Genomic DNA, 144,179 nt, shown 5'->3' on the forward strand with positions numbered 1-144,179 from the left:
GACCTAATACAATATGCTGAAAACAGATTTTTCATGACAGAGCTTAACAGTCTTTCAAAACTTAGTAAGTGAGGTAGTTCAGAGGAATATCAAGAGCTCTATAAGCAGAAAGGAAAAGGGGAAATTAAACTAAGGTAGTCCATGGAGAGTCAAAGACCTTTTTATGGAATGGCAAATGACAGGTAGCTTTTACGCATTCACTTTGGGGTTTTAAGTAATGTGCTATGACCTTTACAATTGAAGTGCAAAACTGATTTCTAAAAAAAAAGTTTAAATCACATTTCTAAAAGATATAAAATACTATCCCACAAACTTTAAAACTAAAGTATAAAATGAATTTTTAAAAGCAGAAGTTTAAGATACATTTTTTATAAAAATATATTTTATAGCTTCAACCAAATATTTTCTACAAAGACACTGTGAGCATTTGGAAATAAACTTATGAACTAACCTTCATCCAAAAATACTATGTAATTTAAATCAACCTCACTGTTTTTTATTAATAATTTATCCCAAAAAATGAGAAAATAATATTTTTTAAAATTAAGAACTAACATTTACTTAATTTATATTAATATATAATAGAAACCTCACTCAGAAATCATACCTACATACAGTTAAGAAAAAACAAAAATTCTGCATATTATTTAATAACTTTGTCATCTAATATTGTCTGCATATCTCATGTCATACCACCCATGTTATTTTTTAGAAATAATGCCTTAATAAAAGTTTCCAAGAATATTTTATTCTACATTGTCTCATTGAGTTCTCATATATTGTTCCTTATAGCTAGAATATGCTCCCTTGGCTTATCTAAAAAAAACTCTCATTAATTTTACATTTCATTTAAAATGCTTCCTGAAGATTTCCTGACTGCATTTGATTGATTTAAGCATTTCTTACCCATTATATCCTAATACCTTTTACTATTCCCAATACCATAATTATTTTGTTATAAATGAAATATTAAACATTTATATATTCTCACTAAATTACTATATATTTGAGGACAGATTTTTTTATTTTTGGATACTTAGAGTCTAGACTAGACTCGGTTCATATTTATGACTGAGAAATAAATTAATATAGCTATAAAATAAAAGTAATAGTAACAATAACTACAACTTACTTATGAATCCAACTATTTTTCAAGTACTGTAATAAATGCTTTTTTGATACTTCTTTGTAATATGTTTGTGGTAGATTTTTAACCTTATATCTGAGTTATTAAATGTTTGAAGTGAGATTTATACTAAGTTTTCTCTTATACTTTTCTTTTTAACTTAAAGCAGTAAAGCTTTTTCTCTAATGTAATTTTATGCAAATATATAATAAACTAAAGCATGGAAAATGGAGCCATATTAGGCAAAAATAATTTCTGGTGCATGAGTTGACTGATGTTATCTGAAAAAGCAAGTTGCTTTCAGTTACCATCAGTTCACCTGAAAGAAATGTTCTTACATAGATAAATAGGGTATTAAGTTGTTCCCTGCTTTGGAATATACAGCTTTTACTATGCATGTGCCACTTGACTATAATCCACCTGTATTCTCTGGAGGCTATATGTGGTAAGAGCCTATGCACTTTTGGATGCATCTTGAAAAAGAGTAATAACAATGAAATTGTGAGAAATGGTCAAATTCAGAAAATGTTTCAAAGGCAAAAGAAGCTTTTGTAATAATCAAAGCTAGATGTTATGGTAAGTTGGTACATGGTGGTAGTGGTAATCAAATTATTGACACATGCAATAGGCAAACCTAAAAAGATATCTCTATGAATGGACTATGTGTTGTAAAAAGAAAAAGAAAATAATAAAGAACACTCTCAGGTTCCTGGCCTGAGGAATTAATGTGGTGTTCCCAAGATTAAGTAAGATGACGTGTAAAGCAGTTTAGAATGTGTCATCCAAGGGGAGATAATGACTGAAGAGTTTCATAGATACATCTGGAGTTCCAGAGAGTATTATGGAAATATATATATGAGAATTTTTAGTATTTAGATGTGAAGGGTTATCAGTATTTAAAACAATGAAAACTATATTATATTACCAAAGTAATGAAAGAGAAGATGTTTAAAAATAAAGCTTTTACAAGTATAACTCAAGAGAAGAAAGGCAAACACTGTACTGAGGAGTAGCCAATGGGGTAGGAGGATAATCAGAGAGAATGATAGTTTGGAATGCCCAGTTGAGGGCAAAGAAATTATTTCCAAGAAGGAAGAATTCATTGTTTTAAATGCTGCTGTTAGGAAAAACAAATGAGATGAGAAAATTTATCATGGAATTCATCACAGGATTTACCAATAAATTTATCAAATTACTAGTGAACCATTTTTGTGCAGTAGTTGGGAGAAAAGCTTAGGTGTCTGATTAAAAGAGAATGTGGATACGAATAGGTGGGAAGTGATAGACTGGGAAGCCTTGAACTTTCCTTTCCCCTATAGACACACCAATTTAACAACAACACATAGATCAATTCCCTTCATGAGAAATCCAGAAGTAGTTGAGATGTTCCTGCACCCCTGGCAAATGTGAAACAAGCCATATCATAACTGCTAGGAAAAGTAGAGAAAGCATGTCATATCCTTATCCGTGGCACAGTGCCATACAATTAGGAGAAAAATTCCCAGCTCCCGACTTCTCCCAGAGGAGTAAAGGAGTTAGATCACACATTTAGTGTCCCAAGTTTGTGTGTGCTATCTAAGAGACTGGCTTTACTCTCACCTGTCTCAGAAAGTAGAAAAAGCCCTTTCATATGCTAGTCCCAGAGAGATTACATGTTAGAACTGATGTGTTAGAATAATTTGCCTCAGCACCTCCCCTTGCTCAGCACAAAATGAGCAGGTAATGAATCCCAGCTCCTACCTTCTCCCTGAAGGTGAGAGGAATAAGATGTACCACATATTGAATGCACCAACAATTCTGGAAGATAACCAAAGAAATAGCTTTTGTCTTGCCTGCCTTGGCCTGCTAACGGATCCTGGCACACTCTATCTGACTTGGACCTAGTGAAAACAAAGATGGCATTTAACTAGCACACAACTAATTGTCAGAACCTTTGACCCCAGCTCAGTGGAAGAGTGAACTGTATAAAAGCCTCAGGCCCCAACATAGCCTTAAGCAGTGAAAGAGTTAAACAAAGCTTCTAATGATTCAGCTTCTCTGGGGACTGCCCAAGTAATTGGCATCTGTCTATTTTTGATCACTGATGGAATTCAGTAGATGCCTAGACATACTAAGAACAAAAAAAGTGGGCTGAAGTAGTACTGGGATTTGAGAGGTCTCCAGAGCTAGTGAGGGCCTGCTCCTATACAAGGCCAGTAGTGAAGACAAGGAGAGGTGGCTGTTTAACATGTAGATACCAACTCAGAGAGTAAGGAAAATGAAGAAATAGAGAAATATGTTCCAAGTAAAGAACCAAAATAAATCTCCAGAAACTAACCATAAGAAAATCAAGACAGATGACTCACATATCAGAGTACTTAAAATCATCATAAGCTCTGACTGGTTAGCTCAGTCGATTAGAGCATTGTCCCAAAACGACAAGGTTATATTTCAATCCCATCAGGGCACACACGGGAAGCAACCAATGAATGCACGACTGAGTGGAACAACAAATAAATGCTTCCCTTCCCTTTACCCCTCTCTGTCTCTCAAAAATATATATATTAGGCCTTAGCTGGATAGCTCAGTTGGTTTCAGCATTATCCAGCATGAAGGTTGCTGGTTCAATTCCCCAGTCAGGGTCAGGGCACACACAGAAGCAGCTCGATGTTCCTGTCTCTCTCTCCCAGCCTCTCTCAAAGAAAAAAAATCATCATCATCATAAAGATGTTAAACAAGGTCAGGAAAATAATAAATGAACAAAGAGACGATTTTAATGAGTTAAAGAATATATATTTTTAAAAAATTAGCAGAAGGATATAACAATTGAACCAAAAACTTCAGTAGAATATTTCAACATCAGACTAGATCAAGCAGAAGACAAGAACATAAACTTAAAAGTAAGTCAGTAGAAATTATTCAGTCAGAAAGCAGAAAGAAAAAAAATTTAGAGAGTGAAGAAAGTTAATTGGATTGTAAGAAGCCTTCAACTGCACCAAACAGGCATTGTGGAAGTTCCAAAAGAAGACAAGGAGAGAAGCAGAAAGGTTATTCAAAATGTTAATGTCTAAAAATGTCCCAAATTTATGGATAGAAATGAAAATCAGATTCAGGAAGACCAAAAGGTCCCCAAAAATGTGAATCAAAAATAAAAATATACATCATATATATGTATATATATGTGTGTGTGTGTGTGATTATAATTATTATAATCAAATTGTCAAAAGCCAAACACAAAGAGAGTATTTTGAAAGCAGCAAGAGAAAAGTGACTTGTTTTGTACCAGGGAACCTTACAAAAGTATCAGTGGGTTTTTCATCAGAAACCCTGCATACCAGAAAGGAGTGGAACAATGTATATATTTGAAGTGCTAGAAGAAAAAAAAAATGCTGATATTTTAGAAAAAAAAAAATTGTAAAGAGGGAAAAACCAGCTTCATTGTCCTTCCATAAAAACCAATGATTTGACAGTGATTTATGAACAAAGAAGCAGCTCTTGGAGACATCTAGAGTCTAACTAGGAAGCTTTATAGCAACACAGTGGAACAATAAAGCTGATAATAATTGCACAAGAAGAGAAGGAAGATAATAATTGTGCCTGCATCATCCTATCCCCCAAGTGGCATTGTTCAGTGCCAAGAAGGAACTTTTCAACTAGAAAGAGTTCCACTTACCAGAAAAGGAAGAATGGGGAGAGAAACCAGCTTCTCCAGCCTCTCAAAGCACTGAAGAAAGTCTGGTTTCACCCCTCCCAGACTGAGATGTTTAAACTGGCTAAAAACAAGGAAGAAAATCAGACACTGTTATTAGGAAACTTGCAACAGGAGCAATTGCCGTTCACAGAGACCTGCTCTGCAGACAAACTCAGTAAATTTCACCACTGATGAAGCCAATGTTCAGCACAGCCATCCCATTCTGCCTTAGCGAATTGCATCAACTTTCACTCAAGGAAAATCGTTTCACAATCTATATGTGTGCAAAACCATCTGGTTGTACACCTTAAAATGATACATTATTTGCAGTGGTTAAGACATGGAAACAACCAAAGTGTCCCTCGATAGAGGATTGGATAAAGAAGGTGTGGTACATATATACAATGGAATACTACTCAGCAATAAGAAATTATGACCTATTGACATCTACGACAACATGGATGGACCTTGAAAGCATTATACTGAGTGAAATAAGTAAATCAGAAAAAGCTAAGTACTGTATGATTTCACACATAGGTGGGATATAAAACTAAGACTCATGGACATAGATAAAAGTGAAGTGGTTACCAGTGGGGGGGGGGGTTGGGAGAAAGAGAGTAAAGAGGGACAAATATATGATGATGGAAAATGATTTGACTTTGGGCCCTGGCCAGTTGGCTCAGCAGTAGAGCATCAGCCTGGCGTGCGGGGGACCCGAGTTCGATTCCCGGCCAGGGCACATAGGAGAAGCGCCCATTTGCTTCTTCACCCCCCCCCTCCTTCCTCTCTGTCTCTCTCTTCCCCTCCCGCAGCCAAGGCTCCATTGGAGCAAAGATGGCCCGGGCGCTGGGGATGGCTCCTTGGCCTCTGCCCCAGGCACTAGAGTGGCTCTGGTCGCGGCAGAGCGATGCCCGGAAGGGGCAGAGCATCGTCCCCTGGTGGGCAGAGCGTAGCCCCTGGTGGGCGTGCCGGGTGGATCCCGGTCGGGCGCATGCGGGAGTCTGTCTGACTGTCTCTCCCCGTTTCCAGCTTCAGAAAAATACCAAAAAAAAAAAAAAAAAAGAAAATGATTTGACTTTGAATGATGGGTATACAACATAACCAACAGTTCAAATGCTATAGAATCATTTACCAGAAACCTATGTATTCTTATTGATCAATGTCACCATGTTAAATTCAATTTTCTAAATAAAATTTAAAAAAAAGAGAAATCAAATTGCTCAGCACCTTGAGCACCTTGGTCTGGAACTTTCCAAACTCCAGAACTGTGAAAAATAAATGTATATTGTTTAAGCCACCCAGTCTATAGTATTTTTGTTACAGCAGCCTGAATTGAATAAGGCAGAAGCTAATGGGTTTTGACCTTCTAAGTGACAAATAAAAAGTTCTAGTAAATACCAGTGTACTATAGAACAGGAGCATGCATGAATTTGGAATAACATGTTATATTTATAATGCAGAGAAATACTATATTTATGTATACACAATATCTTTATAGATAAATACACAAACTAAACTATGCATGGAGAAATATACCAGTTTCTTTAGTATTCAGAAAAGAATACAAATTATAATCAGAAACTGGGTGCATAATTCCACAGCAAATTTATTGAAAGTTGCAACTTTAATCATAAAACTTTATAAAGGTTAACACAACAGGTAAGGATATTATCTAAATATTAGTGCAACAGTAAGTTTTATGAAGAAAAACAGTCTATCCTCTGAATTTACTACCACACTACAGCAACTGATAAACATTTAAATTCATGGTTATAACTCCATTTTAGTATAATTTGATTGTAAACAAATGTTCGGTTCTTTTATTTCTTTATTTTTAAAATTTTTCTGAAGTTGGAAATGGGGAGGCAGTCAGACTCCCGCATGCGCCCGACCGGGATCCACCCAGCATGCCCACCAGGGGGCGATGCTCTGCCCATCTGGGGCGCTGCCCCGCTGCGACCAGAGCCATTCTAGCGCCTGAGGCAGAGGCCACAGAGCCATCCTCAGTTCCCGGGCCAACTTTGCTCCAATGGAGCCTTGGCTGCGGGAGGGGAAGAGAGAGACAGAGAGGAAGGAGAGGGGGAGGGGTGGAGAAGCAGATGGGCGCTTCTCCTGTGTGTCCTGGCTGGGAATCAAACCCAGGACTCCTGTATGCCAGGCCGACGCTCTACCACTGAGCCAACCAGCCAGGGCTATAACTCATTTTAAAAAAAGAAAATATTCATATGTAGTTGTAGTGGATTCCCTTTAATTGGAATTCCCTTGAGAAGTATTTCTTAAGTGACGGAAAATATGTTTTTCTGCATTTTAGCACTAAGCTTGCTTTAAGCTACAAAATATTAAAAAATGGTTAATATTCTTATTCTTAAAATATATTTCCATATACATATGCTACCTCTTATCTGGTACAGGTCAAAGATTTACATTGCTTCACCAGCTCTGATTCACAGCTGGAGTATGCAGAAACCATCTTCTACTTATTTACCAAAATGCAACATTTTAATCACTGGTCATGAAAGAATAAAACTTCTCAGCTCAAATCAAATATCTATGAAAAGTCTGCTTGAATTGTGGCTACTTTATAATGGAAAGTTCAAGAACAAGTGATTCTTAGAATTACATTTTTCCCAGTCTTATGTCAACTTACTCTCTATGAAATGTCAACAAATGCAACAGGGCAAAAATGGGAAAGAACAGGAACAATGAGTAATTTAAAATACAATTCATTTTGGTACATTAGAATGAACTCAACTACTTCTATAAGTAAAGTTGTAAAACCTCAGCTTAAAATATGGCTGTCTTTATAATGAACTGAAATTTATAAATTATTAGTCCATTTTGCTTATGAATAGTTTTTTTTTTTTCATGTTAAGGTGGTAGAAAACAACTAAAAAGTAAATATCCCATATGTGAGCATATCTTTAGAAATTAAAAAGAGCCTGACCAGGCGGTGATGCAGTGGATCAAGCATTAGACTGGGAGGCAGAGGACCCAGGTTTGAAACCCCAAGGTCGCCAGCTTAAGCGCAGGCTCATCTGGTTTGAGCAAGGATCATCAACATGAGCCCAAGGTCACTGGCTCGAGCAAGGGGTTACTTGCTCTGCTGTAGCCCCCCACTCAAGGCACATATGAGAAAGCAATCGATGAACAACTAATGCACAACTAATAATTGATACTTATCTCTCTCCCTTCCTGTCTGTCCCTGTGTGTCCCTCTCTCTGTCACACACACACACACACACACAAAACATAAACTAAAATGAAAGGGAACTATGAAATTGTTCATTAAAATGAACTTCTGTTCCTGTGATCATATAATGTAAAATATTTTCTAACCCTGTTTCTACACCTTCATGGTTTTAAAATGTCATTGAGAGAGTTTACTTTTTATGAAACAGATTTTCTCACACTCTACAGATAAAATAATAGCTAAGATAAAAGATTAGTACAGAAGGGAGTATTATCATCAAGTCAAGGCTATATTTAGGCTTTTCTCCTGGTTTTAAGACTCAATTTGATTATATGGACTTCAGATTATGACCACAAAACTTCACAGGCTATTAAATTGAGTGTACACATGATGAGGAAAAATAAATTTCACTAATGCATAAACTTTTACCAAAATTTTCATGTATGTTTTCCATCCTGTTAACTTCTCTGTTCAAAAACAATATGGGTATTATGTGCTTTAAGAAATAATATAAAGATAATATCTTAAAGTTACTGTGGAGTATCTAGATTATTATCACCAGCACAGTCCCTAAGCAATGGACTATTGTAATGTACTTCAATCTAAGTAGACTAAGAAATTCATCTGTTGGACTCTACCTAAATCATCTACCTGTTAAAAAAAATGTGCTCCTAGCACTGATTAAGCAGTAGGACTGTCCCTCTTCTGGCATACTAGTACAAAATCTCATGGATTTGACTTGACTGAAATGTATCCTCAGACAGCAATATCTGCTTATCTATGTATCTCTAAGAGCATACTTATCAAAATGTGCATCCATAGACCTATCAAATAAAGTTCTTGAACTGTTCCTATAAAAAATACTTTCACTTACCGTAAGAATTCATCAACATCTCCCTTTGCAAGTGTAAGGTTGCCACCATCATTGCTATTCATATGCAGGTTCCCATTAGATTCGGGCAGACAATGTAGAAACAGTGGAGCAAAAAATTGGTGGACCATTCCTTTATTCTAGTCTGGCACTGGCCGGCAAGTAAACACACACAGGGCTCCAAAACCCTGACACATTCTCCGGTTCCACAACCAGGAGAATCTTTTCTGGTTTTTCCCCCACCAGTCTCAGTCACCTCTGGTTCCCCATCTGCACACCACCTCCCTTCTCTTCTCTGCAAAAAATGGCTTCTCCTTCAGCACCCTGCCATCTTGACTTCCTTCTTCCTTCTCCTTCTTTCCTTTTAAAATCTTTCTGGTGCAAAAATACTCCTCCAGCACACATTAGCATAACAATGGCCTTTCCTAAAAAGAAAGGTAATTAGCAATTTCACAGACCAGTGCCATTTTTAACAATAAAAGTGAGCAAACTTAAAAAACACAAATTTTACAAACTCATTTGCCCAACAGCAAGCCTTTGCAATTACCACTAATTAATTTTAATCAAGACTAATTAAAATGGGATTTGTTTATATCAATAATGTCTGTTTCCAAATAGTTAAGGGTTTCCTCATCTGGGCTTCCTAGGGCCATGACTCACAGGGCCTATTCCCAGCCCTTACACAGCTTTGGACATATTTCTCCACTAGTGTGGTAAGGTACCAAAGAATTGCAAAAATTAATATTTTAGGAGGAAAAGTCAGGCTTCTTGCCCCATCCTATATTAGACACTGCACGATTTGGGTCAGCTATACCCCATGTTTGTCATATGCAGCCAGCTTAATTAATAAAACTCTTCAAAAATTCATTTGGACTTGATGTCTCTACGTAAACCCATGGAAGTAAGGTACAGAACTTTACAACACTGGCTCCTGGCTAACTTATTCTATGGCTTGAAATAGACTAAAAATCACAAAAGATTGTATTTAGTGCTATATATTTTAAACTAGTCTTTCTCAGATCTCAAACAAAAATACGAACCGAGTTGCAGCTCGTATCTTAAAAATTTCGTATGTTGGTCTGTTCATATCTTAAGGTACCACTGTAATCTCAAAAACTAGTAATCCAGAGACTAAACCTTAAATTATGGATGAGTCTATCATTTTCTCTAGAATATATCCAAATCTCTTATGTTCTGTGCCTCCCTATAGCAAAGCCTCAATCAGTCCTGCTACGCTAAACTGAATGAAATCAAAGGACAGATCAATTTAGGAGTCCAATAGAATCTACTTCTGTGACTAAGTTTTCTAACCATTCTCTTCCCATTACTCTTTCTCAGTAATTGTCTATGGAACAGCAGATACCTTGAATTCATATTTCAATTTACAATGTGAAAATGATACATCATAAAAATGTGTGTAAATAAGGTTAGAACAATTGTTGCCTGAGAAAAAAGAGATTAGCTGGAGGCAGGCATTACTAAGATCAAAGAGACTTACTTGTGAGTGCACATCCTTTAAAACATTATAAATTCTGACACAAGCATGTCACACTATTTCAAATTTGGGCCCTTGTGCAAAATTTATTTTATGATCATGGTAGTTACGATACTTTGAAGTATAAGTTGTCTTCAAATCTCCATGTTTCACACTGCCAGTTGTCAAAACTGCCAAACACTACTATTTTCTAAACCTGTATAAACAACATTGTTTTTATAATATAGGGTTAAATGTTATTTTTCTAGAAACCAAATATCCTAGTCTCATCTTTTGGTGAAGACTGCCTCTCTGTGGCAAAATGCAATGTGTCCTATTCTGTGATGGACAATTTTCTCTCACTTTCTTTTTATCTAGTAGAAAATATCTTTATAATATTTTTAAATACATAGTTTTAAATCCAGTGCTTTTACCACTTCTTTCAGGATAATTTTGGATCCATGTTTGGATAGGTCTTTGGACCTCAAAGAACTGTCTTACTCACCTGAATAAGTGTGTATAACAGCAGATTAAAGTAATATTTATGCAAGGAACAGAAATCAAAGTAAAATAGAATTGTTCAAATAGTATATAAACATGTCTGCTGTCTTTGTTGAAAGCTGAAGTAATTATTCACTTTACCTTGAGTGACCTCTGCTGGTCAGAAAGGCACACTTACCAACAGACATTGTATCTACCAGAAAGCAGCTGTTATCTTAATTTTCTTAAATACACTTAGAGAACAATGATTCTGGTACATACCCTTTTTGAAACACTGAAAGTCAAAAAGCAAATACAATATAGGATACTTTTACAAACATTGAGTCAATTGTTCTTTCTCTATTAATTACCATGTCAGTGGAAATGAAAGTAGTCTCAAAAGCCTTCTTAATATAAGACCTATTTGGGAAAGACATATGTTCTATAATTATTTTTTTTTTTTTTGAGATTTGGTGCTTGTATCTATATGATGACTGAAAAATTAGCATTTTTACTGAAAAGAACAAAATCTCTCTCCATCTAAGCATGTGACTTGTTACATCCCCCAAACTAAAGTGTTTAATTAAGCAATAGAGTCACAAAAAATACATTTACCTTCTCTAAAACAGAACGTGCTACCTTATCAGAAGCAGAAAAACTAATTAAGAGAAGATGCCCAGAGGGTAATAGTAAACATTTCAATTTCAATAACCAATTCAAGCTGCTTTGTTGTTTTTGTTTTGTTTGAAACAGGTATAACAAAAAGGCATCACTGAGCAAACTGTATGTTTTAATACTTTATTTAATAGAGTTCAAAACCTTTAACATAAAGTATGCCAATAATAACACCAAAGAAAAATATTATAAATCCTGATTGCTAATTATTGCAGTCTATCCCTTCCCTTTTTTATTTTTCCTATTTAATAGTGTCCAGGAGGGAGAAAACAATGAATGAATGAAAGAAACATATTTGGTCTCTGCTTCAGCAAATACTGAAATCTATTTATATGCAAATAAGCTATCCATTAATAGTATAAGAAGAGACTTGTGCATAAAGGGAGAAATAAATTATCACTAGAAACCATTAATGAAAACTATTTTGAAACATAATATTTTACAAGAATCCTCACTTATGTAGTATTTGTTTAAGCCTCGAGGGGAAATGGTGAGTTCGACAGGTAGATGAAACCTGATACTACATTATTTCCCAGGCCTATTCATTTTATAAAACGCGGTTATCCTTTCCTTTGAAATGACTTGATAATTGTAACTCCAATGAGATTTTTTTAGAGATTTATCATTGAAGTCAGAGTCCTAGGTGTTTTTGTCTCATAATTGCCAGACTTTTCAGGGGAGTTACAATAATTGTTATTCCCTGAGGTTTTAAAGCATTTCCATGCTTTTTATACTTTACTAGTATTGACATAAAAATAAATGAATTTTAAGAAGGAACATGAGTTTTTCTGGAATAAGTTAAATTTTTATGGAAAGAAATAAAGTGAGTAATAATCAGTAGTAGAGACTAAAGAATAATTTTACATGCTTTGCTTACTTTTTCTTTGAGTTTCTTATTTTGTTCTCAAGTTTATACATTCCTTGTTCAGACCAGATTTGAATCTCTTGAGTTTTTAACATTGTAGTTATCTTCTTCCTTCTATCATCCATTTAACTTTACCTCGGGTGTTCAATACTGAACCGAAATCCTTGGTTTTGATATAATCAGGCTCATATGATTTTTTGCCTATGGCTCTTATATTTGAAGTTTTAAGAAGTGTTTTTCCACTTTTTATGTTACCATGGTATTCTCCAGTATTTTCTTTTATTAACTTTGTAGTTTTACCTTTTTATTTAGGGCTTTAATCCATCAGGATTCCATCATTGTATATGATATTTTGTAAGGATCTAACCTTATTTTTCTTTAGTTAGCGTGTTCATTTCTCCAGCATGTGCTACTAAATTTTTTCTTTACCCATTGATTTGTAGTGACATCTTTATGATAAATTGTCTCCATATATGCATGGATCTGTCTCTAAACTGTTTTCTTTGTTTCATTATTCATTTATCTTATTTTTGTACCAAAACCCACAGTGTTTTTAATGTAGTTCTGCAATATATCTTAATAAATGGTAGGGGAGTTTCTCATTTTTTTCCAGTTATTCATGTACCTTTAATGTTTATATAAATTTTAGTGTGTTTATCAATTTCTTCAAAAAGTCTAACTAGAATCCTAAGTAGGATTACATTTACAGATTAAAATAGGAAAAATTAATATCTTTATTATATGAAGTCAACCCATTCAAGAGCCTTAAATTAGCTCTTTACTTATTCAGACTATTATTAGAATTTTTAAATTCTCTTTATGAAAACCTTCTTAGTTAACTCCTAGAAATTTTATTCCCTTTGGAAATTATACTTACTTTTATTATTTTTTACACATGATGACTACTGGCATTACATATGTCATTTTTTTTTTTTTTATAGAAAGAGAGAAAGAAAGTAGGGGTGGTGAGGGGGGGAGCAAGAAGCATCAAATCATAGTAATTATTTCTCATTTGTGCCTTGACCGGGCAAGCCCCTGGTTTTGAACCAGCAACTTCACAATTCCAGGTCGATGATTTATCCACTGTGCCATCACAGATCAGGCTATATATGTTATTCTTTTATCTAGCAAATGTGCTGAATTTTCTTATTAGTTCTAGTAGTTTCTATATTTTAAAATATTGTTTTGCTATGTAATGCTATAATCTGAAATTAAAGCTAGTGTTATTCTTTCCTTTCAATCCTTCCATTTTTGTGTGTGTTTTTAGGTACTCTATCCTTAGGTATTGGTGTGAACCACCTACTCTGTTAAAAAAAAAAAAGGTATGGTCACAGTGGGTATCTTTATCTTCCTTCCTTTTAGGCAGAGTGCTTAGTGCAAATTTTTGGTTTATAATCTTTATCAAGTTAAAGAGCTTACTTGTATTGCTAGTTCTCTGAGTCTTGTTTTTTAGGCACAAATAGAGAAATTTAGTAAGATAATGTTTCTGCAACTTTTTATCAAAGTACTTTTTAAAACAATACAAAGAAAAGAAGTGAAAACACCTTAAAATGCAGTGCTACCAAAACTTTTTGTCTCTATTTTTGTTGATATATCTTTACTCTTTGATGATCAGAAAAAAGAAAACCTTAAATGATTCCACAGAAAGGAAGACAATTCACTCAGACAAAGAAAAACTAACAAAATTCTGAGTAGATTTGCATCGGCAATACTGAACATTAAAAGACCATGAAGCAAAATAAGACAACGTGGAAGAAAAGTGAAGACACTTTGAAATATTAATTCCTGCCACCACTTCAGTAAAATGAAAGACAAGGACTAATATATACATCAGTCCTAGGGGAAAACTGTCCCAGTAGAGTCAAGCTCTATGTCGATCAGGCATCCCTGATTCGACTTCCCCATGCAGTGGGACTCTCCTGCTTATCAGCAGGGCTGGCAGCCTCTTCGAGACTACTCTTGAGGCAGCTATGAGGATGCTACTGTTAAGTGCCACCAGAGGAAAGACACAACCAACACACAAATTAGTTGCAATAATCACACAGACAACTTATTACTAACAAATCCTTTTGGCATGCCTGGGTACAGCTTAAGGGGGGCCCGTCAGCGTGCTCCTCTCAGCTGGCTTTGGTCAGAGCTCAGAGTGGCGTGGAGATAGTCCACATCAACGTTGGAGTCTGGGCGACTACTAAAGCAGGGGGCCCCTTAACTTTAGTACCCTTTCTGGCCAACACCTTCTAACAGGGGTCAATCTATAGGATTATCACCTCAAACCACCTTTTGGGGAATTCTTCACAGGGAATCCTCTTTATGTCAATCTACTGAAACGTTTACATTCAACCACTTTTTAAAATGTTCTTATTTTCATTAATTTACAAAGTTAATGTAAATAACACCAAGCCACTTCTCATCTATGTATAACTTCACACACATACTACTGGACCCTGCTTGTAAGTCAGAGTCTGTTTATCACATTACAGAGTTATGGCACCAATTTACTATATTAATTCTTATCCAAGTGGCATAATTTCATTTAATCTTAATAATTATTTTTAATATCCTTTTAATTACTTTTATATATCTTCCATATTTTTATATTTCTATATATTTAATTACTATAACCTTATATTACTATAACAAAAACTAATGCAAACAAAAAAAGTCAATGAAGGTCCCAGAAAGAGGTCTCCAGGTTTAAAAAAAAAGTGTGATTTACACTATGGATAAAATGATAACCAACTAAAAAAAAAGAAAAAAGAAAAAAATGTATTATTCTACTTATATTAGGTACCTACAGTAGTCGAATTTAGAGAGAGAACATGAAATGGTTGTGGCCAGGGGCTGTGGGATTATTGTTTAACAGGCAGAGTTTCAAGTTTTGCAAGATGAAAAGAGTTCTGTGGATGGTGGTAGTGACGGTAGCACAACAATGTAAATGTAATAAATACCACTGAACTAGATACTTAAAAATGATTAAAATGGTAAATTTTCTGTTATGTATGTTTTTTAAACAGATAATTTAAGGTTTCAGATAACTGTATAAGAAAGTTATGGTGTAATTATTAATTTAGTAAAATGTGGCAAAAGGTAAATAATTAATGGAATGTAAAAGAGAAAATCCAAGTGATTTTTATAATAAGAATATTTTATTTTGAGGAGCCTAAAGATTATGGCTTTAGAACCACAGAAAGAAAATTGATCCTTGCATTCCATTTGCTTTATCATTGAGTGATTTTAAAGGTTTGTCTCTGTTAACTTGAATGAATGAGGCAAGAGTCTATTGCTTTTCTCTAAGTTCCTCTATACAATCTGGGTGGGTATCAAGTACATCTATTACACACACAGAGATACATCTCTGTGGCTTCTGTTTCTGAAAGTCCATGTACTGCTGAGATAGAAACAGAATTTTGAAAATAAGGGAATTACGTTTTAGGCTTAAATATCTGAGTCTTTATATTTTGAATTTACAAAGTCATCATTAAGAATAGGTAAAAATTAAATACATAATTATCTACAGATTGGTTCCTATAGTAAAATATCATTGAAAAGGTAAAATGTGTAAATATATAATATATTGAGTATATGTTGTATATTTATGTATATTTCTATATTACTGACGTATATTTCTATGGTTCCATATTAAGTTTACATTTACCATTTTAAATATTTATATTCTTTAACAAATTATTGAGAAATTGAAATAAATGTCTTCTATATGAGTGTGATTGTCTATAACTAATTTTCCAGCATAGGTTTGTTATTTCAGTGAAATAGTGGTATGTTTGCCAAATGAAACAGCTCAAGTCAATAAAAGATGACAATGCCTATTTTATCTTTTATCAAACTTGCAAAAATCTTTGTTTTTCTAAGCATTGAAGCCATATTCCCCCAGGTTTTTTCTGCAGAATTAATGTTTCACAGAATGTTAGTTGATATCATACATATAAAATGTTCTCTGGTCAAATAAATTTGGGGAAAGTTGAATTAAACAAGGTTAAAACAGGTTTTTTTCCTGCAGATTATGGTAGCATCTGTGATATTCTAATTCACACATAACAAAGGATTAATACAATGTGTGCACTTCCTACCACACGTTTGATCATCAACTCCCGTCTTTTCCTCCCACAATCTTCTCCTAGAGCCAGTGTTGTAGAACATACTCTTTAATTTCCAGAATAGCCACTTAGTTCCAAAATTGCTAGTGTCATTTTCAATGTACTAATTCTGAAAATGTAATTTAAATATTAGCTATGACGTTAGATAAAAGCACAAATGAAAGCAGAGACAAAACTCTAATAAAGATTTTTGTCTACTGTTAATAAAATGTTCAAAGGAAATTACAGTTAAATAGTGCATATTTTAAAACTACTTATATCATCTTTGATTTTGGATATGATAAAACCTGGCTCCTCAGTTTTCATAATCAGCCATCTTTAGCAATGCACATCATTATCTACTCAGACACTAGTTTTGTCAGTTTCAGCATGTAGTATCTTCAGATAACTATATAAAGTATGAACCAAAGAATTACCATCAGTAATGAATAATGTTCTCTATAATTGGTCACAGCTACAAGAAACTTATTTATTTATATTCTCTTTGATTTCTTCATCTTCTAATCAAAAACAAAGCAAAACTAAGAAGCATAGTGGCTCTAGTCCTCCTGGAAATACCTTGAGGTGGACTGGACCTAGCCAGCGATGGAAGATTCAAAACCAGGCTGCCTGCAACATCATAGGTCCTCCTAAGGAGCATGGCTAGGAGTAATTCAGGTAAAGGCCTCAGGAAAACTATTAGAGAAACAGACAAGACCAATAAAATTTATCACAAGCTTCTAGCAACAGACTCATAAAACCAATTCATTTTAAAGTGGCTATTGTTTCAGGCATAGATTGAAAAAGAAGTAATAAAAAAAACTGATATTTTTCAAGGTTTTTTTTGTTTGTTTCGTTTCTTTTTTAGGTATAGGCACAAGTACAAAAGGCTAAGAACTAGAATTTGGTTGTATTATGAACAATAATAATTTTTTTAGATTGATGTTGCCCAAAAGGTTAGTTTATTATCTTCCACACCTAGTATTGTGTATTTGTACAGAGTAATTGCATTTAAATATTATCAAAGCAAGCAAAGGGATGAAATCAGATTGGATACACTCAGTTTCAAGCTTTGGAGAAATGTTTACCTCTTGACCATAGTCTCATTTACAGGAACTTCCTTTTATTTACACAGCCAAACAAATCTAAATTTCAAACTATTATTCTGGAGGACAATGATAAACCAAAGGTATGATCATTTGTTTCCAAATTACAGCTTAAGTCACCTATTAATAATTGCACTTTCATTTTATATTCTGGAGAGCTAATCTATAGAAGCTGAAGTTAAAGAAGATTCTCTGTCTTATATCTTCTGTTTTAAAAGTGCTAATTCATTTAGCATCTGTAGTTAGAAGGCGATACAGAGAGGAAAAATAATCTAGTGTTACTTCAAAGAAATTCCAACAGAGTGGTAAGAGAAATAAGGCAAATTCATTTATGCCTATATTGTAACATAGAATAAGACTAGTACCATTAATTCAGCCTCTGTGGAAAACAGTATGGAGATTCCTCAAAAAATTGAAAATCAAGGCCCTGGCCGGTTGGCTCAGCGGTAGAGCGTCGGCCTAGCGTGCAGAGGACCCGGGTTCGATTCCCAGCCAGGGCACACAGGAGAAGCGCCCATTTGCTTCTCCACCCCTCCGCCGCGCTTTCCTCTCTGTCTCTCTCTTCCCCTCCCGCAGCCAAGGCTCCATTGGAGCAAAGATGGCCCGGGCGCTGGGGATGGCTCTGTGGCCTCTGCCTCAGGCGCTGGAGTAGCTCTGGTCGCAACATGGCGACGCCCAGGATGGGCAGAGCATCGCCCCTGGTGGGCAGAGCGTCGCCCCATGGTGGGCGTGCCGGGTGGATCCCGGTCGGGCGCATGCGGGAGTCTGTCTGACTGTCTCTCCCTGTTTCCAGCTTCAGAAAAATGAAAAAAAAAAAAAAAAAAAAGACTAGTACCATTAATTCAGCCTCTGTGGAAAACAGTATGGAGATTCCTCAAAAAATTGAAAATCAAGGCCCTGGCCGATTGGCTCAGCGGTAGAGCGTTGGCCTGGTGTGCGAGGGACCCAGGTTTGATTCCCAGCCAGGGCACATAGGAGAAGCGCCCATTTGCTTCTCCACCCCCCACCCCTCCTTCCTCTCTGTCTCTCTCTTCCCCTCCCGCAGCCAGGGCTCCATTGGAGCGAGGATGGCCCCGGGCGCTGGGGATGGCTCCTTGGCTTCTGCCCCAGGCGCTAGAGCGACGCCCCGGAGGGGCAGAGCATCGCCCCCTGGTGGGCAGAGCTTCGCCCCTGGTGGGCATGCCGGGTGGATCCCGGTCGGGCACATGCGGGAGTCTGTCTGACTGTCTCTCCCCGTTTCCAGCTTCAGAAAGATACAAAAAAGAAAAAAAAAAACCCCCCAAAAAAAATTGAAAATCAAACTGCCTTTTGACTCAGCTATCCCACTTTTAGGAATATACCCCAAGAATAACATAGAATGGTTCCAGAAGGAGAAATGCACCTCCATGTTTATGGCATGTTTATTGTTCACATAGCAAAGATCTGGAAACAGCCCAAGTGTCCGTCAGAGGATGAGTGGATTAAAAAGCTTTAGTACATATATACTATGTAATACTACTCAGCCATAAGAAATGATGACATTGGATCATTTACAATAACATGGATGGACCTTGATAACATTATACGCAGTGAAATAAGTAAATCAGAAAAAACTAAGAACTGTATGAACCCATACATAGATGGGACATAAAAATGAGACTCAGAGACATGGACAAGAATGTGATGGTAACAGGGGGTAGGGTGGAGGGGTGGGGAGGGGGCGAGGAAGGAGAGAGAGGGTAGGGGAAGGGGAGGGACACAAAGAAAACCAGATAGAAGGTGACAGAAGACAATTTGACTTTGGGTGAAGGATATGCAACATAATCAAATGTCAAAATAATCTGAAGATGTTTTCTTGGAACATATATGCCCTGATTTATCAATGTCACTGCATTTAAATTAATAAAATAAATAAATAAATAATTCTATTGGGCTCTAAAAGAGGGAAAGATTTCATCTGGCTGGCAGAATCAAAAAAAAAAAACTTCACAAAAAAGATATTTGAGAAATATCTAGAAAATTAATATAATTTCTTTAAATAAAGAGTTCTTTGTAGGTAAAGAAAACAACATCAACAAAATCTTTACAAAGCAAACATAAAGCATGGTTTGGGAAGTGAATAGTGTAATCTCATTAGATGATACAAATGATGGCTTCTGACATCACACTTATCTCTGACTTGTTTTCATGTCACTTTCTCTGTGTACATGGCTATGTCCAAATTTTCCCTTTTTCTAAGAACATCAGTCATACTGGATTAGGGCCTTTTCTACTCTAATACATCTGCACTTAACTAATTATGTCTACAATAGCCCTATTTTCAAATAAGGTCACATTTGGAAGAGAGGTTAAGGCCTCACCGTGTGAATTTAGGGGATAAATAACTCAACGTGTAACAGGAATTAAGATCATTTGCTTGAACCATATACATACTCAATCATCCAAAACAAACACAGGCCAAAAAATAATAATCAAATTAGAAAGGCTGGTTGGCTAAGTGGATAGAGTGGCGGCCCTGTGTATGGACATCCAAAGTTTGATTCCTGGTCAGAGCACACAAGAGAAGTGAACATCTGCTTCTTTCCCCATCTCCTCCTCTCTCCCTCTTCTCCTTCTGCAGCCAATGGCTTGGTTGGATTGACTGTTGGCCTGGGCACTGAGGATAGCTCAGTTGGTCTGAGCATTGGCCTCAGGAGTTAAAAATAGCTCGGTTGATTCAGCATCGACCCCAGATGAGGTTACCAGGTAGATTCTTGCCTGGGCACATACAGGAGTCTGTCTCATTATCTCCCCTTCTCTCACTTAAAAAAAAAAAAAAGAATTAGAGAGAGGAACTTTACATATTAAAGTTGTATAGATCTAGTTCATTTTAATAATTTATTTGTTCATGCATTCAAGAAAACTTATTGAATGATACCAACAATATATAGATACAATTGAGGATAAAGGAGTTCACATGCCGTTAGGGACAACCCAACACACGTTCTGTATCCTGCACAGCTACTGCGTAGCTCGTTGCAACCAGAGCCACTCTAGCGCCTGGGGCAGAGGCCAAGGAGCCATCCCCAGCGCCCGGGCCATCTTTGCTCCAATGGAGCCTTGGCTGCGGGAGGGGAAGAGAGAGACAGAGAGGAAGGAGAGGGGGAGGGGTGGAGAAGCAGATGGGCGCTTCTCCTGTGTGCCCTGGCCGGGAATCAAACCCCAGACCTCCGCACGCCAGGCCGACGCTCTACCACTGAGCCAACCGGCCAGGGCCAAAATAAAATTTATTTTAATTTACATCAGAGCCCTGGCAGATAGCTCAGTTGGTTAGAACATCATCTGGAAGCACAGAGGTTGCTGGTTCCATTCTCAGTCAGGGCACATACTGGAACAGCTCGAAGTTCCTGTCTCTTTCTCTCCTTCCCTCTATCATTGAAGTCAATTTAAAAATTTTAAATTTAATTTTAAACAATTTACATCAGTTTTTGAGGTTCTGAACATGTAAACCCAGGGCTGTGACTCTTGTAATGAGAGATTTCAAACAGAAAGGGTCATTTGTTATTTTTCCTTGGGAATGACTAACGGAAAGATCTCTCAGCAACTCTGGGACATACATTATTAATGTAACAACTTTGTGTCAATTAAATGCTGCTGCTTCTTTAAACATGGTTGTATTGCATGTGCATTTTAAGTCTTACTGCAAATCTTTTTAATTTTTCTCTAACCTTTTTTTCATTAACTAAATTTATTAGGGTGACAGACAATAGTTAACAAAATTATACAGGTTTCAGGTGCACAACTCTACAGCACATCTCTACTCCATATTGTGTGTCATCCCTCCCAAGTGACGTCTGTGTCCATCACCACTTACCCCCCATACCTTCCTTCACTCACCCCACAGCAATCACTACACTATTGTCTGTGTCCATGAGTCTTTCTCTCTTTTTTTTGTTCGTTTTTGCTCAATCCCTCCACCCACAGCCCCCACAGCTGTCAGCCTGCTTTCTGTCTACGACCATCTCTATATTGCTTGTTAATTCATTTTATAACTTTGCTTTTGAATAAATCAAAACACCAATTTACAACTTTACAAAAACATAGAAAAAGTAGGCCAGGTTTTCTTTCATGGATTAACATTCCTCCTATATGATAAAGTTATGTGGGAAGTCATAATTTTACTTTTTACTTTTTAAAAGATTTAATCCAGCGGTTCTTCATGTTTTGAGGTGTGAATATCTGAGAAAAGTGATGAGACCTCTCTCAGGCAAAATGTATATGGGTGCATATGTTCAAGGTTTGCCTGTTTTCAGGAATTTGTGGGCCCCTTTAGAGTTCATCCTAGTCTTAGTGGTTTGGGGGACAGGAGTCAACAGTGCAGATTCCTTAAAGCTATTCTGCCTCTACTGCAAATGAAAAATATATGCAATTTAAGTTATATTTTTTTATTTAAATTTTCACTGTGTGGAATTTGCATGTGCAATATTCATTGTGATAAATCAGAGTCTGTAAACTTTAATAGAACAGTATCACATTCCTGCTGCACAACGTCTTAGGAGTGGGACGTTGGGTAGGATAATGAGATAAGGAAATTGCCTACCTCTAAGCAGTTTCAGACAATGTTAGCACTCTGTAAGAGCTCAATAAATGCTCAATTATAGCAAAGTAACCTGCCAGTATTTATAATAGTTAGAATAGTTATTATGGGAAGCCTTTCTGATCTCTATTTTTGTGCCATGTCAGTGAAATAGACTCACCTAGAAAGAATTTCTTAGACTTTTCTGTGTCGTCCTGACTAGGCTCGCTCCCTCCAGGACAATCCCTGGTAAAGATGAAGTGGGGTGGGATGGGAATGGTTGGGGCCCAACATAGAGCCATGTGATAGCAACTTCTTAAAACATGAACAATCTGCATTGCTTTCCAAGCCTGCGGATAGATACTGTGAAGCATTCTGCATTCCCTTTCCTTATTTTGTAGTCTGAATTTGAAGTCAGTAGTTATAGTCTTTCATTTTGACTCTGGAGAATTAAGTCGACCCAACAACTGAGCAACAGCACCACAAAAGTTGTTATAAATAAAAGATTTCTGAACTCTAATTTTAGAAATTAAATATTTAGAAATAAATGATAGTACATTTTACGTAAATAAAATAATTACAATTTTTTAAATTTCCAGAATGAAGCTCTGGAAGGGACAATATTCAGGTACTAATTTTGATAATAGGTACTTTAAACAACATATGGTAGCATTTATAAAAATATATAATGATCAAAATGAATTAATTAGACATTTATATTTCTGCCATGTGCTTGCATAAACGTTTCTTTATTCTGCAGGATTAGGACTTCTTTTGGTGACAGACAATGTTGCCAATGGAAAACATTAACTATTATTTTTCATACTTGTCAAAAATGTTTTGTAATCATTATTTTAACTATATATACATACTGTGCTAGGTCACAGAAAATATTTATAATAAAGAGAACCATTGGTGTTAAATGAAAAATAAGCTAGACTTTAAAATGAAAACAAATATAAATTGGATATTGAGCTGAGTAGCAACTTTAAATTAAAAGTCATATAGAAATAAAATAATGGAATTTTTTTCTTAAATTGTTATGCAATATTTCTATACATTTCTAATCATCTAAAAAAGGACAGCTTTATCTTATACTTCACAAGTCACCTCTGAGAGCTGGTAACAATTTTTCATCAACACAAATTTTTTAACTAGTCAAAAGAATATTCTGAGACTGTTGGTCTGATTTTATCATTTGAAGTGGTTCAGCCAAGAACTTCACTTTTGACAATTATGTTTAATGTGAAATAATCCTTGTCATATGTTCATGACTTTAACAAATTTATGAATAGTTATTGATGTTTTAACTTCAGAGCTAAAGAATTTTTGAGCTCGGTAGGAGCTAGGTGATTATCTGGTTCCACCTACTTTATTTTATACAAAACTAAGGAAGTAACAAAAAGATTTTAAATGGTTTATTTCCATTGATTAGGATCCATTATTTTTCCTCTTCCTTGCAATATTTTTCTTCTCTTTATTCTTAGCAAAGGAAATTCTGCATCTCTGGTGACTTTACTTTTGTCTATTTTTATATAATGACTAATGGAATGTATTTCTTGGTTTGCTAACTGCACTATCTTTTGCCTGTTCATTAGAAGTACTGTCCTGAGTCTATAAGCTATTAAAATCTCAGTGACCATCACAGAGACAGTCTTCATTATCCTGATAAGTTTTCATATAACTTTCATAGCACCACTTGTTATTAATTGACTAAAGAAATTAAAACTCTCTCAAGTAAAGTGAAAGAACTTTTTAAAAATAATTTTTAAAGTAATTTATTAAGTGCATTCTGTGTTCTTTTACAAAAAAACTTATTTTTTGGAAGTGCAGGGGTGTAGCTGAGCCTCAAGAACATCTGGAACCAAGCCTTAAATGCCATCAAGATGCCCAGTGATTCATCTGTTTTTCTGTCTGGCTTTGCTTCTTTCTCTTTGAATGTAAACAAATTTTTCTCCAAGAGTCTACTAGCAGATCTGAGCTTGTATCCTCATAGTTTCTCAATTGAATGTAAACTGTAATTGAAAAAAAATTTTTTTTAATAGTTTCCCAATTCCAGTTGTAAAATTCTAGGAAAAGGACACTGATTGGCTAAGCCTAAATCATGTGCTGCTTTTAGACCCATCAACTAAATCCAGAAAATGAATTGCTACAGTAACAATATCTTGGCTCAGGTGACTACTTTTGTTCCAATCAACTGTATCCAAGAAGTGTGGTCATAGTGCTATGCACCATGACCAGGAGTTTTGGTAAAAATAGCAGTTCCTAGAACAAGGATGCGAGACAAACAATCGCTATAGAGGCCATTGTGTGACCAAACTTGATATGTGCTCTCCCTGGGTTCCTAAATCATCATTTCAATCACTCCTTTTCCTAACCATGCAGAAATAGGTCAAAAAAATTAAAGCAATCTAAAGAGCACGTCTTAGGTTTTACTCACACAGTTTTATATCAGTACCAGGATTTTTTATACTGTTGTTTTTATTGCTCTATAGATGATACATATGAACAATAACATGCAACACTGATGTTAATTAAGAAGCCCAGAAATAAACATCTGTAAATCCATGACCTAAGCTGAAAAAATAGCATATTACAAACACTACTGAAGCTCCTGATGTGCACACTCTGCATCAGCCCTCCAACATCTTATTTAATATATTAAATCAATATTAATGTGTTTCTTCTTTTTGGCAGAAAGACAACAGAAGGAAACAATACCCTTTCCGTTTCCTACATGCATGAGATTAGGTAAGTTATTTCATTTCCCTGTGCCTCTCTCTATTCCTTCCTCTATAAAATGGGATTAAATTGTTCTCATAGAGTTGCTTGAGGGTTAAGCGAGAAAATGCACATTCTTTGTAATAGTGAAAACCTGGAACCTGGAAACAGTAAAATATGAATATTCATTAATAAGGAACAAGTTAAACAAATTGGTAGGCTTGAACAATTGACTACTGTGAAGCAATTAATATTCTATGTATATTTCCCAAACAGAAGGCAAGCTTCCTCCCACAAAGTATGTGGCCCTTTTCCCTGGTCACTTCAGTTTATAAAGGTGAGTCCAGAGCTAATCTGGAGTATAGAGGCCAAGACAAAGAGGGAACATGCTTACTTGTGTCAAAATGAAGTGGAAAAGTCATTACTGAATTTGGGCTTTCTCCTTCGGAGGGAAGTTTGGCAAAGACAGAAAGTTGGGGACCCAAACAAGAAAGGATGCAAAGAAACTCTGATAGTCAGTGAGAAGCATGATTGTCAGTAGCACGGCAGAGTCAAGATTTGAAACAGCCAGCCTGACCAGGTGGTGGCGCAGTGGATAGAGCATCGGACTAGGATGCAGAGGACCCAGGTTCGAGACCCTGAGGTCGCCAGCTTGAGTGCAGGCTCATCTGGTTTGAGCAAAGCTCACCAGCTTGAACCCAAGGTCCCTGGCTCGAGCAAGGGGTTACTCGGTCTGCTGAAGGCCCACGGTCAAGGCACATATGAGAGAACAATCAATAAACGGCTAAAGTGTCGCAACGAAAAACTGATAATTGATGCTTCTCATCTCCCTCCGTTCCTGTCTGTCTGTTCCTGTTTGTCCCTCTCTCTGACTCTCTCTCTTTCTCTGAAAAAAAAAAAAAAAGATTTGAAACAGCCAGAAAGGGACACCTTATGGTGATGTTTGGAAGGGGGAGGTTGTTGGCAAACTACAGCCTGTACGTCAAATTCAGCCCACCACCTAGTTTTGTATGGCTAGGAAACTAAGAATGTTTTTTATATTATTGATAAAAAGGTTGACAGATAAGTAAAAAAGAATAATATTCCATGATAATTGAAAATTAAATGAAAATTAAGTATCATTGTACACAAATAGTTTTATTGAATCATGCCATGCCCATTTATTTGCATATTATCTGTGGCTGCTTCTCCCATTGCAGAGTTAAATAGTTCTGACCGACCATATGGCTCTCAAAGCCAAAAATATTCTCTATGTGACCCTTTTTGAAAAAGTGTGTTGACTCCTGCCTTATGATATACCTCATGCATTTTTAGAAAAGTAATACTAAAAGTATATATATGCTGAACTCTCTCTTTTGCCCAACATGATGTTAAACTCTTTACATGTATTTAATATAAATCTGTGAAACTTTTTAAGATAGGTACTGTTATTATCTCTTTTCACAAATGAGATTTTTAAAGAGCTAGGTAATTTTCTCAACATCATATTATTAATGAGTAGAAGAGCTAAGAACCTGGGCTGTCTGATTCTAGGGAAATAATGTGCAATATCCAGTTTTAATTTCATTGTTTTGCATGTTTTATGATGTAATTCCTGCCAGTTTTCCATCAGAACCCCAGTATTTGCTCAGCAAACAATTGCCTCCTGGTCCCAGTCATGCTGGAGAGAATTAAGGAACTACCTGTGCCTACACTTGGGGCAAAGGGTCAATGGAAGAGGACTGTCACCTGGAGGAAAGGTAGCAATTTAATTACATTGATGGCATATAGAATGGAGGAAATCATTGTGCATGTGCTTGTGTGTGTTATACATAGAAAAATGTCTAGAAGGATTCATTCAACCTACAGATAATAGTTGCCTACAAAGAGTGAATGAATAATACAGAATTAAGAAATATCTACATTTTAATTCTATGTGTTTGAAATTTTTAAGTGAGGCTGTAGATTTTGTGTTTCCATTAAAAAAAATATCCTACCTAATATGATGAAAAGCACTCTTTTTACCTTTTGTAAGGTAAATTAGCTTAGCTCTCTTGTAAGGATCTTAGGTACTGAGAAAAGAGATTGTTCAAAATTTGTCTCCCCAGGATAGAGCTTAGAGGGAGAGATTATCTAACATCAAAAAATGCCCTGTTCCTCTACTTGATATATGGTCAAGAAACCTACTGTGTAAATCAAGTGAGAAATAATGGTGGTTTATATTAGGGTGTTAGGAGATCAAGGTTGTAAGAAGTGGCTAGAGTAAGATAACTGGGGAAAGTAGAGCCAAAAAATTTGCTAGTAACTGAATGTTGTACATGAGAGAAATAAAGATGTCAAGAGTGAGTCCCAAGCCTTTGGCTTGGGGAAACATTCTGGGGTAAAGGGTGATGCCATTTTACTAGCTGATGATACCAAAGAAACAGATTTATGTTTTCAAGAAGAGATCAAGAATTTTGTTTTTGGACATATTTTTTATGTTTGAAATAAAAGGATGTTATTGTTAATATCCTCAATTGACAAACAGTTAGTAACATTGGCCTCTTAATTTAAAAGTTTTACCATCTCATAAATATTTTAGGAGTGACTTGCTGTTGTAGAGAATGATTTAGAGATACAGATAACAGGATAGTAAATCCAAAAGGAAAGGGAGGCTTGAGTTAGGGGGAGAGGGGCAAAGGGGGTATAAATAGGGACACAGGGAGGGAGGAGGGTGTTATATTCAGTGGGACACTTGAATCCATCTTAACACAATAAATTTAAATAAATAAATAAATAACTATGCTAATAAGTAAAATAAAAATTTTAAAAGCCCTAAAAAATAAAATAAAATAAATAAAATCAAAATGTGTTAGTGTTTCTTATGGTAAAAAAAAAAATGTCTAAAAGAAATTGAGGGATTTCTATGTTTAAGAACTTGACTATCTTTCACCAATTAGACTGTTAAAGTCAAATGTTACTAATTTTATCATTTTCTTGAAGTAGCTACATTATGGCAGAATTAAAACATTAGTCTAAAATCAGATTGAAGGAGTTACCTAGGCATAAATTTACAGCAGTGGCTGGACCAAGTCTTTCACTTTCATGCTACTGTCTGTTGGTAAAATTAAGATACCTATAATTTCATGAGACATCTATATACATTGCAAGATCTCAAAAGATGAAATTCAAAAATTTATGTAAACTAGAAAAATATATTTTTTTCAGTTCCGTGGGTAATACCAGAATACAATATGTTTTAAATGTTGAGAAATGTAGTTAGTATTTAGAAGAGTCATATAGAATGGTTGAATTTTCCTTTTTATTTGGCCAATGGAACAACAGAATAATTTCTTATGATGTCAGCAGACAGAGTATGAATTTGAATATTTATGAACAGAGTTCCCCCATGGTTCAGAAAGTCTAAACTCCCGGTCAAGGCACATACAAGAAGCAACTACAAGTTGATGCTTCCCACCCCCACTTCTCTCTCTTCTCTCCTTCTCTCTCTCACCCTCTCTCTAAAATCAATAAGTAAATTTTAAAAAATTTTGTTTGCCTTGGCCAGATAGCTCAGTTGGTGAGAACATCATCCTAAAGCACAGAGGTTGCCAGTTCGATCCCTAGTCAGGAACATACAGGAACAGATTGATGTTCTTGTCTCTCTCTCCCTTCCTCTCTCGCTAAAATAAATAAATAATTTTTTTTATAAAAAAAGAAAATAAATTCTAAACAAGTGTTAGAATCCACAGTATGATATTATAATATTTTTTAAATAGGAATGAAGTAACGACTTCTTCCATGTTTCTCTGGCAATAAAAGGAAAAAAAAAAACCAATTACATTTTTTTTTAGAAAAAATAAAATATAAAAGAAAAAACTAAATTATCCAAGAATCTCAATATCTTTCAGTGAAGTTCATTTACTAATATCCAGTGATTTTATTCACTAGGTATATGAACCTCTACTTTGAAAATTAACTTAGCAGAAATGGTGCAAAAGCAGTAAAACCATCCTTGGAAACAAAAAGTGCATTTTGTAATTTTATTTATCATGAACTTATTTGGAACTAAACTGTAGCCATATTAAAAACATGTTCACATTGAGAGTATTTGGGTCACCTTAATGGGTAATTTTAAGGGTCTCTTTGAAAATGTAACAGTGTAAGTAGCCAAGCATTAGTGAAATCTCTATGATGTTTTTGGGTCAATAACATTTTTTTTCTGTGGATTTCTCTTTGTAGATTTATGAACTGTATCCCCAAGGCAGAGTCTAGTGTACTGAGATACTTAAACACACACACACACACACACACACACACACACACACACTTCCTGTTCCAGAGAGGTTCTCAAGAGTGCTTTCTCCTCGTCCAAAAAAAAAAAAGAGTTTTCAGTGGTGATGAGAACTAGAAAGGACAGTGGGAGCAACAATTTCACAAGACCCATGTTCTCCCTCTGCCTCAGCTTTTTTATGTGTAACTTTTTCACAATCATGAAAGAAGGTTAAAATATGATATTTTTGACTGAAGTTATCATTGAAATCCTACTGCAACAAATAAATTGGTCTTAGTGCAGTTACATGAGTCACACACACAGACATCTGATGTTAATGCCTAACCTATGTCTAACACTTACCTTGAGCTCTAATAGCGCTATGATGTAGGCATTACAATTAGCCCCATTGTACAGATAAGAAAATGGACCTTCGAGATTAAGTAATTTGTCCTAATCTATCCAGCCACTAAATGGACCAGCTGGAAACACTACCATCATTCTCTAAGCAGTCACATTGGTAAAACTTCCAAGAGCAACCACCATGTCATTCAGGCTTCTGGGCTTTTGACTTACCTCAAATAAGGCCTATAACACCTCCTCCTTACCAACTTTTCAGAAGACCCACCACATTGCTAGGCTCTGTGGAGAGTAAACAATGCCTGTCCTTAACAAGCAGTGTGCTGGATGCTTGAGAGAGTTCACCATACTTGGATGGGAGAAGTTATGCACTTGGTAGACCAAGCTCTGGGATTCTCATAAAATGGGAAGAAAATGGCAATTGAAAATAACTTTGCTAGTGGCCAGCCTACTACAATGTGGAAAAGCAACATTGTCACGTGTTCCTACCTACTCATATAAGCACCACTAAGTTAATAGCTCTGTATCTTTTTGATGTTTACATTATGTAATGCTTTTAATGCCTATTGATTCTGTTGTGCTTTTTTGTATAATAAGTATTTCTCATTTTGCCAAAAAAAAAGAGAGAGAGAGAGTGCTAACCATGTTTAAAGTGAGAAAGAGTTGCCCAACTAACACTGTTACTCATCTGGCAAAATATAGTTAACAGGTAAAAGGGAAAAAAACAACCTGACCAGGTGATGGCACAGTGAATAGGGCATCAAATTGGGACACGGAGGACCCAGGTTCGAAACCCTGAGGTTACCAGCTTGAGCACAGGCTCATCTGGTTTGAGCAAGGCTCACCAGCTTGAGCAAGGCTCACCAGCTTGAGCCCAAGGTCACTGGCTTAACCAAGGGGTCACTCAGTCTGTTGTAGCCCCCAGTCAAGGCACATATGAGAAAGCAATCAATGAACAACTAAGGTGCCGTAATAGAAGATTGATGCTTCTCATCTCTCTCTCTTCCTACCTGTCCCTATCTGTCCCTCTCTATCCCTCTCTCTGCCTCTCTCTCTCTCTCTCTTTCACAAAAAAGGGGAAAAAACAATAATTGTCTCATAAAATTATGCTTCCTTTTTCTGCAAGTTAATTTGAAAAGGGATTCTACTTTTAGCATGTAAAAACCCAATGCTGAAGGGGATCTTAGAAGCAAAGAACTGATTATCATAGTATATTTTTATTTTAAGAAAATTCTTAAACGTGAATGAGTCTTTGTTTTAAAATTTTAGATATTCTAAAGTTTTATCATAGCAAAAGATGGCTGGTTTTCAAGCCTGAAACTTCTCCAGAAGAAAAGTCTCATGTCAAAAGCATTTCTAGCTAAAATGTTTCAGTCAGCAATGGCATCATTTTGGAGTCAGAACAAACTTGTTCTTGCTCAAACTCTTTCCCTCTAAAGTCATTTCTACTTAGTCATTGCCAAAAGTTTGTGCTACCCTAAACCCACCTGATTCCCAGAATTTAACTCTGGTCTAATCTGGACTGTGCCCCCGAGCAGGGGACAGGTCTGTTTCTGTGGATGGGAGCAGGGGACAGACCTGGAGGCTGTAATGCATTTAAGCAGGATTTCCCTTTGGACTGCCAGTCTGAGTCAGCCCAGGATGGTGGTGATTCAAGGTAAAACAACGATTGGCACAGTCCAAGTTTTTGGTTTTGATATGTAGAAAAATATATTTGTAATGTATACAAGGATAATGCAATTTTTAAAAATAATAAAAATACCATATAGGAAATGGTCATATAAGAGTCAGATTGCTTTGTGGTCTCTTGCCTGGGATGTTAAAATGATGTATAACAATGGAAAAGACATAAAGTGGAGGAATAGCACAACCAAAGTGTTGGCATAAAACACCCTTTTAAAGGAGATTGAAGTTTAAGTACTCCTTTTAAAGGACTTCGAGGCTTTCTTTTGGCTTCTCAAGAAGTCAACCCATTTGCTGCTGCTGCTGCTGCTCTTGTATTTTCCAAAACATGAAATTATTGGAAAGTGATGAATCACAAATCCAAGAAGAATGTTCTCTTTCATGTGCTCAACATCTGGCATGAGACAATATGACTATAATATACTTTTTAAATTATCTACAGGCCCTGGCCGGTTGGCTCAGTGGTAGAGCATTGGCCTGGCGTGCAGAGGTCCCAGGTTCGATTCCCGGCCAGGGCACACAGGAGAAGCGCCCGTTTGCTTCTCCACCCCTCTCCCTCTCCTTCCTCTCTGTCTCTCTCTTCCCCTCCCGCAGCGAGGCTCCATTGGAGCAAAGATGGCCTGGGCGCTGGGGATGGCTCCTGGGCCTCTGCCCCAGACTAAAGTGGCTCTGGTCCCGGAGGGGCAGAGCATTGCCCCCTGGTGGGCAGAGCGTCGCCCCCTGGTGGGCGTGCCGGGTGGATCCCGGTCGGGCACATGCGGGAGTCTGTCTGACTGTCTCTCCCGGTTTCTAGCTTCAGAAAAATACAATAAATAAATAAATAAATAAATAAATAAATAAATAAATAAATATAAAATTATCTACAAAAGGAGATCTCTGGAATTCTAAGATTGATTTATATTTCAGGAAAATATTTACTTGGTAAAACATGGGAGCAAATAGACATCAAGGTCATTTATTTTTCCTTTCCCTTCAATTGACCAATTTCTATCTATAAATGTGAGGTGGTTAGTGATAAAACATTATTCATCTAATGATCATGCACAAAAAAAATCTTAAGACAAAAATTGTTGAAATGACTGCTTTAATTCTCTATTTTTTAATCGAATGCAGACATATTTTTATCACTCAATTATATACACTCCAGTTTTTACTTCTCTGGATAATTATTTTATTACTAATATTTTAAGTATAGGGTTGAGATTATTCATAATAACAATCTGCTTTAATTAAATTAAAGTCTATTGTAATTTGTGTCTAAAAATTAAAATTGATTATTGATAAGCAAAAGCAATAGGTAGACTAGATGGTGAATACATGGCCATTTCCTATAGAATTCTTTCAATTTTGTTGTATCTATAAAAACTTAAATAACAAGGAGTTGTGAAAGAAACAAATTAGGCTTACCTGGTATGTCCATGATAATACCTGAGAAAATACAGAAAAGGGCAAAAACTGGAAACTAAGGAGAAAAACTGCAAAATTGAAAATTTCACTATTCTATCACTAGAAGTGGGCTAAGGAACACATTTTTGGACTATATGTGCTGTGAATTCTAAATTCATTTCAACTGCTTGTCTAGAATGGGGAGCACTCTTGGACTAAACTACACAAGAGGTAAATGAGAGCTTACAAAAGTCGGTTTTCCCCCTCTTCACTTCTGTACACCAACTGCCCTTTTCTTTCCATATCTATTCAGTTTTAAAACCCCTGACACTCAGCTAGCAGGTAGTGATATCTTTCAATATAAAGTGATTTTTACAAAAGAATTATAGTCAAGAAGAAAGAAAAGAACCTCAAGAACAGTGCCTGTATAGGTTACACTTTCACAAACATTACCAAAGCTAGAGATGTTAGCCAACTCCTTATCACAGCTGGAGAGCTCACACTCTAGGAGGGAAAGTCCCCACAACCCATACTGCTTGTCTTGGGCAAAGTACAGTGACTGTGACTTTGATATCAAAGCCAAGCTTTCCTACTGAGTTGATCTAAACCCACATATCAACACATGTTGGTGCTCTTCATTTTATCTGCAAAGTCTTGCTTCAACTTGGTATTATTTCCCTTTAGCCTATAAAGCCATTGTTAGTATTTCTTGCAGTGACAGTCTGTTGGCAATTAATTCTCTCAGCTTTACTCTATTTGAAAACGTCTGTACCTTACCTTTATATTTGAAGGACATTTTCACCGGATATAGAATGTTAATGTAGCGGGGTGGGGGGGGGGGGGTGCCTTTCAGGACTTCACAGATATGTTCTAGTGTTTTCTGGTCTTCACTGTTTCTAGAAAAATTAAATCAGTCTTGTCATTATTTCCCTGACAGTAATGATTCCTGTCATCCTCTGGATGCTCTTAAGATCTGCTCTTCATCTTTGACTTTCAACAGTTTGACTCTGATGTGTGTAGGAGCTGTTTTCTTTGTGTGTATCCTGCTTGAAGTCCACTCAGATTCTTAAATCTGTGGGTTTATATCATTTATCAATGAAAGAAATTTCTCAACCATTATTTCTTAAAATTTTCCTATTTTCTATTCTCTCTGCTCTCCTTCTGGGACTCTAATTACATGTAAAATGTTAGGCCATTATTGCTACTGTCACAAAGAACTTAGAACCTCTTTTTTAATCATCTTTCCTACCTTTTTTTAGTTTTATTTGGATAGTTTTAATTAACTTGTCTACAAGCTCACTAATTCTCTTTTTCCTACTACAACTAGTCTGCCAAATTTATTGAGCGATTCTCCTATATCTGTTAAGTTTTTATTTCTAACAATTCTATTTGTTTCTATTTTATACCAGCTCTCTGTAGATATTGTCCATCTGTTTATGCAATGTTCATCTTTTACCCACTACATCACTTAATGTATTTATGATAGTTTAAGGTCCCTGTCTGACAAGCCCAACATCTGGACCTGGGTTTTTTTTATTGATTGTTTCTTTTTTCAACCATAGTTTACCTTTCTTGATTCTTTGAATGTATCATAATTATTAATATTAGATCAGTCATTATGCATAAAAGAGCAATGAAGAGGGAAGTAAATAATATTTACTCTAGAAACATGCATTCTAATTCTTCTCTCAGACCCTAGTCTCACAGTACCCAAGCTGGCAAGGATGTGAAACTACAAGAATGCACATGTAGAACGAATAAATGCTTACATTGGTACAACGATTATTATGAAATGGTTTAAAATTGTATGATGATGTTTAAGATATGCTTACTCTATGACTCAGAAATTTTACTTCTTGCTGTACCCTAGATACATGTACAATAATATTCATTGCACTGTTGTTGATACAATTACCAAATATTGGAAATAAACCAAACGGGCATGATTGGCAAAAACGATGAACTGTGGTAATTTTATAAAGTAGACTCTTATACAGTAATGAACTTATATTAATTACAACTATATAATTAAGATGCTATGGATGCATCTTATAACCAAATTTCAGAAAGCAAAACAAAATATACTATTCCACTTAAAAACAGGCAAAATTAAACATATTACTTATGGATGCATGCATATATGGTAAATATAAAGAAAAGGAAGAAGTCATTAGCATAAAAGTTAGGATGAACAGTGACGTCTAATGAAGAGATGGGGGTGGGGGAAGAGGTAGGAAAGACTGCATATACGGTGGTGGCTGTGCTAGAAGATGTCTATCTGGTGACCTATATTACAGTTGCACTGGCATATGGGTTTTAAAAATTTTTTGTTAACCTATACCATGTACACCATGTACATTTTATATGTGGGTCAAATTTCTGTGTATATGTGTGTGTGAGAGAGAGATTCTTAATTTGATGTTTATGGTCCCAATAAACTTACAGTTCACTAAAGCAGGCATTTGTCAGCAGTACAAAAATTTTTCCTTAACAATTTAAAAATTTTGTGTCTTGAAAAGTGGAGTGAAGATGAGAAAATAGACATTCAGTTACAAGAAGTCATTCTATCATTTAAAGATAGACAAGGACTGAAATGCTAAAGAACTGGTGCATTGAAGCAAGTCAGTTTCATTTAGTGACATTCTGCCACTCTTTTTTGCAATTGAGTGTATTAGGATGACACTAATTAACATAATTAAACAGCTTTCAGTTGCCTAATTCTATACCGCATCTCTAAACATCGTATTGTGTGTTCACCCCCCACCCAAAGTCAAGGAGCTGTGCTGAATTTTTAAAGTTCATAGTGACTCCTAAAATAACTGTCTCCGTGATTTCTCCTAGTTATAGATGAGACCAGAGCCGAATATTTCTGTACTTTCAAACTGAAGAGTCGCTTACTGTAGAGGAAGTGAATGATTCACATCTAGTCATTCACAGTTTTCCTATGTCTTTGAAAGTATCAATTTTCAAAGTACAGTAGCAGAAAAGAATAACAATATAACTTTACGCTGAGTTTGTAGAAGTTAGAAAGTATATATGTTGTTAATTCAGAGTCTCTACTCTCCTGCAGGAATCCTTCAGTCCTGGTTTTGTCCTTAATAGTTATAAAGACAACCTATAATTTTACATCTTTATACAAAAAAAAAACTAACTTCAAATAATACTAACAGTTTATTGTGACATTTTTAACACCTCTGAAAACAAAAATAAAACTAAAATTACATACATGCACAAAAACCCTCATCAAACAAAATTTCCTATAACCAGACAAGTGGCTTCACATTCTCAGGAAGAAAAAAAAAAAAGACATATTCAGTATGAAAACAATTCCCTTTAAGTAAGGAGAAGGAACTAAAATATCTTTTCAAGGGAGAATGAATAGCTAAAAAAGTTAAGGAAAAAAATCAATATATACATTCTGGTCATGACATTGTTAATCTAGAACAAGCTGCCTTTAAATATCTAAAATAAACATCTTGAAGAAAAGAATATTAAATTGCAGTAACATGGTTAAATTATAGTAATGGGATAAAATTAGGCAAGAACTAATTTATTTATTTATTTATTTTTGTATTTTTCTGAAGTTGGAAACGGAGAGACAGTCAGACAGACTCCCGCATGCGCCTGACTGGGATCCACTGGCATGCCCACCAGGGGGCGATGCTCTGCCCCTCTGGGGCGTCGCTCTGTTGCAAACCAGAGCCATTCTAGTGCCTGAGGCAGAGGCCACAGAGCCATCCTCAGCACCCGGGCCAACTTTGCTCCAATGGAGCCTTGGCTGCAGGAGGGGAAGAGAGAAACAGAGAGGAAGGAAAGGGGGAGGGGTGGAGAAGCAGATGGGCACTTCTCCTGTGTGCCCTGGCCAGGAATTGAACCCAGGACTCCTGCACGCCAGGCCAATGCTCTACCACTGAGCCAACCGGCCAGGGCCTATTATTTTCTTTAAAAGCTAATTTTAAAAAATCCTTCCAGGATGATTGATTATGGTCTGAAAAATGACATTTTAGAGAATAAATTATTTTCCCAATGATTCTTGTATAGTTGGTCTTTTTTAGTTTAGAGAATGTCAATAAGTTAAAAATCTCTTTGTTCTGATAAAGAATTTTGGCCCCTTTCTGCAGTCTGCAGGCCCACCAGTTCCATATCTCCCGTTCTCCTCTGCACTCTTGCAGCTAAGACAAGCAAAGTAAATCAAGAGAACTCAAAGGAAAGGACCATAAAGTAGGCATTATATTTCTGTGTCCTATTGTGTACAGAACTATAGATTAAGAGATGGGAGACCTGGGCTGATCTCCCAGCTGCATGATTTAGAGTCAGACACTCAAACTTCATAGATCTAATTTTTTCGTCTTTAAGCTAAGGACACATCACTGGAGGCTAATAACACAACTGAAGCTATCCTACTTCAGGCACATTATGAGAAGGCAGGATTCTTTGGAAAAGACAATAATGCTGGGAAAAACAGAAGGTGGCAGGAAAAGAGCAAAAGCACTATGAATTGGATTGAGTTCATAAAAGAAGACATTGGCATGCAACCACAGTAGCTGAGCAGGGCTGTTAAGGACAGGACATTGCAGCCATCATTCATTCAAAGGATCTCCAGGAATTAGAGATGATTCATGGGCATGCAACATACACAAACAAGGGATTAAATTACTTCTGTTGCTTCCATCATTGGGTTTTTAAAAGGATCAGATAATGTGTTTTGAAAATACAAAGTAAATTATAAGATCATTGCTATTGCACTCTAGAATAACTTTATGCTGCTTGTTTCACCTCACTTTCCCAGCATCCTTTGCCCCTGACACAGCTCTGACCTTGCTGTTTGACTTTCAGGCCTATCATAGAGCCAGTGACAGGGTGGCAGCAGCAGTGGCGTGGGCCGCGGGCGATGAAGAGACTCAGCAGCAGTACCAATAGCTCAGTTGCTCCAGGTTACCAGCTACACCTTCCCATTAGATCATAACTGAAGGGGGCATGTCTGATAATTATTGTGCAATAACAGATATGTTTCTGAACAATTTTTTTTTCTAGCTCTGAGTTATCACATGCTGGTCTCTAAAATTAAGATTTAGGGTTGGTATGAAGGAAGGTTCTTACTCTGAAACAATCACTTCTACCAGAAAGAGCTCCATCGCATTGTTGAAATGTGAAATGAGTTAAGTACAATGAAATATCTTTAACCAAGTATTACTTGATATAAGCAGGACTTTACAGGTTTCAAAATGGTAGGTAACATTTTATAAAATATACATATTTTAATGGTGTGCAGAAGAGAATGTGTAGTGACAGTGTTTTCTAGACTCTTCTGTGGCTGAACACAGGCTTTGGGTTGATATTACAGGCACATGATTTCTATAGGCATGAACATATAATCACTTCAGAGTGAAAATTTCTTATTTTTATGGGAATTGAACAGCTAAGAAAGAAGTACTTTAAAGTTAGGAAATGTTAATAAATCCATCAGCATCAACAAGTTTGGAAACAAAGACCAACCAAACTAACTTGCTTTACCACCAGTATTTTTTTCAACAGCGCCAAAGACTTGATCTTTTTTAGATTCAGAGAGATACTTTTGTATTGTAAATAGATCGATGAGTTCTAGTGCATGTGTGGATTTAGCGTAAGCATCGTCATGTGATTACAATCACTAGTACAAAGAGTGCAAGTATGCAAACTGTCTCCGCTTTTGTGTGATTGCTAGAAAAGCCTAGAAAAACGTCTCCTTGACCTGTTCCTAGCACAATCAATTCCTAGTTTACACTGTCACTGTGAAATGCAGGAACTTTAATTTGGTCTTAAATAAATATATATTTCCGCACTTCATAGAATAATTTGCGTGTTGATGAAGGGACACACTTCTCAAAAGATCAACAAATTTTAATTGCACTAATGTTACTAACAATCATTTTGTGGTTTTACATTTTACCAAATATTTCTACATGCAACATTATGAGTTAAAGAGGCATCACTTTATGACATCTTTTAACATGGGGAATCCATTCTTCAAATTGTACATTCTTTGTCATATAATACAGTCTCCAAACTAATTTCTTCATAATTTGGATTATTATTCCTCTATTTTAAAACTTTTTATTTATTTATTTATTTATTTATTTATTTATTTATTTATTTATTTTTTCTTCCTGAAGCTGGAAACGGGGAGAGACAGTCAGACAGACTCCCGCATGCGCCTGACCGGGATCCACCCGGCACGCCCACCAGTGGCGACGCTCTTTCCACCCAGGGGGCGCTGTTCTGGCCCCCTCCGGCGTCGCCTGCCACGACCAGAGCCACTCCTAGCGCCTGGGGCATGAGGCCAAGAGCCATCCCCAGCGCCCGGAGGCCCATCATTGCTCCACTGGAGCCTTCAGTCTGCGGAGGGGAAGATAGAGACAGAGAGGAAGGAGTGGGGGTGGAGAAGCAAATGGGCGCTTCTCCTATGTGCCCTGGCCGGGAATCGAACCTGGGTCCCCCACACGCCAGGCCGACGCTCTACCGCTGAGCCAACCGGCCAGGGCATTTTCCTCTATTTTATAGATGAGGAAACAAACAGAAATATTAAGAAGCTTTCCCAAGAAATGTAGACAATCTTCTAACTTCAGGTTTTCCTACTCTTTGTCCCACATCACAGCTGTCAGTGAGACACTGATCATTGATACTTGAAAATGAAAATAGCAGTTACAATTTATGTGTCAGAATGAAGCTATCTCAAGAATCCCAGATCCAGTTTTACACTTTCCCGTTTTACAATTTGAGTCCCAAATCACCAAGTTGCAGGCATGTATAATCATGAAAACAAAATTCAATTCATGTTCTGCAACAAGCCAGTTAAAATATCCAAACCAGCCCACAGTCCCTCTCGGTTATTAAGTTACCCTTCAAGCTGGCTAATTTGTAATATACTACAGGTGGGTAGCAGGGTAGTTGAGTAGCAGGTGTTAGTGAGGATATGGAGCAATGGAGCAGGTCTTCATTGCAGCCACACTAACAATTTGAAATTGAGTATCAGCTACATCTTCCCTTAGAAGTCCTTCTCCACTGCATCTCCAGAAGGCACCCATTCCTCTCCAGCCATCATTTCCCAGGATTACAACCTGCCAGCACACAGTTTAATCAGTCTTCTCCCTCAAGTTCCTCGCTTAGTCCCTGACACTCTAGATCCCTTCACCTTGACCTCTTCCTGGGATCTAATCCCCTTCATTCACAGGGCAGAGCCCTTAGCTCTCTGTTCCCTCTTCAGGTTGCTAAACAAAAGGCATCTCCACGGGAGCTCAGCCCTGCGTGAGCTGTAGAATGGGCAGACTTTTCCATTTCTATTCTGCTTCAGTCCCCACCCCATCCCCATTTTCTCTTCTGAAGCTCTGTATGTGGAATAGTTGTAAAGTAGACCTTTATTTTCCCATTGATAAGAATTATCTAGTCACATCCCCATATATATCTTGATAGGAGGCAATGGTAAGTCAGTCTTTTAATTTTTTTTAACCTTGTATTGAAATATAAAATACAGACTAAAAAGTAAAAATTTATAAGTGTACATCTATATGAATTATTATAAGCTGAACACACTTGTGTAACCAGTATCCAGAAAAAGAAAAAAATATCACAAACATTCCAGAAGCTTCTTTGTTTCCTCTACCAATAATTGTAATATTTTCTAATGACAAGGAGTCTGTATACACCAGCATAAGCTCTCTAACCATGACCAATGCAGTGAGTAACTTTTTATTGCTGTGGTACATTCAATCATAAGGTACAATTGCTTATATTATTTGTACACACATCATTGAAAGTATAATGATTATATCAGTGTTGTTGGGATTTGAAGGGGAGAGAATCCTCCTAGGTCCTGTACTGGGATTTCTCAGAGCCCATCAGTCTTTTCTAGCTGAGTTCTCTCCTAGTCACCCAAGAGCCCAATCCCCCTTGGGTTCCATGGTATTATCTCTTCTAAGTGATTACATCTCTCCTGGCAGAGCTCACACTAACTGCATGTGTAAGTCTTTCTCCCGAATCACCCACACTGCCACATTGCACTGTAACCGCCTTAATGCATAGGATACCCTGAAGGGGTAAAATTCTCGATCCCAGTGGGTCTTATCTCTAGCAGCACATTGCAATAATCTGGAAAAATCACAATTAAAAACAGCTTATGCCCACCCTAAACCAATGACATCAGACTCTTAAAGAGTATCTATCCAGCATTGGTAATTTTAAAGTTTTAGGTAATTCTAAGGGGTCAAAGAACTTTTCCAACCTTTTCTTGAAGCTCTCTAATTTTCCATTTTAAGCATATTACCAACTCTAATTACATTCTCAAGGTGACTGAAAATTTAGTTCAAACTTGCTTGCCTGAGTTCCTTTCAAACATAGGGTAGGGCATTGTAACGCTGGTGGCCAAGGCGAGGCAGGTTTACATTGAATGTGGGCTGATGATAGAGAAACTATGGAGCTGGAAAGCATTGGTCGTACCTATTTATTGGAGGCTTGTAGAGGCAGATGAGCAAATAAGCAGAAACACACACACACACACACACAGAAACACTTTTCACAGTGGAAGCCAAGGGATCAGGAAAACTGCCCCTCACAGTGGCAGCTGAGGGAATCAGGGAACCTCACGGTAGAGGGAGAGTGACCTGGGAGACTCACCCCTGAGGGAAAGCACCCACAGCCTCACATAGACCACACACACAGGGTGCTGCCATGTGCTCACGCACTAATCATGCAAAGTCCTTGCAGCCAGGAAGCCACTGAGCAAGCCTAACACAGCTGTTTTCCCCACATTCCACCCCTTTAGGGTTGCACACCTCACAATCTACATGACAGGTATCTTCTGCAATGGTCCCTGTGTGAGGAGTGAGGTAAATTATATCAACAGAAACAGTACACACATAGCAACAGAATTTAAAAAGTCCAAGCTATATGACAACAGAGATGGTGCACCAGCCTGCTGCTAGAAATGCCCACCATTCTTGGCAGGGGATCTTCCGTTTGGCATTCTACCTCCTGGGTCTCCTGTGCCAGGGCATGCAAGGCCTGGCTTATGATGTCCAGTAAGCTATGGGCGAAATGAGAGTTGTCAGCAGCAGCAAGAGGGGTAAATATTCCTCTTCTGACAGAATACAGGCCAGAGTTTTGTCCACAGACAGCACAGTAGCTGGTACCAGAGGCCACCCCAGGCAGGCATACCAAACCTTACTGGCCTGCACACCAGGATGTGCTGGTTCTATGTGTAACAAAATAGCAGAACTCATTAAAGGCCAAAAGGAAATTACAAAGGTGCCCTTTATAATGCTGTCTCCCTGAGCACTCAGGGGATAATACAATTCTGTCTTAGGCGGCCAGGTGCTGGTTGACCAGGGAGTTAACTGGAGGTCCACCTCTAGCCCCTTAGCCCACGGTGCCAACAAGGCCACCCATCATCTGTGGGGGAACCTGTACAGTTCAGGGCCATGTCCATTGAAGTCATGGCCTTTAAGGAGGGCTGTGGGGACAGACAGGAGCATGTTGCCCTGCCGTCCAAAGCCCAGCTTGGTAAAGTATCCTTGGTGAGTATCTGCAACTGGATGGGAGCAGCTTCCCGGTACAGGAGGGCTTTCACTGAAGCTGGGTGTCCCCGTCAAAGTCTCTCATTCAAAATCTGAAGTACTGTCCACAAATGGCATGTCCATCCAGGAAGGGAGCTAGTGCCCCCCTCATGCTTTAAGAGTTCATTGTACCACTCAGTGATACCGGCAGCGTGTGGGTGGTAGAGAACGTGGTTCTTTCAGTCCACCCTCAAGTCTTGAGCCCATTGCTTTTCCATAGAACCAGTGAAATGAGTACTGTTGTCACTTCAAGGACAAGCAGCTGCTCATACATAGCACTCAGAAGATCCAGAGCCTGTATGACTTCCCTGTGGTCTGAGTTATGGGCGGGGTATGTAACAAGCAGACCAGTGGCAGTATCTACACAGGTGACTGCGTACCAGTACCTATCAGACATTAGTAAAGGTCCAATGACGTTTATTTGCCACCATGTCAGTGGAACACAATGTCTCTGGATCTGTCTAGGTGACGCCTGTTGTCTCCGAGGGTGCTCCTTGGAACACACTGCACATTGATCGCAAGCTGCGAGTACCTCTGCATAGAACACAGACAAGTTTCATGCTTTAACCATAGGCTACATAGTTTTCTGTCCTGCATGGAGCAGATGTTGGTGGAGTCACTGTGCCACGTCACCTGTGGGCACAGTCTCCAACCATTGCACCATTGCCAAGGTGTCTGCCTCATTATTCCTAGGATGTGCTAGAAGGACATGCCCTGTGACATGATATACTGTCCCCTGCTTCTGGTGTTCCTTTTCCCATAAGTCCTGCTACATGGTTTGATGCCATAGTGGATGGTGCATTACCTTCCACTGGTACATTCCAAGTAGCAATCCAAAGGGTCAGTCCACAATACATAGCCCAGCTATTGGTGCAAATCACCAGAGGTGAAGTTTCATTACAAGCAACTAACCATACAGCTCTTAATTCCACCCATTGGCTGCTTTGCCCTGTACCTGTGTCTATCAAAATAGTCTCTAGAATCATCAGTAAATATACCAGGCATCCTCGGAGATGGGAATTCGCCCCTCCTTGTAGGGACTGACTTCAGCTTCTGCCTCCTGAGCCCCAGCTACATCTGATTCTAGGGTTCCATAGTGACTGGACCTAAGACTTCCTAAAGTTCTGCCCTCAATGGGCTAGTGCTAAGAGCACAGCGTTGTTGCAAGTATGCACCCCACTTGGCCAGGGTGGAGGTTTGGGCCCTACCACTATGTGGTTTGGTTGCCCAATCTCTCACCCGTCCTGCAGTTCGGTATGTTGCTTTGATCATTACTGTAGTTGTCATCGTAATATTCTCAGTGGCTAGGAAAGCAGTATACACAGCTGCCAACTGTTTTTTCACTAATTAGCAATGGACTTCAGTCCCTTTCCACAACTGGAACCAAATTCCAGTAGGTTGCCTTAGGTGCTTCATCCATTGCCACAAGACTGACCCAAACCCCTCAGAGGTTGCATGGACATCAAGCTGACAGAGCCTGGTAGAATCAAACACACTCAAGGTCTGTGCCACCTTGACAGCTCTCTTAACTGCTGCAAAAGCACCTGTGTCTGCTCAATCCAATCCCAGCAAACCCCCTCCTGAATAAGGTTATACAAGGGGCACAGTAACTGAGCCAAATGAGGTATGAATGTCAATATCCCAGCAGACCTAGAAATATCTGTAACTGTTCTAACATAGTGGGTGTCGGGAATACCTGGATCTTATCTATAATTGTGTTAGGGATAACTTTTGTCTTACCCGACCAGACAATCCCAAGAATTTAAGAGATAATCCAGGTCCTTGTAATTTGCCCTCATTAACCATCCAGCCACATGCTTTCATATGGGATAGGAGGGTAGGGACTGCTTGCTCCAATTCTGGAAGAGAGTCACTAATTAGCATAATGTCATCAGTATAATGATACAAATGAACTGCCTCTGGCTATTTCCATTTAGCCAGGTCAGCAGCCACCAGCCTATGACACAAGGGGGCTATGGAAATAGCCCTGTGGTAATACTGTGAATGTTCACTGCCACCCTTCCCAAGTGAAGGCAAATTGGTCTTGTTTGCAGCTATATCAATAGAGTAAAAGGCATTATCCAAATCTTCCAGAAAGCGGTAGATCCCCAACTCATGGCTTAGGTAATCCATCAGTTTAGCTATTGAGGGAACAGCAGAATGCAAAGGAGAACAGTTTTAAGTTCTCTGTTATCTGCTGTCATTTACTATGTTTCATCTGGTTTGTGTACAGATCATACCAGGGAGTTGTAAGGACTGTGATCCCCACCTTTTCTAGTTTGAGGATTGTCCCTGTGATTTCTTTATTATTAACTGACAGGTGGTACTGCTTCATGCTAGTCACGCACAGGGGACTGGGTAATTGCAAGGAAGAATGTGCTGCATGTCCCCCAACACTGCCTTCACAACCCAGCAGGTAGAACTCCCTAGCTGTGATTTCCAACCATAGTCTTTGTGAGATATCTACCCTCAAAATATATTCAGGAATAGGAAATGCATATACCCTGTATGGCTTAGGAGGCAGTCTTCCTGTTCCCAATGGAATAGTTAGTTATTGGCTTCATTCAAAGAGTTTGGCCCCCATAACTGTCAATGGCCATTGGGGTCCCAGCAAACCACTCTGGATTCCCATAGAAAAGGGAACATTCTGCACTTATACCCACCAAGGCCAATACCTATTGTATATTAGACAGAGACTAGTGGATTGATAGTTCCACATGAGGCCTCTGGTCTCCTCCTGTTCCTGTTAGACAGGTCCCTTGACCTTCCCCCCTACTCAAACTGGAGCAATGGGTCTTGGGGATCCTCCTCTCCCTCAGCTGTTTCCACCATATAATCCTGTAACCATGCCACCTGTGCAACAACCATTTTATTGGTAGCTGCTGGGGCCATTTGTTTCAACAGCTGGAACCTCTGTTCTGGTTTAAGCTGCCACCTAAGCTCCAAAATAATTTTATTAGATTTTCCATTTAATTTCTCCCTATCTGCCCCAGCCACAATCAAATCTACCCACATCTGTGTTCGGGTAACCTTTACAGGCCCATTTCTCTTGTTAGTTGGGGGGGGGGTGGCAGGATGGACAGCAGCCCTCGCAGCTTTATGGTTTCATATTGCCTCCACCTCATCCAAATCTGTTACCATCTGTGTAACTACATTGATGGGCTGCCTCACATAGGGGCTCAAAACAGGCACTAGTGACTCAAGAAGGGCTGAGGGATGCTACAGAGAATAAGGCTCATTTTCCTTGCTGCAAGTACTTCCTCATCTGGTCCATGGGACTTCAGTTTGAAAGTGGCATTCTTCATACCTAGTTCCTGAAGGACCTGCTGCAGCTCAGAATATGACTGCCACCAACTCACTGTCCCTGGCAATTCTCCAGTATTCTGCCAGACCATACAAATGGCAGCCATCACCCATTCTAATAGGGTATGATTGTCATGGCAGCTCTGAAGACACTGCCTCAAGGAGGAGTGCATGGTAATTGAAGCTAGTTTCTCCATCTCTGTTCCAGAGACCATGATGCCAACCACTCCTATGTCCCACAACCACAGCAACCGGGCTGCCAGGGACTTGGTGGGTTTCTGCCTAAATTTTGCCCCTAATTTCATCAGCTTTATCTGGATATAGGGCTGGAACATAGAATGCTCAACTACCTGCCTGCCCCTGAGGTGCTCTTGGCTGCTGAGTTTTTACCTTCTGGGTGACCACTGACTGGGCTCTGAGCCTGACAATGACAGTTTCAGCCTGAACCTCCTTCTCAGAAGAGTAGGAGTTGGAAATGCCTGCTCCTGCTGGCTCAAGCGACTCCACTGGCACAAATGCAGCTCCTTCTTCAGCTACCACTGTAGCTCTTGTGACTGCCAGCTCTCAGCCTGAAGCTGACACTCTAACTCAAACCCGCAGTTGTTTATCTAACAACTGTTGCTGCCAACATTCTGCTTCTAGGGAAGATTGCAGCTCATGAACCCATAATTCCTTCTTCAAACCATTCTAGTTCCAGGCACCATTTGTGTTCAGCCTGCATCTCACACTGCAGCTCTTGAGAGTGGTCAGCCTTCTTCTCTACCAGTCATTCCAGTTTAAACTGTCATTGGCTCTCATCCTGGAGCCTGAACTGCAGTTCTCAAATCAACAACTTCTCCAGTGACCATATCAGCTCATGCCATTGTTGACCTCTCGCACCTCTCACATAGAGCTTTCCATTTCTTCTCACAGGACTGTAAAAACTACCCAGCCCATGGCCATCAAAAGGACAGCCACAGGGAACCATATGCTGGAGAATAAAGACCACTCCTCTATCCCACCCTTCAAGGGTGTTGGTGGCGCCATACCAATCCAATCCGAATCCTTCCCTCTATGCCAAATGTAATGCTAGTGGCCAAGGCCAGGCAGGTTCACATCGGATTTGGGCAGATATTAGAGAAATTATGGAGCCAGAAATTGTTGGGCCATTTACCTGTTTATTGAAGGATCGCAGAGAGAGGTGAGCAAATAAACTAGGAAAACCACTTTTTGCAGTGGAGGGCAAGGGATCAGAAAAACTGCCCCTCACAGTGGTGGCTGAGGGAACCACACCTTGCACTGGCGGGAGAGTGATCTGGGAGAATCATCCCCAAGGGAAAGCACCCATAGTTTTTAATAGACACACACGTGGATTTTTGCCACGTGCTCACACACTAATTGTGTATAGTGCTTGCAACCAGAAAACCAGCAAGCAAGCCTAACACAACTGTTTTCCCCACAAGAATCACTTTCTTTTTCCAACAAAGGGACTACCTTTAAGTGGTCACAGACTGGCAAAAGACCTCCATTATCTCCCAGTTTCCTTCCATTGAGCTCTGGGCAGGAATGCTGATATCACCTGAGATCCCTGAGATTAAGGTGTGACCAACAGAGCCAAAATTCTTCAGCAGTAAAGTATGCCTTCCCTGGGTGCATTCATTTCAGGACAAGCAGGCTACCTAAACAGAGCCACACAAACAACTGCTCTATTTTCTCTGCAGACAGTTTTACTTGAATTCAGCACTGTATGAAATTTTTTTCTGAGCCATTTTGATCAGAACGTGGCAAAATGTAACCTACCGTAATATACCGGTAACAAGTGTGAAACAATGAGCGCAAAGACAAGTGTAAAAAAGTGGGAAACGCAAGTAAAAAAATCTACAACCACACTGTATAAGATACACCAAGTTTTTAGACCCCAAATTTTTCCCCAAAATGTGCGTCTAATACATGGGGAAATACGATATATTTGGGAGTAGGAAGTGAGAGAGGGGAAGTTAAATGGGTGTTAGTCATTCCTTAAAAAGGAAATCAGGGGGGAAAAAACCTAGTATAGAGGTAGTGGATGAAAAGGGGCCCTATGCTGAACCTGACCAGGTCAGGGAAAGCCTGGATGGTGTCCTTACAAACTCTGGGACCTTAAGGAAACACATAGGATGGTCTAAAATGGGAACTTTTTAACTAAAAGCAGTTTATGGTGGGTAGTCAAGTCCTAGAGAGTTATTCTCTATATGAATAAAGTCAATGTTTGTTTTGAAGCCTATCTGTTGCCTTTTGCATCTATAATAATCTACCTGATAACAAGCCTTCGAAATGTAGGGGTACATTTTTTCTGTCCCCTTAGGGCAGGCACCCACCAAAGCAGGAGCCAACAAACCCTTCATTGCTATTATTATCGTGTTACTTAACCTGTTTTGTGCCTCCCTCTGCAAGAGAGGTTTTACTGTATACATTTTCACTTTTATCCAATCCCAGAGATTTCCCCGCTTTGCTTTCTCTAGCCTCCCTAATCTATCACCAATCAATTTCATGTAACCCTCTTGTATCTTTCCCTTTGATTCTAATATATAAAATAAATAGTAAAACCACCATTTTTAGAAGTATTTTCTCAATCCCTTGACTTTGCTTCCCAGCAATTTCTCACAGTTTGGCTCAAGTGAACTCATAAATATTCTAACAAGTTTGGAAGGTTTTTTTTCATTGACCAAGGGAAGATGATGAGTTCAGTGTCAGTCATGTTCCACTTGGCATTCTTCATCTGGGTATACCCACATGGAAATGTCTTAGGAGTTGTCTATGAGACCTGAAACTAAGGTGACTAACTTTTTTACAATGAAAAGGAGGACAAAAATAAATTGAAGAAAACAATGTCATAAATAAAAGAAACATTTTATTCATTGCAACAAAAATACACTATAATATGATAAATGCATAATAAAAACATTTGTAATATTTATATTATAATTATGCTTACATGTCTATTAATGTTTAATAATAATTATTAAAAAATACTCATTTAGATAATATTATCTAAATGAGTATTTTTTCATTGAATGAATATTTTTTGTCAATGTATCATCTTGTAATAATATATTGGAAGTATCTGAACAAGAGATATCTTTCATATTGAATTTTACAGCAAGTGCTACAGCTAGAGTATCAACATTCAATCTTGATTTCTCACTTGTCCAAAAATCATTAGCAATTGAAAAACCTCTTTCAACTGCTGCATTAGTTCCAGAGTAGCACAAAGTAAATTGAACAAGAATAAATAAGTTTTCATATGGAATATGTTTATTTTTTAAATGGCTAAATATTTCCACCCATGTTTTATCAATTTTGATGTGTTAATTTTTCTGTTGTATTAATTTTTCAGAATTTGAATATACATTCAGTCTTCTAATTTCTTCAAAGAGATAATTGTTGTCTATTTTGATGTCTGGCATTTATTTAGATAAAAACTCAAGACAAAATTCAATATCTGTCCCATATACTTGCGATAAAGTAAAAAACAATTAAAAACTTATTTATCATAATGTTTGTTTCAGACCATTCTTCAATATATTGGAAACATGTCTGGTAAAAATTCTGCACTTCTTTGATAAACTTTTATGTTATGTCCATATTTGGTTCCTCTAAGTCTGATAATTTTCTTTTTATAATTAAAGGAAGAAATTTTTCTTCAAAATGAGATTTATATTGAAGGATAAAGTCATTCAAAATAAGACTAACTTCCGTAGCTGAAATGTGTTTACCTTCAACCTTTTGAATCATTTTGTGAAAAATAGATGCTTGATTATGTACAAAATATATTAATATCTCAAATATTTTATTACTGAAAAATGATTCCAGGATTTTAGGACATTTGTCTAAACTTAAAAAATATGAACAGAAAGGTTCAAATAGTTGTAGAACACACTCTATAGCAGGTGTTAGAGCAAGGAATCTAACTTTTGAATACCCTAAAAGTTTTTTGTATTCAACCTTTGCTTCTTTACAAAATTATTTTAAAGTAGCAACACGAATGGTAAAACAACTAAAATGCAAATAAATTGTAGTTATTATTACTTCTACATCAATTGGCATGGCACATGACTCTGTGTTGATTGCATTTGACAAAATATGTGCATTACAACCTATTCCTAGTATTTTCTTTTGGAGTAACTTGTAATTTTACATACACATTATCCACCCCTTTGTGTCCTCACCCGCCAAAATTTGTATTTGTATTATCAGCCATTAGTGCAACAACTTTGGATTTCAAATTGCTTTCATTTATTACTCTGTATATATGGTTTGACAAAATTTCAGAATTTTCACTCTCAATGGATTCTAAATTTAAATTTTTACTTGAATTCCTTTGGTAACATTAAAATATCTTACTATTACTGGATACAATTTAATTTCATCATGATTTGATGCATCAGATAAAATCGTTACAAATGCTGCAGTTTCCAAGTCCTCTGTAAGTATTTTGTCACAGTAATTTTTAAATACTGATTTCAAAATAGCCTTGCATTTTGTCCTGGCACATGAAAATTTTGCATTGTGAAACTTTTTTAATAATTTAGTTGTACAATTCAAACTACGGAAAAACTTTGATTGTGAATTATGATATGAAATGCAAATGTTCCCTCCATTGCAGCCAACTATTTTTCATCTTCAAAATAATTTGATTTTTAAAAAAACTTGTTACTTTACAACTGGAAGCTGATGCATCTAATGATTGCTCATGTTCGTTGGTGGTCAAGTGTTTCATTCTCGCTGCTCTGCCCCCAACTGCAATACAAAATTCTGTGTTGCAAATATTGCAAAAAACAATGGCATCTTTCTTTGATTTGAGGAATGGAAATTCCTTTTTCAATTTATTGTTGAAATGACATTTTCTTTTTTGATTTTTCCATCCCATAAATAAAATTTAAAATTAAAAATAAAATATAGAGCTACTTGAACGATGCAAGCACATTAGGAACTGAAAACATTACATCATGGTAGGCGAGTTCTCCAGAAGCTAAATTAACAAAACTAAATATTAAACAAAACCACTAATTGGGAGTTATATTCGGGTGTATTTACCATTTTTCTAATTTAAAAACATCTGTCTCATGTAACTATTTAATCAAAATAAGTTATTAATAGGTATGATTTGAGGTTAGATTTGCACTTTAAAACTCAAATTTTGGAAAAATACTTGTAAATAAAATTATATGTATTTGGAGATTATTAAATAGATAATGAATTAATAAAATGGGAATTATGTTTACCTATGATTGAATATTCACTGAGAAAGAAATAATAGTGAGTCTACCATGTCATATGTGTTGTGTCGTGTTTCAGTAAGAAGTACACAAAGCCATTTGCATACTCGGTATGTTGCACGCTCTCTCAAGGTCTCCCGTGTGAAGCACATGCATCTCATAATCCAGTCTCACCACACTGTACTGATCCTTGACAAATCGTCATGTCAAATACAAATATATCACATCACACCCAATGGATCAATTCTGTATTGATCGAAGATGGACATTTACAGATTAGTTTTCCAATATCAAAAAGGAGGAGATGTAGAAGGACACATTTCAAGGGAGGACGGAACTTACAAAAGAAGGACTGTCCTCCCTAAAGGAGGATGATTAGTCACCTTACTGAAACTCAGGAGAGAAATCCCTACCAGAAATGTAACTTTGGGACTCCTCAAAGTACAGTACATGGAGTGAGGAAGCCATGCAAATCCAAAAAGACAATGTCTGTGCAGAGCAAGAAAATAAAACCAGGCTAAAACCCAAAGAACAAAAATGTTTAAAAGATGAGCAAGAGGCCTGACCTGTGGTGGTGCAGTGGTAAAGTGTGGACCTGGAATGCTGAAGTCACTGGTTCAAAACCCTGGCTTGCCTGGTCAACATATGGAAGTTGATTCTTCCTGCTCCTCTCTCACTTTCTTGCTCTCTCTTTCTGTCCCTCTCCCCTGCCTCTCTAAAATGAAATAATAAGAAGAAAACATAAGATGAGCAAAAGGATCTCACAAAAAACTGAGAAGTGGTCAAGAAATAGGAGAAAAATCTAGCAGAATATACCACTGCCAAAGTAGGTCGACAACATTCCGTGCAGCATCAATAAATCCAGGCCTGGTTTTAAAATTTAATTTTTAATTTTGTAATGTATAGTACCATGCAACAGTTATCAAACTTTTTGATTGTACAAATTATTGTGTAGTCTTAAAAATTATTGAGGACACAAAAGAGCTGATTATGTGACTAAATCTATTCATATTTACTAAAATATCAAAAATGAAAAATTTAAATATATATCAATTAATTTTAAAATAAACCTATTACTAGTTAATTTATATGTTTATGAAAATAACTATTTAAAAATTAGTGTGAAGAGTGGCATTATTTTATATTTTTGCAAATATTTTTAGGGGTTAGCTTAATAGAAAATACCTGAATTCTCATGTCTGGTTCCGCCTTCAATCTGTTTTGCTGTCATGATTTGTGGAAAATTCCACAATAACATCTTGTCAAACAAGAATTTTAAAAGTAAATAACACATTACATGATTATGAAAATAGTTTGATCATGGGGACCCCTTGAAAAGAAGCCTTAGGGACCTGGGGACTACACTTTTAGAATTACTTCCCTAGAATTACTTCCCTAGAGTGGAAGAACATAACAATACCATGAACCTCACAAATATCCTCTTGATGCTATAGCTTGGATATACTTGACTGAGGTTTCAAGAATTATTTTATAAGAAAGAGGTTGAAGTTGTCTGGTTGGCATCACCTTCCATAGTTAGGAACGGACTCTAGAACATTTATTTAATTAATTCCTTCGATAAATATTTAATCAGCACATATAGGCCAGGAACATGAAGAGCGTGTTAAGGTAACTTTGTGGACAGGGCTTCCCTGCCTTCTCAAGGTACTGGTATTCCTGAATTAAAGACACTCATACATTCAGTCCAGGGCCGTCTCTGCCCGCAATCTAGCTCACTCGAATAACACTCACTACTGGGCGCTTTCCCGAGTGCACCACGGAACAGGTTAGTTTAGGGTTGGGAAGGAGGAAGAGCCAGCCAAGTCTGAAATCCCACATGGCTCCCTCATCTGCGCTTGCGCGCAACAGAGGCAAGCCGCCTGAGGCTCTGGGTGTGCGCAGACGCAGAACCACCTGAAGGCCGAAGCGGGGCTTCAACAGTCTGTATAACTGCCGGGAAGACTAGGTGGCGCCCGCGGGCAGTGCGCGTGCAGGGGCAGCTCTCCCTGGGGAAGGATGGAGAGCCCACCCAGCGCACCTGGGCTCCCAGGCGACAGGAGTCAGGATGAACGAGGACGTGCTGACTACCCAGAAGAGCCTCATCTCAGCGATAGTGGCGTGGCCACGTGAGGTGAGGCGGCGCCCTGTCTGCCTCCGGGGCCGCCGCGGGAGAGGAGACCGAGCCTGCCCGGTTCAGAGCCTCTGCCAGGCTGAGTTCCCTGGATCGCTGTCCCTCCAGTGGTCCCGAGTAAAAAGCGATTCCGGCCGGTTGCCTGGCGGCCGGGGCCCCTCGGGGTCAGGCGTCCTGCCTTCATCACTTAGGGATTTCCGTCGGGCTTGTCGAAATGCGGCGTGCTCTTCGCAAGAGTTTCCTGACGTCGTAGGTCACATTCCTGGCCTTTTTTGGTGCACCCCATTGCCGCTTCTTTTATGTTTTTTTAATACGCTGCGAAGGAACTCATTGGTCTTCTGGCTGCTTGAATAATTATTCCCTTTGGTCGAGGTTAAGCTGTGGAACCACCTTCGAAAATAAAACATTATTGTTACTCCTCATCCTGTCATATAGTATAGAGGTAGAAGAACAAATCAGTAGAAAAACAAATTAGCGTTGTGCCTTTTCTTTCTTGACACATTCTTGGGGGAAATATTGACAATTGTTAGAGTTACATATAAGTTAAAATCTGGGAGCGAAGTGGGTGGTGCAAGAGGAGAGTGAGTTCATCCAGGTCTTAGAACAGAGTTCTCCAGGTGCAGTTATCTTTGCCACCTGATTCTCAGTAGGATAGAGTGCCTTGATCTTTGAACAATATTTAAATTCTAGGGGGCTGTAAGCAATTTCACATTTTAGCTATACCACCTAATAAACATATGTTTCAAATCACTTCATAAAGTCTTACATTTTTAGATGCCTAAGAATTTGAATTTTTATTCTGTAATATGTTCTGAAATTTAACACATTTTTTAAAATATGACAACACATTTTCATAGTTTTCCTCATTTAGTGTATATTGAAGTAAGGGATTTGTACATAAGAAGCAATAAATTAATGAAATACTATGGGCTAGCCAAGTAGTGTGATGTGTCTTTGTAAGAGAGATTTAAAGGCTGAATAAAATAATTTTTATGATCATCATCTAGTGTGTTTGGGGGTTAAAAGTTAATTACTATATTGTACAGTGCCTTAATAGGAATTCCATAACTTTGTGAACTTTTTCTTTTCATGAGAAGTAACCCTCATTTAAGTTAAGGTCTCTGAAATTGCTGATTTTGAAGTCAGTAATGATTGAATGTCATTTTATGTGCTTCAGCCCAATACGTGGTTGGTTGGCACTTCGAAATGTATTGGATGGATAACTAGTTAAGCTATGTTAAAGTTTTTTGGAAGGGTAATTGGAGGTACAGTGCTTACTTAATTGTGGGTCTTCCTCTAGAGTAAAATCTGTTAAGTATAATAATTGGTTTCCTTAGTTTCCTTCCCTTATACAAGTTTACCTGGGTCTAATCTGCTCCAAAATTTTTCTCAGTACTTCATGGTGAGTTATCAACTGCTTACTGCAAACTTTTTATTTATTTTTTATTTTTATTTATTTATTTATTTATTTTGGGTATTATCAGTTGCGTTTATTTATTTTTAAAAATTAATTTTAATGGGGGCCTGACCTGTGGTGGTGCAGTGGATAAAGCATCAACCTGGAAACGTTGAGGTTGCCGGTTCAAAACCCTGGGCTTGCCTGGTCAAGGCACATATGGGAGTTGATGCTTCCTGCTCCTCCCCCCTTCTCTCTCTCTCTCTCTCTCTCTCTCTCTCTCTCCTCTCTATAATGAATAAATAAAATCTTTTAAAAAAATTTAATTTTAATGGGGTGACATTGATAAATCAGGGTACATATGTTCAGAGAAAAGATCTCTAGGTTATTTTGACATTTGATTATGCTGCATTCCCATCACCCAAAGTCCAATTGTCTTCTGTCACCTTCTAACTGGTTTTCTCCTTCCCCTCACCCTGTAACCCCCACACTCTTGTCCATGTCTCTGAGTCTCATTTTTATGTCCCAGCTATGTATGGAATCATACAGTTCTTAGTTTTAACAGATAATTTAATCTCTTTTAAGGAAGGATTGTGTTTAGGGAGAAAGTAGACATTTTTCCAGCTAGATATACATTATTGTATATATAGTATGTTGTGGAGAACACTACTTATCTTTCTGAATAAGATGAGAATAAATTATTCTACTAAATAGAAGCCTATGCTTTTTAAGGCGAGTTAGTACAAAAACATATGTCATGGATATACTCTTTAAGGATTGTTCTGTCCAGTAGTTCATTTCTATTTCTTTACAAATCTAGATTTAGTGGAAGTGAGATATCACTTGTGTTGAGAAATCATTGCAAAAAAAGGATATATTAACCAATTCAAATTAGTAAGTTATTTTTCCAGTTTATTTCAGACTCTTGGAGTGAGTGAGCATGTATACTAGCAGTCAGAAAATCAGGATTTTGAAACTGGTGCTGCTACTTGGTGTGACCCTGTGTGTGATACTTGAATGCTATAGGCTTTCATTTCTTCATTTAAAAAATGAAATTGGAATAGAAATCTCTCAAACCCTATTTAATGTTAAATGTATAAGAATCTTTGATTCTGTGGCTAGCCAGGGTGAAATAAAGAAGTTGCAAAGTATTTTGGAAACTGGGAGGGATTCTAGAGATCTGCTATTATCTAAGTTGCTGTTCCTTCTATGTCCTTTGTATCCCCATCCTTTTAGGCTGATTTCATTTGTAAATTAAGAAATGGAGATTAGTTATGATCACAGTTTATTATAAATTTGGTCTCCGCTTAGTGGAATGGTCATAGTTATCCCTTCCATCTTTGGCTCTGCATAGAGAGTATTTTGCTCCCTTAACTTTAAAAATATGAAAGCTTTAACATACATCTTTTAGAGCAGTGATTCTTAATCATTATTATTTTGGTATTTTTATTATTACTACTACTGCTCTATAAGATTTTGTTAACCTGTGTTTTTGTAATGATATTTTCTGTGGTGACCAAGTATAGATGCATACCTTTTCTATTTTTAAATTATGGATGAATTAAATTTTTAGTGAAGTTTTTATTTTTATTAATTTAAAGTATAATGTTGCAGAGAGAACAAAATTTTTCTAATTTGTCTTTCAAGATTCTTAATTACTGCTATCACCCAACTCATGATGAAAGTAAGGCAAAAAATAGTCAAACGGGTTCAATGTTAAGTAGAACAATCTATAGTTTGACTCTTGTTTTACTTTGCTTTTGCAGTGCTGGTTTTAGGATAAAAACAAGAAAGCAAAACCAAGAAAGGGACAGTTGATCCTTCAAATACAGCCAGTCATACTGGGTTTGGAAATTCTCAGTAAGCCACATGTTTTGCAGTACTGTATACTCAAGTCTCTAACAGCAATAATTACAACCTAGAGAAATATTTTTCTACAATTCAACACTGGATATCTATTGCCTTGATTTTATTAATGCAGACAGGGTCAATGGAATAGTCTTGTCCTACTTTAGGAGATGATGTTAGAGAAAATTGATTAATTTTATTAATCTAGGGATTTAATAAAACCTTAGATTTTATTTTTGAAGAGCTTTTAATAATTGGCACTTCTGGTCTCATATTAAATTAAAGGTGTAAAATCCTAGAATATTCTTCTACTCTGGTATCTTTTATTTTCATTTTAAGTTTCTTTACCATTTCTTAGGTTTAATCCTTCGTTAATCTTTTACCATAACCATGGCAGTTGTCTTCTGTTGATGTTCCTACAGTGTGAGTGTGTGTGTGTGTGTGTGTGTGTGTGTGTGTGTGTGTGTGTGATAACTTCAAAATGTAAAACAGCTCTTGCCTTTCCTTTCTTTAAAACTCTTTAGTGGTTCCCTATTACTACTTAACTCTACATACTCTGCATATCATTTGCCAGATTATATGTACTCTGGACATCATGTTATCTGGCTGCCCTCATTTTTTATTAGTATATCCTTTTATCCTACTTAGGTAGTAGTCAATCGTGCATTACAAAATGTTAGACATTTCACACCATTCTGTTTTTACTTGAATTCAGGGTAGATCACACATCAGATTTTTATTTATTTATTTTTATTTTATTTTTGGGGGGGGGGGGATTTTTCTGAAGCTGGAAATGGGGAGGCAGTCAGACTCCTGCATGCACCTGACCGGGATCCACCCAGCAAGCCCACCAGGGGGCAATGCTCTGCCCCTCCGGGGCGTCGCTCTGTCATGACCAGAGCCACTCTAGCGCCTGGGGCAGAAGCCAAGGCGCCATCCCCAGCGCCCGGGACATCTTTGCTCCAATGGAGCCTCGGCTGCGGGAGGGGAAGAGAGTGACAGAGAGGAAGGAGAGGGGGAGGGGTGGAGAAGCAGATGGGCGCCTCTCCTGTGTGCCCTGGCTGGGAATCGAACCCAGGACTTCTGCACGCCAGGCCGACGCTCTACCACTGAGCCAACCGGCCAGGGCCACATCAGATTTTTTTAAAACAATTTGGGCCCTGGTCGGTTGGCTCAGTGGTAGAGCATCGGCCTGGGATGTGGAAGTCCCAGGTGTGATTTCTCTCTCTCTCTCCCCTTCTCTTCTGTAGCTGTGGCATGAATAGTTTAAGCAATTTGTCCACAGGTGCTGAGGATGGCTCCACGGCCTTGCCTCAGGTACTGAAATAGCTCAGTTGCAAGCAATGGAGGAGTGGCCCCAGATAAGCAGAGCATCACCCAGTAGGGTCCTTGCCAGTTGGATCCTGGTCATGGCCCATGCAGGAGTCTGTCTCTCTGCCTCCTTGCCACCCTGCCTCCCTGCCTCCCTGCCTCTCAGTTAAAAAGAAACAAAAAAACAAACAAAAAACAGTGCATTCTGAGAGACTTATTTAAAGCATGACATGTTGCTATATCATTTTCTCAGAAGGCCATACCAGTACAGTTAAAACAAAAAAAACTTTCACATTTGAGGAATTGTATAGGGAAGCATGGGGAATATGTTTTGTAGTATAAACTACTTTCCTTTTGAGATTCTTTAATTGCCTTTCCAATAATTTAATTTGTCTGTCTATACTAGCACTGAAGTAATATTTTGGGAGCGGATATTAACATCAGCTATTCTTAGATGGATCTGATTTGTGACAAAATATAACAATCATGGACACATATATGAAATGATTAAGAAAGTTGAATATTTAATCTGTCTTTTTAATCTCTTTTATTCTGCTCTTGAGGTTCACAGATGAGATTTTTGACCCAGAACTTGCAGCAGTAATAGGTAAGCCTATGTTTAAAATTTCAGTAGAAATGCCAAATATTTTCTTGCCATTAGGCTGTTCTATCTAACTGCCCCTACCCTCCTCTCTCCATTTCATTCTTCTATGTCCGTTGAAATCTTAGTTGTCTTTCAAAACTGAACTTTGTTGTCATTAAATTTCTGAAGCCTTTGTAGATCTCACCAAGCAAGAATAACATCCTAACCTTTTGTCTCATGACTCTTTGTTAATACTGTGGGTATTATGATTATCTGCAAACACAATTTCTTTCCTGTGTTGTAGATTGTCTTTTATTTAGCAACATCCAAGTATCTGAATATTTATTATATGCCAGGCACTGTCCTAAAAGGTGGGCTTGCAATGATGAATAAAACAGACTTGGTCTCCATCATCATGGACCTAACACGATGTTGACTTACAATATAACATGTTAATTTTGTATACTGCTCACAAAAAAATAGGGGATATTTCAAACTGAATGTGAAGCTTTAAAATATCCTCTAATTTTTATGAGCAGTATATTTGTAGCATTTGCTTCAGTATCTGGCATGATTACCAGGGGAAAGTGGGATGAGAAGAAGTAGAAGAGGTAAAGGGGGGATAAATGGTGGCAGAAGGAGACTTGACTTAGAGTGGTGAACACAATATAATGTACAGATGATGTACTATAGAATAGTATCCCTGAAATCTATGTAATTTTATTAACCAATGTCATCTCCTAAACCCACTTTAAAAAAAAAAGAGCTGAGTCAGAGCAAGACAGTAGTCTGTGCTCTGCCTTGAACTACTCATGATCTTGAGCATTTAATCCAGGGGTCGGGAACCTATGGCTCATGAGCCAGATGTGGCTCTTTTGATGGCTGCATCTGGCTCGCAGACAAATCTTTAATAAAAAAATAATAACGTTAAAAATATAAAACATTCTCATGTATTACAATCCATTCATTTCCTACTGCTCATGTTCATGGTTGCAGGTGGCTGGAGCCAATCACAGCTGTCCTCTGGGACAACAACAAATTTTTATTGGATAATGAGTAACGTACACAGGTCGTTGTATGGCTCTCATGGAATTACATTTTAAAATATGTGGCGTTCATGGCTCTCTCAGCCAAAAAGTTTCCCGACCCCTGCAATAGTTATTTAATGAATAAGTAAATGGAACAAGAGAAAACCCTTGGGCAGTATTAGGTAGGGATCCCATTTTGTTGTCTAAAGCCTGATCTGATAGTGATGATACTGACGATTCATAATAGCTGCAAATCTTAAAGAAGCAGCAGCATCTTGCAGGCCCTTTTTAGACATTAATTCTTTAGTTTTAGGGAGGACTGAAGTGATCCCAGTAAAAGGCTGGGGCAGTTGAAAGGTCCTGGGCTGGGGAAGAACGTGAGACAAAGGCTATTTGTCAACAGATACAGACATACAACAGGTAAAGCCATCCCAGTGTGTGTTGGCTAAATATTAGTACTCTCTAAATCAAGGGTCCCCAAACTACAGCCCGCGGGCCACATGCGGCCCCCTGAGGCCATTTATCCGGCCCCCGCTGCACTTCTGGAAGGGGCACCACTTTCATTGGTGGTCAGTGAGAGGAGTATAGTTCCCATTGAAATACTGGTCAGTTTGTTGATTTAAATTTACTTGTTCTTTATTTTAAATATTGTATTTGTTCCCGTTTTGTTTTTTTACTTTAAAATAAGATATGTACAGTGTGCATAGGGATTTGTTCATAGTTTTTTTTATAGTCTGGCCCTCCAACGGTCTGAGGGACAGTGAACTGGCCCCCTGTGTAAAAAGTTTGGGGACCCCTGCTCTAAATTAACAATGGGATTTCCACTATTCTGCCAGGAGCCGCCATCGTGGCCATCCACATGCAGGTTCACATTAGATTCAGACAGACAGTAATGAAACAACAGAGCCAGGAACTGGTGGCCCATCATCTTTATCCCAGCTTGTACCCGGTAAGGTAGTCTTATGTAGTAGGTGTTCTGTAGGATCCAGGGGCAAAGTCTCCTTGATTATCTGATCTAGGTGTTCCAGGAATGTCCCTTGCATTGGTTACTTGTTATAATTGAGTCTTGATTGCTATTGGCTCATTCATGTGTGAAATCAACCCTCAGAGTGGCTAACTGAGGATTGATTATATCAATCCCCCCCTCCCCCAGTATATGACCAGATGTACAGGTGCTGATTACACAAAGCAGAATTCACTTCAGCAGGGTCCGGTGCCTCCTGAGCTTTCCCTTTGGATATGCCACTAATTGGATCTTGCTCTGATATTGTCTGAAGATGGCCACTGTTTGTCTGTTTGGGGGCTTTTTGGGAGGGACTTTGGTAACAGGTCAATGTCAAATACTGTCTTTCATTGGGCCTAGACAACCTATTTGGAGCTACAAAAGATCCACAGTTGCTGGCTGCCACTGCTAAGCCTTATGTGCACTAGACGGACAAGGCTGGCTTCTACCAGCACTGAGGAACATATCATCAAAAGGCCCGCACACCCTGAGATCTGCTTCTTCCTGCCTCTGTATGCTGACTACCTGTTAGGCTTAGTCACTGAAAGAGCCTCTGGATGTACTCAAATTGCATGAGGTAGGTTTTAAGTGAATCAATAGGTAAGAGTGAGTGGTGTTTACTAGATTGATGCAGGTTCAAATTCTGTGCCAAGTGTTGGGTCTGAGACCATGCAGCAAAATCCCCAGGGCATACTAAGTATATCTTTCCCCACTGGGAGCCTGCAGACCTTTTTGGGGGGCTGGGTTTTAGGGAGTTGTCAGGGTGAGGTCAGCAGAGTTTGTCAGGCCCAGACAGACCAAGATTTGGCTGTGTAAAGGGAAGGCTCTGCACTGGTCTTACGTGCAAGGGAAAATGACCTGCTCTTTAGAGCCAAACAGCTCAGCCTGTCCCAGATTCTGCCAGGTACCTGACCTCAGCAGGGTGAGGCTGCTGCAAGTTGGTCAGGAGAGGCTAGTGGATCTCCTGTGAAAGAGGGGTGCTTCTCTGGCTTGGTGAATGTAAGGGGAGTGTTCCCCCACTCAGAGCCACACCACTCAGCCTGTTTTGGCTTTTGCCCTTATTCCTCAGCAGGACAGGGCCACCAATGGCCCAAAGAGTGGGGCCAACTATCTCCTGTGAGGGAAGGTGTTGCTCAAGTTCACAGGAAAATGCGGGGTGATCCCTGTCTCAAAGCCAGATAACTCAATTACTGATATCCCTGAATGTGCTTGTACCTTTACAAACTAGCCCAGGCAGCTGACTGCTCAGCTGACTGGAATCCAGAAGGTGGGGCTCTTGCATTTCCCTGGTTTATGCCTTAAGGAAAGATGGATGCCTACGAAAGATGGTGTCTTCAGTGTGGGAGAGGAATTCAGTGCAAAGCCCCTGGCCCTGTCCTGTCAGCTGTCTGTCCAGAGCAACAAATCCCAGTTTGTCCTCACATAACTCTAGTCTGCTTTGCTCCTCTTCTGCTGGAGCCCAGAGTGAGTGGCTGCAAACTAGATTTTGTGCATTGGCCCTTCAAAAGGGCACCTGTGTCTCTAGCAGACTCCTGTCTTACTAGGGTGGACAGAATCCCAACTGATTTTCACATGCAGATGTTATGTGGGCGCCTCTTCTCAGCCCTGGTGCTATGGGCTGGGGAACCTGGTGTGGGGTTCAGAAACCATACTCTTCAGGAAAAATCTTTGTAGCTGAGATATCCCTCTGGAGCCTCAGCTGCTGCCCATGGTAGCCAGGCCAACCATATTCATGTCTATGCCTTTCCTACCAGTCTTGATGTGGCTTCTCTGTAAATCCTTGATTATTATACTTCTGTTCAGCTAGTCTGTCATTGGTTCAGGTTGATTGTTCTGTATTTTGGTTGTAATTACAATGTCCTGGGAGGAGGTGAGTATAATTTCCACCTACTCAGCTCCCAATTTGGAACTCCCACAAGAACACATTTGTAATGGGAAACCCAGGAGGAGAGGAGAGATACAATGTAACAGAAAAAAGTTGAAGAAATAAGTTAAAATATTTTCAAATATCATAGAAAATATCCAGCAAATCCTAAATCTCACAGATACATAAGAGTGTAGAAAATAACATATATAGTCTCATCATAGACAAATTGCTAAAATCCAATAATAAAGAAATCCTATAAGTAGCTAGAGAAAAAAGACATTCTATGGAGAACAGTGTAACAATGAAGAATGAATTCTAATCAAAGGATTGTATCAATAAAACAGTGGAATAACATTTTTTAAATGCTGAAAGGAAATAACCCTCCACCTAGAATTCTGTATCTAGTTAAAGTATTCTTTACAGTGAATAGAAAATGAAGGCATTGTTTGAGTTATGGTCAAAGGAGAAATCACAAGACAAAAATGGGAACTTATTTTTAAATGAATGATAATGAACATCCATCATATAAAATTTTGTGGATAGAGTTAAAACAGTATTTAAAGGGAAATATATAGCATTAAAAGCTTTCTTAGAAGAGAATAAAGGTTTAAATCAATAGCTTAACCTACCATCTAAAAAAATCTTAAAAATGAAATAGAAAATTAAACTCCAAAGTAGAAAACAAGAAGTAATAAACAGTAGAGATCAGTGATTTAGTAAGCAAATAAATAATAGAGAAAATTAATAAAGTCAAAAGTTAATTCTTAGAAAAAAATATAAATTGATATATTTATAATCCCTTGATTAAAATAAGAAGACATTGCAAGAAAAAGGCATTACAGAACAATATCTATTATGATAATAGGAGCAAGTTATCAAGGACAAAACATTAACAAAACAAAATAATAGGCCATGACCAAATGTGAATCATCCTAGTTTGGTGTAATATTAAAAAAATCATTCAACATCAATTTCCACATTCACAGATTACAATGGAAAAATTATATGATCTTTAAAGATGGACAAAAATTATATGACCAAATTCAGTACCCATTTATGAGAAGACAGGTCAGCTAACTAGGAGTCAAAACTCACTTCCTCAATCTGATAGAAAGTTATGAAATACCTCCAGGTAATTACCATACTTGATGAAATATTAAACATGTTTTCCATAATGTTGGGAACCAGGCAGTGGTGCCTCTTCTTAGTAGTTTTTCCCACGTTCTTCTCAATGTTTAAGCCAGTTCAATAAGGCAAGTAAGAAATAAATATTATATGGAAAAAAATAATATGAACCTTATGTGACCCTTACATAATTGCATAAAGAAACTGCAGTAATCTACAAGAATTAATAAACCTAACAAGATATCACTTTACTAGGCAAGTATACCAAAAATCAATTGTATTTTTATGGACTAGTAAAAAAGGAAAATAATTTTTAAATTATTTAAAATAATTTTTAAATTATTTAAAATTATGAAACCACATAAAAATAAAAATACTTAGAAGTAAAACCACCTAAATCTATAATATTCTTGAGAGCCTTACAAGGAAGTGGCACACTGGATAGAGTGTTGCCCTGGGATGCTTAGGACCCAGGTTCAAAATTCTGAGTTTGCCATTTTGAGTGTTGGCTCGCCAGCTTGAGCATGGGATCACAGACATGACCCCATGGTCACTCACTTGAGCCCAAAGGTAGCTGACTTGAGCAAGGGGTCACCGGCTTGGCTGGAGCTCCTTGGTCAAGTAACATACAAGAAAGCAACTAATGAACAACTAAGGTGTCATGGCTACAAGTTGATGCTTCTCATTTCTCTGCCTTCCTGTCTGTGTGTCCTTCTCTCTCTGTCTCTCTCTCACTACAAAGTAATTAATTAATTAAAATGAATAGATAGATAGATATCCTTGAGAGAATTTAAAGAAGACAAATAAATGAAGAGAAACCACATTTACAGATTGGAAAATTTCATATGCTAAGATACCTATTTTCCCAAAATTGACTTATAGATTCACCATTAACCCATCACAATCCTAGCAGCCTTTTTACGATAAGTGATAATAAAATTAGTATCTAAATGCAAAGAACCTAGAATAGCAAAACAATTTGGAAAATAAGAAAAATATTGGACTACTTACACAGCCTAACTTCAAGAATTAACATAAAGCTTCAGTAATCAAGGTAGTATGGTACTGGACTTAGTGTAGACAAACAGATCAGTTAACAGAAATAAAGCCACACAAAAATTATCAGTTGATCCTTTGACAGAGGGCCTAGTTAAACTGAGTTAGTGAAAAGGTAGTTTTTTTACACTAATGATGTTTGGGCAACTGGATAACTATATGGAATGAAAAATGAACCTCTATTCATACTTCCCAACAAACACAGCTCTATGGATCATAGACTTAATTGTAAAGTTAAAACTATTGGGTTTGATATGAAAGCAAAGGTAAATATTTTATAATCTTGGAATAGGCAAACATTTTTTAGAGAGGACACAGAAACCACTAACCAAAATAAATATATAAATAAATTGGATTTCAGAAGTTTAAAAGCTTCAGTTCATCATATCATTATAAAATCACATTGACTAACCTCAGATTGGGAGAATAAGTAAATTGGACTTTTACATAATAATGCACAATGAAAATAATGTTCATTTGTGGTATAATATAGAAAATACTTGAATTCTAGGCATGAACTTCTAATGATGAACTAAAAGGAAAAAAGAAAGAATGGTGGCGTAAGGGATACTCCTGAACTCTCCCCTTGAAATTTCAACAAATTCAACAACTAAACACAGAGAAAAAAGTCTCCAGAGCACCTGAAATATACTCACAGCAGACAAAGGAATGATTGATGAAAAGGTGGCTGAAAATAATTCACTCAGAAGGAAATAAGACGGAGGATGGGGTATTCTCTTTCCTCACTGATCTGAGGAAGGAGCACTTTTGTTTGGAGCTGAGTAAAGTGGAGAGACTGAGATAGAGGGGAAAGAGCTGAGTTAGGGTAGGTGCTCAAACAAAAGAAAGAACACACTGGCTCTAAGTTCAAGGACACTGGGCCCACACATGGGTGGTGGGCTCCACCTAAAATTACCAACACCAGGTACTCACGTGGGCCCCTGCAACCATCTTTGTGCATTCCGGGCTCCAAGATCACCAGCACTGCTGTATGAGAAGCTCCAGCTAGCATTACTGGCACTGGGCATGTGCACGGGCCAAATTGGTTAGCCCAAGATTATCGAAGCAAGGCATCTGCGTGGGCCGATGCAAACGTCTTTGAGCATTTCCGGCTCCACGATCACCATCGCTGGGCACGTGCATGGGCCAAAATTCTTAGCCTGAGACTGCCCAAGCTGGGCACGTGCAAGCATCTGTGTGTGTGTTGCTGGAGTCATGGGAACTGGGCGCACACGTGGCCTACCACGAGCTATCAAACAGCATGCACAGGAGAAGCCCATGGAGATCAGACCAGTGGCGTGCTGAGGTATACTAGATCTGACTGCGGGCCATGAATTTTGCCTGAGTTGAGCAGAAAGACACTTGATCTGCAATCTGCATCTGGCCCTGCCTGCTCTCGCTGGTGGCTCTCATTGCCACTGCCTTGCCCAGAACTGTGCTTTGAGTGGTACTGGAGGAAGGATCTGGCGGTGTGTACCTCCCTTTGCTCTGCAAACTGTGGCTGAGGAGAACCTCACAGCTAAGTCTTCCAGGCTGCTAGCTCTGGTGGGAGGATGTGTGGGGAGAGGCAACTGGAGGACTGAGAATCCACTGTTAGAGCCTTAAAGCCCTAACAAGTCCTACCTACCAACAGGATTGGGGCACAGCCTATATCATTACCACAGTGACACACCAGGAGACCTCTACCCAAGAGCCCCACAGAGATAAAACTTCTAGTACAGCGCCACCTGCTGAAAAAAGGAAGAAGTTACCTCTCAAAACCAGGAAAAATTTACTTTTTTTTGAAAGGTTTTTGTTATTTTTTGTTCTTTCCTTTTTTTCTTTTGAACTCTTTTCTTTTTTCTTTTGAACTTCATTATCTATAATTGTTACATTTTTCATTCTTGTTTTTTGTGAGGGTTTTATTTCAGAAATCTTTACTTATTTTGTTTTCTTTTTTCTCTTTTTTCTCTTTCTTTTCCTCTTCTTTCTCTCTTTCCATTTATTCTCTCTTTTTATTTTTTCTTTGATATTTTTTGTTTTGTTTTGTTTTTTTGCTCTCAATCGAACCACATTTATCATCAAAGTACTATATTTTGGACTCATATTTTTATTCATAGTATTTTGCTTGTTTTTTATTTCATTTTTTCTCTCTTTCTTCATTTTTCCTCAGTTCTTGCTCCTTGTTCTCTGTAGATTTTGTTCTACTTATCCACCCCTCCCCCTCTCCTTCCTCTCTGTCTCTCTCTTCCCCTCCCGCAGCCAAGGCTCCATTGGAACAAAGTAGGCCCAGGCGCTGAGGGTGACTTCATGGCCTCCACCTGAGTCACTAGAATGGCTCCAATTGCAGCAGAGCAATGCCCCAGAGGGGCAGAGCAATGCTTCAGAGGGGCCAAGCATTGCCTCCTGTTGGGCATGCCGAGTGGATCCCGTTCAGGCACATGCAGGAGTCTGTCTGCCTTTCCCCACCCCTGATTCTCACTTCGGAAATATACACAAAATAAAAAAAAGAAGAGAGAAAACTAGAGATACTACAGAGAGAAGAAGAGAGAAAATCACGAAATTTTTAAAAAAATGAAAAAAGCCCTACAAGAATTGTCTGACTCCATCAGAAAGAGCAATATAAGAATAATGGGTATATCAGAAGAAGAAGAGAGAGAAAAAGGAATGGATAATATATTCAAACAAATAATTGAGAACTTCCCAAGCCTGTGGAAAGAACAAGAGCCTCAAATCTAAGAAGCAAACAGAACACTGAGTTATCTTAACCCAAACAGACCTACTCCAAGGCACATCATAATGAAATTATCGCAAATCAATGACAAAGAAAAATCCTCAAGGCAGCCAGGGAAAAGAAGACTACACATATAAAGGAAGGCCCATTCGGCTATCATCAGATTTCTCAGCAGAAATTCTACAAGCCAGAAGAGAGTGTACCCCAATATTTAAAGTACTGAAAGAGACTAACTTCCAGCCAAGAATACTATATCCATCAAGGCTATTCTTCAAATATGAAGGAGAAATAAAAACATTCATAGATATAGAGAATATGAGGGAATTTATCACCAGAAAACCCCCACTTCAGGAAATACTAAAGGGGATTTTTTGACCAGATACAAAGAACAAAACAAAACACAATCACAAGTAAAAGCTTCAGCAAGATCACAGTAAAAACGAGGATAGTTTTTATATGAAAACTATTTTTTGTTTTCTGTGAAAACAAAACAAAAAAGTGGAGAGGACAAAGATTAGTAGTAGCAAAGGAGGATGGACTGCAGAAGCACTCATGAGATAACAATGAATATGATATATATTCTTTTAATTACTTAATGGTAACCACTCCTGAAAATACCACTTCTGAAACACATAGCTTAAAAAAACAAGAAACAGATAAAAGAAGTATGGAATACAACCAAAAAAAACCCAAATGACAGAAAAACAAAAGAGAAGAACCAAACAAGAAACAGAGCTATCAGAAAGCAATATATAGCCCTGGCCAGTTGGCTCAGCGGTAGAGCATCGGCCTGGTATGTGGGGGACCCAGGTTCAATTCCCGGCCAGGGCACATAGGAGAGGCACCCATTTGCTTCTCCACCCCCCCCTCCTTCCTCTCTGTCTCTCTCTTCCCCTTCCGCAGCCAAGGCTCCATTGGAGCAAAGATGGCCCGGCGCTGGGGATGGCTCCTTGGCCTCTGCCCCAGGCACTAGAGTGGCTCTGGTCATGGCAGAGCGATGCCCCGGAGGGGCAGAGCATCGCCCCCTGGTGGGCAGAGCGCCGCCCCTGGTGGGTATGCCTGGTTGATTCTGGTCGGGCGCATGCAGGAGTCTGTCTGACTGTCTCTCCCCATTTCCAGCTTCAGAAAAAATAAAAAATAAAAAAAGAAAGCAATATATAAAATGGTAATAGGTAGCCCTCAAGTGTCAATAATTACATTAAATGTAAATGGCTTGAACTCACCAATAAAAAGGCACAGGGTAGCAAGAGTGGATCAAAAGAGAAAATCCAAGTATATGCTGCCTTCAAGAAACACATCTAAGCTACAAGGATAAAAAATAATTCAAAGTGAAAGGTTGGAAAATGATTTTCCAAGTAAATAATATTCAAAGAAAAGCAAGTGTAGCCATACTCATATTAACAATGCTGACTATAAGACAACAAAGGTAATCAAAGACAAAGATGGTCATTCCATAATGATAAAGGGGACATTGAATCAATAAGACACAATATCTATGCACCAGACCAAGAAGCACCAAAGTATATAAGACATCTACTAACTGATCTAAAAATAAAAATTGACAAAAATACAATCATACTTGGAGACCTCAATACACCTCTGATGGCTCTAGATCATTCATCCAAACAGAAAATCAATAAAGCAATATTGGCCTTAAAAGAAACACTAGAACTATTGGATATGATAGACATCTACAGGACATTTCATGCAAAAATGTCACAGTATACGTTTTTCTCTAGTGAACATAGAACATTCTCAAGAATTGATCATATGTTGGTGGATATGATAAACATCTACAAGATATTTTATCCCAAAAATGTTAGAGTATACATTTTTCTCCAGTGAACATGGAACATTCTCAAGAATTGATCATATGTTTGGCCACAAAACTAACAACAACATATTCAAAAAGGTTTAAATTATACCAAGCATATTCTTTGACCATAAAGCTTATAAACCAGAATTCAACCTCAAAAAAGAAGTAAACAAACCCACAGAAATGTGGAAATTAACATACTTCTAAAAAATGACTGGGTCAAAGAAGAAATAAAAGAGATGAAAAGATATACAGACAAGCAAAAATGATAACACGACATATCAGAATCTCTGGGATGCAGCAAAAGCAATAGTAAGAGGAAAGTTCATATCATTACAAACTTATATGAACAAACAAGAGAGAGCCCAAGTAAACAACTTAACATCACAACTTAAGGAACTAGAAAAAACAAGAAAAAAGGCTACCCAAAACCAGCAGAAGAAAGGAAATAATAAAAATTAGAGCAGAAATAAATGAAATAGAGAACAGAAAAACTATAGAAAAAATTAATAAAACAAGGAGCTGGTTCTTTTGAAAAGATCAAAAAAATTAAAAAGCCCTATGCAAGACTCACTAAGAAAAAAAGAGAAAGGACTCATATAAACAAAATCCAAAATGGAAGAGGAGAAATTACCACAGATATCATAGATATACAAAGGGTTATTGTAGAATACTATGAAAAACTATATGCCACCAAATATAACAATCTAGAAGAAATGGATAAATTTCTAGAACTGAATCTTCCTAGACTGAACCATGAATAAATAGAAAGCCTAAACAGACCCATAAGCAGGGAGGAAATAGAAACAACTATCAAAAATGTCCCAAAAAATAAAAATCCAGGGCCAGGCAGCTATATTAGTGAATTATATCAAACATTCAATGAAGATTTGGTTCCTACTTTTCTCAAAGTCTTCCAAAAAATTGAAGAAGAAGCAATACTTCCAAACACATTTTATGAGCCCTCATACCAAAACCTGGCAAGTACAACACAAAAAAAGAAAATGACAGACCTATATCTCTAATGAATACAGATGCAAAAATCCTAAACAAAATACTAGCAAATCGAATACAACAACACATTAAAATAATTCACCATGATCAAGTGGAATTTATCCCAGGATCAGAAGGATGGTTCAGCATATGTAAAACAATTAACATAATACACCATATCAACAAAACAAAGAACAAAAACCATATGATCCTATCAATAGATGCAGAAAAGACATTCAATAAAATACATCATTTTATGTTTAAAAAACTCAACAAAATGGGTATAGAAGGAAAATATCTCAACATAATAAAGGCCATTTATGACAAACCATCAGGTAACATCATAATAAATGGCAAAAATATCATAACTTTTCCTCTAAAATCAGGAACAAGACAAGCCTGCCCACTGTCTCCACTCCTATTCAACATAGTGTTGGAAGTTCTAGCCAGAGCAATCAGACAAGAGAAAGAAATAAAAGGCATTCATATTGGGAAAGAAGAAGTAAAGGTTTCAGTTTTTTGCAGATGATATGATCCTATATATAGAACACCCCAGAGACTCCACAGAAAGGCTATTAGAAACAATAAACCAATACAGCAGGGATCAGGAAGCTTTTTGGCTGAGAGAGCCATGAATGCCACATATTTTAAAATGTAATTCCATGAGAGCCATACAACAACCCATGTACATTATGCATTATCCAATAAAAATTTGGTGTTGTCCCAGAGGACAGCTATGATTGGCTCCAGCCACCCACAACCATGAACATGAGTGGTAGGAAATGAATGGATTGTAATACCTGAGAATGTTTTATATTTTTAAAGTTATTATTTTTTTTATTAAAGATTTGTCTGCAAGCCAGATGCAGCCATCAAAAGAGCCACATCTGGCTCACAAGCCATAGTATCCCGACCCCTGCAATACAGTAAGGTTGCAGGATACAAAATTAATATAAAGATGTCTATTGCTTTCTTATATGCCAGCAATGAAACTTCAGAAAATGAACTCAAAAAAATAATTCCTTTTACAGTTGTAACAAAAAATATTAAATATCTAGGAATAAACATGACAAAGAATGTAAGGACCTACATAATGTAAATTACATAGCATTGTTAAAGGAAATCAATAAAGACACAATGAAATGGAAATATATTCCTTGTTCTTGGGTAGAAAGAATAAATATACAGTGTGTCCATAAAGTCATGGTAAACTTTTGACCGGTCACAGGAAAGCAACAATAGACGATAGAAATGTGAATTCTGCACCAAATAAAAGGATAACCCTCCCAGTTTCTGTAGAATGATATGGCAGCATGTGCACATGCACAGATGATGATGTAACACTGTGTATACAGCGGAGCAGCCCACGGTCATGCCAGTCAAGATGTGGATGGTACAGAAGAAAGTTCAGTGTGTTCTGTGGCTCCCTAAATTCAAATCCGTGACCAAAGTGCAACATGAATATTGGTGCGTTTATAATAAAGCGCTACCACATAAGAATAACATTACTCGGTGGGATAAGCAGTTGAAGGAAACTGGCAGTTTGGTGGAGAAACCCCATACTGGTAGGCCATCAGTCAGTGATGAGGCTGTAGAGGCTATACGAGATAGCTACCTAAAGAGCCCTAAAAATTCTGTGCGTGCATGTGCTCGACAATTACACCTAAGCAAAACTACAGTTTATAAAGTGTTAAAGAAACGTCTCTGTTTAACAGGGTACAAATTGTGGCAACAAATGGAGCCCACATTGAACTGCACTGAATAAGTATGAAACTGGGAGAGTTTTCCTTTATTTGGTGCAGATTTCACATTTCTATCGTCTTTTGTTGCTTTCCTGTAACTGGTCAAAAGTGCACCACGACTTTGCAGATACACTGTAGTTAAAATGACCATATTGGCCAAAGCAATATACAAATTTTATTCAATTTGTGCACCATGACTTTATGGACACACTGTAGTTAAAATGACCATATTAGCCAAAGCAATATACAAATTTTATTCAATTTCAATCTAAATTTCAATGTTGTTTTTTAAAGAAATGAAACAAAAAATCACCAGGTTTATATGGAACCATAAAAACCCACAAATAGCCAAAGTAATCCTAAGGGAAAGAAACGAAGCAGGAGGCATTATAATCCCTGACTTCAAATTATACTACAGAACTATGATACTTAAAACAGCATGGTATTGGCAGAAAAATAGACACACAGACAAATGGAACAAAATAGCTCAGAATAAAACCACATATATATTGTCAAAAAATCTTTGATAAAGGAGCCAAAAACATAAAATGAAGAAAAGAAAGCCTCTTTAATAAATGGTGCTGAAAAAACTGGAAAGCCACCTGCAAAAGAATAAAACACGACTAGAGTTTGTCTTCTTGCACAAAAATTAATTCAAAATGGATCAAAGACCTAAATATAAGATCTGAAACAATAAATTATATAGAAGAAAACATGGGTACAAAACTCATGGACCTTGGCCGTAGAGAACATTTTATAAATTTGACTCCAAAGGCAAGGGAAGTGAAGGCAATGATAAATGAATGGAACTACATCAGACTAAGAAGTTTTTGCACAGCAAGAGAAACTGACAACAAAATAAACAGACAGCCAACTAAGTGGGAGATGATATTTTCAAACCACAGCTCAGATAAAGGTTTAATAAAATATACAAAGAACTCACAAAACTCAACAACAAACAAGCAAACAATTCAATAAAAAAATGGTAAGAGGACATGAACAGACACTTCTCCCAAGAAGAAATACAAATGGCAAATAGATATATGAAAAAATACTCATCTTCACTAGCTATTAGAGAAATGCAAATCAAACTACAATGAGATACCACCTCACACCTGTTAGATTAGCTATTATCAACAAGACAGGTAATAACAAGTGTTGGAGAGGCTGTGGAGAAAAAGGAACCCTCATGCACTGTTGGTGGGAATGTAAAGTAGTACAACCATTATGGAAGAAAGTATGGTGGTTCCTCAAAAAATTAAGAATAGAACTACCATATGACCCATCAATTCCTCTACTGCAGGGGTCGGGAACCTATGGCTTGCAAGCCAGATGTGGCTCTTTTGATGGCTGCATCTGGCTTGCAGACAAATCTTTAATAAAAAAATAATAACATTAAAAATATAAAACATTCTCATGTATTACAATCCATTCATTTCCTACTGCTCATGTTCATGGTTGCAGGTGGCTGGAGCCAATCACAGCTGTCCTCTGGGACAACACCAAATTTTTATTGGATAATGCATAACGTACATGGGTCATTGTATGGCTCTGACGGAATTACATTTTAAAATATGTGGCGTTCATGGCTCTCTCAGCCAAAAAGGTTCCTGACCCCTGCTCTACTGGGTATATATCCCCAAAACTTAAAAACAGTGGTACATAAAGACACATACAGCCCCATGTTCATCATAGCATTATTCTTGGTGGCCAAGACATGGAAACAACCGAAAAGCCCTTCAATAGAGGATTGGATAAAGAAGATATGGTACATATATACTATGGAATACTATTCAGCAATAAGAAATGATGACACAGTATCATTTACAACAACATGGATGGACCTTGATAACATTATACTGAGTGAAATAAGTAAATCAGAAAAAACTAAGAACTATATGATTCCATACATAGGTGGTTTATAAAATTGACTCAGGGACATAGGTAAGAGTGCAGTGGTTATCAGGGGGTGGGGAAGGGAGAAAAGGGTGGTTGGTGGGGAAGGTGAGGGGCATAAAGAAAACCAAATAAAAGGTAATGGAGAATGATTTGACTTTGGCTGATGGGTATACAATATAATCGAATGTCAAGATGATCTGGAGATGTTTTCTCTAAATCTATTGACCAATGTCACCACATTAAAAGTAATGTCTAAATAAAATTTAGAAAAAAAGTAAAATTACTAGAAATTTATATTTTATACTTGATTGTGTATATCAAAATAAAGATGACAACACTTTCTAATTTAGTAAAGATATTTTAATGTAATATTAATTAACTTTTCTCAGGATATTTTAAATAATATTTTAAATGGATTTTGAAGTCAACGAAATATACTATTTTTAGTTTATTGACTGTTGCTAATAGTGCATTTTTATCATATTTAGCTGGGGAAATCAGAAATTCTATAATTTGTCTTTGATTTGTTAGTGGATATTTAAGCAAACCTTCAAATAATGGTAAAGAATACTGGAATAAAAATTAGACCATGAGCAGCCCCAAATAACATAACAAGAAACATTATCTTAAAAAATGTCCTGAAGATGTATGTTTTAGCTGCAGATAAAACAGGCATCCCTATTATTGTTGAAATTGTACTTTGTAACACAGGGTAGCCTAGCACATACAGTGCCTCATTTGCTTTTTGGTTTACTGAAGGATTAGAACTGGAAACAAATGCATAGGAAATGTGTGCAGAAAAATTGAAATAAAACCCTATACAAATGACAAGATTAATCATGGATATGGAACAAGATTGATGTTCCAGAATGCCATGAAACCCATTACTCCTACAATCACAGAAGCAATAGAAAAAGTTACCCAAAAGGCACACATGGGATGAGGAATTAACAATAAGGAAACAATGAACATAGCTTCTGATGCAACAATGACATTTCAAATAATATTTCCTAATACAGTATACTGATCAAAATATATGAATGCTGGGTTGTACACATTAGGGGAACTTTACAGTTTTCAGCCAAGTCTCGTAAATGGATTAACATCTTCTTTTTATTGACTGAAGAAGAAATACCCATGGTCTGAATAAAGGCCCGGAAGAAGTGATTTTATGTGACAATGAAATATTAATATCATGTGTAAAAAGTGGAAAATCCACAAGAAAATTGAAACTACTGTTTATAAAAGTATTCTTATCATTTACATCTTGTTTGTTACATTTTATATATTGCACATATTCTTGTAACCAAAACTCTATAAGACTTTTATTTACATACTTATTGTTTTCAAAATCTGTCAGACATTTTTCCAGTATTTGCCTAGCATCTTTATCCCAGTAGTCAACAGTTTTGGTAACAATAACCATAACCCTGGGACCATAATCTGAAAAATATTTTTCCTCTACATTAAAATATGGTATAATGTAGGATCACTTGCCAAATTTCAAAGGTCTAAACATTTCTATACTTGGAAACAGCCATATATACTACTTATAACGTACAAAATGTATAAAAGTACTACAAAAATCTTGGACTTAGTATTTGTGAGAAAAGGCCCAAAATAGTCTCTAAAGAACACATTCATTGGATGAATATCAGCTTCCTCTTCATCCGGGAGAGAATCAAATGGGAGACAGAAGCATCTTTTTAATGAGGAACATTTTTGGTCAGGCATTTCTGACTTTTTTAACCAACGTAGATAGACTGCTTCTCTTTTACCATCCAGGGCCATGATTGCTCCAAAATAGGTGATGCTATAAAAGTAATAAAAGAGCAGTGTTGTTTCTGTATAAATGCAAAAGTATTGTACAGCCCTGAAGGATGACATAACCCCTGTATAGAAAGCCAGGATGTTAGTGGTGGTGGTGATTGTAATGGACACTACCTCTTTTGAATAGACACTGGACATTCCTTGTTTTAAGCTATCTGTGAAGTTGGTGTTCTGCCAGGCAGAAATCATGGTAAACATGTCATTCACCCCAACACCTGTTAAAAAAAGAAACAATCTTCATAAATATTAATATCCATTAAAAATTAAACAGATCAAATCATTTTCTTTGTTCATCTCTTAAGGCCTTATTTATCTTGCCCAATCTGTGCTTTGATACTGCTTTCTCTGATTCTTTCTGTTTGTCTCTGAATCCACAACAGAATTCATCACTCCTTTTGTAATAACTGTTTTATACATCCTCCTATTCTTTGCATGCAGCACAGTATATTCTACTTCTAAGTTGGGTATTTTAACGATGAGTCAGGAAACCTGGTTAACTGGATGTTAGTCAAAGCAGAATTAGCAATGCACCTTTGATTTTACTAGTTTATGTGACAGACCACTTTCTCTCATAAGCCATTTCACACTAATGCACCTACACATTAAGTCAACATTTTATTGCTTAAAATATAAGCTGGAGTTAAGTATTCTACAGTAAGCATCTAGCTATCAATGCAGTATGATGTGAGAGGCACCACATAGTTTAAACACACACACACACACATACACATACACAAACATACATGCAGTTTTCCTGTTGCTCTGTTTTTGATAGCCAGAATGCTATTATTCAAACTTCATTTGCCCAGTTTAAAGCCTTATCTCATTAAAATGGAAGTTCTTTTGATACCAGAAATAGGTACCAAAGTAAATCTCAAGGATCCTTTAGAGATCCTAATGCCTACTATATAATTAGTTCTTTTACACAAAGACATTTCATGATTGGTTCAGAATAAAACAGACTTTGAAAACTTCTGGAGACTGGGAAAGGACTACAAAGAAAAAGGAATTAGGAAGAATAGCATGAGCCTGTGGTAGATAAGTTTTATCTCTTCAAAAGTTTTCTAGTAGAGCTGACTCTGCTTTCACTCATGCACACCTTTGTTTCCATGTGTACTGACATAATCAATACTTGGAACTAAAATGTTAATCTTTTTTTTTTTTTTGTATTTTTCTGAAGCTGGAAATGGGGAGAGACAGTCAGACAGACTCCCGCATGCACCCTACCGGGATCCACCCGGCACACCCACCAGGGGGCGATGCTCTGCCCACCAGGGGGCGATGCTCTGCCCCTCCGGGGCATCGCTCTGCCATGACCAGAGCCACTCTAGCACCTGGGGCAGAGGCCAAGGAGCCATCCCCAGCGCCCGGGCCATCTTTGCTCCAATGGAGCCTTGGCTGCGGGAGGGGAAGAGAGAGACAGAGAGGAAGGATGGGGGCGGGGGGTGGAGAAGCAAATGGGCGCTTCTCCTGAGTGCCCTGGCCGGGAATCGAACCCGGGTTCCCCGCACGCCAGGCCGACGCTCTACCGCTGAGCCAACCAGCCAGGGCTAAAATGTTAATCTTAATTTAAATTTTTGGGGATTGTCTCTATGGATTGCATAAGAGGATACTGGGAATTTCAACTTTGCTTCTAATTCAGATATTCTATGGTTATAAACAAAGTAGAGAATCTAAATTGACATTAGTTTATGTACTTTGTCATCAACTCCCACTGCTACCAGTTTTGAGGATTTCAGTTATACTCACCTGGACAAAAGGGAAGAATCAAAAGTACTAAGAACCAAGAATGAACTCACTGATATTTACTATTAGATATTTAAAAACTGGTTTTATTATTTATAGAACATTGATAAGAAATTACCTGCACATAATTCTTGAGTTGCAGCAATCACACACACTCACTCATACTCCTATGCACAGCCTATATAAAAATGGTTTATACTAAATCATTCAGTTATACACACTTTAACTATAGTTATTTACAGCTGTCAGGAACACTGAGTGATTAAATGTGGGTGAATATGAGGAAGATATGCCCTGAGGAACTAGAATAAATTACATTCAGTCTACAGCTCATCTGCTAATCTCCCCCAGGAAGCCAAATATTATTCCAAGTTGCTCGCTTTTCAAAATATAAACACCTTTGTTTTCTCATGCTATTGTAAAATAAATTCTGAAATTACAGGAAAATACAAAGAAAAACTTAAACAACTGTAATTCCTCCCTTCAGGGATAATTTCTCCTAACATTTTGATGTTTATTCATTCAGAATTTGCTCTATACAGATATACAGATGTAACTGTACCACTCTTATTTCAAGGATCTTACTTCATAACCAGTGTTTTAATTTAATATTCTATATCTACTTCTTTTTATATTAAAAATGATTCCAAAATTTTAATATGCTATATTGAATTGACCAATCCCATGTTGATATGGGATGAGGTTGTTTTCAATAGTTTTCTATTCTAAATCACATTGAAATGAACATACTTGTTCTACATTTGAGCTCTTGTCCAATTAATAGAACAAATTTCTAGAAGTGGAATTGATAGGTCAAAGATATTTTTAAGCTTTTTGATTTGCTGCAGAGTTGTGCTAAAAAAATAAAAGTGTGTACCAATTAAAATTTTTCTTCCAGTGAAGTACAAGTGTTCATTTGCACACAGTTTTTCCCCAAGCCTTCAATTTTGCTAATATTCATTAATCTAGTAAGAAAACAAGGTGTCTCACTTTTGGTTTCATTAGAATCCCTGATTCATTGAGAGGTTGAATTTTTTTCTTATATTTTCAGTGGCTTATATTTTTTATTTTTGATGTGTGCATGTGTTAAGTGTGTGTACAGTGTGTACTACCTGTTCATGTTCCTTGTATTTCCATTTGGAGTATTAGATTTTTCCAACTCTAAAGATAATTCATTTTGATTTTTCTTTTTCTGACACCTCATTTTGGATTTGTAGAACCATCTAACTATAGTTATTTAGCCTTATCTAACATAAGCACCTTATCTATCCTACACTGCCACAAACATAATGTGTAGCCTTACATTTTGTTTTACTCACCTAGTACAAGAAATGGTGAATTTGCAACTATGGTCACAAATGGCACCCCACAGTACAATATCAGGCCAAAGCCACTCACCACTGCCAAGGCAACAGAATTTACTCCAAAGTCTCCAACACACATTTTGTTTTATGCATAGTCACACCTGTAAATTTGGAGGAAAAAATGGAATTTGTGGTGATAACTTTCATACTGAAAATCCATCAGTTCATAACATTGTTGACTTGGACATGTATTGAGAAACCTCTTGGGCAATAATTCCCCTGCGTGCCTGATGGAGACCTTTAATTTCCATGCACTATGAAAGCCAACTGGGAAATAAGAGGATGCAGAAAAGTTGGGAATCTGTTCTCTTACCAGACTTCCCTGGGTGATTCTTACATAGTAGCCAAATGCTGATCTACTGGCTGACATTTCAGAACCTCATAGTTATGCTAAAATACTACAGATTGTTAATTTTAATTGTACTTAATATACATATATTAGTTTCAGGTGGTAAAATCCAAGTGATCTGACCTTTATATAACTTACAAAGTGATCACCTCAATAAATCTAGAACTCACCTGACACCGTACATAGCTACTGCCGTATTATTGACTATATTCCCTATGCTGGACTTAACAGCCCCATGTCTGTTCTGTAACTCTCAATTTGTACTTAATCCTTTCACCTATTCACCCATCCCTTTAACCCCCCTCCCATTTGCAACCTTCAAAATGTTCTTTGTATCTGAGCCTGTTTCTGTTTTGCTTATTCACTTATTTTAAGATTCTGTGTATAAGTGAAATCATGGCATCTGTCATTCCGTGTCTGACTTATTTCACTCAGCACAATACTTTCTAAGTCGATCTGTTCTGTTGCACATGGCAAGATTTTATTCTTTTTCTTTTATATGGCTATTGATGTGTAATTAGGTTGCTTCCATATTTTGGCTATTGTAAGTATTGCGGCACTGATCATATGGATGCACGTATATTTTCGAATTAGTGTTTTGAATTTCATCAGCATACTCAGAATGGGAATTGCTGGGTCCTTCTTTGTTTCTTGTTATAGCCTTTTGTTTTAAAGTCTGTTTTGTTTGGTATAAGTATTGCTACCCAAGCTTTTTGTTTGTTTGTTTCTATGTTCTTGAAATACCTTTTTTCATCCCTTCAGTCTGTGTGTGTCTTTCAATTTGAAATAAGTCTTTGTAGACAACGTATGTAAGGGTCTTATCTTTTTATCCATTCAACCACCATATATCCTTCAATGAAATGTTTAATTCATTTGCATTTCAAGTAATTATCAATAGTTATGTTTATTACTATTTTATTATTCATATTTTTTCTTATTTCTTTCCTTCTTAAAAAAGACCCTTTAACATTTCTTGTAATACTGAAGTGGTTGTGATGAACTCCTTTAGCTTTTTCTTATCTGGATGCTCTTTATCTGTCCTTAGAATCAAAGTGGTAGTTTTTCAAGGTAGAATAATTATAGCTATAGGTCCTTGCTTACCATCACTGAATATTTCGTGCCAATCCCTTCTGGCTTTCAAAGTTTCTTTGAGAAATCAATTTACAATCTTAATGCGAGTTCTGTTATAAGTAACTGCCTTTCTCCTTCTGCTTTTAAGATGCTCTTTGTCTTTAACCTTTGGTATTTTAATTATGATGTGTCTTGGTGTAGGCCTCTTTGCAGTCATCTTGTTTGGGTCTCTGTGCTTCTTGGACTTGTATGTCTACTCCCTTTACCAGATTAGAAAAAGTTTGGTTTTAGTTTTTTCTGTTTTTTTTTTTTAATTTCTTATCATTATTTTTCAAATACATAGATTTTCAATTACTTGCTCTTTCTTTTCTCTTTCTGGCACCCTCATAATGCAAATGTTACACTTGAAGTTGTCCCTTTAAACTTTCCTTGTTTTGTTTTTTACATTTCTTTTTCCTTCTTGCTGTTGTTATTAGGTGTTTTCTACTACATTATCTTCCAAATCACTGATTTAGTCATCTGTTTCATCTACTTTACTGCTGATTTTATAAAATATAGTCTTAATTTCTGACCCATTCTTTTTATGATTCTTATCTCTCTGTTGAAGTTTTCACTAAGTTCATCTATTTTTCCCCTAAGTTCATTGAGCATCTTTATAACCAGTGTTTTGAACTCTGCATCCATAGATTGCTCATCTCCATTTTAGTTCTTTTTTGGGAGTTTTGTTCTGTTCTTTGATTTGGGACATATTTCTTTGTCTCCTCATTTTGGTAGCCTCCTTGTGTTTTCTATGCATTAGGCAGAGCAGATATATCTCCTGATCATTGTAGACTGGCCTTATATAGTAGGTGTTCTGTAGGGCCTAGTGGGGCAAGCTCCCTATTCGCTAGACCTGGGTATTACTTTGAGTGAGCTGTATGCAATATCCAGTTGTAGTTGAGCCTTGATTGCTATTGGCATACCAATGAGAGAAATTGACCCCCCTGGCCAATCTGCTGTGCAGGAACTGACCCCACTGAGCAGGACTCACTTTAGCAGGTCTCTGGTATGTTGCTCATGGAGGTGGTTGCGTGCTGCTCCAGCAAGGTCTGAAGCTGGCCATCAGGGGCCTAGTTTGGGGGCCTCCCAAGAAGTTCAGGCCAATGTCATGAGCCAAGACAGGTTGTTTTGCAGAAAAACCACTAAAAATGGCTTGGGTGTACCTAAGTTGGGGACAGTGGGGTCTTAGTAAATCACCAGAAGAAGGTAACATTGTGAGCCAGGTTAATGGAGACTCATATGGCACCCATCTACTGGCTCTGTGGAGGAGGACTCAGCACCAGAACAATGGCCTCTGCCAACACTTCTGTCTGAGATAAAGCTGCCCCTGCAGGCTTTGCTGGATAACTCAGTTTCTCCCTGTATATTTCTGAAGCCATTTGAGCTGCTGCCCCAGCACTGGAGCTGAGAACGAGTGGGTCTGAGTAAGTTCATGCACAGGCCCTTTAAGAGGAACTGCCTGCAACTCCAGCAGTTCTTTGTGTCACTCAGCCTCAATCCTAGCTGGTTTCACAGCCAGAAGTTATGAGGACTTCTCTTCCCAGCACTGGAACCCTGGGCTGGAGAATCTGGTATGGAGCTGGGAACCCTTGCTCCTCAGCGTGAACTTCTGCAGCCAAGGTATACCTCCCAATTTTAACCACCACATGTGGGTACAGGACCGGGCTATTTCCTCATCTCTGCCCCTCCTACTTCTCTCAAGGTGACTTTTTCTTTATAATCCTCAGTTATGGGACTTCTGTTCAATGTGATTTCAGATTCTGAATGATGGTTGTTTTGTAGTTCAAAAGTAATTTTGACGTGGTTGTTGGAGAATGAGAATACCACATTTACCTACTCTTGGTCAGATACCTGTATTTTAATATTTCTCAACCTACTGGTGCTATGAGTTAAATTTAGGGCCTAAAATCAACACTAAATGCACAAATTCCAGGAATAAAAGTAAATTTTTTGTTACAAATAAATTTTCATTAAAATAAAACTTTTTAAAACAACATTGTTGGTTTATAAAAGTTTAAGATAAGAAAATAACAAAGGCCTGACCAGGCAGGGGCACAGTGGATAGAGCATAAACCTGAGACACTGAGGACCCTGGTTTGAAACCCCAAGGTGGCCTGCTTGAGTGCCGGCTTGAGCATGGGCTCATCAGCTTGAGCATGGGGTCGCTGGCTTGAGCGTGGGATCATAGAAATGACCCCATGGTCGCTGGCTTGAGCCCAAAGGTTGCTGGCTTGAAGCTCAAGGTCACTAGCTTGAAGCCCAAGGTCGCTGGCTTGAGCCCAAGGTTGCTGGCTTGAGCAAGGGTCACTGGCTCAGCTGGAGCCCCCCAGTCAAGGCACATATGAGAAAGCAATCAATGAACAACTAAAGTGCTGCAACAAGTTGATGCTTCTCATATGTCTTCCTGTCACTCTCTGTCCCTCTCTCCCTCTCTCTCTTGCTAAAAATTTTTTTTTTAAATAACAAAGATAAACGTTGAAATCAGAAAGATTAATGTGGATAAATGTTACTTATGTTTTTTCCATTTTCTCTTTCAAATTTTTGGATCTTTTGGTGAAAGTTTTTCAAAGGATTGAGGGTGAGATGTATATTATTGGCTATAGTGACGTTGACTGGTTGTGTTGACTTTTTAAATGACCTTTATTTTAATGTTCAGCAGACAATGGAAGATCTGAACATAGAACACTATAGGAGTTGGGTGAATATACTTGCAGATATGCCAGTTCCCAAGAAGGACCTCAGTTTAAGCAGTTTTCCAAATGACCTAGAGAGAGTCTTAGAACTTTAGATTTCCTGGACCCCAGCTCTGTAGATTCTGATTCAGTATGGTTGTAGTAAAGCTGCAGAATCAATGTGTCTAAAAATTCTCTGATATGATTCCAATGCTCAGGGAGATTTGGGCATCACTGGCAGCAAAATGGTCAATTTTCTGAAATTTTTGTTCACTTAGCAGGAAAAGACTAAATTAGAAGTTAATACATTTAGATAACAATCTATATGCTTGTTGAGGGATTCACATCTTCCTTGACAGGGGCCATAGTAAGGAATAGTTTACAGTGGATTTAAGAAGGGAAAGATTTTCCAGATTTTATCACAAATTGATCTAATATTTGGTGTAAGTTTTGTCATTTCCAAAATGTCAGAAAATTTTGAAATAGTCAATATACATACCACTACTTGCTATAGAATAAAGTTCAATTTGAAACATAAACTTTTTAAAAAGTCTTAGTCTTGTTCAAATAACTTCAAGGGAATATATATATGGAACCCCAAAATGTATTTAAATAAAGATCTGCTTGAGGTAAATGCATGTAGGTAAGAAAAACCATATATTTAATATAAGTTTGTGTGATGCCCTAGCCAAGTAGCTTGGTTATAGCATAGTCCCAATATACCAAGGATGCAGGTTCTATCCCTGGTCAGGACACAGACAGGAATCAACCAATGAATGCATAAATAAGTGGAACAACAAATCAATGTTTCTCTCTCTCTCTCTCTCTCTCTCTCTCAATTAAAAAAAAATTTTAAGTGTCTGTGATACAGGTAGGATGTGAAAATCTGAGGGACTGTCTAGAGGGCCCCATCCAGAAATGAGAGAAGAGATTCTCAGTGATAAAAAAGAAGCCAAGAGATGTCCAAGGAATGCACAAAATCACTAACAGAAGAATTAGTTTTATATTTAAGCTCAGAGAAGACATGTATTAGAGACCATCATAGTAGCATCTGTGACTTAAGAATTGTTGTGCAAAAACAAAAAATCTTTATACTCTTCTCCTTGGACATGCTCCAACCCAAGAACTGGCTTAAGATAGAGGAAAAGGAAAATTAATAGAATTGGAAGGCAATCCCTTTTTCCCTATTAAGGGTTATCCCATGCAGCATGCTCCAGATAAGAGAATGAGGGGAAACATAAAGTTGCTTTGTGTTTAAATACACAGGTATATTTAAAATGTTAGTCACATAAGCATAAAAACAAATATTTCAAAGACAAATATAAATCACTTTTTAGTTGCCTTCAATGCAAGATTTTCTGCATTACTGTCCCAATTATTTGAAAGATACAGAAGAAGTTATACAAATTTGTATCTTCAGAAACAACTACCTAGTAGAAGAGTTTTGTCAATCCAGTCATTGGTAGACCTCATGCTCATTTTAAAAAATTCTTTTTTTTCTTTTTTAATAAATTTTTATTAATGTTAATGGGATGACATTAATAATTCAGGGTACATATATTCAAAGAAAACATGTCTAGGTTATCTTGTCATTAAATTATGTTGCATACCCCTCACCCAGAGTCAGATTGTCCTCCGTCACCCTCTGTCTAGTTTTCTCTGTGCCCCTCCCCCTCCCCCTAACTCTCTCCCTCCCTCCCTCCTGCGTCCTCCCTCCCCCCACCCCTGGTAACCACCACTCTCTTGTCCATGTCTCTTAGTCTCGTTTTTATGTTCCACCAATGTATGGAATCATGTAGTTCTTGTTTTTTTCTGATTTACTTATTTCACTCCGTATAATGTTATCAAGATCCCACCATTTTGCTGTAAATGATCTGATGTCATCATTTCTTATGGCTGAGTAGTATTCCATAGTGTATATGTGCCACATCTTCTTTATCCAATCTTCTATTGAAGGGCTTTTTGGTTGTTTCCATGTCTTGGCCACTGTGAACAGTGCTGCAATGAACATGGGGCTACATGTGTCTTTACGTATCAATGATTCTGAGGTTTTGGGGTATATACCCAGTAGAGGGATTGCTGGGTCATAAGGTAGTTCTATTTGCAGTTTTTTGAGGAACCACCATACTTTCCTCCATAATGGTTGTACTACTTTACATTCCCACCAACAGTGTATGAGGGTTCCTTTTTCTCCACAGCCTCTCCAACATTTGCTATTACCCGTCTTGTTGATAATAGCTAATCTAACAGGGGTGAGGTGATATCTCATTGTAGTTTTGATTTGCATTTCTCTAATAACTAATGAAGCTGAGCAACTTTTCATATATCTGTTGGCCATTTGTATTTCTTCCTGGGAGAAGTGTCTGTTCATGTCCTCTTCCCATTTTTTTATTGGATTGTTTGTTTGTTTGTTGTTGAGTTTTATGAGTTCTTTGTAAATTTTGGATATTAGGCCCTTATCTGAGCTATTGTTTGAAAATATCAGTTCCCATTTAGGTGGCTGTCTGTTTATTTTGATATCAGTTTCTCTTGCTGAGCAAAAACTTTTTATTCTGATGTAGTCCCATTCATTTATCTTTGCCTTCACTTATCTTGCCATTGGAGTCAAGTTCATAAAATGTTCTTTAAAACCCAGGTCCATGAGTTTAGTACCTATGTCTTCTTCTATGTACTTTATTGTTTCAGATCTTATATTTAGGTCTTTGATCCATTTTGAATTAATTTTAGTACACGGGGACAGGCTGTAGTCGAGTTTCATTCTTTTGCATGTGGCTTTCCAGTTTTCCCAACACCATTTGTTGAAGAGGCTTTCTTTTCTCCATTTTGTGTTGTTGGCCCCCTTATCAAAGATTATTTGACCATATATATGTGGTTTTATTTCTGGGCTTTCTATTCTGTTCCATTGGTCTGAGTGTCTATTTTTCTGCCAATACCATACAGTTTTGATTATTGTGGCCCTATAATATAGTTTAAAGTCAGGTATTGTAATGCCCCCAGCTTCATTCTTTTTCCTTAGGATTGCTTTGGCTATTCGGGGTTTTTTATAGTTCCATATAAATCTTATGATTTTTTGTTCCATTTCTTTAAAAAATGTCATAGGAATTTTGATGGGAATTGCATTAAATTTATATATTACTTTGGGTAATATGGCCATTTTAATTATATTTGTTCTTCCTATCCAAGAACAAGGAATATTTTTCCATCTCATTGTGTCTTTTTCTATTTCTCTTAGCAATGCCTTGTAGTTTTCGTTATATAGGTCCTTTACATTCTTTGTTATGTTTATTCCTAGGTATTTTATTTTTTTTGTTGCAATCGTAAAGGGAATTATTTTTTTGAGTTCGTTTTCTAATATTTCATTGTTGGCATATAGAAAGGCTATGGACTTTAGTATGTTGATTTTGTATCCTCTGACCTTACTGTATTGGTTTATTGTTTCTAGTAATCTTTTTGTGGAGTCCTTTGGGTTTTCGATGTATAGGATCATATCATCTGCAAAAAGTGATACCTTTACTTCTTCTTTTCTGATATGGATGCCTTTTCTTTCTTTGTCTTGTCTGATTGCTCTGGCCAGAACTTCTAGCACCACGTTAAATAAGAGTGGAGAGAGTGGACAACCCTGTCTTGTTCCTGATTTAAGGTGGAAAGTCCTCAGTTTTACGCCATTTAATATGATGTTGGCTGATGTTTTATCATATATGGCCTTTATCATGTTGAGATATTTTCCTTCTATACCCATTTTGTTGAGAGTCTTAAACATAAAATTGTGTTATATTTTATCGAAAGCCTTTTCTGCATCTATTGATAAGATCATTTGGTTTTTGTTCTTTGTTTTGTTGATATGGTGTATTACGTTAACCGTTTTACGTATGTTGAACCCTCCTTGAGATTCTGGGATGAATCCCACTTGATCATGATGTATTATTTTTTTAATATGTTGTTGTATTCGATTTGCCAGTATTTTGTTTAGTATTTTAGCATCTGTATTCATTAGAGATATTGGTCTGTAGTTTTCTTTCTTTGTGCCATCCTTGCCTGGTTTTGGTATGAGGGTTATGTTGGCCTCATAAAATGTGTTTGGAAGTATTGCTTCTTCTTCAATTTTTTGGAAGACTTTGAGTAGAATAGGAACCAAGTCTTCTTTGAATGTTTGATAGAATTCACTAGTATAACCGTCTGGGCCTGGACTTTTATTTTTGGGGAGGTTTTTAATAGTTTTTTCTATTTCCTCCCTGCTGATTGGTCTGTTTAGGCTTTCTGCTTCTTCATGACTCAGTTTAGGAAGGTTGCATTGTTCTAGGAATTTATCCATTTCTTCTAGATTGTTGTATTTGGTGGCATATAGTTTTTCATAGTATTCTACAATAATTCTTTGTATATCTATGATGTCTGTGGTGATTTCTCCTCTTTCATTTTGGATTTTATTTATTTGAGTCCTGTGTCTTTTTTCCTTGGTGAGTCTTGCCAAGAGTTTGTCGATTTTGTTGATCTTTTCAAAGAACCAGCTCCTTGTTTTATTGATTTTTTCTATAGTTTTTCTGTTCTCTATTTCGTTTATTTCTGCTCTGATTTTTATTATCTCCTTTCTTCGGCTGGTTTTGGGTTGTCTTTGTTCTTCTTTTTCTAGCTCCTTAAGGTGTGAAGTTAAGTGGTTTACTTCGGCTCTCTCTTGTTTGTTCATATAGGCCTGAAGTGATTTGAACTTTCCTCTTATTACTGCTTTTGCTGCATCCCAGAGATTCTGATATGTCGTATTTTCATTTTCATTTGTCTGTATATGTCTTTTGATCTCTGCGCTTATTTCTTCTTTGACCCATTCATTTTTTAGAAGTATGTTGTTTAGTTTCCATAATTTTGTGGGTTTTTCCCCCTCTTTTTTACAGTTGAATTCTATTATCAAGGCTTTATGATCAGAGAATATGCTTGGTACAATTTCAATTTTTCTAAATTTGCTGATATTGTCTTTGTGGCCCAACATATGGTCAATTCTTGAGAATGTTCCATGTACACTAGAGAAAAATATATACTCTGTCGCTTTGAGATGAAGTGTCCTGTAGATGTCTATCATATCCAGGTGTTCTAGTATTTCGTTTAAGGCCACTATATCTTTATTGATTCTCTGTTTGGATGACCGATCTAGAGCCGTCAGCAGTGTATTGAGGTCGCCAAGTATGATTGTATTTTTGTCAGTTTTTGTTTTAAGGTCAATAAGTAGCTGTCTTATATATTTTGGTGCTCCTTGGTTTGGTGCATATATATTAAGGATTGTTATGTCTTTTTGATTCAGTGTCCCCTTAATCATTATGAAATGACCATTTTTGTCTCTGAGTACTTTTTCTGTCTTGTAGTCAGCATTATCAGATATGAGTATTGCTACACCTGCTTTTTTGGGGGTGTTGTTTGCTTGGAGTATTGTTTTCCAGCCTTTCACTTTGAATTTGTTTATATCCTTGTTGCTAAGATGAGTTTCTTGTAGGCAGCATACAGTTGGATTTTCTTTTTTAATCCATTCTGCTACTCTGTGTCTTTTTATTGGTAAGTTTAATCCATTTACATTTAGTGTAATTATTGACACTTGTGGGTTCCCTATTGCCATTTTATAAATTGCTTTCTGTTAGTTTTGTATCTTGTTTGATTCTTCTCTTTTGTTTTTCTATTGTTTGTTTTTGTTTGTTTGTATTCCATACTTCTTTCTTCTGTTGCTACCTTTTTTAAGTCAAGTGTTTTTGTGGTGGTTTTTTCAAGGGTGGTTACCCATTAAGTAATGAAAAGGGTACCTACCATATTCATTGTAGTACCCTTTCTTATGAATATTTCTGTGCTTCATCGTCCTTTGCTACTGTTAATCTTCATCTTTTCTCCCCTTTTTTTTTTTCCTTTTGTTGTCACAGTTTAAGTTTGGTTTTATTGTTTTCTTGGTGGAGCTGTTACTTGTGGTTTTGTTTTCTTTTGTTCTTTGAATCTGGTTGGAAAACCCCCTTTAGTATTTCCTGGAGTGGGGGCTTTCTGATGATAAATTCTCTCATCTTTTTGTATTTGTGAATATTTTTATATCTCCTTCGTACTTGAAGGATAGCTTTGATGGGTATAGTATTCTTGGCTGAAAGTTTCTCTCTTTCAGGGCTTTGAATATTGGGGTCCACTCTCTTCTAGCTCGTAGAGTTTCTGCTGAGAAGTCTGATGATAATCTAATAAGTCTTCCTTTATATGTTGTATTCTTCTTTTCCCTGGCTGCCTTGAGAATTTTTTCTTTGTCATTGGTTTGTGTCATCTTCATTATGATGTGCCTTGGAGTGGGTTTGTTGGGGTTAAGAAAACTCGGTGTTCTGTTTGCTTCTTGAATTTGAGGCTTTAGTTCTTTCCACAGGCTTGGGAAGTTCTCATCTATTATTTGTCTGAGTATATTCTCCATTCCATTTTCTTTCTCTTCTCCCTCTGATATACCTATTATTCTTATGTTATTCTTTCTGATGGAGTCAGACAATTCCTGTAGGGCTTTCTCATTTTTTATTATTTTTGAGTCTCTTTCTTCTTCTCTCTGTTGTGCCTCAAGTTGCTTGTCTTCTATTTCACTAATCCTATCTTCTATCTGGGCTGTTCTATTAGCTAAGCTTGTTATCTCGTTTTTCAGTTCGTGAATTGAGTTTTTCATTTCTGTTTGATTTGTTTTTATAGTTTCAATTTCCTTGGTAATATATTCTTTGTGATCGTTGAGTTGTTTTCTGATTTCCCTAAATTGCCTTTCTGTGTTTTCTTGTATATCTCTGAGTATTTTTAAGATTTCTATTTTAAATTCTCTGTCATTTGGCTCCAAGGCTTCCAATATGTTAAATCTTTTCTCCATAAATTTTTCCACATCTATTTGTGTTACCTCTCTATCTTTTGTATCCATAATATTCGATTTCCTTTTTCTTATTGGCATCTGAAGGTGGTCTTGTTGATATTGTTAATTAGAATTAATAAAGAATAAATAGGGAAAAAAATAAATAAAAGAAAAAAAAAAAAGGAAAACACTCCACACACAAAAAAAGTAATAATTTATTATTTCTCCCTTTTTTCTTTCTTCTCCTCCCCTCCTCTTACCTCTTTAGGTAAATATCGTGATGACCTGTGAATTATATTATGCTAAATGGAACAAAAACTGCCTATAACGGAGGGCTTGATTTGGGGTGAACAGTTCAAGGGGCAAAAAAGGGAGTAGGGACCTACTAAATGCAAAAAAAAAAAAAAAAAAAAAAAGGAGGATATCTTAGACAAGCATAAAATGATTTGCTTGTAAGTGATGGTCGACTAAGAGATATAATGAGAGGGATAAGAGGGAAACAGAAAAAAGGAGAGAAAAAATAATATTTAAAGAAGAAAAAAATAAAAATAATAAGTAAAAATCTGTTGTATTAAATGGAGTGAAGACTAAATACAATGGAGATTTTGGGTTGGGAGGAATGCTAGTGAGTTAAAAAGCAATGTAAAAAGTACCCAAAATGCCACAAAAACAAAAAAATAAAGGAAAACCAAGAACAAAAGCAGAAAAGAAAAAAAGAACAAACAACAACAAAAAAAAAAACAAAAAAACTTGAGTCCCAAATTAAATAATTTGTTCGTGATTGAGGATCAAATGAGAGGAAAAGTAAAAGGAGAAAAGAAGGAACGAATAGAAAGGAAAAAATAAGAAAAAGAGAGAAACGAAGGAAGAAAAAAAGGAAAGGGAAAATAAACAAAAAGAAAACAAAAGGGGAGAGAGTGAGAGTTAAGGGTTTTGGAGTGTAACCCTAAGGGAGAGTAAGGATGAAGAAAAGAAATAAAATGTAACACTCATGGGTAGTGTAGTTCAAGAAAAGGGTAGCATAAGATGGGCAGAGAATAAAAGGACCGAGGTGGAGGAAATACAAATAAAGGCAATAAGAAAGAAGAGAGAAACAACAACAACAAAGAATTAGTAGAACAAGTTATAAAGTCTGTGGATTTTTCTTGATTTTGAGAGGTTAACTTCTTCCTTTTTATTTTCTCTCCCTCTTCCTGGTCGGTGACTCTGTACCCCAGGTTCTGCCCCTGTGTCACGCTTAGGTAGGGATTTGCAGTTGATGGGATTCTATGGCAATGTCATATAATTGGCTTTAGTCTCACTGGTAGTCAAGGCTTGTTGGTGTTTGCAGAGTCCAACAATGAGAGAGTTTGCTTTCCTGGAGTCTCTCCCCTAGTCTCCACTTCCTGAATTAGCAGCCTGGTGATCCAGCTATGGGGCTGCCACTGCTTCTGTCTGGGGAGTAAGAGGCTCAAAGAGCTGGGAAATCCCCACTCTATCCTCACTCAGCGCAAGGCTCTGGGTAAGGCTCTGGCAGTCAGAGCCTCCAGCGTAATCAGGTGGGGCTGGGAGTCAATTGTTGTCAAGGTGACTGTTCAGCGCCTACCATTCAGTTGGACCACTCAACCCAGGCTTTCCACACTTTGTAGCCTATTTTGGCTGGAAAGAAGATGCACTATTCGCTGCTTGCTATATAGATCTTAATATCTGCCAAGTCCCTCTTGTTAGGTATATCCCTGAATATGGAGGCTCTGTCAATCAGAAGTTGCCCCCGCCCCTTTAGCGAAAGGCACTGAAAAATATTATGCCTCTTGTCTTGGATCGCTGAACTGGGGGAGATCTTATCAATTAGAGCCCCGTGGGTGTGCAGATTTCGTGGGTTAAGCTAATTTCAGTGATTGGATCCACAGCTGTGCTCCAGAGAGTATTTCAGGCTGCCTGTGCGCCCCTCCCCCAACGCTTGATTGTTAGCTCGAATGGCTGGGTGAGGTGCCCCATCCACGGAGAGAATATCCTGACTAGGAAAGACAGGTTTGGCACCCCTCCCGGACTGCGGCACGGGGCGCGCGCACGTGGCTTCTCAGAGCACGCCGGTGGTGGCCGTCACTCCCTGGGATGCGGCACGGGGCGCACGCACGGCTTCTCAGAGCACGCCGGTGGTGGCCGGGACTCCCCAGACCTCCCCGGACCGCAGCTCGGGGCGTGCGCGTGGCTTCTCAGTGCAGGCCGGTAGCCGGGACTCCTGGATCGCGGCACGGGGCACGCGCGCGGCTTCTCAGTGCACACCGGTGGTGGCTGGGACTCCCCGGACCGGGGCGCGGGCAGCTGCACGTGTGGGTTGACTCACCACAGGCGTATTCCCTCCTCGGCAACAGTCCTTTCGCTTTCAGTGTGTGTGTGGAACTCCGGGATGCTCCGAGGATACATTTTTCTGTTTCTAGTTGATAGATTTGTTGAGATTTTGGTGAGATCTGTCGGACGCGCTGCTCACGGCGCCATTTCCTTGACGTCACTCTTAAAAAATTCTTTATATTACTAATACTGAGTTTTCTTTTCTTTCTTTTCTCCTTCCTTCTTTCCTTCCTTCCTTCTTTCCTTCTTTCCTTGCTCCCTTCCTTCCTTCCTTCTCTCCTTTTTTTCTTCCATAATCCTCCTTTTTTTCCTTTTTTTGCTTATTTTTTGTTTGTTTGTTTCCTAAGGGATATGGTTTTCCTTTTCAGAATAACAAAATTAAGATGTAATTAGTTTATTGGTTCTAAAGAGGTACCCACTGTGTTTAAGTCTCTCCACCTACTAGGACCTCATGTTTCTCTGCCTTAAATCCAGAGAATTAAATTATATAAATTGTTCCTAAACATATTTACTCATGAGAATCAATTAGAGAAAAATTTAAAATGTATATTCTCAGATTTAAGTCTCAGATCTTTAATTTAATAGGACTAGTCTTTACAATGTGTGGTTTTTGGGCTCTCTCTGTGATTCTGACTTGAGATTGGAATAATATAACCTTTGTGGTTCCTTCTACATGTAAATTCTATTACCTGCTGACATTTTAGCTTTCTTATTATAAGAGCTCAAAATACCCTTATGTAATGCCTAGATAACAATTTTTTAATTGCTTAACAAGGTAAACCCCACATGAGTACAATCAGGACATGCAAGTCAATTTAATTTTTTATATAACTAGAAGCACTTGTTCAAATTTATAGTAGAAATAAGAACTTGTTTCTTAATTCTGTTAGCATATTTTCTTCCAAATGGAACAGTTAATCATAATTACTACAATATTTCATATAAAAAAATATGCCAAATCAAACAGGACTGGTAAAATTTTCTTTTTACTATTCCATTTGAGTACATACTATTCCCAATGGGAATTTTTTTTTTAATGTCAAGTTTAAAAGTAAAAGTTTAGCAGTAAGGGATGGAGTAGGAGTTTTCAGATTCTCATCTCCAACGTAAACATAGACAAACAAGCATAAATCTTCAAAACCTATTCTATGAACTAGGAAAAACAGTGAAAAATAAGAAGAATATATTTCAAAACAGGAAGATTTACATGCCCTATCTCACCCCTTCTCTGGTATGATACAAATTTCCTTATGGTGGCAGGTGTATTAAAATGGCCAGAGTCTTAAAGGAGCAATAGTCTTAAAGAACAGCAACAGCCATGTTACTAGTATGGTACTATTTGCATTTATGGAGGGAGCAAAGACTTTATATGTAAAATATTTAAATGTCTGTTCTAACCTGTTTAAGGGCTACCAAAAGGACTGATGCAAGGCACTCCTCTGTTTTCTCTAACTCAAATCTCAGGTCAAGAAAGCTAGAAACACCATGGGTTGAATTAACCCTCATATATGTAAAAGATTACAGCCCAAATATACAAAAGACTGCCTAAAGTAAAAGGTGGGGAGTATTTCTCTGGCAATGTAGGATGTTTAAAAGTACCAATGTACATTGGAGATTTTAGGAAGTCACTCAGAAAATGTATGCACTCAGAAAAAAAAAACAACCTGAGAAAACGCTAAGCTTCCCACTGGGGCTGATCCCCAGGCAGTGTAAGGCTGGCTAAGTGAGGAGGTTCCAGGCACACAACCATTTTTCAAAGACTGGGAGAGCTACTGGCACCCAAGGTCAAAACATTAGAAAAACAGGAGCTAAGGAACAGAGATGTCAGTAACCATATAAACAAGGAATACAGTGTTTTCAGTAATTATTTGGGACAGTCACTAAGAAAATGGATTGTTATAGCCTTAAACAAGCAAGCAAACAACAGAAAACCCTGGAAAAGTGGGAATCTGATTTCTAGTTACCACATTTTAATAGTCAAATGTTAAGTTTTCAACAAAAGCAAAAGAAATCTCAAGGCATATAGAAAAAAATACAGGAAAGTATGATTCAGACAAAGGAACAAAATTAATGAACAGATATCATCCTTGAGGAAAGACAGATTGAATTTATTAGAGAAAGACTAGAGACTATAAAATACTCTCTCAAATATGCTCAGAGAGCTAAAGGAAAGCAGCACTGACAAGAAAATAAGGAAAACAGTCTGTGAACCAATTAGCAGTAGAAATAAAAAGACAATTTTTTAAAAAGGATCCAAACAAATTCTTTAGTTAAAAAACACAGTAACTTAAAAATCAAAACAGAGGAAGTGTTCAAGAGCAGTTTTAGCAGGCAGGAGAATCAGTGAACTTGAAGATAGGACCATTGAAATTATTGAATTTCGGCAGGGGAAAAAAAAAGAATGAGGAAAAGTGAAAAGAACCTCAGAGTGCTGTGGGATATCAGCAAGCACAAAATATACAATACGGGAGCCCAGAAGAAGAAAAAGAGGCAGGAAAAATATTTGAAGAAATAATGGCTTACACTGTGCCTGGGGATCAGCCCCAAGGAAAGCTTGGGGTTTTCTCAGCTTTTTTCTGAGGAGTTTTGTGAACTTCAAATAGAATGAACTCAAAAAGATCCAGATTGAGACACATTATAATGTGAAACTATTAAAAGATAAAGAGAGAATCTAGAAAGCAACAAGAATAAAACAACTCACCAGATACAAGGGATCCTTAATAAGCAGAAAAGCTGATTACTCATCAGAAACCAAAGAGGCCAAGGTATAGTTGATTGATATTTAAAGTGTTAAAAGAAGAAAACCCACCAGCTGAAAATCTTGTATTTAGCAAAACTGTCCTTCAAGTCAAGTAGAGACTGACCAGGTAGTGGCACAGTGGATAGACCATCAACCTGGGACACTGAGGACCCAGGTTTGAAACCCCAAGGTGGCCTGCTTGAGTGCTGGCTTGAGCACCGGCTTATCTGGCTTGAGCACGGGATCGTAGATATGACCCCATGGTCACTGGTTTGAGCCCAAAGATCACTGACTTGAAGCCCAAGGTCGCTACTTTGAGCCCAAGGTTGCTGGTTTGAGCTCAAGGTTGCTTGCTTGAGCAAAGGTCACTGACTTGGCTGGATCCCCCAGTCAAGGCATATATGAGAAAGCAGTCAGTGAACAATCAAAGTACAACAACTATGAGTTGATGCTTCTCATCTCTCTCCTTTCCTGTCTGTCTGTCCCTGTCTGTCTTCTCCATCTCTCTACCATGCCAAAAAAAGAAAGAAAAAGTAAAAATTAAGACCTTCCAGGATAAAGAAGAGTCAAGTTCGTTACCACTAGATCTGCCATATAAGAAATGCTAAAGGGAATCCCTTAGGGGTAAATAAAAGAACAAATATAAAACCAAGTATTATTTTTTTTCAGGTTTATAACTCTACATTTTTTTCCTACAGAATTTAAAAGAGAAATACATAAATGTAATTATAAATATATGTTAAAGGGCATACAAGTATAAAGATATAATTTGCGACAACAACAACATGGTGGGGGGGTACAGATGTGTATGGAAGCAACATATTTGTATGTTTTTTAAGTTGGTATCAGGTATCAATTTAATATAGATTCTTTTTCTTTTTTTTTACTTTTTTTTTTTTCTATTTTTCAGAAGCTGGAAACAGGGAGAGACAGTCAGACAGACTCCCACATGCGCCCGACCGGGATTCACCCAGCACGCTCACCAGGGGCGATGCTCTGCCCACCAGGGGGCGATGCTTTGCCCCTCCGGGGCATCACTCTGCTGCGACCAGAGCCACTCTAGCGCCTGGGGCAGAGGCCAAGGAGCCATCCCCAGTGCCCGGGCCATCTTTGCTCCAATGGAGCCTCGGCTGCGGGAGGGGAAAAGAGAGAGAGGAAGGGGGGAGGGGGTGGAGAAGCAAATGGGCGCTTCTCCTATGTGCCCTGGCCGGGAATTGAACCCGGGTCCCCCGCACACCAGGCTGACACTCTACTGCTGAGCCAACCGGCCAGGGCCTAATATAGATTCTTTTAAATTTAGGATGTCATATGCCACAAAGAAAATCTCTAAAAATCATTACAATAAGAAATAAGATGAGAATTAAAACAGCTCACTGGAAAAATATAAATTAAACATAAAAGGATGTGTAATGAGTGAAATGAAAAATAAAAAGCTGCAAGATACATGGGAAAAAATAACAAAACAAAGTTTTTGTTCACAATTATTTTAAATATAAATGGTTAAACGCTCCAGTCAAGAGACATGAGATTGGTGGAATGAATAACATAGCATAATTGAACTATCTGCTGTTTACAGGAGACTCACTGTAGATCCAAAGACAAATAGATTGAAAAAAGATATTTCATACAAATAGTAATTTAAAAAAAGAGCAGGAGTGTCTATACTGATATCAGACAAAATAGACTTTATTTCAAAAACTGTTAAAAGAGACAAAGAAGGATATTATTGATAAAGGGGCAGATTTATCAGAGAAATAGTTCTACAATAATAATTGGAGAATTCAATGTACCCCTCTCAATGAAGGATAAAACATCTAGGCAGATAATGTACAGAGAAATGGAATGAATAATACAATAAATCAATTAGACTCCATAGAAATGTATAGAACACTCAATTCAACAACAGCTGAATAAACATTCTCAAGTGCACATGAAACATTCTGTGGACAGACTGTATGTTAGGTTGCAAAACAAGTCTGAAAATTTTAAAACATTGAAATTATACAAAGTCTTTTCAATAATGGAAGCTACAAATCAATATTAGAGGGAAAACTGGAAAATTCACAAAACATGGAAATTAAACAGTACACTATTCAACAATCAATTGGGCAAAGAAAAAATATCAAGGAAAATTAGAAAATATTATGGCAAGTAAAAACATAGCATAAATTATGAAATATAGTCATACCAGTGTGTTCATAGATATATTTATAGCTGCATTAAACAATAAAAAAATCTCAAATTACCTTGTAGAACTATAAAGAGAAGAGATAAGGAAAACCAAAGTTAACAGAAGGGAAGAAATAAAGATTAGAACAGAGATAAATAAAATTGAGAATAGAAAAAGACAATAAAAGAACCAACAAAACAATGTTGGTTACTTAAAAAGGTCCACAAAAAATGACAAACCTATCTCTAAAGTGACAAAGAAAAAAAGAAAAGATAAAAACAAATCAGATATGAAAATGAGTACATTATTACTGACCTTATAGAAATAGAAAAGATTATAAGAGAATATTATAGCTTATGGCAACAAATTGGATAATGTGGATAAAATGCACAAATTTCTAGAAATACACAATGATCTAAACTGATTCAAGAGGAAATAGAAAATCTCAACAAACATGTAAAAAGAGTTAATCAGTAATAAAAAAAACCTCCCAGCAAAAAAAAGGCCAGAACAAGATGGCTTCACTTATGAATTATACCAAACATATAAAGAATTAACACCAGTCCTTCTCAAATATTTCCAAAATATTGAAAATAGAACAATTCTTAATTTATTCTATGAGGCCAGCATTACACTGCTATCAATGCCAAATAAAGACACAAATTAATATCTTTTATGAATATAGATGTAAAAGCCTTCAATAAAATTCTAGCAAACCCAATACAATAACATATAAAAAGGATTATATACCGGAAGGAAGGAAGGAAGGAAGGAAGGAAGGAAGGAAGGAAGGAAGGGAGGAAGGGAGGAAGGGAGGGAGGGAGGGAGGGAGGAAGGAAGGAAGGAAGGAAGGAAGGAAGGAAGGAAGGAAGGAAGGAAGGAAGGAAATCAAAAAGAAAGAAGAGTAACTAACCTTTTCCCCAGATTACCTGATCCTGTATATGATAATTCCAAAGAATCTACAAAAAAAAGTAGAGTTAATAAACAAATTCAGAAAAACTACAGGACACAAAATCAACACACAAAAATCAGTTGTGTTTATCCATGTGCAATGAACAATCAAAAAAGGATATTACAAAAGTGATTCCATTTAAAAAGTGTCTAAAAGAACACTTAGCAATAAATCTAACCTAGGAGGACAACGGCTTGTACACTGAAAACTACAAAACATCAATGAAAGAAACAAAATAAGTGCCAAATCAATGTCAGTCTCATCTAAAGCAGTTACAGATTCAACACAATCTTCATCAAAATTCCAATGGCTTTTTTTTCTATGCATAAATAGAAAAGTTTGCCATCACATTTGTATGAAATAGTAAGGGGTCCTAGATTTCCAAAATAATCTTGCAAAGAGAAGAAAGTTGGAGGACTGCAATTTCCAAATTTAAAAAATTTTTGGAGTGATGTCAGAGAAATGGCGCCATGAGGAGTGCTCCCAATACCTCTCCCAGAAACTTAAACAAATTCAACAACTAGAGACAGAAAAAAAATCTCAGGAGCATCTGAAATACACATACATTAAACAAAGGTATTATTGGGTGAAAAGGTGGCAGAATATATAATCCACTCTGAAGGAAATAAGACGGAGAACGGAGTATTCCGCTTTCCTCACTGACCTGAGCAAGGGCTGCTTTCACTTGGAACTGAGAGAAAGCGAGGGCTGGGGGAATGGAAAAAGCCGGGCTAGGGCAGAAATGTTCAAGCTGAGGAGAGAGTGTGCCCACGGCTCAGCCTACATGGAGCTAACACCAGTGGCAGACTCCGGCAGAGGTGGATGAGCAGTTGCCTTGTTTAATCCAAGTATCTCAGTCGGCGAGTGTGGACCTTGTGCAAGTGAATCCACTGGCACTTTGGGCGTGGGTGCCTGCATTCCTGGATTGAGGAGCTGGGTTGGAGACTATCAGTAGTGACCCTCTGTGTGGGCTGTGACCAGAGTTTCTGAATAATCCTGGCTTCCTAAACAACAGCACTCAGGAAGTGTACAGAAGCTGGCTTCCCTACACCTGGACCTGTCTGGGTACAGAACCTCTGCTAGCCATACAGGCTAACAAAGCACACTCCTGGGAAAGAGAACTGCAGAAGTGGTGGGGGGAAGGGCACACAGGCAGCTTGCAGACAGCCTCTGGGGAGCAGACCTGCGGAGTGCTGAGGCATACTAGACATGCCCGGAGGCTGATAGAAAGACACCTGAAAGGCAGTTGGCTCCAAGCCCTGCCTGATTACACTGGTGGCTCTGGCTGACACAGCCTTACCCAGAACCCTGCATTGAGTGGGGATAGAGGGGGGATTTGGCAGCTCTTAGAGCCTCTTGCTCTCCAGGTAGTGGCTGGGGCAACTTCACAGCTGGGTCTGCAGGCTGCTGGTTCAGGAAGGAGAGATTTGGGGAGAGGCTTCAGGAAAACGGACTCTCCCATTGTCAGAGCCTGCAAACACTAACAAGCCCCGCCTACCAATGGGACTGAGGCCTAGTTTATGTCATTACCATAGTGACACAACAGCAAATCTCTGCCTAAGAGTGCCAAAGGTGCAGAACCTGGGGTACAGTGCCACCAGCCAAAAAGAGAGAGAAGAAAGCAAAAGGAAGAAGATAACTTCTAAAAACCAGAAAAAATCTACAGTTCTTATAACTTTTTCCATTTCTTTTTTTTATTTTTTATTTTTTATTTTTCCTTCTACCTTGGTCATTTTATCCTCTTTCCATTTTATTCTTTTCATTTTGAACGTTATTACCTATAGGTGTTACATTTTCTATTGTTTTTTTTTTCTCTGTTACATTCCAAAAAACAACGTAATTTTTTTTCTCTCTTTTTGTTACTTCTTCTTCTTTCACTTTTTCTCTCATTCGAATCTCACCCACACACAAATTATTTTATTCTGGATTTAAATTTTTTCATTGTGGCATTTTGTGTGCTTTTTACTTTGCTCTTTATTTCTTTAGCATTTCACCCAACTCCAGCTCTCCATTCTATAGTTTTTGTGCCACTTAATACAATAGAATTTTCATTTTTCATGGTATTTTTTTCTCTTTCTTTTCTCTTACACTATTTCTCTCATTCAACCATCATTTAGAAACAAATTATTTTATTACTGACCCAATTTTTTTCCTTGTGGCATTTCGTGGGTTTTTGCCTCTTTGTCACTCTCCCCAACACAAAAATTCTACGTTTTTTTTATTCCACTTAGCACAATAGAATTTTCCGTTTTTCACTGTAGTTTCTCAAAAAAAATTTTTTTATCAACTCTTATTAGTGTTATTAACAACACCACTCTCAAATGCCATTAAAGAAAAAGAAATCAAATACCATGGATACAAAAGACAGTGGTGTAGCTCAGATAGATGAGGAAAAATCTATAGAAAAAAATTTCAATACCTTAGAAACCTTGGAGTTAAATGACAGAGAAGAGAGAAATGGTGCTGTAAGGAGTGATACTGATAAATCTACCCTAAATTCAACAAGATCTTCAACCAGAGACAGAAAAATCTATCCTTGGAGCCTCCAGAAGTTACACACTAAATGTGAAGGTATGATCGAGCGAAAAATTGACTAAATATATAATCAACCCCGAAGGAAATAAGGAGGAAGAAACACTCCGCCTTCCTCACTAACCTAAATAAGGGCTGCTTTCACTGGGAACTGAGAGTATAGGAACTAAGGCGGGCATAGGGTGTGAATAGAACCAGACTGCGACACAAATGTCCGAACCAGGCTGTAGCACAGACATCCAAGCCGAGGAAAAACTGCTTGTGGAAACCCAGTCAACACAAGCTAACACTTGTGCCAAATCCAGACAAAGAAAGGCACTTGGGACAGCCATCTGCCCGATTTCCTTGTCAGCATGTGCAGATAGTGGGCGAGAGATTCCTCCTAGAGCCCTGGGAGTGGGCGCCCGTGTTCCCGGACAGAGGGGCAGAGTCAAAGGCCTCTGTGTGGGCTAAAACTGGAATCTTGGGGTTGCCTCTGTGCCCCAAAAAGCAGCATGCAGGGAGGGAGCGGGAGCAAAGTTTCCTACACTTGAACTTTTCTGTGTGGGCGGGGCACTTCATTCGGAGTGAGAGGCAGGTGGCCTGATATCCTGGTCAGCGAGCGTGGAGAGTTGGCGAGAGATTTCCCCGGGAGTGGGCGCCCATGTTCCCAAACAGAGGGGCAGAGTCAGAGGCCTTTCTGTGGGCCAAATCCGGAGTCTTGAGGTCGTCCCTGTGCCCTGAAAAGCAGCGCGCAGGGAGTGAGTGGGAGCAAAATTTTCTACGCTTGTACTTTTCTGTGTGGGCAGGGTGCCTCACTCGGAGTAAGAGGCTGCCAGCCTGATCCCCTGGTCGGCGAGCGCAGATAGTGGGCAAGAGATTCCCCCAGGAGTGAGCGCCCATGTTACCGGACAGAGGGGCAGAGTCAGAGGTCCTTGTGTGGGCCGAACCAGAGTCTTGGGGTCACCCCTGCACCCTGAAAAGCAGCACACAGGGAGGGAGTAGGAGCAAAATTCCCTATGCTCAAACTTTTCAGTGCGAGCAGGGCGACTCACTAGGAGTGAGAGGCTGCTGGCCTGATATCCTGGTCGGTGAGCGTGGAGAGTGGGTGAGAGATTCCCCTTGGAGTGGGTGCCCATGTTCTCAGATAGAGGGGCAGAGTCAGAGTTCTCTGTGTGGGCTGAAGCCCCGCCTGATTATGCTAGGGGCTCTGACTGATTGAGCCTTACCCAGAGCCCTGTGCTGAGTGGGAATAGAATGGGGATTTGCCAGCTCTTTGAGCCTCTTACTCTCCAAGCAGAGGCAGCAGCAACCCCATAGCTGAATCATCAGGCTACTAATTCAGGAAGGAAAAACTAAGAGAGAGGCTCCGGTAACATGGACTCTCTCATTGGTGGAGCCTGCAAATGCTAATGAGTCTCGACTGCCAATGAGACTGAAGCCCAATGTATGGCATTGCCATAGAGACTTATCAACTGCAAACCTCTACCTAAGCATGCCACAGGGGCAGAACCCAGGGTACAGAGTCACTGACCAGGAAGAGGGAGAGAAAAAAAAGAGCAAGAAGATAACCTCTCAAAATCAAGAATAATTCACAGACTTCATAACCTATCCCATTTTATTATATTTGTTTGTTTGTTTCTCTTATCTTCTTGTCTTGATTCTTTTCTTCCTCTTCTAATTTGGTCATTTAATTCTCTGCTGGTCTTACTCTCTCGTCTCCTTGAACTACACTACCCATAAGTGTTACATCTCCCATTATCTTTTCTTTCTTCTTCCTTTCTCTCTATGAGGGTTGCACTCCAAAACCCTTAACTCTCTCTCTCTCTCTCGTTTTATTCTTTTTCTTCTTTTTGTGTTTTCCTCTTTCTTTTTTTTCTTTCCCTCTATATTAGTTTCTTCTTTTCTCCTTTACTTTTCCTATCATTCAGTCCTCAATCACGAACAAATTATTTAATCTGGGACTCAAAACTATTCTTTGTGGTGTTTGGGGGGGGGGGTTACTTCACTTTTTTAACTCACTAGCAGTGCTCCCAATCCTGGCTCTCCATTTTATCTAGTTCTTGCTCCACTAAATACAATAGTAACTTTTGAAAAATTTTCCCCTTTTTCCTGTTTCCCTCTTATTCCTCTCATCATATATCTTAGTCAACCATCACCTAAAAGCAAATCACTTTATTCTTGACCCAAAATTTTTCCTTTTTTGCATTTTGTGGGTCCATACCACTTTTTTGCCCATTTATCACTTCTCCCCAACTCAGGCCCTCCATTATAGTAGTTTTTGTTCTATTTAGCACAATATAATTCACAGTTCACCACAAGATTTTCTCAAGAAGGAAGGGAGAGGAGAGGAGAGGAAAAAAAGGGGAAGGTAATAATAATTTTTTTATTCTTTTATTTTTTTAACTTTTTATTCTTTATTAATTCTCATTAATACTATCAACAAAACCACACCCAGATGCCATTAAGGAAAATGAAATTGAATATCATGGATACAAAAGACAGAGAGGTAGTACAGATAGATGAGGAAAAATCTATAGAGAAAGAGTTTAATATATTGGAAACCTTGGAGCTAAATGACAGAGAATTTAAAATAGAAATCTTAAAAATACTCAGAGATATACAAGAAAACACAGAAAGGCAACTTAGGAAGCTCAGAAAACAACTCAATGAACACAAAGAATATATTACCAAGGAAATTGAAACTATAAAAAACAAATCAAACAGATGAAAAACTCAATTCATGAGCTGAAAAATGAGGTAACAAGCTTAGCTAATAGAACAGGTCAGATAAGAGTTAGGATTAGTGAAATAGAAGACAAGCAACTTGAGGCACAACAGAGAGAAGAAGAAAGAAACTCAAAAATTTTTTAAAAAATGATAAAGTCCTAAAGGAATTATCTGACTCCATCAAAAAGAATAACATAAGAATAATAGGTATATCAGAGGGAGAAGAGAGAGAAAATGGAATGGAGAACATATTCTAACAAATAATAGATGAGAACTTCCCAAGCCTGTGGAAAGAACTAAAGCCTCATATTCAAGAAGGAAACAGAACTCTGAGTTTTCTTAACCCCAACAAACCTACTCCAAGGCACATCATAATGAAATTGGCACAAACCAATGACAAAGAAAAAATTCTCAAGGCAGCCAGGGTAAAGAAGAATACAACATATAAAGGAAGGCCCATTAGATTATCATCAGATTTCTCAACAGAAACTCTACATCCTGAAAGAGAAGAACTTTCAGTCATGAATACTATACCCATCAAAGCTATCCTTCAAATATGAGGGAGAAATAAAAACATTCACAGATACAAAAAAGATGAGGGAATTTATCATCAGAAAACCCCCACTCCAGGAATTACTAAAGGGGGTTTTCCAACCAGATAAAAAGAACAAAACAAAACAAAACCACAAGTAAAACTCCAAGAACACAATAAAACCAAATTTAAACTGTGACAACAACAACAACAAAAAAAAAAGGAAAGAGGACGGAGATTAACAGGAGCAAAGGACAATGGAGTGGAAAAGTACTCACAAGATAGTGCACTACAATGAACAGGGTAGAAACCCTTTTCATTACTTAATGGTAACCACCATTGAAAAAACCACCACAGAAGCACATGATTTAAAAAAGATAGCAACAGAGGAAAGATGTATGGAATACAACCAAACAAAAACAAAAGATAGAAAAACAAAAGAGAAGAATCAAACAAGACACAAAACCAACAGAATGCAATGTATAAAATGGCAATAGGGAACTCACTAGTGTCAATAATTATATTAAATGTAAATGGATTAAAATCGCCAATAAAAAGGTACAGAGTAGCAGAATGGATTAAAAAAGAAAATCCAACTATATGCTGCCTACAAGAAACACATCTAAGCAACAAGGATATAAACAAATTCAAAGTGAAAGTCTGGAAAACTATACTCTAAGCAAATAACATCCAAAAAAAAGCAGGTGTAGCAATACTCATATCTGATAATGCTGACTACAAGACAGCAAGAATACTCAAAGACAAAAATGGTCATTTCATAATGATTAAAGGGAAACTAAATCAAGAAGACATAACAATTCTTAATATATATATGCACCAAACTGAGGAGCACCAAAATATATGACAGCTACTTATTGACCTTAAAACAAAAACTGACAAAAATACAATCATACTTGGAGACCTCAATACACCGCTGATGGCTCTAGATTGGTCATCCAAACAGATAATCAACAAATATATATTGGCCTTAAACAAAACACTAGAGCACCTGGATATGATAGACATCTACAGAACATTTCATCCCAAAGTGACAGAGTATACATTTTTCTCCAGTGTACATGGATCATTCTCAAAAATTGGCCATATGTTGCGCCACAAAAACAACATTAGCAAATTCAGAAAAATTGAAGTTGTACCAAGCATATTTTCTGATCATAAAGCCTTGAAACTAGAATTCAACTGCAAAAAAGACAAAAAAAACCCACAAAAATGTGGAAACTAAGCAACATACTTTTAAAAAATAAATGGGTCAAAGAAGAAATAAGGACAGAGATCAAAAGATATATACAGACAAATGAAAATGACAATACAACATATCAGAATCTTGGGATGCAGCAAAAACAGTGATAAGAGGAAGTTCATATCACTTCAAGCCTATATGAACAAACAGGAGAGAGCCCAAGTGAACCACTTAACTTCACACCTCAAGGAACTGGAAAAAGAAGAACAAAGACAACCCAAAACCAGCCGAAGAAAGGATTTTTTTTATTAAAAAATCAGAGCAGAAATAAATGAAATAGAGAACAAAAACTATAGAAAAAATTAATAGAACAAGGAGCTGGTTCTTTGAAAAGATCAACAAAATTGACAAACCCTTGGCAAGACTCACCAAGGGAAAAAGAGAAAGGACTCATATAAATAAAATCCAAAATGAAAGAGGAGAAATCAACACGGACATCATAGATATACAAAGAATTATTGTATAATACTATGAAAAACTTTATGTCATTAAATTCAACAATCTAGAAGAAATGGATAAATTCCTAGAACAATACAACCTTCCCAGACTGAGTCAAGAAAAAGCAGAAAACCTAAACAGACCAATTAGTAGGGAAGAAATAGAAAAAACTATTAAAAACCTCCCCAAAAATAAAAGTCCACGCTCAGATGGTTATACTAGCAAATTCTATCAAACATTCAAAGAAGACTTGGTTCCTATTCTACTCAAAGTCTTCCAAAAAATTGAAGAAGAAGCAATACTTCTAAACACATTTTATGAGGCCAACATAACCCTCATACCAAAACCGGGCAAGGACAGCACAAAAAAGGAAAACTAAAAACTAATATCTCTAATGAATACAAATGCTAAAATACTAAACAAAGTACTAGCAAATCAAATACAACAACATATTAAAAAAATAATATATCACAATCAAGTGGGATTCATCCCAGAATCTCAAGGATGGTTCAACATACGTAAAACGGTTAATGTAATACACCATATCAACAAAACAAAGAACAAAAACAACATGATCTTATCAATAGATACAGAAAAGGCATTCAATAAAGTACAACACAATTTTATGTTTAAGACTCTCAACAAAATGGGTATAGAAGGAAAATATCTCAACACGATAAAGGCCATATATGATAAACCATCAGCCAACATCCTATTAAATGGCATAAAACTGAGGACTTTCTACCTTAAATCAGGAATAAAACAGGGTTGTCCACTCTTTCCACTCTTATTTAATGTGGTGCTAGAGGTTTTAGCCAGAGCAATCTGACAAGACAAAGAAATAAAAGGCATCCATATAGGAAAAGAAGAAGTAAAGGTATCACTTTTTGCAGATGATATGATCCAATACATCGAAAACCCCAAAGAATTTACGAAAAGACTACTAAAAACAATAAGCCAATACAGTAAGGTCGCAGGATACAAAATTAACATACAAAAGTCCATAGCCTTTCTATATGCCAACAATGAAACATTTGAGAACGAACTCAAAAATAATCCCCTTCATGATTGCAACAAAAAAAATAAAATACATAGGAATAAACATAACAAAGAATGTAAAAGACATATAATGAAAACTACAAACCATTGTTAAGGGAAATTGAAAGAGATACAATGAGATGGAAGAATATTCCTTGCTCTTCAATAGGAAGAATAAATATAATCAAGATGGCCATATTACCCAAAGTAATATACAAATTTAATGCAATTCCCATCAAAATTTCAATGACATTTTTTAAAGAAATGGAAAAAAAATCATCAGGTTTATATGGAACTATAAAAAACCCCGAATAGCCAAAGCAATCCTAAAGAAAAACAACGAAGCTGGAGGCATTTCAATACCTGACTTCAAACTATATTATAGGGCCACGACAATCAAAACAGCATGGTATTGACAGAAAAATAGACATTCAGACCAATGGAACAGAATAGAAAGTCCAGAAATAAAACCATGTATATATGGTCAAATAATTTTTGATAAAGGGGCCAACAACACACAATGGAGAAAAGAAAGCCTCTTCAACAAATGGTGCTGGGAAAACTGGAAAGCCACATGCAAAAGAATGAAACTTGACTACAGTTTGTCCCCTTGTACGAAAATTAATTCAAACTGGAACAAAGACCTAAATATAAGACCTGAAACAATAAAGTACATAGAAGAAGACATAGGTTCTAAGCTCATGAACCTTGGTTTTAAAGAGCATTTTATGAATTTGACTCCAAAGGCAAGGGAAGTGAAGGCAAAAATAAATGAATGGGACTACATCAAACTAAGAAGTTTTTGCTCAGCAAGAGAAACTGACAACAAAATAGCCAACTAAATGGGAAATGATATTTTCAAACTACAGCTCAGATAACTACCTAATATCCAAAATATACAAAGAACTCATAAAACTCAACAACAAACAAACAATCCAATAAAAATGGGAAGAGGACATGAACAGACACTTCTCTTAGGAAGAAATACAAATGGCCAACAGATATATGAAAAGATGCTTAACTTCATTAGTTATTAGAGAAATGCAAATCAAAACTGCAATGAGATACCACCTCACACCTGTTAGATTAGCTATTATTAACAAGACAGGTAATAGCAAATGTTGGAGAGGCTGTGGAGTAAAAGGAGCCCTCATTCACTGTTGGTGGGAATGTAAAGTAGTACAACCATTACGGAAGAAAGTATGGTGGTTCCTCAAAAAACTGAAAATAGAACTACCTTATGACCCAGCAATCCCTCTACTGGGTATATATCCCAAAAACTCAGAAACATTGATACGTAAAAACCCATGCAGCCCCATGTTCATTGCAGCATTGTTCACAGTGGCCAAGATATGAAAACAACCAAAAAGCCCCTCAATAGAAGACTGGATAAAGAAGATGTGGCACATATACACTATGGAATACTACTCAGCCATAAGAAATGATGACATCGGATCATTTACAACAAAATGGTGGGATCTTGATAACATTATATGAAGTGAAATAAGTAAATCAGAAAAACCAAGAACTGCATTATTCCATACATATGTGGGACATAAAAACGAGACTAAGAGACATTGATAAGAGTGTGGTGGTTACGGGGGGGGGGGGAGGAAAAGGGGGAGGGGGAGGGGCACAAGTAAACTAGATAGAAGGTGACGGAGGACAATGTGACTTTGGGTGATGGGTATGCAACATAATTGATTGACAAGATAATCTGGACATGTTTTCTTTGAACATATATACCCTGATTTATTGATTTCACCCTAGTAAAATTAATTAAAAACAAGATATTGTATATGTAATAAAGTTGAATGGAGAAATATAAATAAATAAATAAATAAATAAATAAATAAATAAATAAATACATAAATGACAGAGAATTTAAAATTGAAGTCCTAAAAATACTCAGGGATATACAAGAAAACACAGAATGGCAACTTAGGGAGCTCAAAAAACAATTCAATGAACAGAAAAAATACTTCAGCAAGGAAATTGAAACAATGAAAATGATAAACAAATGAAAAACTCAACTCATGAACTGAAAAACAAGGTAACAAGCTTAGCCTAAAAACAGGCCAGATAGAGGAGAGAATTAGTGGCATAGAAGACAGGCAACAAGAGGCACTACAGAGAGAAGAGGAGAGAGACTCACAAATTTTAAAAAATGTGATAGCCCTATAGAAATTGTCTGACCCAGTCAGAAAGAACAACATAAGAATAATGGATATATCAGAAAGAGAAGAGAGAGAAAATGGAATGGAGAACATAATCAAACAAATAATAGACAAGAACTTCACAAGCCTGTGGAAAGAACTAAAACCTTCAATTCAAGAAGCAAACAGAACATCAAGTTATCTTAACCCTAACAAACCTACTCCAAGGCACATCATAATGAAATTGACACAAACCAATGACAAAGAAAAAATTCTCAAGGCAGTAAGGGAAAAGAAGAATACAACATATAAAGGAAGGCCCATTAGATTATCAACAGATTTCTCAGCAGAAGCTAGAAGCTAGAAGAAAGGGTACCTCAATATTTAAAGTTCTGAAAGAGAGGAACTTCCAGCCAAGAATATTATACCCATCAAAGCTATCCTTCAAATCTGAAGGAGAAATAAAAACATTCACAGATACAGAAAAGATGAGGGAATATATCACCAGTAAACCCCCACTAAGAACTGCATGATTCCGTATGCAGGTGGGACATAAAAACGAGACTAAGAGACATGGACAAGAGTGTGGTGGTTATGGGTGTGGGGGAGAAGGGTGGGGGAGGGGGAGGGGCACAAAGAAAACTAGATAGAAGGTGATAGAGAACAATCTGACTTTGGGTGATGGGTATGCAATATAATTGAATGACAAGATAACTTGGACATGTTTTCTTTGAACATATGTACCCTGATGTATTGATGTCACCCCATTAAAATTAATAAAAATTTTAAAAAAAGATACTCATCATTAGTAACTAGGGAAATGTGAATCAAAACCACAATGAGATACCACTTTGCACCTAGTAGAATGGCTTTAATCAATAAAACAGACAATAGAAGTGTTAGTGAGAAAGTGGAGAGTTGCTGGTTGAGTATAAATGGTGTACCCTCTGTGGAAAAGTTTGGCAGATCTTGAGCAACCTAACAGAATTATTGTGCAAGCCACCAATTCCATTTCTAGGTTTGTATTGAAAAGAATTAAGAACAGGCTCAAATAGATATTTGTACACTAAATGTTCATTACACCATTATTCATAATAGCCAAGAGGTATAGACATTCTAAGTGCCCATGAACAGATTCATGGATAAGTAAAATGTAGTATATACATGCAATGGAATATTATTTAACCATAAAAAGAAATGAAGTTTTTATACATTCTATAACATGTATAAACCTTAAAAACATTGCACTAAGTGATGTAAGTCAGTCACAAAAGGACAAATATTGCATGATTTCACTTACGAAATCTATAGAATAGGCAAAGTCATAGAGACAGAAAGTAGATGAAAGATTTACCAGGGCAGGGAGGATGTAATGGGGTGTTATTGCTTAATGGTTACAGTATTTCCGTTTGGGGTAATGGAATATATTTAGAAACAGTTGCGACAGTTGCACAATAATGTCAAAGTCATTAACACTACTGAATCATACAATCAAAATTGATAAAATTACACTTTATGTTTTATATATATTTTACCACAATAAAATATTTTTTAAAAAATATAAAAGAACAGCCTGATCTGTGGTGGCGCAGTGGCTAAAGCGTCGACCTGGAAATGCTGAGGTTGCCAGTTCGAAACCCTGGGCTTGCCTGGTCAAGGCACATATGGGAGTTGATGCTTCCAGCTCCTCCCCCCTTCTCTCTCTCTGTCTCTTCTCTCTCTCTGTCTCTCCTCTCTCTCTCTCTCTCTCTCTCTCTCTCTCTCTCTGTCTCTCCCTCTCCTCTCTAAAATGAATAAAAATATATATAAAAGAACAAATAAAAGTTTTACCTATAGCATGATGTAATCGCAAATAATATGATTAGAACGTATGCCACATAAAACAAAGGGATCACTGTCTTAGAAGTTTTTTTTAAATTCCAGTCCTCTAGAAAGTGATATAAAGTAGATCACCTGCCACAAAAAAAATTACTCAGATAAATAACCTTTAATTATAATATTTGCAAGTGAGTTACAAACACTATTGAAACTAGGTTATTGATGAAAAATAAACATGTTCAAATTCATTAAAAGGTCAAATGAATTGTGATTTTAGAATACAAATATAGATTATTTCTTCCCACAAATCTCTTTCCAAAGTTTCTTACAAAAAGCCAATGTTTAAAATTTCTGAATATACAATATCAAATTTTATATAAAACTGTAAAATCATTAAAAACAAATTATTAGGCTATTATCTTCTACTATAAATATTATAAATATAAAATATATAAATAAAAAATAAATATTATTTTAGAAAGGCCTGATATTCAAAAACTTTTTTTAATGGGTGTCTCACTTTCACCAGGCTATTCAAAAGTATTAGTAGGTTTGCTGGCCCAACAATTACTGAACAGGTAACATATGCCTGGCACTATGCTATAATTCACTTTAAAAATATGTTGAGCTAGTTATCCTTTTAAATATCACAATGGAACTTTTGCTTAAAGGTTTTGTTGCTGTTGTTGTTCCAGTGAACTTCAATCAAATTTTAGGAGGCTCCTGGAAACAGCAAACGCTTTTTAACTAAAAGAATTTCCAAGTAATTTGGCTAAAAAACCAATCCCCAAAACTAAACCTGAAGATTAATCCTGTACAGCACAGGATTTAGGGTTTGTGTTTCCATCAGAATATTACCAAGGCTCTAAGATTTGTGGCATCTTCAGTGTTTTAGTTTAAGAATGTTGGATTAAGTACTAAATACAGTAGTGCACTCCCAGCTTCAATTCAAGGACTCCATCAACTACTCTGGGAGTCTTACTGCTATTTGTGGTCCTTGGAATAAGGCTTATCTCTCCCACTTTCTCCAGGCCTCCCTATCAGGCCCAGCTGCCACATACCTGGATCATCTTCAAGGGCAGACTCTCTTCAATATTGCTAAATTGGTTCAGGAAGTGGCTCAGCCACGTCTGGCTATACTCATTATCCTCTCCTACTGTATTCAGATAATATTGCAGCCGCATAACTTTGGCCTGCAGCATTAATTGCTTTCTGCCCATCTGGTTGCCTAAGACAATTCCTCCAAGGGTGCCAGCCAGGGCGATAGGCCAACCATTTAATGTGTAGACAGAGAAGGCAATGTGTCTAAAGTCGAGGTTCTTGTTCACCTGGCAGACGGACAGAAGTGGGTTGGAGGGCACATAAGTCCTTGTTCTTAGCACACACCTGATTGTAGAGAATCTGGGTTCTGTTTACCTCTGTTGCATACAGAGCCTTCACCACATCGTCCAGTTTGCTAACTTCTGATGAGATTTCTTGTTCCAGCAAGGAGGCAGTGTTGGAGACCACTGGAACAGAAGCAAAATTGATCTCAGTGCTCTTTTGGAAACAGAGAAATGATAACTGTTATCAGAGGCAAAATGTTCCTGCACAAAGCGTCGTTCAGACTTTGCTGGGCTCCCAATAGGAGTGTACTGTTCCTCAAGGTTCACCTCTTTGTCCTTGGGCACGGAAATGAAGCCAGTGCTGAGAATGATAGTCAGCAGTATGGGCATCAGCAGAAAGACCCACCAGTGCGAACCCATCTCCCATCCCAGCCATTGGAAGGCCCTGGAGAGCAGAGCCTCCAGGCAGTTGGTGTGGTAGTGGTGCCCATGAGACACCTCAACTAAGGGCTGTGTGTGATTCAGGCACAGAAGAATCCCCCCTCACTGACACCAGGCGAGAATGTGACTCCTGCTCCGGTGTTCCTGGTGGCTCTGTGTGCTACCCTAGAGCTGGGCTCTGCTCTGCCTCCTGTTCCTGACGATACCACATCTGAGTCTGGCCCAGGCCCTGCTGGCTTTTGAAATTCTGGCTTGGACTCTGCTTCTAGCTCTACTGAGGGCTTGGTCAGTGCCTCTGGGACAGTCCTTAATGAATTGAGACTCATTTCCGGAAGAGAAAGGCTACTTTCTCAAACACCAGAGCAGAATGGAAAATAGCTGCAGAACAGGCTCTTATTTCCACCTTGGCCAACGGTTTCCTGGAGAAATTCTACGTCGTCTGAGCAACGGCCGCTTGTGCCGGAATGCTGGACATTCCGTTGAGCACGTGGTGACCCGTACCCTGACTGGCCTCAAATGTGTTTGTGGCGGGCTGCTTACTCAGGAGTTCAGTTCATAGATGAAACACTTCAGTCACTCTGGCACCACTGCTCCCAGGGGCTTGGGATTTAGGCTCCTCCAGGAGAGAGGGCTGACTTTTGTGCGCCTCCGTCTGCCATGAGCCATCGAGGCCCATCTGCGCAGGGAAAGCACTGCAGCACTCACTGTCCCGTTTGTCTGACTCTGGACCAAGTGATGTCAGAAGCGATGGTCCTGCGATGTCCTGTAGTCACGGATGCCGCCTGGCTAGGGTGACACCGTTAGGAGTGCGCCATGAGCACCTGCCAACAACAGCTATCTATAGTGTGTTAGTTTAAGAATGTTGGATTAAGTACTAAATACAGTAGTGCACTCCCAGCTTCAATTCAAGGACTCCGTCAACTACTCTTGGAGTGTTATTGCTACCTGTGGTCCCTGGAATAAGGCTTATCTCTCCAACTTTTTCCTGACCTCCCTATCAAGCCCAGCTGCCACATACCTGGATCATCTTCAAGGGCAGACTCTCTTCAATATTGCTAAATTGGTTCAGGAAGTGACTCAGCCACGTCTTGCTATACTCATTATCCTCTCCTCCTGTCTTCAGGTAATATTGCGGATGCATTGCTTTGGCCTCCAGCATTAATTAGTTTGTGCCCATCTCGCCTAAGACGATTCCTCCAAAGGTGCCAGCCAGGGAGATGAGTCGACCATTTAATGTGTAGACGGGGAAGGTGATGTGTCTAAAGTCGAGGTTCTTGTTCACCTGGCAGACGGACAGAAGTGGGTTGGAGGGCACAAATAAGTCCTGGTTCTTAGCACACACCTGGTTGTAGAGAATCTGGGTTCCGTTTACCTCTGTTGCATACAGAGCCTGCACCACATCGTCCAGTTTGCTAACCTCTGATAAGGTTTCTTGTTCCAGCAAGGAGGCAGTGTTGGAGACCACTAGAACAGTAGTGAAATTGATCTCGGTGCTCTTCGTGGACACGGAGAAATGATTACTGTTATCAGAGGCGAAATGTTCCTGCACAACGCGTCATTCAGACTTTGCTGGGCTCCCAATCAGGGTGTACTGCTCCTTGAGGTTCACCTCTTTTTCCTTGGGCACAGAAATGAAGCCAGTGCTGAGAACGATGGTCAGCACGATGGGCATCAGCAGGAAGACCACCAGTGCGAACCCACCTCCCATCCCAGCCATTGGGAGGCCCGGGAAAGCGGAGCCTCCCAGGTGTCCCCAAACTACAGCCCGTGGGCCACATGCAGCCCCCTGAGGCCATTTATTTAGCCCCCCCGCCACACTTCTGGAAGGGCACCTTTTTTATTGGTGGTCAGTGAGAGGAGCACTGTATGTGGTGGCCCTCCAACAATCTGAGGGACAGTGAACTGGCCCCCTGTGTAAAAAATTTGAGGACCCCTGCTCTAGACACTTGGTGTGGCAGCAGTGCCTATGAGACACCTCAACTGAGGGCTGTCTGTGATGCAGGCAGAGATGAATCCCCCCTCACTGACACCAGGCGAGAATGTGACTCCTGCTCCGGTGTTCCTGGTGGCTCTGTGTGCTACCCTAGAGCTGGGCTCTGCTCAGCCTCCTGTTCCTGACAATACCACATCTGAGTCTGGCCCAGGCCCTGCTGGCTTTTGAAATTCTGGCGTGGACTCTGTCTGCTTCTTGCTCTGCTGAGGGCTTGGTCTCCGCTTCTGGGACAGCCCTTATGTGTTGAGGCTCATTTTTGAAAGGGAAAGGCCACGTCTCAAGCACCAGAGCAGAATGGAAAGTTGCTGCTGGGCGAGCACCTATTTCCACCTTGGCCAATGGTTTCCTGGAGAAATTCTATGTCGTCTGAGCAACGGCCGCTTGTGCCTGAATACTGGATGTTCCATTGAGCACGTGGTTACCCGTAGCCTGACTGGCCTCAAATGTGTCCGTGGCTGGCCTGTCACTCAGGAGTTCAGTTCACAGAGAAAACACTTCAGTCACTCTGGCAGCACTGCTCCCAGGGGCTTGGAATTTAGGCTCCTCCAGAAGAGAGGGCTGACTTTTGTGCACCTACGTTTGCTGCGAGCCACCCAGGCCCTCCTGCATGGGGACTGCACTGCGGCACTCACTGTCTTGTTTGTCTTTCTCTGGACCAAGTGGGCCGTGTCAGAACTGATGATCCCACGGTGTCCTGTAGTCACGGACGCCGCCTGGCTAGCGTGACCCCTTGATGAGCACGCCATGCGCACCCGCCAACAAGAGCTGGTGCCAGGCCACATGTTCTGCTTCACCTGCTTTGTGGAGATCCGCCGGTGGGTGTGTCCTGCCTGCCCCCCGATGGTCCACAGTGGTGGGTGGCAAGTCAGGACAAGCTGTAGCCAGAGCAGCAGCCAGAGGAGAAGCGCTCTAGGCTGGGAGCTGCAGTCGCCTCCAGCACTTTTTATGTTTGGAATTCAGGAGAATTTTCCACGTGGAAGGATGACCTTGAAAAAGGAGGTTCTGGGCAGCGGCATGAACCCAGTGCGCTCATGGATGCACCTGGCAAGGGTGGTGGACACCAGCAAGGCTGCCCACAGTAGCGTAGGGCTGGCGCAGATGCACTTCGACCTCTGGAAATCCAATTTTTCCCCTCAGTGCTGGCACTGTACAACAGGCAGGATAGAGATCTTAAGACTTCTTTTGTGTACTTTGTGGAGAGAGCCCAAGAAGGAGAAAAGCAATAATGGCATTCACTGGAAACTCCAGCTGTTATACAGCAATGGAGTCAGAACAGAACAGGATCTGTATGTTCACCTCATCAATTCAATGACCAAACAGGCCATCATCCATTAGAGCCAGATCAAGAAGTCAGAGGTCTGTCATGTACTGCTGACTCACAAGATCATGCACAGCCAGTGCTATGACAAGAAAAGTCATGGCAATAAGAATAAGACACCCTCAGATCCTGTAATCATTGACAGGTAAGATGTTACTTGCAAAAGAAAAGCTATTAAATTTTTGTGGAACTTAATCACATAACATAAGATTCATAGGGTATATGTAAATGCTCACAAAATTTAGGAGATATTTTGTAGCTTCATATTCATTTTGAAATATCCCCTAATTTTTGTGAGCCATATATACAGTGTGTCCGTAAAGTCATGGTGCACTTTTGACTGGTCACAGGAAAGCAACAAAAGATGATAGAAATGTGAAATCTGCACCAAATAAAAGGAAAACCCTCCCAGTTTCTGTAGGATGATGTGGCAGCATGTGCGCATGCGCAGATGATGATGTAACACCGTGGATACAGCAGAGCAGCCCACGGCCATGCCAGTCGAGATGTGGACGGTTCAGAGAAAAGTTCAGTGTGTTCTGTGACTCGCTAAATTCGAATCCGTGGGCCCTGGCCAGTTGGCTCAGTGGTAGAGCATCGGCCTGGCATGCAGGAGTCCCGGGTTTGATTCCCGGCCAGGGCACACAGGAGAAGCGCCCATCTGTTTCTCCACCCCTTCCCCTCTCCTTCCTCTCTGTCTCTCTCTTCCCCTCCTGCAGCCAAGGCTCCATTGGAGCAAAGTTGGCCCGGGTGCTGAGAATGGCTCTGTGACCTCTGCCTCAGGCGCTAGAGTGGCTCTGGTCGCAACAGAGCGACGCCCTAGATGGGCAGAGCATCGCCCCCCGGTGGGCATGCTGGGTGGATCCTGGTCGGGCGCATGCGGGAGTCTGTCTGACTGCTTCCCCGTTTCTGGCTTCGGAAAAATGCAAAAAAACAAAAAAATTTAATCTGTGACCAGAGTGCAGCGTGAATATCTGTGCGTTTATAACGAAGCGCCACCACATAGGAATAACATTACTCGGTGGGATAAGCAGTTAAAGGAAACCAGCAGTTTGGTGGAGAAACCCCGTTCTGGTAGGCCATCAGTCAGTGACAAGTCTGTAGAGGCTATACGGGATAGCTACCTAAGGAGCCCTAAAAAATTATGTGTGAGCCCACATTGAACTGCACTGAATAGGTATAAAACGGAGAGTTTTCCTTTTATTTAGTGCAGATTTCACGTTTCTGTCATCTTTTGTTGCTTTCCTGTGACCGGTCAAAAGTACACCATGACTTTACAGACACACTGTATAACTACTCGGCAGACTAGGGGACCGTGCTGCTGGAGGACTGGCCAGCCATGCACATGAAGGGAGCTCCGGCTTCCACTAAGAAATCATTCTCCAAAGGCTGCCTGCAGCCTGGCCTAAGAGTGATAATGAAATGTGACAGAAATTTCCTTGTGCTGGATCAGTGGCAAGAGAGGGCCTTCATGGCCTGTATTAATTCATCTGACTGATGTTCCAGGACTTGATCTACCTTATGATTAAAACTTTATGGTTTGCTCACCAATTGAAATGAAATCTCCTCTGAAGCCCAGTGGTACTGATCCCTATTTTACATCAAGGCTCAAAATTGATTGACATTGATTAACAATAAAAATGCAGCCTCCACATGCAGCTGCCAAGCCAATATTCCGATGGACGTACACTGTGGCATTGTCCTCAGACCAATCTGAGAAGAGAAATGGCCCCACCTGCAAATACACAATATATTTTAATATTATTATAACTGGATGCTAGACCAGCAGTGCAAATTGATTTTATTCTTGTTGTATAAGATAAATATCTTTAATAAAATTCTCACTTTTTTTCTTTTGTTTTTTGTTTGTTTGTTTTTTATTCAGTGAGAGGAGGAGAGTCAGAGACAGACTCCCACATGCGCCCCCACCGGGATCTACCCTGCAAGTCCACCAGGGGGCCAATGCTACCATGGAGCCATCCTCAGTGCCAGGGGCCAACTTGTTCCAATTGAGCCATGACTGGAAGAGGAGAAGAGAGAGAGAGAGAGAGAAGCGAGAGCAGAAGGAGTGGAGAAGCAGAAAGGTATTTCCACTGTGTGCCCTGACTGAAAATCAAACCCGAGACATCCACACATTGGGCCGTACTCTCTACCACTGAGCCAACTGGCCAGGGCCATTTCTTCCTTTTTTAAAGGAATTTATGGGAATAATTTAAATACTAGAATAGTGATATTTTTCTTATCCTATGGTGTAAAAAATAAAATATAAAGGCTGTAGTAACATAACACTAAAAAAAATAATAAATCACTTTAAATGCAAATAATATGTGTGCCTATCCTACATGAGCCTCGAGTTATTGTGAGATTTCGGCTAGTTGACAGACATGCAGATATGCATGCAAACGGCACAGATACTACATGCGTTCTGAGTGGCAGCTTTTACTTTTCTGGGGATCATTCAGTAGCAGAGTTCCCAAGACTTTTGTGAACTTGGTTTTACCTAATTTAGTTATTTTTTATTCATTTCAAATGTAATATATACATAACATTTTTCTTATTAAAAGTTATGAAAAGTGAAAGAAAAAACCCTCCAAAACCCAACCTTAAACCTTCCTTCTGTTCCTCTTTTTAAAGGAAGTGTTCAAAAGTGGGTGTTTATCCTGACAAACCATTTCTCTGAATTTACAGGCATATCAAAATACATACACATATGTCCTTTTCATAAATATTGTATTATTTATATGTGCAAATTATATATGTCAGAAGATCTTAACATGTAGGTGCATGTAGATTCATCTTATTTTTTTGAACCACTCTATAACTGTCCAATGTACGGGTGACACATAGATTAATTAGGTTTGTTTGTTTTGTTTTGTTTTGTTTTGTTTTGTTTTTTACAGGGGCAGAGAGAGAGTCAGAGAAAGGGATAGATAGGGACAGACAGGAATGGAGAGAGATGAGAAGCATCAATTATCAGTTTTTCGTTGTGATACCTTAGTTGTTCATTGATTGCTTTTTCATATGTGCCTTGACCGCAGGCCTTCAGCAGACCGAGTAACCCCTTGCTCAAGCCAGCGACTTTAGGTCCAAGCTGGTGAGCTTTTTGCTCAAGCCAGATGAGCCTGTGCTCAAGCTGGCAACCTCGGGGTCTCGGATCTGGGTCCTCCGCATTCCAGTCCAACGCTCTATCCACTGTGCCACCGCCTGGTCAGGCCAATTAGGTTTTTAATAGATTTGTGGGTTTAGATTTCTGCTGTTATAAACAGTGCTAAGTGAATGAATGTCCTTTATTTAGTGCACCAGAATTATATCTGCCAGGTAACTTTTTATAAGTGGTTTTACTGGGCCAAGGGATTTTCCTTTTAAATTTCTAGAGCTATTGATAACTAATACCCATAAAAATTGTATCATAAGCAGTTTTGCTACAGCCTATCACAGAATGCCAGGAACATGTTCAATTTGTGCTGTTAGTGTCTTATTTTTAACATTTCTAAAATATTATATTTCTTCTAAAAGTGAACTCATAATTTTTGCCAGTTTTCCTTTAGGATCATTAGTATTTTCATCTTGATTTCTAGGAACCCTTCATATATTAAAGAAATGGTTACTTTTTCCTGTGTTTTGAGTCACAGGTTCCTCCACCCCCATTTTACTGGTTGCCATGGTTTATGTGAATAGTTAAATTAACTTCGATGAGTTCTAGATTTGTCATAATAAACAAACTTTTCTGTTTCTGTCATAATTATCTACTTTTCTATATTTAAACATTTATTCAATTGGAATTTTTTTAAAAAAAAAATCTTTTTTAAGATTTTATTTAAAGGAGGGAGAGAGAGGGGAGAGATAGAAGGAAGGAGGAGCAAAAAGCATCAACTGCCATATATGCCTTGACCGGGCAAGGCCAGGGTTTTGAACCAGTGACCTCAGCATTCCTGGTTCCAGGTTGACACTTTATCCACTGTACCACCACAGGCCAGGCCTCAATTGAAATTTTTTTAAATGTAATTAATATAAGCAGTTAAAAGTCAAATGACATATTCTAGTCCCTTTGGCTTACATGTGTGACCATGTGACCAGTAATCAACTACAGAATATAAGGGGAAGTGACCTGTGTCACCTCTTGGTCAAGACTTCATCTTATTCGCAGGTTTTACCATGTTCATCATGGTAAAGCAGCTGGCTGGTAAAATGGTGGAATGTCTTTTTGAACAGTCTGTTACAGCTAGGTAGCAATACCTTGCAGGGCTGGGACAATGTTTTTTTGGATGATATATATTCTGTAAATCAGTACGTGGTGCCATTTTACCCATAGCCAGGATTCACAGGTCAAGGAATCATCTCTAGTGATCCACTAGCAAAAATTTTTCTTCCAACGCCTATGACCTTATGTTTTGCTGTTCTGGAGGTCTTAGTTCTAAAGGGAAGTATACTTTCACTTGGAGACACAACATGATTCGAATGAACTGGAAGTTAAGACTGCCACCTGGCTGCTTTGCACTCCTCATGCCTCTAAATTGACAGACATAGAAGAGAGTTACAGTACAGGCTAGCGTGATTGATCGTGATTACAAAGGGGAAATTGGGCTGCTGCTACACAATAGAGTTCGAGAAAAGTATGTCCAAAGTACAGGGGATCCATAAGGCTACCTCTTAGTAGGACAGAGCCCTTGATCAAAGGCAATGGAAAACTACCACAACCCAATTCAGGTAAACTAGAAATGGTCCAGACCCTTCAGGGATAAAGGTTTGGGTCACTCTACCAGATGAACGATCATGATCAGCTGAGGTGCTTGCTGAGGCAAAGGGGATATGAATGGACAGTGGAAGATGATAGTTACAAATACCAGCTACCATGTGAGCTATCAAATATCACATTAGCTCTTTTGTATCTTCAGTACCTAGAGCAAAACCTAGACATAATATGTGGCCAATAAATGTTTATCAATAATTTTAAATATACTTAAATATTTTTTTCATGATATTTCAACTTTGGACTTTCTAAACTGAATTTAGAGAAGTTTCCATTTTCCCTTCAACTCCTGATTTTGGTTAAATATTTCATTGTTTTTTTATGCTGTTATAATTTATTAAGTTTGCATCATATTCTGTGGCCAAAATTATTGTGATTATTTATATGTGTACTATTTTTTTTTATAAATAAATTTTTATTTTAATGGGGTGACATCAATAAATCAGGGTACATACATTCAAAGAAAACATTTCCAGGTTATCTTGTCATTTAGTTCTGTTGCATACCCATCACCCAAAGAGAGATCGTCCTCCGCCACCCTCCATCCAGTTCTCTCTGTACCCCTCCCCCTCCCCTTCTTCCTCCTTCCCTCCCCCCACCCCCCGTAACCACCACACTTCTGTCCATGCCTCTTAGTCTCGCTTTTATATCCCACCAATGTATGGAATCCTGCATTTCCTGATTTTTTCTGATTCGCTTATTTCACCCCACACAATGCTACCAAGACTCCACCATTCTGCTGTAAGTGATCCGATGTCATCATTTCACCTAGCTGAATAGTATACCATGGTGTATATGTGCCCTATCTTCTTCATCCAGTCCTCTATTTTTTTTTACAGTGATTTAAAGCCTTTAAGCAAACTCTTGGCCAATACAGCAAGGATCCATAAAAGAGTAGTATCCTTAACATGTTCACCAAGTCCAAGTTGGCCCCATCACCATGCCAAATCCTTGAAAAATGCAACCCAACCACAGTTCAATCTGTTAGGAGCTGTCACAGGGAGCAGGAGTCCAGGAAAGTTCCCCACAGGAAAAGTCTGCATGGCACTGGAATTGTTGTCACCGTTCTATACTTTGCAGCTCATGTCCAAGTCCCAATGACCGCTGCTTCTAGCTGGTAATGATTCAGGTAGACTGGAAAAAGCCATTTGCAGCATGCGTGGATATGGAGCTTCTGTTCTCCTCTGCCTGGAGAGTTGAGACCAGGTTGCTTTTCCCTGGAGCTCTGTGACTGTGGCATGGTAAAGAGAACCTTGGGATACACTAAGCTGGGTGGCAAAGGTAAATTCATAATACAAGTTGGCAAAAGGAGGAAAGAGAGCTCTAAATTAGGAGTAGGTCCCAGCTTGAAATATGAGTGGGGCATTGAGGTAGGAGGGATAAAGGAAACACTATATATTAAGCAAAGCAGCAGAAAATAGGACTATCAACACTCACAACAGAGATCTTTGAGGGAAGAATAAAAAACCTGACTATTTAGGCAAAACATATTATAGTTAAGTGGCCCTTGTGCAAATAAGATCAGTTTACCTGCTTCTTGGAAGAAATACCCTAGGCTCGTCCACAGTGTTGTAGATGGGGCCGACGGCCCTGGGCATCTTCAGCCTTCAGTGGCAAACCCCAGCTTTCTGGGCAAGGTTAGGTCATAGGTGGCTGGAGCAGGGCTGGAAGAGACTGAACCCTCCCTTAGAGGAGCAAGGGGGAAGCCCACCTTCCAGTGTCCCTGTTTCCTCACAGCAGAGGTGTGTAAGCCTGGCAGGCTTTAGCTCAATGACCTTCCTTTCCACTATTGAAGCAGGATCCAGATGGCATCCTATGAGACCCCTTTGGGGCGTTGGAGCCTTTAAGGGTGTATCCTAAAAGCTGGTAGTTCCCCTGATCTCTATTGGGCTTTTTCTGCCTCTAGGTATCTTAAAAGCCATTCTCAGAAGATCTCGCTGAGGGGTTTGAGGATCCCCATCCGCCTATATAAATCTTTTCCATATATCTGGAGCTATTTGGAAAAAGACAAAACAGTGTTATTAGCTAGATCTAATAAAGAAGGTAGTAGTTTGCAGGCGAAAAAGATTTGGTGTCTCCTGTTCATCAGCATTCAAAAGAAATGTAAAAAAAATTTTTTAAGTAAAAAGCATGACATGGTAGACCCATCGGAGTCATTGGCCTGGTGTGCAGGATTCCCGGGTTCGATTCCTGGCCAGAGCACACAGGAGAAGCGCCCATCTACCTCTCCACCCCTCCCCCTCTCCTTCCTCTTCGTCTCTCTCCTCCCACCCGCAGCCAAGGCTCCACCGGAGCAAAGCCACCCCGGGCACTAAGGATGGCCCCATGGCCTCCGACCCAGTCGCTAGAATGGCTCCGGTTGTAACAGAGCAACACCCCAGATGGGCAGAGATATGTGTACTATTTTTAATGGTTGCAATACTTTCTGTAAGCTCTTTACCATGACTTCCCAATTTCTGAGTTTTTAATTTTTTTATTAATTGAACTGAATTACCAAGAACATCTCTTTAAACAAGCACTAATATTGCATCTACATGCATTTTGTGTATTTAAGGATATATTTTTGTTATTTACTAAGAAGACATAATAGATTTTGCTTCACTGTCTTCTGGCATTCGGTGTTGTCTGTGTGGGGCCATTCCCCTGCTTCCCCCTTGTAGGTGACTTTTTTTTCCTTTACATTTTTTGGCTGGCTATCCATAGTAGCCTTTATTTGTACTTGAAAATCAGTTCCCTCACTAACATATCTTGCATTTATCAATTCTCCCCCCCCCTTCTTTTTTGAGAACGGGGAAGAGGTGCTGGGAACAGGGAGGGCCCAGAGGAGCTTCCTAAGGTGACACTCTGCAAAAGCACAAACAACAGCAGTGGTGTAGGTGATGGGGGCTGAGGGTCAGGGAGGGGCAGGCCACCGACTGGAGGGCACACTGCAGACCTGGGCTCTTCTGGGGGGGGGCTTCCCCCGATCCCCAGCAACTAGTCACATCCTGGGGACTGGGATGAGGCTAACACTGATGGTTCAGCAGAAGGGGTCATTGCACTTGGCAGTGGGTCGGGACAAGGCTGAGGCCACATGGGCCACTATATCCTCCCATAGTCAAGGTCAGTTCAAGGGGGCCTTCTGTCCCCTGATTTGTGCAGGGTGGGGGACCAGAGCAGTCTATCCATCATGGTTAGTCTTGCTAATCCATTGATGGATGAGGTCAGGGGGAGGGTTACAGCTAGGGGTCAGTGTGAGGGAACCTGACATCCATGGCTTCACATAACCATGTCACTTGGGGAGCTGGTTGGGAGGCAGTGCCCTATACCAGTGACTTGTTGGATGAAATGGGACAACTTCCTCTGTCTGGGCCTCCTGTGAATGCCTTGCCAGGTGAGCCCAGGTGCAGATGATGCCCTTCTCCAGGAACAGAAGGATGGCAGCCACTCCTGGGTGATCTTGCACACCAGGGCTGGAGTAGCAGCACCTTATGGATGCCCAACTACAATGGTCCCCAGCACTTTGGCTGGGTCCAACTGGGGGCGGGGAATGGGGCTGCTGGTCCACCTGCCTTGCCACTGCCCACCAGAGCGGGACAACCATCAGGAGCCTGGGACCTGGATCACCACCCTGAGAGCTGCTGGCAGCCAGTGCTGTGGTGCCAGCTGTGCTGGGGAGGGTGCACGTGTGGGCCAGGGGTGGGTGTGGGGTAAGAAAGTCTTTGGTGACCTTTGTGTCCTGGCTGGCCGAGCCCTAGCAGTAGGTGATGGAGCTGGCCTTGCGCATTGGGGACAGCGGGGTTTCCCCATGCCAGCCTGAACCAACTCCTCGGAGTCTTCCTGCTCCTCAGCACTCCATTCTCCCATCACAACTGGCTACTGCTGCCTCCTCAGCCTTCGTGGTGGGTTTGAAGGCCACAGCATTGACCCAGTACTTGTGGCCGTGGCCGTGCCCTACTGTTGCAGTAATACAGTATAGGGTTATAGTAATTAAATATATAGAAATATAGAAAAATATGGAAGATATATAAAAGTAATTAAGATATAATATTAAAATTAAAGAAATTAAATAAAGTTATGCTGTCTGGATAAGAATTAATATAGTGGGTGCTAATGTGATAAACAGACTCTGACTTTCGAGCAAGGGCCAGTTATTGTGTGTATGAAGTTATACCTAGATAAGTGGCTTGATGTCATAACTTTGTAAATTAACGTAAACAAGAAGCTTCCCTAGGAACACCTTAAAAGTGGCTGATGTAACATTTCAGTAGATTAACATAAAAAGGGCTGGCTCCCTGCCAGGAACTCCCAAAAAAGGTGGTTTGAGGTGATAATCCTGTAAATTGACACCTGTTAAAAGATGGATTGAGATGATAATCTTGTAGATTGACACCTGTTAGAAGGTGTAGGCCAGAAAAGGTACTAACGCTAAGGGCCCCCCCCTCCTGCAGTAGTCACCCAGACTGCAACATGAACGGGGAATGTCTCCATGCAGCTCTGACCAATGACAGCCTAGAGGAGCACGCCAATGGGGCCCTCTTAAACTGTACCCAGGCATGCCATAAGGATTTGTGAGTAATAAACTGCCTCTGTGATTCTTACAACTAATTTATATGTCAGTCATGTCTTTCCTCTAGTGGCAGTTGGTCTCGGCACTGATAAGTAGAATCCTCATAGCCGCCTCAAGAGTAGTCTCGAAGAGGCTGCCAGCCCTGCTGATAACTAGGAGTGTCCCACTGTCCGGGGAAGTCAGGGACGCCTGATCAACAGCAAGCTCGAGCTTTACTGGGACACCCACCCCACGGCCCTCAGTGAAGAACCACCCAGTGACCAGGTCATCTTCATCACCCATCATGACCTAGCACCTGTCTGGGGTCCAGCACATGCAGAGCAGGCCCCCAAAATAGTTCTTCCTGAGCCCCACAGGACCGTGGGGTCCAAGTGGAAAATGGGAAGTCAGCCATCTTGGCTGGCACAGGCCAGGCACCAGCCATAGGGCGTGAAGGCAAACTCATTGAGGGGTCCCTCACCCTCCACCCACTTTGTCAATGGTTGTGGAGCACCTCACTGTTAGACCCTGGCCACATAGAGTTGAAGCCCTCACCCTGCTCAGGCAGGCTGCGCTGGGGCGGTGCCTAGGTGCACGGGTGATTCACGCTGTGCTACTACAGGTGGCTGCTGGTGTGTGATGCCAGGAACAGACTCTCCGACTCAGGTGGCTGTAGGGCATCACCCATCTAACCTTGAACCCTCTATGACTTGCATTAGGGAACTCTAGTTAAAAGCCCTGAGTGGATGTCCCTTGGATGGAAACACTAAGAAACTGTTTGAGTGAGTGACCTTTGTGCAAACACAAAAAAAATGCAGGTGAAGGTGCTTTAGAAAATTAGCCAGAGGTTCTGGATTGCCCCTTCCTTTGTGCCTGTCAATTAGCAAAAGAAAAAAAATGTACTGACCCAAATTAGACCTTTCTCCATGTCAGCAAAATGGCCATTAGTCATTCTTTCCCCTTATCATCTGGCCACTCTCCTTTGTAATCCTGTTACTTCTGTTCAGCTTCTGATCAATAAAAGCTAAGGGAGAAGGAAATTCAGGAGGTCTTCTTTGCCTCCTTGGCAGGCCTCACCCTCTTCCTCTTGACATAAGTTTGTGTCTTGAATAGGTTTCTTCCACGAGACACTGGTAGTTCCTAGCGGACTGGAGTACAACAGGCAGCCACTCCGGATATGTCACCGTGGTCTTGTTGATCAGTCGTTCTTCATTGAATAGCTTGCCAGTGTCTTTGATGAGATCCAGATACTGTACCTGGCTGGCTGAGAACCCCAGCAGCAGGGAGATGGCCTCTGTGACAGCAGTGAACTGGTCAAAGTCGTGACAGGTAGGCTGGGTCTTGGCCAAAGCCGGACCCTACCTGACAGCGGCGCCATCTGAACCCTCGTGGATGTTAAACTGCAACCTGATCTCTGTAAAGTCTCCCATGGAGGCCTCAGGCCTGAGCCGCCCTCTGGGCAGCCTGCCTCCATATTACCCCCACCCCCTGCCCCGCCCTGCCCTGCCTCACCTTAATCTTAAGACTCAAGTCTTCCTTTATTCAGCAAAATTTTATCTGCTAATTTTATTTTTGAATTTTTTTCCTGAGGGTTTTCATAAAGTTGGGATATCGAAAAGATTTCTCATATTCTTTTTTTTAGGTATCCTAGTTATGCAAGTGCTGAATTATATATAGTCTTTTCCATCCTTCATCATTGTTCGTCAAATAAGTTTGTAAATATGATATATATTTTTGCTCGCTTATAGTTTGCATTGGGTGTGGGGGACAGGCTGTAAGCAAGCAGGGTCGTTATAGCCTAAGGCTTAGTTTTAAGACTAAGCTTTTCCCCACACCATTGACTGTTGCATGATGTGGGGTAGTACACTCTCATGAGGAATCCCATTATGCCTCAGATAAGTGACTGTGTATCAGAGACTTCCTTGTTTATATATTGGATTAAAGGTTTTGATTTCTACACTATAAAATGAGGCAGAGGAGCCCATGCTGGGGAGAGCAGAGAAAGGCCACATGGAGGAGAGGAGAAGCAGCCAAAATGGTGGAGTGCTGAAGGAGAAGCTAGTTTGTGCAGAGAGAAGGAAGTGGGGAACAGAAATGAATAAGGCTGGTGAGGTAGAAACCTTTGATTCTAGAAAACTCAGATAAGTCAGTGACTTTGAGAGCCCTGAATGGAAAGGGAAGTGTTTTCCACTGTGTATATTTCTTGCCCGCTGGGTGCAAGCTAGGATTAAAGCTAATGACCCACCAGTTCTTGGCTCCATTGTTTCATTAACATCTGTCCGAATCAAATGCAAACCTGCATGCGCCAGGCGGCTGAGATGGTGGTCACACTTACTGGATTTACATTTGGTGTAGTTGGCAGGATTTGATACAAATCGGTATGGAGCCACCACCACCTTTGAGCAGTGGAGTAGAGGACTGGCTGCTGTTATGGTTCCCCACGGCTGTCCTTTTGGGGGCCATAGGCTGGCTGACTTTTACAGCCATGCATGAGGAAACCAAGAGCTCTGCGTAAGAGGCTGCCCAGGACCTGCAAACTGAGCAGTGGAAGGAGCTGGAGCAAACGTGGGAGAAAGAAATGCTGACCTTGGAGCTGTAGCAAGCACGAGAGAAGGCTGACCAGGTTCATGAAATTTGCATGGAAATGGAGCAGCTGCTGGAGAAAAAAATCATAGGTTCATGAATTGCAGATTACCCTGTACATTGTGGAGAGCCAGCAGTGGCAGGAGGCCAGGGCTGAGGCCAGAGCTGGGGCTACAAGGCCTGCAGAGCAGAAATCAGCAGTGGCCTAGGGCTTGAGCCTGGCGATGAGAGCTGGTGTTTTTAGTTCTTTTTTGGTGGATGAGGAGAATTTGTCTGGAGTTGCAATCCTCAGTCTCCAGAAGGTGAGAGCCCAGCAGCAAGGATTACCTACTATGCCCTGGTAGGTCTGCAATTTTGGGACATAGTGGTAGATCCCATCATGCTCTCTGGAGCAGAGATAGAAACACTGACTGCCATTGCCATATGCTCTTCCTTGGGACAAAGTAAGACCTGCCAGGATGGCAGGGATGAGGGGGGTGGCTGACACCCCATGTGTGTGGACTGATTTCTTGGACTATGACCGGAATGAGCACTGGCTCCTTTGTTGAATGGACTTACAGATTTTGGACAATGTAAAATACCCTGATGGGGGTGGGGGGTGGCTTTGTTGGAGGCCCTCCCCTGCCACGGGAAGCTTTTCATATGGCTAGAAAGAAGTTCAAGGACATTTTGTACTTTTGGCAAAGAGCTCAGAGACTGGTGAGTACACTTCTGTAATTGTTGAAATTGTATAATTTGTCATGTTTTAATTTGTGTAATGTGCCCAATTTCCTTGTGCAGGAATATCCATGCTATAGATTGTGAAGTGAGCAAAAGAGGTGGAATGTTGGTCAGATAAGTTTGTAAATATATATGTTTGCTCGCTTATAGTTTGCATTAGGTGTGAGGGACAGGCTGTAAGCAGGCAGGGTTGTTATAGCCTAAGGCTTAGTTTTAAGACTAAGCTTTTCCCCACACCATTGACTATTGAATGATGTGGGGTAGTACACTTTCATGAGGAATCCCATTATGCCTCAGATAAGTGACTGTGTATCAGAGACTTCCTTGTTTATATATTGGATTAAAGGTTTTGATTTCCACACTATAAAATGGGGCAGAGGAGCTCATGCTGGGGGAGAGCAGAGAAAGGCCATGTGGAGGAGAGGAGAAGCAGCCAAAATGGCAGAGTGCTGAAGGAGAAGCCAGTTTGTACAAAGATTGTGCAGAGAGAAGAAAATGGGGAGCAGAGGTGAATAAAGCTGGTGAGGTAGAAACCTTTGATTCTAGAAAACTCAGATAAGTCAGTGGCTTTGAGAGCCCTGAATGGAAAGGGAAGTGTTTTCCCACTGTGTGTATTTCTTGCCTGCTGGGTGCAAGCTAAGATTAATGCTAATGGCCCACCAGTTCTTGGCTCCATTGTTTAATTACCGACTGTCCGAATCAAATGCAAACCTGCATGGGCCAGGCAGCTGTGATGGTGGCCACGGCCACTGGCTTTATAATCATCTATTGTGTTTTTCTCCATTTTATGTTTATTTGTTCTTTTTTTTTTTTTTTTTTTTGCTTTACCAATTTATTTTAGTTTTCCCAGATTTATTGAGATATAGATGTCAAAATTATAGTTAAAGTATACAACATGATGTTTCAATAGATGTATTTATTGTAAAACAATTACTATAAACTACTTAACACATCTATTGTTTCACTATCATTTCACCATCTATTTTAGGGGGTGGGAAAAACACTTAAGAACTACTCTTTTAGCAAATTTCAAGTATGTAATACAGTTTATTAACTATACATCACCTCTCTGGACCTTTTTGTGTGTGTGTGTGTGTGTGTGTGTATTTTTCTGAAGCTGGAAATGGGGAGAGACAGTCAGACTCCCACATGCACCCGACCAGGATCCACCCGGCACGCCCACCAGGGGGCGACGCTCTGCCCACCAGGGGGTGATGCTCTGCCCCTCTGGGGCGTTGCTCTGTTGCGACCAGAGCCACTCTAGCGCCTGGGGCAGAGGCCAAGGAGCCATCCCCAGCGCCTGAGCCATCTTTGCTCCAATGGAGCCTCGCTGCGGGAGGGGAAGAGAGAGACAGAGAGGAAGGAGGGGGGGTGGAGAAGCAAATGGGCGCTTCTCCTATGTGCCCTGGCCGGGAATCGAACCCGGGTCCCCCACACGCCAGGCTGACGCTCTACCACTGAGCCAACCAGCCAGGGCCTCTGGAACTTATTGATCCTGCATAACTGAAACTTTATATTAATACTTTTTTGACAACATTTCTCCATTTTCCCAATCTTCCATCCCCTGGCAAACACCATTCTATTTTCTGTTTTATGAGTGTGACTTTTTAGATTCTATGTAGAAATGAGACTTTTGGTTTTCATTTGCATGGAATATATAGATATCTATTTCTATCCTTAACTTTCTATCTGTGTGAGCCCTTAAAGATAAAATGAGTTTTTTGGTGGACATAATATTGCTGGGTCTGCCTTTTTGAATCTATTCATCTGCTCTATGTGTTCTAGTTGAAGAGTTTAATCAATTTACATTTAAAGTAAATATTGATAGGTAACAATTTACTATTACCTTTCAGTTAATTGTTTTTGAGTGTTTTATAGTTACTTTTTTCTTTTCTTCTCTTGATGTTTTCCTTGTGGTTTGTTGATTTTTGTAGTGGTATTGTTTTGATTCATTTCTCTTGATTTTTTGTGAATATTTTATAGGTCTTTTTCTTTGTGGTTACCAGAAAGCTTACATCAAACATTTTATGATTGTAACAGTGTATTTCAACTTAATTTCTTTTTATTTAATTTATTTTTATTTAGACAATTAATTTAACAGGGTGACTTTGGTCTACCAGAGTACATAGATTTAGAGAAAACATCTCTACATCATTTCAACAGCTGATTATGCTGTATACCCACCAACCAAAGTCAAATCATCCTCCTTCACCCTATATTTGTTTCTCTTTGTGCCCCTCCCTACCCCACCTTAACTTCTATTACACACAAAAACTCTTGACTTTTACTTCTCTCCTCCTCCCATTTTATGTTATTTATGTCCAATTTACATATTTTATACTGTATCCATTAATAAATTATTGTATTTATAGTTATTTTTAATATTTTTATCTCTTTACTTTTGTACTAGAGTTTTAAATTATTTACACACACCTGTTACAGTATTAAACTATTCTGAATATCATATCCTGATCTTTACAGTGAGTTTTATACTTCCATGTTTTTAAGTTATTAATTAATGCCCTTTCAATTCAAATTAAGGAATTCCCTTTAGGATTTCTTGTAAGACATGTTTAGTGGTAATGAGGTCCAAGTTCAGCTTATCTGGAAAGGTCTTTATTTCTTTTTTTCTTTTGAAGGACAGCTTTATTGGGTATAGTATTTCAGCTTTTCTGGGTGTAGTATTCTTGGTTAGAAGGGTCGCTCTCCCCAATGCACTTTAAATATATAATTCCACTCTCTCTTGACCTGCAAGGTGTTTGTTGACATATCTGCTGATAGGTCTATAAGGAACCCTTATATGTGACAATCCCTCATTTTTGAAGGAAATTTTTAAATGTTTTTCTTTATTTTTTTTTTCTTTTTAAATTTTCTTTAGAAAATTAACTTTAACAGGGTGAGATTGATCAATAAGAGTACATAAGTTTCAGGTAAATATTTCAGTAGCATTAGAACTGTTGATTATGTTGTATACCCATCACCCTAAGTCAAATCATTTTCTGTCTCCTTATATTTGTCCCTCTTTAAATCCTTCCCCCCCACCACCTCTCCTGTCCCCTCCCCCACATCTCTTTTCCCCTCATAACCACTTAACTTTTATCTATGTCCATGAGTCTCAGATTTTCATCCCACCTATGTGGGAAATCATACAGTTCTTAGCTTTATTTGATGTTTTTATTTCACTCGGTATACTGTTCTCAAGGTTCGTATATGTTGTCATAAATGTCATATGTCAGCATTTCTTATGGCTGAGTAGTATTTCATTGTATATATTTATATGTACCACATCTTCTTTATCCAATCCTCTATTGAGGAGTCCTTTGGTTGTTTCCATCTCTTGACCACTGTGGATAATGCTGCGATGAACATGGGGATGCAGGTATCCTATGTATGAATGTTTTTGAGCTTTTGGGGTAGATACTTAGTAGAAGGATTGCTGGGTCATATGGTAATTCTATTCTTAATTTTTTGAGGAACCACTATACCTTCTTCCATAATGGTTGTATTAATTTGTATTCCCACCAACACTGAATGAGAGTTCCTTTTTCTCCACAGCTTCTACAATACTTGTTGTTACCTCTCTTGTTGAGAAAAGCTAATCTAACAGGTGTGAGGTGGTATCTCATTGTTGTTTTGATTTGCGTTTTTCTAATAGCTAGTGAAGATGAGCACATTTTCATATGCCTGTAGGTCATTTGTATGTCCTCTTGGGAGAAGTGTCTGTTCAGGTCCTCTACCCTTTTTTTAATTGGATTGTTTGCTTATTTGTTACTGAGCTTTGTGAGCTCTTTATATATTTTGGATATTAACCCCTTATCAGAGCTGTTGTTTACAAATATCATCTCTCATTTAGTTGTCTGCCTATTTGTTTTGTTGGTTTCTTTTGCTGTGCAGAAGCTTTTTAGTTTGATATAGTCCTATTTATTTATTTTGCCTTTACTTCCCTTGCCTTTGGGGTCAAATTCATAAATTGTTCTCAACAGCAAAGGTCCAAGAGCTTAGTACCTATTTTTCTTCTATGTAATTTATTGTTTCAGATCTTATATTAGGCATTTGATTTATTTAGAATTAATTTTTATGCAGAGGGACAAACTCTACTCAAGTGTCATTCTATTGCATGTGGCTTTCCAATTTTCCCAGCAACATTTATTGAAGAAGCTTTCTTTTCTCCATTGTGTGATTTTGGGTCCTTTGTTGAAGATGATTTGTTCATATATATGTGGTTTTATTTCTGGGTTCTCAGTTCTGTTCCATTGGTCTGTATGTCTGTTTTTCTGACAATACCATGCTGTTTTTATTATCATGGCTCTATAGTATATTTTGAAGTCAGGTAGTGTGATTCCTCTGGCTTCTGTTTTTCCTCAGGATTGCTTTGGCTATTCAAAGTTTTTTATGGTTCCCTACAAACCTGGTAATTTTTTGTTTTATTTCTAATTTTCTCTTGCTGTTTGTGTGTGTGTGTGTGTGTGTGTGTGTATGTGTGTGTGTGTGTCTGACAGAGACAGAGAGAGAGACAGAGAGGGTGACAGACAGAGACAGACAGACAGGAAGGAAGAGAGATGAGAAGCATCAATTCTTCATTGCAGCTCCTTAGTCTCCTTAGTTGTTCATTCATTGCTTTCTCATGTGTGCCTTTACTGGAGGGCTACAGCTGAGCGAATGACCCCTTGCTCAAGCCAGAAACCTTAAGCTTCAAGCCAACAACCTTTGGATTCAAGCCAGCAACCATGGGGTCATGTCTCTGAACCCACGATCAAGCTAGCAACACTGTGGTCAAGCTGGTGAGCCCACACTCAAGCTGGCGACTTTGGAGATTTGAACCTGAGTTCTCCACATCCCAATCTGATGATCTATCCCAGGGGTAGTCAACCTTTTTTATATCTACTGCCCACTTTTGTATCTCTGTTAGTAGTAAAATTTTCTAACCGCCCACTGGTTCCACAGTAATGGTGATTTATAAAGTAAGGAAATAACTTTACTTTATACAATTTATAAAGCAGAGTTACAGCAAGTTAAAGTAGTGGTCCCCAAACTTTTTTAGGCCACAGACTGGTTCAATGTCAGAAAATATTTTCACGGACCGGCCTTTAGGGTGAGACAGATAAATGCACAAAATAAAATTATACAACCAGTGTAGAAACTGTGGTATTTTTAAATATAATTGTCGAACTGACGATACAAGTGTCAAGAGTAAGTCTTAGACAGATGTAACAGAGGAAATCTGGTGATTTTTTAATAATTAAACATCATTTAGACTTAAATATAAATAAAACGGAAATAATGTAAGTTATTTATTCTTTCTCTGCGTACTGATACCAAATGGCCCATGTACCGGTACCGATCCGCGGTCCAGGGGTTGTGGACTACTGAGTTAAAGCATATAATAATAATTACTTACCAAGTACTTCATGTCAGATTTTTGCCAAGTTTGGCAGAATAAATCTTTATAAAACAAATTACTATAGTTAAATCTTTTTATTTATACTTTGGTTGCTCCGCGACCACCCACCATGAAAGCTGGAACACCCACAAGTGGGCGGTAGAGACCAGGTTGACTACCACTGCTCTATCTATTGCACCACCGCCTGGTCAGGCTGTCTTGCTGCTTTAAAAATTCTGTCTTTAACTTTGGCTTTAAATATTTGATTATTATATATCTCAGAGTAATCTTCTTTGGGGTGAACTTGTTTAGGAATTTTAAAGCTTCATAAACCTGGATACTAATATCTTTCCTGTAATCTGGGAAACTTTTAGCCATGGTTTTTAAAAAGAAGCTTTCTGCCCCTTCTCTCCTTCTCCTTCTGAGACTCCCATATGTGAATGTTAGCTCTCTAATGATGTCCTATAAATCCCATATAATTTTTTCTATTTTTAAATTTTTCTTTCTTTTTTTATCTTTTGACTGAATAAATTAAAATAAATTCAAGTTGACGCATTCTTTTATTTTTTTGTATTGAGTCTAGTGCTGAAACTCTATGTTGCATCTTAATTTTATGTGTTATATTTGTGACTCACCTCCTAAATTTCTGTTTGGTTCTTGTGATTTCTATCTTTTTTTGAACTGCTTGTTTCATTCCTGTATTGTTTTCCTGATTTTGATTGATTTGTTTATCCATATTCTCTTGTACACTGGGTGTTCTGAAGTCAATTATTTTGAATTTTTTGTTAAACAATTGATAGAGCTCCATTTCTTTGGGGTTGGTTCCTGGAAATGTATGGTGTTCCTTCGGTGGTGCCACATTTTCTTGATTTTTTTTTCCTTGAAGTCTTGCATTGTTGTCTTTACATCTGAAGAATCAATCACTTCTTCCAGTCTTTACTGACTGGCTTCAAGAGAGAAAGACCTTCTACCAGTTAGCCCAGCTTGGGATTCTAGGAATATCTCAGAATATTTCTATGGATGCATGAGCTTACTCTTCTTATTCTTTTTATGAGGGAGAAGTCATGGGATTCTATGCTTTCTCTCACTCCACAGAGCCAGGCTGGGTGCCGAGAACCTTGCATGTTTTATTAGTAGGGCCATACCCTAATGTATCAAGGTTATGTCCCTTCTACCAGTCCTGAAGAGTTGAGTTAGTTGTCTGTTTGTGCATGATGTTCAGAGGTTCCTACTTGCCCTCTGTGGGTATTGTAGGCTACCCACTGTAGGGAGGAGTAGCATGTGGAGTGCTGGGCTAGTTGGGGATTCCTTAGTTGATGTTTCTTATGAAGTTCATGGTTGGCTTCTTGGTCCATTGTCCAAGGTGGCTAGTAGACTCTGTGGTTTTTCCTTTGTTGAGGTCTGTGCCCCAGTTGCTGTGAGTCCCCACCCTTTTTTCATGTCCCTAGCTCCTTCCAGACTATTCTGTGATTTCAATCCCCTTACTTTTCTGAGTGAAGTGAGAAAGTAGACCTCCTGGAAAACTGGGACAGGTGGGTGCTCATTACATTCTCACTTTCCCTTGTGGAGAATTTGCAAGCCATCGGGTCTCTCTTGATTCTAAACTGTGGAACAGGTGATGCAGGCAAAGTGAAAATATATTTTTAGCCTCTTCAATGTGTCTATTCCCAAATTTTATGCTGGGACCTCCACACTTGACATCTGAGCTTCCACAAAGGTATTTCCATCAATAGGTGGTTGTCAAAATCAGTATTTCTATGGGAAGATGATTCTGGAAACTCCTATTCTGCCATCTTGCTGATGTCATCCTAGCAAAAATACAGTTTATATTTTCTCAAGTCTGACTTTCAAGTTTCTGTAAGTTCATTAGGAAGCTTACCATTTTAGCCATATGTTTATGGGATAGGAACCAGCAAATATGACATTAGGAACAATAAAGGTAAACTCAGAGAAGAATTGACTGTAAACAGTTTCTACTTACAGAGGAGGCTTAGATATATGTATGTGACTCTGTGGTCTCCCTGTAGAAAATATATAAGTATAAACCCATAAGAATAAGAAAATGGGAAAAAAGGCAACAGTAGATAAAAAATATCAACTGACTTAGAAGGGCAGATAAAGAAAAAACAGTCTTTAGGTAAAGCTAATAATAAGCAATTTACACTACCCCAAATTGGTGTGGCTCAGGAATGAAAGCACCTGTGAAAGACACAGTGCCAGGCAGAACTAAATGTAGAATGGGTTGAAAGTCTGTGTGAGGATTAGATCATCAGATTTCTCACTGATAACCTATGTAATCAAATGACTGCTCTTCTCATATCCCAGTAGAAAACAGGATCTAAGTTCTGGATCAATTAAACAAAAGGTGCTCTGGACTCAGAGATATTTGACCCAGGTAAAGCCATTCTTCTTTGTTCTGTTTTTTCTTTTAATGACTTGTAAATTATATATTCTACTTCTGTTATTCTATTTATAACTCTTATGATTTACAGACATCCTCCCAGTTCTAATTGGAAACAATATTAAGAATTAATTCATATGCTCTCCTTGATAAGTAAGAAATTTAATGCACTTACAAAAACCCTATCTCCATCCCTGCATTTCCCTGGTACACTCCTCTCCTATAATTACCACTCATATTGATGTAATCTGAGATTTGTGTCCTCTTTTGCTATTTAAAAATATGATCAACATTTTAACCTTAGCAATAAAATATGTATTAGTCTCTTAGCTCACCATAGCATCTTGTACCACACTTGAATGATTGTTTGGTAGTGTTATATTTTGAAATGAAAATTGTGTCCCTCAAACGTTTAAAGAGGCCCTGGCCGGTTGGCTCATTGGTAGACTATCGGCCTGGCGTGCAGAATTCCCTGGTTCGATTCCCGGCTCGGGTACACAGGAGAAGTGCCCATCTGCTTCTCTACCGCTCCCCCTCTCCTTCCTCTCTGTCTCTCTCTTCCCCTCCTGCAGCCAAGGCTCCATTGGAGCAAAGATGCCTAGGAGCTGGGGATGGCTCCTTGGCCTCTTCCCCAGGCGCTAGATTGGCTCTGGTTGCAACACAGTGATGCCCCGGAGGGGCAGAGCATTGCCCCCTGGTGGGCAGAGCATCGCCCCTGGTGAGCGTGCCAGGTGGATCCCAGTTGGGCGCATGCGGGAGTCTGTCTGATTGTCTCTCCCCGTTTCCAGCCTAGAAAAATACAAAAAAAAAGCAAAAAAACTTTAAAGAACTGAAAACCGGTAGGCAGACAACACCAAGCTTAGACTCAACCAACCCTACAAATAAAACACCAAAAAACAGACAATGAGAAGATAAAGAAGTGCAATCCAAATGAAACCACAAGAGACACCTTCAGGAGATGAACTGAGTGATATGGAAATAATTAAACTTCCAGATGCAGAGTTCAAAATAATGATTGTAAGGATGCTTAGGGATCTTAGAACATCAATGAATGGCCATTATGAACACCTAAATAAATAGCAAGTATAAAAAAGAATCAGTCAGAGATGACAAAAACAATATCAGAAATAAACACCACAATGGAAGGAATTAAAAACAGGATAGATAGAGCTGAGGATCGAATCAGCGAGTTGGAGGACAATTGGAATGAAGGCATGAAAGCAGAGAAGAAAAGAGAAAAGAGACTCAAAAAGTCAGAGGAAACTCTTAGAGAGCTCTGTGACAACATGAAGAGAAATAACATCCGCATCATAGGGGTTCCTGAAGAAGAAGAAAAAGAACAAGGATAGAGACTTTGTTCAATCATATCATAGCTGAAAACTTCCCTAAATTAATGCAAGAGAAACTCTCACAAGTCCAAGAAGCACAGAAGACTCCATTAAAGAGAAACCCAAAGAAACCTACACCAAGACACATCATAATTAAAATACCAAAGCTAAGCGATAAAGAGAAAATATTATATTAAAAGTTGCAAGAGAAAAAAAGTTATCACCTACAAAGGAGCCCCCATATGGATGACATCTGACTTCTCAACAGAAACTCTTGAGGCCAGAAGGGAATGGCAAGAAATATTCAAAGTAATGCACAACAAGAACTACAACCAAGACTACTTTATCCAGCAAGGCTATCATTTAAAATCGAAGGAGAAATAAAAAGCTTCCAGACAAAAAACAACTCAAAGAATTCATTACAACCAAACCAATGCTGCAGGAAATGTTAAGGGGCCTGTTGTAAACAGATCAAAGTGGGAAAAGAATATAGCAAAAAAGGAATACACCTTTAAAGAAGAAAATGGCAATAAACAACTACATATCAATAATAACCTTAAATGTAAATGGATTAAATGATCTAATCAAAAGACATAGGGTAGCTGTGTGGATAAGAAAGCAGGACTCATACATATGCTATCTACAAGAGACACACCTTAGAACAAAAGATACACATAGATTGAAGGTAAAAGGATGGAAAAAAACATTTCATGCAAATGGAAATGAAAAAAAAGCTGGGGTAGCAATACTTATATCAGACAAATTGGACTTTAAAACAAAGGATATAGTAAGAGATAAAGAAGGCCACTACATAATGATAAAGGGAGTAATCCAACAGGAAGATATAACTATTATAAATATCTATGCACCTAATATAGGAGCACCCAAATATATAAAGCAGACTTTGATGGATTTAAAGGGTGAGATCAACAGCAATACTATAATAGTAGGGGATTTCAATACCCCACTAACATCACTAGAGAGATCCTCAAGAAAGAAAATTAATAAAGAAACAGCAGACTTATTGGACACACTAGATCAACTTGATTTAATAGATATCTTCAGAACCTTTCACCCTAAAGCAGCAGAATATACATTCTTTTCAAGTGCTCATGGTACATTCTCTAGAATAGACCACATGTTAAGGCACAAAAGTGCTCTCAACAAATTTAAGAAGACTGAAATCATATCAAACACTTTCTCTGATCACAACGGCATGAAACTAGAAATGAACCACAACAGAAAAGCTCAAAAATTCTCAAACACATGAAAATAAATAACAGGTTGTTAAATAATGAATGGATTAAGAATGAGATCAAAGAAGAAATAAAAAAATTCCTAGAAACGAATGACAATAAGCATACAACAACTCAAAATTTATGGGACACAGCAAAAGCAGTGCTGAGAGGGAAGTTCATAGCACTACAGGCACACTTTCAGAAGCTAGAAAAAGCTCAAATAAACAACTTAACCCTGCATCTAAAAGAATTAGAAAAAGAACAGCAAGTAAAGCCCAAATGAAGTAGAAGGAAGGAAATAATAAAGGTCAGAGCAGAAATAAATGACATAGAGGCTAAAGAAACAATACAGAGGATCAATGAAACTAGGAGCTGGTTCTTTGAAAAGGTAAACAAAATTGATGAACCTTTAACTAGACTCACCAAGAAAAAGAAAGAGAGGACTCAAATAAATAAAATTAGAAATGAGATAGGAGAAATAACAACTGACACAACAGAAATACAAAATATTGTAAGAAAATACTATGAAGAACTGTATGCCAAAAAAACTAGACAACCTAGATGAAATGGACAAATTCCTTGAAACATACAATCCTCCAAAAATCAATCTGGAAGAATCAGAAAACCTAAACAGATCGATTACAACAAATGAGATCGAAACAGTTATCAAAAAACTCCCAACAAAGAAAAGTCCGGGCCTGATGTCTTCACAACAAAATTCTATCAAATATTCAAAGAAGAACTAACTCCTATCCTTCTCAAACTATTTCAAAAAATTCAAGAGGAAGGAAGACTTCCAAGCTCCTTTTATGAGGCAAGCATAATTCTGATTCCAAAACCAGGCAAAGACAACACAAAGAAAGAAAATTATAGGCCAATCTCTCTGATGAATATAGATGCTAAAATCCTCAACAAATATTAGCAAACCTGATCCAACAATATATGGAAAAAATCATACACCATGATCAAGTGGGATTTATTCTGGGGAGGCAAGGATGGTACAATATTTGTAAATCAATCAATGTGATTCATCACTTAAATAAAAAGAAGGAGAAAAACCATATGATAATTTCAATAGATGCAGAAAAAGCATTTGATAAAATCCAGCACCCATTCATGATCGAAACTCTCAGCAAAGTGGGAATACAGGGAACATACCTCAACATGATAAAAGCCATCTATGAGAAACCCACAGCCAACATCATACTCAATGGACAAATATTAAAAGCATTACCCTTAAGATCAGGAACAAGGCAGGGGTGCCCCCTTTCACCACTCTTATTTAACATAGTCCTGGAAGTCCTAGCCACAGCAGTCAGACAAGAAGAAGAAATAAAAGGCATTCAAGTTGGAAAAGAAGAAGTAAAACTATCATTATTTGCAGATGATATGATATTGTATATAGAAAACCCTAAAGTCTCAGTCAAAAAGCTACTGGACCTGATAAATGAATTCAGCAAAGTGGCAGGATATAAAATCAATACTCAGAAATCAGAGGCATTTTTATACACCAACTATGAACAGTCAGAAAGAGAAATTAAGAAAACAATCCCCTTCACAATTACAACCAAAAAAATAAAGTACCTAGTAGTAAACTTAACCAAGGAGATTAAAGACTTGTACTCAGAAAATTACAAAGCATTGATAAAAGAAATCAAGGAAGATACAAACAAGTGGAAACATATACCGTGTTCATGGTTAGGAAGAATAAACATCATTAAAATGTCTATATTACCCAAAGCAATCTATAAATTCAATGCAATACCAATTAAAATACCAATGACATACTTCAAAGAAATAGGCCACATATTCCAAAAATTTATATGGAACCAAAAAAGAACATGAATAGCCTCAGCAATCTTAAAAAAAAAAAAGAATAAAGTGGGAGGTATCACACTTCCTGATATCAAGTTATACTACAAGGCCATTGTACTCAAAACAGCCTGGTACTGGCATAAGAACAGGCATATAGATCAATGGAACAGAACAGAGAACCCAGAAATAAACCCACAGTTCTATGGACAACTGATATTTGACAAAGGAGGTAAGGAAATACAATGGAGTAAAGACAGCCTCTTTAACAAATGGTGTTGGGAAAATTGGACAGCTACCGGCAAAAAAGTGAAACTAGATCACCAGCTTACACCACTCACAAAAATAAACTCAAAATGGATAAAAGACTTAAATGTAGGCCATGAAACCATAAGCATCTTAGAAGAAAATATAGGCAGTAAGCTATCCGACATCTCTCGGAGCAATATATTTGCTGATTTATCTCCACGGGGAAGTGAAATAAAAGACAGGATAAACAAATGGGACTATATCAAACTAAAAAGCTTTTGCACAGCTAAAGACAACAAGAACAGAATACAAAGACAAACTACACAATGGGAGGACATATTTGACAATACGTCTGATAAAGGGTTAATAACCAAAATTTATAAAGAACTTGTAAATCTCAACACCAGGAAGACAAACAATCCAATCCAAAAATGGGCAAAAGAGATGAATAGACACTTCTCCAAAGAGGACATACAGATGACCAATAGGCATATGAAAAAATGCTACACATCACTAATCATTAGAGAAATGCAAATTAAAACCACAATGAGATATCACCTCACACCAGCCAGAATGGCGCTCATCAACAAAACAACACAGAATAAGTGCTGGCGAGGATGTGGAGAAAAGGGAACCCTCCTACACTGCTGGTGGGAATGCAGACTGGTGCAGCCTCTGTGGAAAACAGTATGGAGATTCCTCAAAAAACTGAAAATTGAACTGCCTTTTGACCCAGCTATCCCACTTTTAGGAATATACCCCAAGGACACCATAGAACGGCTCCAAAAGGAGAAATGCACCCCCATGTTTGTGGCAGCATTGTTCACAATAGCGAAGATCTGGAAACAGCCCAAGTGTCTGTCAGAGGACGAGTGGATTAAAAAGCTTTGGTACATGGGTGGACCTTGATAGCATTATACGGAGTGAAATAAGTAAATCAGAAAAATACTAAGAACTATATGAATCCATACATAGAAGGGACATAAAAATGAGACTCAGAGACATGAACAAGAATGTGATGGCAACAGGGGTGGGGGGTGGGGGAGGGGGGAGGGGGCGAAGAAGGAGTGAGGGGTTGAGCACAAAGAAAACCAGATAGAAGGTGACAGAAGACAATTAAACTTTGGGGGAGGGGTATACAGCACAATCAAATGTCAAAATATTCTGGAGATGTTTTCTCTCAACATATCTAACCTGATTTATCAATGTCACTGCATTAAATTTAATAAATAAATTTAAAAAAAATAAAAAAAAATTTTTTAAAAATGTAAAAGATTATATCACATAAAAAAAAAAAAATGAAAACTCTTTATAGATCCAGGACCTAAAACAAAGAAAAAAAACTTTAAAGATATTAGTCCATTGTCTTCTTGCATTGTTTTCTTCTGGTACTGCTGATGAGAAGTCTGATGTGAATCCCAGTCTAATGTCTGTTCTAACCTGTTTAGTGGCTACTTGAAGGACTGATGCAGGGCATGGCTCTGTTTTCTGTAACTCAGAACTCAGGTCAAAAAAGCTAGAAACACCATGAGTTGAATTAACCCTCATATATGTAAAAGATTACAGCCCAAATATACAAAAGACTGCCTAAAGCAAAAGGTGGGGAGTATTTCTCTGGGAATGTAGGATGTGCAAAAGCACCAATGTACACTGGAGATTTTAGGAACTCACACAGAGCAAGTATACACTCAGAAAAATTAAAAACCTGAGAAAACTCTAAGCTTCCCTCTGGGGCTGATCCCGGGCACAGTGTAAGCCTGGCTAAGTGTTCATGGAGGTTCCAGGTTCACAGCCATTTTTCAAAGACTGGGAGAGCTCCTGGCACCCACGGAAATCTTTGTCAATACATTAGAAAAACAGGAGCTAAGGAACAGAGATATCAGTAACCATAAACAATGAATACAGTGTTTGCAGTAATAATTTGGGACAGTCACTAGAAGATGGATTATTATACCCTTAAACAAGCAAGCAAGCAACAGAAAATCCTAGAAAAGTGGGAATCTGATTTCTAGTTACCACATAATACTCAAATGTTCAGTTTTCAACAAAAGCAAAAGAAATCTCAAGGCATACAGAAAAAAAATACAGGAAAGTATGACTCAGACAAAGGAACAAAATAAATGAACAGATATCATCCTTGAGGAAAGACAGATTGAATTTACTAGAGAAAGACTAAAGACTATAAAATACTGTCTCAAATATGCTCAGAGAGATAAAGGAAAGCAGCACTGACAAGAAAATAAGGAAAACAGTCTATGAACCAAATGACAATAGAAATAAAACAACAATTTTTTAAAAAGGATCCAAACAAATTCTTTAGTTAAAAAAGACAGTAATTTAAAAATCAAAACAGAAGAAGTGTTCAAGAGCAGTTTTAGCAGCAGCAGAATCAGTGAACTTGAAGATAGGATCATTGAAATTATTGAATTTTGGCAGGGGAAAAAAATAATGAAGAAAAGTGAAAAGAACCTCAGAGTGCTGTGGGATATCAGCAAGCACAAAATATACAATATGGGAGCCCAGAAGAAGAAAAAGAGGCAGGAAAAATATTTGAAGAAATAATGGCTTACACTGTGCCTGGGGATCAGCCCCGAGGAAAGCTTAGGGTTTTCTCAGCTTTTTTCTGAGCAGCTTTGTGAACTTCAAATAGAATGAACTCAGAAAGATCCAGACTGAGACACATTATAATGTGAAACCGTTAAAAGATAAAGAGAGAATCTAGAAAGCAACAAGAATAAAACAACTCACCAGATACAAGGGATCCTTAATAAGCAAAGAAGCTGATTACTCATCAGAAACCATAAAGGCCAAGGTATAGTTGATTGATATTTAAAGTGTTAAAAGAAGAAAACCCACGACCTGAAAATCTTGTATTCAGCAAAACTGTCCTTCAAGTCAAGTAGAGACTGACCAGGTGGTGGCACAGTGGATAGACCATCAACCTGGGACACTGAGGACCCAAGTTTGAAACCCCAAGGTGGCCTGCTTGAGTGCTGGCTTGAGCACCAGCTTATCCGGCTTGAGCACATGCCTACCACCTTGGGCACGGGATCGTAGATATGACCCCACGGTCACTGGCTTGAGCCCAAAGATCGCAGACTTGAAGCCCAAGGTCACTACTTTGATCCCAAGGTTGCTGGTTTGAGCTCAAGGTTGCTTGCTTGAGCAAGGGTCACTGGCTCATCTGGAGCCCCTCAGTCAAGGCACATGTGAGAAAGCACTCAGTGAACAATCAAGGTGCAGCAACTGTGAGTTGATGCTTCTCATCAATCCTTCCCTGTTTGTCCCTGTCTGTCCTTCTCTCTATCTCTCCCATGCAAAAAAAGAAAAAGTAGAAATTAAGATCTTCCAGGATAAAGAAGAGCCAGATTTGTTACCACTAGACCTGCCCTATAAGAAATGCTAAAGGGAATCCCTAGGGGGAAAAAAGAATATTAAAATTAACTCTAAGTGATATGAAGAAATACAGTTCTCAAGAAAAGGTAAATACATGGACAAATATAAAACCAAGTATTATTGTATTTTGGGTTTGTAACTCTACATTTAATTTCCTACAGAATTTAAAAGAGAAATAAATAAATGTAATTATATATATATTTTAAAGGGCATACAAGTATAAAGATATAATTTGGGCCCTGGCCGGTTGGCTCAGTAGTAGAGCGTCAGCCTGGCGTGCAGGAGTCTGGAGTTCAATTCCTGGCCAGGACACACAGGAGAAGCACCCATCTGCTTCTCCACCCCTCCCCCTCTCCTTCCTCTCTGTCTCTCTCTTCCCCTCCCGCAGCCAAGGCTCCACTGGATCAAAGTTTGCCTGAGCGCTGAGGATGGCTCTGTGGCCTCTGCCTCAGGCGCTAGAATGGCTCTGATCGCGGCAGAGCAACGCCCCAAGATGGGCAGAGCATCGCCCCCTGGTGGGCATGCCGGGTGGATCCCGGTCCAGCGCATGCAGGAGTCTGTCTGACTGCCTCCCCATTTCCAGCTTCGGAAATATACAAAAAAAAAAAAAAAAAAAAAGATGTACTTTGTAACAATAACAACATGATGGGGGGTACAGAGATTTATGGAAGCAATATATTTGTGTGTTTTTTAATTTAAGTTTGTATCAAGTATGAATTTAATATAGATTCTTTTAAATTTAGGATGTCATATGCCACAAACAAAATCTCTAAAAATCATTACAATAGGAAATAAGAGAATTAAAACAGCTCACTAGAAAAATATAAATTAAACATAAAAGAATGTGTAACGAATGAAATGAAAAGCAAAAACATGCAAGATATACGGGGAAAAAATAGCAAAAATTAAGTTTTGTCCACAATTATTTTAAATATTAATGGTTAAACTCTCCAGTCAAGAGACATGAAATTGATGGAATGAATAACATAGCATAATTCAACTATATGCTGTTTACAAGAGAGACTCACTTTAGATCAAAAGAC

The 144,179-nt window shown here is 38.5% G+C and overlaps 1 pseudogene; it reads right to left on the reverse strand.

The window, feature by feature from the left end:
* Nucleotides 1-73,653: 73,653 nt before the first annotated feature.
* On the reverse strand, nt 73,654-111,766 carry LOC136406517 (patched domain-containing protein 3-like; annotated as a pseudogene).
* Nucleotides 111,767-144,179: the final 32,413 nt, after the last annotated feature.

The sequence above is a fragment of the Saccopteryx leptura genome, chromosome 5, assembly GCF_036850995.1.
Source record: "Saccopteryx leptura isolate mSacLep1 chromosome 5, mSacLep1_pri_phased_curated, whole genome shotgun sequence".
Classification (NCBI taxonomy): domain Eukaryota; kingdom Metazoa; phylum Chordata; class Mammalia; order Chiroptera; family Emballonuridae; genus Saccopteryx; species Saccopteryx leptura.